The sequence below is a fragment of the Oncorhynchus tshawytscha genome, linkage group LG07, assembly GCF_018296145.1.
Source record: "Oncorhynchus tshawytscha isolate Ot180627B linkage group LG07, Otsh_v2.0, whole genome shotgun sequence".
Lineage (NCBI taxonomy): Eukaryota > Metazoa > Chordata > Actinopteri > Salmoniformes > Salmonidae > Oncorhynchus > Oncorhynchus tshawytscha.
Window position 1 is genome coordinate 50,895,491 of NC_056435.1, and position 102,041 is coordinate 50,997,531.

General features: G+C 42.3%; 6 protein-coding genes across 12 annotated transcripts; 3 read left to right on the forward strand and 3 right to left on the reverse strand.

The window, feature by feature from the left end:
- Positions 1-6,765: 6,765 nt before the first annotated feature.
- LOC112255508 (protein unc-119 homolog B) lies at positions 6,766-12,070 on the reverse strand. Of its 2 annotated transcripts, XM_024428492.2 has the most exons (5): positions 11,652-12,043; positions 10,395-10,508; positions 10,075-10,174; positions 9,831-10,003; positions 6,766-9,228 (listed from the first exon to the last, which is right to left on the reverse strand). In XM_024428492.2, exons 1-5 carry the CDS (start codon positions 11,884-11,886, stop codon positions 9,113-9,115), a joined length of 738 nt encoding a protein of 245 aa, XP_024284260.1. In that variant the 5' UTR covers positions 11,887-12,043; the 3' UTR covers positions 6,766-9,112. The 2 variants fall into 2 exon arrangements, with proteins under 2 accessions (XP_024284260.1, XP_024284261.1); XM_024428493.2 differs by lacking the exon at positions 10,395-10,508 and having other exon boundaries at positions 11,652-12,070.
- Positions 12,071-20,973: 8,903 nt separating this feature from the next.
- LOC112254771 (uncharacterized protein KIAA1671) lies at positions 20,974-40,433 on the forward strand. Of its 2 annotated transcripts, XM_042324588.1 has the most exons (9): positions 21,536-21,627; positions 25,787-27,580; positions 34,596-34,711; positions 36,996-37,296; positions 37,394-37,550; positions 37,809-37,942; positions 38,540-38,733; positions 38,969-39,058; positions 39,514-40,433. In XM_042324588.1, exons 2-8 carry the CDS (start codon positions 27,266-27,268, stop codon positions 39,042-39,044), a joined length of 1,293 nt encoding a protein of 430 aa, XP_042180522.1. In that variant the 5' UTR covers positions 21,536-21,627; positions 25,787-27,265; the 3' UTR covers positions 39,045-39,058; positions 39,514-40,433. The 2 variants fall into 2 exon arrangements, with proteins under 2 accessions (XP_024283373.2, XP_042180522.1); XM_024427605.2 differs by lacking the exon at positions 25,787-27,580 and having other exon boundaries at positions 20,974-21,627.
- Positions 40,434-44,578: 4,145 nt separating this feature from the next.
- LOC112254773 (beta-crystallin B3-like) lies at positions 44,579-48,688 on the forward strand. The gene is made up of 6 exons (XM_024427609.2): positions 44,579-44,725; positions 45,657-45,738; positions 46,605-46,723; positions 47,009-47,141; positions 47,961-48,103; positions 48,256-48,688. Exons 2-6 carry the CDS (start codon positions 45,664-45,666, stop codon positions 48,482-48,484), a joined length of 699 nt encoding a protein of 232 aa, XP_024283377.1. The 5' UTR covers positions 44,579-44,725; positions 45,657-45,663; the 3' UTR covers positions 48,485-48,688.
- Positions 48,689-57,397: 8,709 nt separating this feature from the next.
- Positions 57,398-64,317, forward strand: LOC112254776 (voltage-gated hydrogen channel 1). 3 transcript variants are annotated; one of them, XM_024427616.2, is made up of 6 exons: positions 57,398-57,438; positions 62,277-62,499; positions 62,671-62,775; positions 62,891-63,125; positions 63,349-63,461; positions 63,615-64,317. In XM_024427616.2, the coding sequence occupies exons 2-6, from the start codon at positions 62,323-62,325 to the stop codon at positions 63,669-63,671; spliced, it is 687 nt and encodes a 228-aa protein (XP_024283384.1). In that variant the 5' UTR covers positions 57,398-57,438; positions 62,277-62,322; the 3' UTR covers positions 63,672-64,317. The 3 variants fall into 3 exon arrangements, with proteins under 3 accessions (XP_024283384.1, XP_024283382.1, XP_024283383.1); XM_024427614.2 differs by lacking the exon at positions 57,398-57,438 and adding an exon at positions 61,193-61,279; XM_024427615.2 differs by lacking the exon at positions 57,398-57,438 and adding an exon at positions 61,214-61,275.
- LOC112254775 (tectonic-1) lies at positions 63,991-76,767 on the reverse strand. 2 transcript variants are annotated; one of them, XM_024427612.2, is made up of 13 exons: positions 76,373-76,767; positions 75,190-75,307; positions 74,969-75,102; positions 73,875-74,026; positions 73,572-73,674; positions 71,482-71,594; positions 71,072-71,242; positions 70,608-70,733; positions 70,349-70,437; positions 69,853-69,990; positions 69,512-69,665; positions 69,004-69,135; positions 63,991-64,670 (listed from the first exon to the last, which is right to left on the reverse strand). In XM_024427612.2, the coding sequence occupies exons 1-13, from the start codon at positions 76,695-76,697 to the stop codon at positions 64,524-64,526; spliced, it is 1,902 nt and encodes a 633-aa protein (XP_024283380.1). In that variant the 5' UTR covers positions 76,698-76,767; the 3' UTR covers positions 63,991-64,523. The 2 variants fall into 2 exon arrangements, with proteins under 2 accessions (XP_024283380.1, XP_024283381.1); XM_024427613.2 differs by having other exon boundaries at positions 70,349-70,434; positions 76,373-76,765.
- A 69-nt stretch (positions 76,768-76,836) lies between these two features.
- si:dkey-81j8.6 (serine/threonine-protein kinase 10) lies at positions 76,837-87,570 on the reverse strand. Of its 2 annotated transcripts, XM_024427610.2 has the most exons (17): positions 87,200-87,570; positions 86,280-86,444; positions 85,939-85,987; positions 85,555-85,704; positions 85,230-85,302; positions 84,895-85,089; positions 84,518-84,686; positions 81,624-83,690; positions 81,197-81,327; positions 80,871-80,994; positions 79,987-80,166; positions 79,707-79,836; positions 79,367-79,491; positions 78,974-79,159; positions 78,662-78,787; positions 78,358-78,471; positions 76,837-77,376 (listed from the first exon to the last, which is right to left on the reverse strand). In XM_024427610.2, exons 1-17 carry the CDS (start codon positions 87,347-87,349, stop codon positions 77,251-77,253), a joined length of 4,260 nt encoding a protein of 1,419 aa, XP_024283378.2. In that variant the 5' UTR covers positions 87,350-87,570; the 3' UTR covers positions 76,837-77,250. The 2 variants fall into 2 exon arrangements, with proteins under 2 accessions (XP_024283378.2, XP_024283379.2); XM_024427611.2 differs by lacking the exon at positions 87,200-87,570 and having other exon boundaries at positions 86,284-86,416.
- Positions 87,571-102,041: the final 14,471 nt, after the last annotated feature.

A 102,041-nucleotide genomic window follows, 5' to 3' on the forward strand; every position in this document is an offset into this window, starting at 1 on the left:
TTTACTATTTTTACACTGCTGGCACAGATATTTTATTTCACCGTTCCAGCAATTTATGGATGCATAACCAGGACAGCGTAGTACAGCTTTTATTGGCCCAGCTCAGTACACCCCCTTAGACCTCCTCCTTGCAGAGACCCATCCAGGTTGTGCCACCAATCTGACTGACTGGGTTCAAACCATCAACCTGTGTCTCTTGCACACCACAAAACTGTGTTAACCTGCTGAGCTAAAACCTATAGTAGGCATTCTCTCTAGGAACTGCTCTGCTCACGGGGTGCCAGAGGCCTGGTATGTAAGCTACACAGTACCCCGCCTCTGCTCATTTTGAACAGTTTTAACTGTACTGTACATGCCTGTTCTTAGTCGCAGCAGGTTGCTATGGCTCTCTGTCTCTTTACAAATGGCTGAGGTTTTAAGTCACCCTGGATATGTCTCAAATGGTCCTCTATTCCATAGTGTACTAGATTTGACCAGATCCCATATGGCTATGTTAAAAAGTTGTGCACTGTGTAGGGAATAGGGTGACATTTGGGCCAAAAGTCCTTATGCCCCCACACTGCATGCCCATGTGACCACCCATGTGACTGCCTTAACCAACTAAGTGGCAGATTAACAGCTTTTCCCCTAAGTAGGCTACCCTCTTCACTGGGCCAAGAAAGTCATCTGAGGGCTTTAAATGCATTGGTGGGACTGCTCCTGTCCTATGGTACAGTGAGGTGCATGTACTACCCTACAAGCTATGTGTATATTAGCTGAACTGTCAAAGTGTACTTGTCAAAACTGCAGTTTGTTTACTGCTATTTACTGTGCAGATTTGAAAGGTGTACATTGAGCTATAGCCTACATAATATGTGCATTACAGAGAAATGGGCAACATCTAATGCGTCGAAACACTGAATGAGTGACAGAGAGAGAGAACGAGAGAAAGAGAGAAAGAAAGAGAAAGGACAGAGAGAGAGAGAATGGGGGCTCCAACAACTAAAAACTCTAGACCAGACTCTCATTTTCCACACATAAACGTGTGTTTACAATACCTCCAATGCATCAAACTGCACTTAATACACACACACACACACACACACACACACACACACACAATAATGAGTGGTGGCTGTTTATGTGCAGCCTCAAGAGACGTGCTGTCAGGCGTATGTGTGTCAAACGGTTGTGAGGGCTGGTGTTGGGGGCTGGCGCGGTGGGGGCTGGCGGGGGGAGAGGTGGACCATGGCGAGAGAACAGTATGTAGGACAGAGCCTAGCTAGCGCCCTGACTGACTGACTGACTGACTGGAGCAGTGGGCGTGATACATTTCTGCATGCATGATCAATGGGGCTGAATAAAGAGAGATAGAGGGAGCGAGAGAGAAGGAGTGAGAGGGGGAGGGGAAGGAATGAGTTGTGAAAGTGATAGGAAAACGAGCAAAAGGAGAAAGGTAGGGAACATTTTTGCAAAAGAAAGTGATGGGACTAGGTGCTAGATATGATATGATGGAGAGGGGGAGACACTTGGAAAGTATATTAGTATACTGTATATGAATGAGTAAATGGGAATGAGTAAAAATGGGCTAAAAAAGAGAGAAGGCAAACAGAAGACGCTTATAAGAATAGTAGAGAGAAAGATTAAGACTTAAAGTATGTAAGGTATGCCATATACATAACCTATGTCCACTTGCTTTGAAGCTCTTCAGCAACACTTGAATGAACAAGAATGGGATGGGATGCACGCATGCACACCTGTGTGTTATAACACTTGATTAACCCATTTTCCTTTAGAAATTACTGTAGTTTTTCTCAGTTATTTGAGCAATATTATATTTATTAATGTCAGCTTCAGTCATTCAACTTTTCAACCTCTACACGACATGCATTTTTGTCCTCAAGAGACCTGTAACAGATTAGTTATGTTTGATTCAGTAATTTGGACAAAGATATGGTTATGGTTTCTTCATACTCTGGTTTGTTAATTAACCTCACCAAACCAAAATGGCTTCAGCTTCTCTCTCTCTCTCTCTCTCTCTCCACCAACTCCAAACACAGTGATAGTTTGTCCAATCTGACTCTACTGTATATTTGTTTCCTTGATCACAACAGACCCAGCGTGGGAAGCATATTGTTCAACCATGACCTTTGACCCTTTAGGTCCTAGGACCTGCTCAGAGAGACCCTGAAGGGAATTTGTGGTTGCTGCTGCAATCCCAAAAATCACTGGGAGTGTTAGTGGCTAGGCTGTAGGTTTCATAAGTTCTGTGGCTTTGTGTACGTTCTCAATACATAAATGCTGTGCAGGCCAACACAGACTCCAAGATCATTTTGTCATATTGTAGCAAATTCGGGGCAAGCCTTCGTAGAATCTTGCACCTCTGCCATGTAAATGAACAGTGGAAGGGAAATGGAAATTACTGCTGAGTGAGAGATTTCCCTCACAAATCACTTGCCCAATGCCACTGCGTTGTAGGTTCATGGCACGCCAGGAAGCCTTTGCCTTGGGTATCGGGGAGGAAGCCAATAGACCAAAAGGACACCAAGAGGAAAGAAGTAATTCACTTTAATTGAGGTATTTGTTCAACTGGCAGGTGGCAAGAGGAGGAAGGGAAGGCTTTAGGAGAAGGAGTGGAAAAAAACAAGCACACCTGTGCTGCTAGGACAGAGCTCCACCTCTGTTCTCCTGGTATGACAATCCTTCCATCCCCAGGGAAGGGTTTAGCGAGGGAATGAGACAAAGGGAGGAGAGAAAGAGAGAAAGGGTGAAATGTAGAGGAATGCTTCAGACAGCTTCAACACAATGGTAGACGTTTAGCTGGTTTTAATTCATTTTGATACATCTTTAATCTCATAAGCACAATACATATACTATCAAATGACTGATAGTATGGAAGCAAAGAAAAGCAAAGGGGGAGAAAGGAAAGGGGTGAGGGAAAAAAGGGTTTATTTACACATTATTTTACTCAGACAACTGGGTGACTATTTTAGGTGTTTCGAAATAAGAAACTGGGTGTGACACATACACACAACACAGTCACAACAGAGGCTACGATTTAGCACAGGCCTAACACTTACGGACAGCTTGTCAATACAAAGTTACCACAAAGACAATGGCTACGGGAAACACGGCACCATTAGGGAAACTTTATATCCATCGTTGTCTTATTGCATTATAGTCTCTCCCAACTAACTCACAATTCACTGATCATGTCATTTCTAGACATTGACCAAACTCCTTTTGCACTATTAGCTGCCCTTTGAGTATTTTACACATGCGCTATAACGTTACAATTGCTATCTTTGGAAAGGAAGGTTACATTGATAGATGGTGTTTTCTTGTTGAAAATCTCTAGCTTTGAGGGTTGTGTGGTTCATGGTAACTTTCAGGCTTGGGCATGCATTCACTTTTAAAGCAGTATGGTGGTTGTACAAACATTATACATCAGCGCAATTAACGTTGGATAACCTGTAACGGTCTTCTTCCTCCTCTGATGAGAAGTAGGAGGAAGGATCGGAGGACCAATGCGCAGCGTGGTAAGTGTCCATCTTTTTATTAAAGTAAATGAACACTGAACAAAAACAATAAAGTGAACGAACGAAACCTAAACAGTTCTGTCTGGTGCAGATACCAACACTCAACAGAAAACAATCGCCCACAACTCAAGGGTGAAAACAGGCTGCCTAAGTATGGTTCTCAATCAGGGACAACGACTGACAGCTGCCTCCGATTGAGAACCATACCAGGCCAAACACAGAAACACCAAATCATAGAAAAACGAACATAGACAACCCACCCAACTCACGCCCTGACCATACCAAAACAAAGACATAACAAAAGAACTAAGGTCAGAATGTGACATAACCATTGCATAAGTGCAGAAAATGACAGTTTTCTAGACACCATAGTAACCGTGTAGACGCCCATCATTACATATTTAACATTACCATAATGTCTTTGGTCATTGAAGATGGTCAATGTGAGATCTAAATTCAAATATTGTGGTCATGACCAATGTGACAGATCAACCACCAAATAACGTTAATAGTCCGTCAGATCAGAAACTCCCCCATAGGGACCTTTGGGGGAAGGACTTTGCCCAGCGGCAAAATCTACAGCTCTCATTTACAAAGCACCTCTGCCAAAGACACACACACACATGCACAAGTGAAGTCAGAATATGGCCCTATACTCTTTTAATCCTTCCCCTCCCCACTCCCCCTACTTCCATCCACAGGGCCTATCAACGCCATACCTCCCTGCTATTTATAGGATACGACTGTCCCCTCATCCGCTCCCCCCTGCCAAAGCACAGACATGGGGGTGCATTTCAATAATCAACAGTGACCTCCTCCCCTCTCCTTCATCTGCACTGATCCCAACCAGAAGGGAGAGGGGTGAAAGAAATGGCAGATGCCAATCAACGACCCTATATGGTTCTTGATTCATTGGGAAGGGGCAGATTGAACTGATTCAGAAGCTTATAGTTTGATAGTGTCCTGATTTGCTGTTTGATTGATTGATTTTCTGTGTGTATGTACTGTATGTATGTGTCTGTGTGTCTGTGTGAGTGGGAGAGAGATGGGAGAGAGGTAACTCATGCTGTAATTGGTGTGTATTCCAACATGTAGCATGAGCTGGTATATTTACATCTAACCCTCTCACCTTTCACCATGGTAATGTGGCCATGTGGCGCCCAGGCAAAGCCTTTTGTGTGACCTCACCAGTAAGGAAATATCAAGATGACAAAATCAGCAGGAGCAGAAACTCCCTGAAGATTTGCAGAAACTCTTCAGCAGTTTAGATTTTGGCCAGTCATTTAGCAAAATTCAATGTAATATCTGTATCGCATTTCAGTATTGAAAGGATTAGGTCGGCTGGAGGGGCCTTCTCGTGGACCAAACCGGAAGTGCAACATGAAGGTAAACGTCAAACAGACATAACAAATGTTTGACACTTCACATAATATAGTTAACTTAAAACCATTTAACAGAGTGACAGGAGAGAGAACGAAAATGAGAGAGAGGCAGGGTAGGGAGACAGGGAGGTACAGTGTTGCTGAGGCTCCATTGTGGGGCTTTTGTGAGGCTCAGATTGTCTTCTTCTCTGGGAAAGTGGAAACTCAACACTTCTCCCCGGAGGCCTGGTTACCAGGTGAGAGAGGAAGCAAGAATGGAAAAACAGAGCCCAAGCGAGAGAGAGGAGGAGGGAGGCGGGGCGGAGAAGTGTGGAGAGAGGAATAGGCGATGAGGGAAGAAAAAGAGAATGAGATTTGGACATGAGTTGAAGAGAGGTGGAAAGAGAGAGAAACTGAGAAAGGGGGAGATGTAGAGCTGTACATACAGATAAGAAAATAGAGAGGGAGAAAGAGGTAGGTTTTTCTCACAGGATTAACACAGCTGGGGGTAAGTAAGTGTTCACTGTAAATCACTGAATAGACTACACCATTCTGTATAAAAAAAGTGTCTATCAGATTTTCTGTCTATCAGATCTAATAATACACTACGTCTAAATCCAATTTCTACAACCTTACATTTTGGGTTATCATAGGGTTATCATAGGGTTGTGATAGGGTAAGCAGTGGTGGAAATTCCTTAATAGAAATGACTCAAGTAAAAGTGTCACCCAGTAAAATACTACTTGAGTAAATATCTAAAAGTATCTGGTTTAAAATGTACTTAAGTACAGTGGTGGGGAAAGTATTCAACAGTCATACTTGAGTAAAAGTTAAAAGTTGAAGTAAATGCTATACATCAAATTCCTTATATTAAGCAAACCAGTTGACACAATTTTCTTGTTTTTTAAATTTATTTACAAATAGCCAGGGACACACTCCAAAACTCAGACATCATTTACAAAAACAGTATTTGTGTTTAGTGAGGCAGTAGCAATGACAATGCATTATATTGATAGGTGTGTGAATTGGGCCATAATTGCTGTACTGCCTGAGCATTCGAAATGTGACGAGTACTTTTGGGTCAAGGAAATTGTATGGGAGTAAAAAGCACATATTTTCTTTAGTAATGTAGTGGAGTAAATGTAAAATTTGTCAAAAATATAAATAATAAAGTACAGATACCCCTAAAAAAACTACAAGGAAAACTCCACCCAAAAACAATATTTTGGTATTTCTTTCATTAGTCCATTGTTTATATAGTCGCAAAATGTTTTGCATGTCAGCAATCAGGTTATCAAGATATATAACTTTCAAAATACAGAAATACAACCAGTATGATGAATTTTGCATCACATGACACTACATTTTGCATGATATGATAAATGCATCATACCGGCTATATTTCTGTACTTTGAAAGTGATATATCTTGAAAACTTGCTTGCTGACATGCAAAACATTTGGGACTATATCAAACAAGGTACTAATGAAACAGATACCAAAAGGGTGGCATTTTCCTTTAGGAAGTACTTCAAATGATTTTTACTTAGTTACTTTACACCATGGAGGATAAGACTCATTAGTAAGCTCATTAGGCATTTCAAATTATATTCTTCAAGAATCAGTGGTTTTGAATCATTAATCATTCAACAGATTGATCATCTGTGATTTAGTTCTTGTTGTTGTAGTAGTTTCTTCACCAAAACAGGACAGGTTCTTCTCACTTGATTCTTTGTCACATAACTCCCCCTCGTGGCCAACACCTGACACTGTTTCCTTCTTAGGAAACCCGGAAGGGCGGCGCTCACTCTCCTTTAAAGTAACTTCTCAACAGGTTGAATGAATGAATGACATTGCTGAAACATACTTTTGCACCTCATCAAAGGCATTTGAAAATTCACATGTTTATTTTGGATACATTTTTTTATACCAGTATTCACTTAACCCTGGACACCAGTAGTTTACAAAACACAAAAGGATACACTATTTGATTTCTAGCTATCTCTAACAAAGATCTATCACCAATTTCCCTAAAATCCATATATATTTCACACATTTTGATGCCTCATGCAGTTTTGGTGTTTCTTGAGGAAACAATCAAAAACACTACAACTTTTTACTTTATAACATGATAAAACATGGTAATAAAAGTGTGAACCTGCCATATTAATACAATCAAGAGTTGTGTAAAGAACTGTATCCTAGATGACCACATATATAATTGTTGACAATTTTCTGACCAGGGCTGTCTTTTCAGTTTGTATAAATAAAAATATAATACTACGTTCTATTTATAAGTGCCTGTCAAATCACTGAAGGACACCAAAAATAAAGGATAAATTATGTACAGAAATGTTGTAGTTGCAATACCTGTCTGTTACTGCTTTAGATTATTTCGTTCTGAATCCGATTTGACTGTAAACGTAAGAGTCCTTCCTCTGATCAACTTGTTTGTGAAGTATGTTATTGGACCTGCATGTTTAGATGCACTATAAATAAAGTTGAATTTGAATGCAAGTACATTCAGGTGACATGCTACAGTAGGTCTCTCTGGGAGGGGGTGTAGTGAAAGTCCTTGCCTAGTGAAAATAGTGAAAATCTATACACCCCTTGCACAGTTGTCACATTTTCTGCCTTCAAATGAAATATTTCAAAAAGAGATTACATTTAGTTTTTATTTCCTACTGATATACACAACAAGCTCCACATTTTCAAAGTGAAAGAAAAAGTATAGAACTTTTTAAATTAAAAATGAAGATGTCTTCAGACCCCATAGTTCATATTTGGTGGAAGCAACTTTGGCAGCAATTACAGCTGTCAATAATTTTGAATAAGATTCTACCAACTATGCACAACTCTTAGGGCAACATATATCCATTGTTTTTGTCAAAATTGCTCAAGCTCAGTACATTTGGTAGGGAATCATTGATGGACAGCAATATTCAAACATTGTCTCTGATTTTCAAGCAGATTTAAGTCAGGACTGAGACTGGACCATTCAGAAACACTCAACACCACTTTGAAAGCCATTCTGGTGTGTCTTTGGCATTAACATTGGTGTAATTGTCTCGCTGTAAAATAAACTCTATCAGACCGTCATGACACCAGGGTATTCAGAAGACTGAGGCAGGTTTTCCTCTAACTTTTTACCTTGAATTTGCTTGTTTCATATTTATTTTGATCCTGACAAACTCACCAGTCCCTGCCGGGGACAAGCAAGTGGTGTGTAGACTTTCACTAGGCACTGTATGTGAGTGAGCTGGCATGTGTGTTTGACAGTGAGTGTGTGTGTGAGTGGGTTTGTGTGTGTCTTCCCCCTTCCTCTCTTATTAATACATCTAGAGTGGCGGGTGGGCACAGCAGGTAACGACAGAGAGAGAAATAGAGAGAGAGGGAGAGGGAAGGAGGGAGTGAGGGAGATTGTTTCTACGTCTGTCAGCCTATTTGCCTGTCAGTCTGCCTGTCTGTATGTATGTGGGCATTGTCTGGTCCTTCATGAGTATGACAGTACATTAACTGTCCTTTTACACACTAACATAAATCACTTGGTTAGCTGAGACACATTTCATTTTTGGTGGGAGAAAGACAAAGCACTATATGGCAGAATGTTGCCATACAACTGCCAGTAGTCTATATGGCAGAATGTTGCCATACAACTGCCAGTAGTCTATATGGCAGAATGTTGCCATACTACTGCCAGTAGTCTATATGGCAGAATGTTGCCATACTACTGCCAGTAGTCTATATGGCAGAATGTTGCCATACCACTGTCAGCAGTCTATATGGCAGAATGTTGCCATACCACTGCCAGCAGTCTATATGGCAGAATGTTGCCATACTACTGCCAGTAGTCTATATGGCAGAATGTTGCCATACCACTGCCAGTAGTCTATATGGCAGAATGTTGCCATACTACTGCCAGTAGTCTATATGGCAGAATGTTGCCATACCACTGCCAGCAGTCTATATGGCAGAATGTTGCCATACTACTGCCAGTAGTCTATATGGCAGAATGTTGCCATACCACTGCCAGCAGTCTATATGGCCCTAATGTGGATCTGTCTTGCTGTTCTTAAACTTTTCCATGCTAGCCCATACAGCTATTCCATGACAATAGAGTTTGTTAAACTTACAGTACTCAACACTTGGGTGAGAGTCTGTTTGTGTGAGTAAACGCTTTGGCACAGCACACACACAAACATACACACACGCACACACACAGGCACATAACACACTCAACGCCTGCCCCCGCTATAAGAGTAGTCTGCCTTGTTGTGCATGACCAGTCTGTTGTCTACGAAGTAGAAGCTGTCCGACTTCGTCTCGTAGGGATGCTCCACCATCTGATGAACTGGAAGGGAACATAATCATAACATGGAACATATTGTTCTGTTTTTGATGTTATTTCCATCCATAGGGGTGGCAGGTAGCCTAGTGATTAGAGCATTGGACTAGTAACCGAAAGGTTGCCAGATCAAATCCCTGAGCTGACAAGGTAAAAATCTGTCGTTCTGCCCCTGAACAAGGCAGTTAACCCACTGTTCCTAGGCCATCATTGAAAATAAGAATTTGTTCTTAATTGACTGAACACCTAGTTAAATAAATAAATAAAATCATTCATTTGGGAGAACACTCTCTTGACTGGTGTATTACTTCCAGGTAAGCACATGACAACAGATGCTAATCTAGCCAGGTTAGTGTGTGGGACGTCTTTGTTGTTCTTAACTGACTTGCCTAGTTAAATAAAGGTCCAAATACAATATGTCTGGAAAATGTATTCAAAAGGTGATGTGCGTGTCCTTCAGTAAATTATTGCATTTCCACATAAATGTAATGTACACATTTGATTTATTTACTCAAAACAATTTATTTATGTAGCACTTTTCACTAAAACATCAGTACCAAAGTGCTTCAAACAGGGTCATTGATTGATGGATGGAATGTGACACTCACCCAAGCTCTCAGACAGCTGAGGGAACTCGTAGATGTGTTCACAGGTGTTGCGGCTGTTGGGGATACAGAAGCCGAAGTCAAAGTCAAAGCTCTTCAGGAGGTGATCCCTGAAGTAGTGCCTTTCAATCATCCTGAAGCTGTTCAGAGGGCGGTCACCAACCGTAAACTCCACCCTGACACACAGAGAAAGGTGTCAACATACAATAAGTACTGTGTGTGTGTGTGAGAGAGAGAGTATACGCACGTGGCTCCCACAGTCCTCAGTCGTAGGAATGCAGTGGTGAACTGGTAGCATACAAAACGCCCGGCACTCATGTCTCCCTCTCCATTCTCCTCATCTTCCTCTGAGGTCAAAGACACAACAACAAACAGGATATATTTTTTAACCAATGGCACGGTGATCAATCACAAATACAGAGTATTTCTCAGACATACTACAATAGTAATACACCGACACACCGACACACCACACACACACACACACACACACACACACACACACACAGAGAGAGACACACACACAGAGAGACACACACTCACACTGAGAGGGAATATGAACTGTACCCGTATGAGGTGGTTTGGCAATTTCAAACAACACAGTCCCTGTCTCCAAGTCTCTGATTTTAAAGCGGATAAAATCTATGTCGAAGATGTTGTCCTCTGGTTTACACAGGTACCCTGACATGGACAAACAGTAGAGGTGGTCAGTGGCTGTCTTAAAATATATACTATTTTAAAGGGCAGTAAAATCTATCTTTCTTTCTTTCCTGAACAAAACTATAAAAGCAACATGCAACAATTTTACTGTGTTACATTTGAAATAAAATCATTAGGCCCTAATCTATGGATTTCACATGACTGGGCAGGAGTGCAGCCATGTCCACCCACTTGGGAGCCAGGCCCACCCACTTGGGAGCCAGGCCCAGCCAATCAGAATGTGTTTTTCTCCCAACAAAAGGGCTTTATTACAGAGAGAAATACTCCTCAGCACCTCCTCCCTCCCCTCAGACGATCCCGCCGGTTGAAAATGCCGGATGTGGAGGTACTGGGCTGGCGTGGTTATACGTGGTTTGCAGTTGTGAGGCCAGTTGGACGTACTGTCAAATTCTCTAAAACAACATTGGAGGCGGCTTATGGTAGAGAAATGAACATTCCGATATCTGGCAACAGCTCTGGTGGACATTCCTTCAGTCAGAATGCCAATTGCATGCTCCCTCAAAACTTGAAACATCTGTGGCATTGTGCTGTGTGAAAAAAATTGATTATCTTGGCAAAGGATCAATGCTCACTAACAGGGATGTAAACACATTTCTGCACAGAATTTGAGAGAAATAAGCTTTTTGTGCTCATGGTAAATTTATGAATTTTTTATTTATGAATTTATGAAACCAACATGTTGTGTTTATACTTTTGTATAGTATATGTGATTTATATTTACCTTGGGCAAGTCACAAATGCTTATTTACAATGATGGCCTACCCCACTGAACCCAGACAATGCTGGGACAATTGTGTGCCACCCAATCATGGCCAGTAGTGATTCAGCCTGGAATTGAACCAGAGTCTGTAGTGACGCCTCTAGCAGTGAGATGCAGTGACTTACACCGTTGCGCCACTCAGGAGCCCCATCTAGCAAGGGATCTCTGATTTGTCATAGCAACTAGGCTATTCAGGTAAATAGACAGGCATAGATTGCCAGTTTTACTCAACGCCAGTGTAGCTATGTAAATTCCACTGTATGTAAATGAACCTGTAGCTAGCTACCCATTTGTATAAACAGCCAACCACTGCCAATATCATGAAGAAAATAGATATAGCCTACCCCGAGTAGCAACCGGCAATCGTAGGACCTCTTCAGGGGTGATGTGGCCAACTTGTGTTCGAAGATCATCTTCTGTGACGGGCCTACTATCCACCTGGCTTTGCCGAGACTTGAGTCTCTTCAGAACCTCTCCACCTGGCTTGCGCTCCCGCGCAGCAGCCGCGGAACTGTGCCCAGTGATCGAGACATTCTCAGCAGCAACAGGCGGGTCGATGCGAGCTTTAGCTCCGCTCATAATTACCAATGATGATGACAACCTTGTCTATTTGTCTCGGTCTACCTCGCTCAAAGCAATAAGATGGCGCCGTAGATGTCGAATGAAGAACCTCCGCTTCTCGCTGACGATGGGTCAAGCACTTGTTTTTGTAATCACACGCTTTACAGTTGCCATGGCAACAGGTCAGAGATAAAGTCGAGGTGAAACGGACTTTCAGAGAAATACCGCTAGGGGCAGGATGTGCACCACAGACCAGACATGGCACAGGCTACACCTGCTTGCTTTTAAACGCACACTCGGACTTTTGGGCTAAGGACATTTGGAATTGACAATTCGATTTACGCATGTGGTGGGCAAAGGCATTCGAACCACATGTTTTTTTTAACACCCCACTGATTAACAGTCCCTCAATATTTTAAACACAATCTAAGATGTCTTGCTTTTCATAGGCATTAATTCTGGAAGAGCCGGCTTTATGAGTTTTAGGATGCTGCAGGGGAGTATGGGGTAGGTTGAGCTAAATGGCTAAACTGAGCCACCCTAGTTTCTAGGAAATGGCCATGAATTCTGATTATTTCCATGGATACACAACATCCACAAATATATGTAGATATCTTTGTTAGAAATAATACAATATTTCCCATGATGAAGTGATGCTGAATGTAAAAAATTGCTCAATTTACCCACTCTCCCCTACTGTTTTATATCAGCTGGAAATCTAAGGCTGTAGCCTATTAGTCAACACAAGCCTATGTTTTATAGGCATAGACCTACAAATTAGACTTTCAAAACTGCAACTACTAACTAGCTAACTATTAACTATTGCTATCTAGCCTACTAGCAAATTGTGGTCAGAGGCGCAAGAAACTAGGCAAAACCAAAATCACCATCAACAATCAGGGAAATTTTGAGCTTCTTGAACTGTAAAAATAACCCATTTCTCTAGCCTCTTCAATTCATATCAAACCTGTTTGTCCAGTCAGTCATGCCGCAGCACCTGTGGGAGGGACAGATCTGTCCGGACACCCGCTCTAGGGACTGTCGCGGGCTATCGTTCGCTGTGGCACAATAGTATTCTTGTGTGGGATCTGTGTTGAATGACTTTGGGAGAGACGGAGACAAATTCACGAAACAGCCTCTGTTCAACACATATTGTAATCTGGAGATCCTAAAGATACCAGGTAAAGTCTCAAGCCTATTCCTATAAAACACCAGTTGTCAGTTGATTAAAGCAATATGTCCACTCCTGTAACAGCTACGTTATCGTTAGTAGGCTATTTGATCATAAAACGCCTTTAATTTGTCGGTATAGGCTAGGGATATGCAACAAGGAAAAGGTATACTGAACTATTTCACTTCCAGGAATCATAATAGCGCAGGAGGTCATTCCAGGACTTTAGTTATTTTAACTTTTTTACTGCGGCGAAGGAGATATAAGATTACATGAGTTCAACGACAGAGAGTTCATTGTGTGCTCCATTTATTTATTGGTCACTTATTAATACCAAGTAAAGGTTACAGTCAAATAAGTTTTGTTTATCGCTTGTTTTTCTTACAACCAAACAGCGCAATACTTGATGTGTTCTGTAGACAGAAAGACCTGTCTTAAATATCAGTCTGCAAAAGGATAGACTTGGCAAGTAGAGTGTATTTTCGTATTTTCTTTGGTGGACTGACTGCGAACATAGACACAACGATTTGAGACTGGTGGGAGCTCAGTTACAGGTGTTCTGGAATTGCAAATACAAAAAGTATCAAACACAGTATTTTGTGTGGCATATTATATGGGGTGGAATAGATCATTGATAATACAAATAACAGAATTGGCTAATAGTTTTTGATTGAAAGTGGTGACCGTCACCATTTGTTTACAACAAGAAGTGACTATGTTGCAAACATTTCCCATTAGATCGTATTTAACTATATGACAGAGCCTTATTCAACCGAAACCTGTTCTGTACTTAAAAGTGTAAACCCAGTTTGATGAGAGCCCTAAGTGCCAGTACTATAATGACGGGACTAGAGAGGGGGACAATGTGCTTTTCTGGTCAGAAGTAGCCTAGTGCATTTTATAGGGAATTGGAGTATTCAGTTTGAAATCAACAAAACATTTCACCATGTCATTGGATTTAGGTGGCAAGTTGGGTGAATAAATTACGAAAATCCCTTACATTGATGACTTTTTGCAAAACCAAACAGTTTTCCACATTGATTTAAAATCACCACATTTTTTATTTATTTAAATGACATGGAAACAATGTGTATTCAACCAGTTTTTGCCCAGTGGGATTTGGAACATACACCTATGCCTCCCAGTCAGACCTTGAGGCTCCTCAGATGGTTTTAAAGTGCTTCATATGTGGAGCAGTGGAGTGTGGTTGGACTGGTTTATACTACATTGAGAGCTGACAGGAAAAACCAGACAGGATGTGCAACATGCAACTGGGACACATTTGTGTTTTGTTCCATTCAAATCAGATGACTTCACTCACAAATCAACCAAACAACCTGGCTTGACTCTTTAATGTCATTCCAAGAATGGTTAGAATTTGAACAGCTTCCTTAAACATCTCAATAAAAAAGTCATAATAGCATAGAGATTTGACACTATCAGCTATACTAGTATCAATCAGAGATAACATATGTTTAGATTTGAGATTGAATCATGAATATCATGGCAAACTGTCACTGTGTATTTGAGGGTAAACAACAGCACTTTTTGTAGATCGTCCCTGTAAAGGCGATCATAAGTATAAGATGAATCATCTTTAACTCTGTGAGACTCAAACATAGATTCAAATGAGGGAAAAAAACTTCACCCTCTAGAAATACTTCTAATACTTTTAATAGACCTCTGATGGATCAAAATCATTGACAGGTGATAGAAAATATTGTGTCATGGTATATAAACCTAAAATTCTGTCTTATTTTGTCTGAAATAGCTAAATTTATCATCTTGACCAATCCATATTTTAGTATGTTGCTATCAAAAACATATATTTTTCAAAGCCTCAACTATTTTGAAATACATAATATAATATATATCTTCATTTTTGTTATTTTAATGTCTAGAAGGAACATCAAAGTTAATGTTGAAGTATTTGGTTATCCATATTTGCAGAATTCGGAAGGTATACAATCTCTTTAACTTGTCTATCAATCTATAAATGTGGTCCTATGCCTGAGTTTGCCCACTCTTTAATAAACCCAATGTTGCCTTTTTGCAACACTTACAAAACTACCTCTACAACTGGCTCAGAGTGTGTGTTTCACGATAAAAAAATATATATTCATAATCACTACCTCTTAAAGAAGACAGGAAAAAATATTTCAAGTCACGTAGTTGCATGGATGGCTTACTACATATGTTTGTGTAGAGGACCAGTGTGGTCTCAGACAAGTGAACAGGTGTCAGATTCAGAGTGTTTAATAGTCACATGTACAGGGTTGCAGGTGTTATTGCAGGGTACAGGGAAAATCTGTCGAGTGGTGACTATTCAGCAGCCTGATGGTCTGAGGGTAGAAACTATTGGCCAGTCTTCAAGTTTTTGCCATGATGCTCCTGTACTGCCCACGTCTGAAGGGAGAACAGCGCATGGCTTGGGTGGCTGGGGTTCCTGATGATCTTCTTGGCCATCCTGCGACACCTGGTGTTGTAGGTGTCCTGTAGAGCAGGCAGTGTGCACCCAATGGTGTGTTCGGCTGCACGTTTCACCCTCTGAAGCGCCTTGTGGTTTCTAATGTTTCAGAGGCTAATGATGCCACAATAATCACTGACACACACAAATACGATTAAGAGATACATCTGGGCCTAAGGAGATGCACTGTGCTTTAAATCATTATTTAGTTTAGGACCTGTACAGGATGCAATTGAGGAAGCATTGCATTTTTGCAACTGAGGGTCTCAGGGTTAAGTGAATATAGTGCTAAAGATTTGTATTTAGTTGCAAATCCCTCACTAAAATAAGTGAATTGTTATGCATGATGTAGAATTTAGCATAACAACTGTCAGTCCAATGATATTTATTTCACTGACATAACAATAATACTGTACAGTTATAGTGTAAGAGGTAGCTTATGGTGTAAGAGGTAGCTTATGGTATAAGATGTACAGTTGAAGTCGGAAGTTTACATACACCTTAGCCAAATACATTCAAACTCAGTTTTCACAATTCCTGACATTTAATCCTAGTAAAAATTCCCTGTCTTAGGTCAATTAGGATCCCCACTTTATTTTAAGAATGTGAAATGTCAGAATAATAGTAGAGAGAATGATTTATTTAAGCTTTTATTTCTGTCATCACATTCCCAGTGGGTCAGAAGTTTACATACACTCAATTAGTATTTGGTAGCATTGCCTTTAAATTGTTTAACTTGGGTCAAACTTTTCGGGAAACCTTCCACAACCTTCCCACAATAAGTTGGGTGAATTTTGGCCCAATCCTCCTGACAGAGCTGGTGTAACTGAGTCAGGTTTGTAGGCCTCCTTGCTCGTACACGCTTTTTCAGTTCTGCTAACAAATTTTCTATGGGATTGAGGTCAGGGCTTTGTGATGGCCACTCCAATACCTTGACTTTGTTGTCCTTAAGCCATTTTGCCACAACTTTGGAAGTATGCTTTGGGTCATTGTTCATTTGGAAGACCCATTTGTGACCAAACTTTAACTTGACCTGACTGATGTCTTGAGATGTTGCTTCAATATAGTCACATCATTTTCCTCCCTCATGATGCCATCTATTTTGTGAAGTGCACCAGTCCATCCTGCAGCAAAGCACCCCCACAACATGATACTGCCACCCCCGTGCTTCACGGTTGGGATGGTGTTCTTCAGGTTGCAAGCCTCCCCCTTTTTCCTCCAAACATTATGATAGTCATTATGGCCAAAACTTTCTATTTTTGTTTCATTAGACCAGAGGACATTTCTCCAAAAAGTACGATCTTTGTCCCCATGTGCAGTGGCAAACCGTAGTCTGTTTTTTTTTATGGTGGTTTTGGAGCAGTGGCTTCTTCCTTGCTGAGCGGCTTTTCAGGTTATGTCGATATAGGACTCGTTTTACTGTGGATATAGATACTTTTGTACCTGTTTCATCCAGCATCTTCACAGGGTCATTTGCTGTTGTTCTGGGATTGATTTGCACTTTTTGCTCCAAAGTACGTTCATCTCTAGGAGACAGAACGCATCTCCTTCCTGAGCGGTATGACGGCTGCGTGGTCCCATGGTGTTTATACATGTGTACTATTGTTTGTACAGATGAACATGGTACCTTTAGGCATTTGGAAATTGCTCCCAAGGATGAACCAGACTTGTGGACGTCTACAATTTATTTTCTGAAGTCTTGGCTGATTTCTTTTGATTTTCAGATGATGTCAATCGAAGAGGCACTGAGTTTGAAGGTAGGCCTTGAAATACATCCACAGGTACACCTCCAATTAACTCAAATGATGTCAATTAGCCGATCAGAAGCTTCTAAAGCCATGACATAATTTTCTGGAATTTTCCAAGCTGTTTAAAGGCACAGTCAACTTAGTGTATGTAAACTTCTGACCCACTGGAATTGTGATACAGTGAAATAATCTGACTGTAAACAATTGTTGGAAAAATGACTTGTGTCATGCACAAAGTAGATGTCCTAACCGACTTGCCAAAACTATAGTTTGTTAACAAGAATTTTGTGGAGTGGTGGGAAAACAAGTTTTAATGACTCCAACCTAAGTGTATGTAAAGTTCCGACTTCAACTTAACTTTTTCAGAGGTATTTTTCCTCTGTAAAAATCTAGACCAACCAGCCTCTTTTAGCTTGGCCTGAGAAAACCAAACCGACTGGCTTTCAACCCTGAGTATCATCAGAGTATGTGAAAGTGATATGTTATGTGAAAGTTATTTTCACAGAGAGCAGAGTGACAGCTTAATGTGAAGTAAAGCCAATGATTTGTTTTGTACCTGGCTTCATGTAGCACAATTAGCCTAACATAGCCTTTCTTCTTCTCCCCTCTCTTCTTACTTCCTCCTCTTCCTCCCCTCTCCCTCCACGTCTGTCCCTTCATCTCTCCCTTTTTCTCCACCACTCTCCTTTGCTCCACTCATCTTTGCTCCACTCCCCTATCCTCTCGTCCCCTTTTCCATACTATTTTCTGTTCTCAGGAACGAAGTGAGGGCATGGCAGCTCGTGTGGACGTGGCCTCTGGTGAGGTGGGCCAAGCAGGAGATGCAGGTATCAAGCCTGAGCTAGGCCCCAAACCCTGCCTGATTCCCAAACCCTTTTCACTGCAGAGGAACACCACATTCCGCTCCATCCTAGCCCCAAAGACACTCACAATGACTCCACAGCCATCTCAGACCACGCCCACTACCTCCAGCAAACCAGAGCCTTGTCAGCCTATTAGTGCCCCTGTGTCTGACTCAAGCAGCATTGTGAAACTCGATGCAGAGAGCACCACGATACCTGAACTGACCAATGCTCTCGAAGTTCCTTCAGCCATAACACCCCAAACTGAATCGACCCACACTACTGAACAAAACCAAACTGCTCTTTCCACATCCCTTACTACCCCAGAATCTGAGCCACCAGCTAGTACCACATCTGACCCAACTGGAACCTCAGAGGTAAATCAAGTCAGTCTTTCTGAACTGGACGAACATGGCCCCTCTGATACAGGCCACTCCGCCACTGGAACTGAGCCTGTACCATCACCATCAGTCACCTCAACTCCTCTTCAACCGCAGTCTGAAAACACTGTGAGTGAGCCCACCCCTGCGGTCGTCAGGCGCCAAGCTGGGAAGGATCAGGCAGCCCACTTGGGAGGAGGCAGGAAGCGGCTGTCCATGGAGCTCACCTCCAGGTTTGAGTCTGTTGGCCTCTCACTCCCCTCACAGCCACCAGCTAACCAGGAACGGGAACAGGTGACCATGAGAGAGACTGCAGTCCCCAAAGTGTCAGTCCTCGGGGCAAAAGAGGAAGAGAAGGTCACTGATTCACCAGGGTCACCGTCTGAACCAGAGTGCAGACTCAAGCACTCAACACCACTGAAGGAAGAGAGGGATGGAGAAGGGGTAAAGGAGGAAGGAGAAAAGAAAGGGAACAGCATACAACGGAGGATCAGTCTGCTGCTGGACTCCTCCTCGAGACCAGAGGCTCTGACCAATAGGGAGGAAGTACCTCATCCAATGAAACAAGCAGTTAGTTCTGGTGGTGTGAAACAGCGGATCAAAGACTGGGCAGCAGACACACCTCCTGTTCAGGCATCCAATCAGAGGGTGGATGTTGCCCCTCAACCATTCCCTGTCAGAGTTCACCCTGTGTTGAGTGTCACTGGGGGGTCGTTGGCGTCGAGCAAAAGTGTTCAGCTAGCTCCTCGAGAGGACAAGGCTTCCACCCTACTTCACGCTGGACATTCTGGGATAGAAGATGAGGAGGAGGAGGATGAAGACGAGGAGGAGGAAGAGGAGGAGGGAGAGAAGGAGGAGGAAGTGGTACCACTCTACAAAACAGTAGGGATACGTCTTGGACAGGAAGATGAAGGGAAAAAACAGGAGCTAGTGGTTGATCAAATATGGAAAGAGATGGAGGCTAAGGTAAAAGAGGAGGAAAAACCTGCAGAAGTGGATAAATTAAAACAGCTAGAACTAGAAGAGAGACAGGCAGAAGATGAGAGGGAGAGAGAAAGACAAAAGGTAGTGGAGAGGGAAAGGGAGAGACAGAGAGAGGAGGAAGAGAGAAAGAGGGAAGAAGAAGAGGAGAGAAAAAGACAAAGAGAAATGGAGAGGGAAATGAAGAGACAGAGACAGAGAGAGGAGGAAAGGGATAGGGAGAGACAGAGAGATAAAGAAGAGAGAGAGAGAAAGAGGAAAGAAGAGGAGAGAGAAAGACAGATAGAACTTGAGAAGGAAAGGGAGAGACAGAGAGATAAAGAAGAGAGAGAGAGAAAGAGGAAAGAAGAGGAGAGAGAAAGACAGATAGAACTTGAGAAGGAAAGGGAGAGACAGAGAGAGGAGGAGAGGGAAAGAGAGATAGATGAAGAAGGAAAGAGGAGAGAGAAGAAGAGGAGAGAAAGGATAGAATTTGAGAAGGAAAGGGAGAGACAGAGAGAGGAGGAAGAGAGAAAGAGGAAAGAAGAAGAGGAGAGAAAAAGACAAAGAGAACTTGAGAGGAAATGAAGAGACAGAGACAGAGAGAGGAGGAAAGGGATAGGGAGAGACAGAGAGATAAAAGAAGAAAGAAAGAGAGAAGAGAGAGAGAAAGACAGATAGAAGAGAAGGAAAGAGAGAGAAAGACAGATAAAGAAGAGAGAGAGGGAAAGAGGAAAGAAGAGGAGAGAGAAAGACAGATAGAACTTGAGAAGGAAAGGGCGCGACAGAGAGAGGAGGAGAGGGATAGGGAGAGACAGAGAGATGAAGAAGAGAGAGAGAGAAAGAGGAAAGAAGAGGAGAGAGAAAGACAGATAGAATTTGAGAAGGAAAGGGAGAGACAGAGAGAGGAGGAAGAGAGAAAGAGGAAAGAAGAAGAGGAGAGAAAAAGACAAAGAGAAATGGAGAGGGAAATGAAGAGACAGAGACAGAGAGAGGAGGAAAGGGATAGGGAGAGACAGAGAAAGAGGAAAGAAGAAGAGAGAGAGAAAAGACAAAAGAAAGAGGAAAGAAGAGAAAGACAGATAGAACTTGAGAAGGAAAGGGAGAGACAGAGAGATAAAGAAGAGAGAGAGAGAAAGAGGAAAGAAGAGAAGGAGAGAGAAAGACAGATAGAACTTGAGAAGGAAAGGGAGAGACAGAGAGAGGAGGATGAGAGAGAGAGAAAGAGGAAAGAAGAGAAGGAGAGAGAAAGACAGATAGAACTTGAGAAGGAAAGGGCGCGACAGAGAGAGGAGGAGAGAGAGAGAGAAAGAGGAAAGAAGAGGAGAGAGAAAGACAGATAGAACTTGAGAAGGAAAGGGAGAGACAGAGAAAGGAGGATGAGAGAAAGAGGAAAGAAGAGGAGAGAGAAAGACAGATAGAACTTGAGAAGGAAAGGGAGAGACAGAGAGAGGAGGATGAGAGAAAGAGGAAAGAAGAGAAGGGAGAAAGACAGAGAGAAGTGGAAAGGGAAAAGGAGAGACAGGTAGAGGAAGGAGAGAGGGGGAAGCTTAGGATGAAAGAGGAGAGATTGAGAGAGAAGGAAAGGGAGAAACTCAAAGAAAAAGAGCGAGAAATGGAAATACAGAGAGCGGAGGAAAGGATGCAGGAAGATGAGATAAAGAGAGAAGAAGATCGGGAGAAAGAAGAAGCAGTGTCCCCAATCCATTTCATCACTCTTAAACCTGACCAACCTCCCAAGCCAGAGCCTCCTCCCTCAACTACCGTCCCCATCATAGAACCAATACCAAAAGAAGAGAAGCAGCCTCACATCGAGGTGGTCTACGACGACTTCTCTGTCAAAGAGGAGAAGCCTCTTATCAAGATGGTCTATGATGATTTCTCCGTCAAGCCCCGGCGGTGGGGGTCTCAGGCCAGGTTCCTTGCTGACCGTGCCCAGGTCAAGTCACCCTCCCCTGGAACAGAGGAGCCTGAGTCACTGGGCTCCTCGGAATCCGACCTCCAGAGAACCGTTGTTGACACCCAGGAGCCAGCCCAAGAGAGTCCAGTCAGCGTCAAACCTCACCCAGCTGAGAGGGATCTAGAGGGGGGAGTCCCCACCCCAAAGGATGAGACAGAGAATAAGAAGGAGAAGAAAAAGAAGGAGGAAGAGAAGTATAAGGAGGAGGGCACCAGCATGGACATGGAGGAGGTAAGCAAGGGGAATATCAACTGGGGAGTAAATATGAAAATTATAACACAAAAAGGGTATTTAATGGCCTAGGTCATTTTCCTTTCCAGCACTGGTGTGGACTGACTTTCCATTGGCTTAAACCCTGGTGGTATACTGGGGAAATTGTGTTTCCATAAGAATCCACATAAAGGCATTTATGGGGGTAGCCATACAGATACTTATCATTTTTATATAAAATCTCAAAGCAGGTTACACGGCTATTGGCTAAATACCAAGGTATCCCTTTAATGTTGTACTACCTGCTAAAGGAACAAGTATGAAGTCACTGCTAAAGAAGGTAGTGTGTGTGTGTGTGTGTGTGTGTGTGTGTGTGTGTGTGTGTGTGTGTGTGTGTGTGTGTGTGTGTGTGTGTGTGTGTGTGTGTGTGTGTGTGTGTGTGTGTGTGTGTGTGTGTGTGTGTGTGTGTGTGTGTGTGTGTGTGTGTGTGTGTGTGTGTGTAACTGTAAATAGTTGGATCAAGGTGTGTCATTGTGTAATGATACTGACATGCCCTGAAACCAGAACCTATTCACTACCTACCCTGCCTGCTACCTAGATAACCATAGCTACAAATAGGTGTTGGTTCAAGGGGTGTGTAGTTATACACAGACTCTCTATCACAGACACACACACACACACACACACACGGACACACACACACACACACACACACACACGGACTTGCACAAGCACACAAAAATACACATACGATACAAATATATCCGGGTACATACACTAACAGACAATGACAATGCCTACTTGGTCTTGGTGATATTTCATTCACTTCTTGTGGTTTTCTACTGAATGAGAAGTTGTCATTGAGCAATAACTTATTGTGGCTCTCTGCTGCCCCCATTCAGTACAGCGACAGTATTACAAAACACTTTGGGATATTTGACAGAATTTAGAACTTGAGTATAAGTAAATACGAAAGTGTTTCTTTAACGAGGAAATTCCCTTCGGCAATATAGCTAAGTAGTCCCAAATATCCCCACATATACTTTGTGTGTGGGCGTGCCTGCTTGCTTTCGTGTGTGAGCGAGAAATAGAAAGTACCCGAGATCGAGACATTTACTTCCCTTCCATCACTATTGCAGTCTTTGTCTTCCTTTCATTTTACCTTCACTCAATGTATTTCTCTACTAGAAAGGGGTTGTATATACAATGATTGGCCCATAGTACCAATTATATGTCTTGTGAAATTTGGATTGTTGGTCTGTTTAAATTAATGAGTATTTTAGTTTCAGGTCTTTTGTTGTGATCTAAAAACAATCAATAAAATGTATATATAAAAATAACAGGGTTGTATACAGGGAGGGAATTAGAATAGCCATATCTCCTCTTTTAGCTGTTTGACATAGATATGAAAAAGGACATTGGGAGATACAGGAAGGATAGGCAAGACTAAGGGTGATGTATAAAGGAGGAAGACAGAGAGAGAAGATATTAAGAAGTGTTAAAATAGAAATGCCTGAGGCTTCTATGGGTGAGTGATCTCTTCTGCTCATAGAAGAACTAATAGCTATATTGTAAATTAAAAGCTGTCACACTTCTGTTCATTGTGAAAGAGAACTAGAGAAGTCAGGGCAGTCAGCGTGGCTAAATAGGAAGATATCTCTTTAGAGCCACACTGTGTACACCACAAATAGTGTAGCTTTACTGTAGAATATCAATCTCGTTCTACTCGCTGAGAAGAGCATGAAATCACCACTAAAAAAGTCAAGCTATTCCACGCACATTGGCAGGACTAAGAGGTAGCAACTAACAACATACTGTAGTATTTTGATCATGCAAACACTGCAAAATCTGCATTTGAATTAGGGGTTTAGTGACAGATGCAGATGAAGACAATTTAGACCTACGCAATTAGTTCGTTTTTTTACTCATTTTTTATTTTCAATTTCATAAAAGCAGATGAATATAGACACATACTACTTATACTACTACATGCAGATGGGTACAGTTCATGGTACATGGCAACATAAGTGAAACTATATTAGGTGGTATATTAACATAACAGAAATCATAAAACATTTCCAGACAGAGATAATCATTATTATAAAGAAATAGAGCAATAGAAAAAGACACCCAAACCCACACACAAAAAAGTACAAATACAAAACAAAATGTGGGGAGGGGCTTTATTTCATGCCATTAATAGTGTCATTACTGGGCTCCATCTTTGAATAAATGTAGGTCTTTATAATCTAAGTGAATGTGTTATTTCTTCCCTCTCATACAGCTCCCAAACCATTTGCAGACACAAGTTATATGTTGGGGCGGTTGAGTTTTAAAAAAGACCTAGGCAATGTTTTCAACACGCATTATATGGAGACAGCTCCTGTTTCTTTGGTTTGACACAACAACAGCATTTATGTGTAGCAAAACATGCTGTTCAGTTTCAATGTTACATTTCTGTAGGCTGACAGGACTTTCCAATAAGTCAAATTCTAAGTAATCTCCCTTCAACGGGAATTCATGTTTCCTGTTGGTGTGTGGCTTTTTTTCTGCCTTACTTACTCATTCTATAGGACTATATCGTGTTTACATGAAGGTACACTCAGAGAAGATAGAGAAAGCAAGACATTTCATAGGCTCCTTTTTTTCTGGTTGGTGTGTGGCAAATGAACTAAGTAGACCAGATCCACCTGCTGTCTGAATAGGTATAAAGCCAAGCTTGTTGATTTATTCCCACCTGCAATCATGGATTTTTTTCTCAGGAGTATAATTCATTGTCTGATCCATCCTGCTGACTTGGATGGGATTATGTCATCTTTTCATGAACCCATCAGAAGTCCCACCCAGGTGACTACTTCAACATGGTGAAAGTCCCCGATGGCCCTGCCCATGCTGATATAGGTTGTGTGGCACGTGAGCCATCTATCCAAGTTTATGTTTTCCTTATATTTAGCTTTCTTCCTCAATTCACTTTCATTTGAATGAGTGAGTTACCATTTAGTCCAGTAGATGGTGCTAAATAACCAAACTATATTTACTTATTTACAAAACCTGAAGTTACCTTTCAGTGAGTCCAATTATATTTACTTCCCATCGTGGCAATCCCTCACTCATTTCACTGGTTTCATGCAGATTTGAAGAGTTAATAATGAGCATTGTCAAAGGAGGACAGAAATTGTGTTACTAGTTACAAGCATTTCGCTATCTTACAATAACATCTGCTAACCATGTGTTTATGACCAATACATTTTATTTAATTAGATAATCCCCCAATCAATGCTCAAATATGTATATGATGTAATTCATCAATATAAAACTAAACAACACATCTGTGAAGCTAAAACAGTCTTTCCCATTTCATATTATCTTTATGATTTTTTAAAGGTGAATCATGTTTCTCCAGTAAGAGCTAGAGGGAGAAAGGCTATTTCTGGTCTGAGAGAGCAGTGTCAGTGTGTTTGCTCTCCAAACACAAGCTGATCAGCCAACCATGAGGGCTGTTCAGACTGACTGACTGACTGATTGACTGACTGATTGACTGACTGACAGATTGACTGATTGATAGATGGACAGTATGTAGTAGTGGAAAGTTGCATGCATAACTTAATAAGATATTAGAATCCTGCCCTCACCCTCCATCCATCAACACTGTTCAACAACCCCACTTCTCTCATGATAGCCATTCATAAATACCATACATGGTACGACAAGCTAGATCTTGCTCTCTGTCTCTCTCTCTCCGTCCCTTGTCACCCCCTTTGCTGAGAGAGTGCCTCTCTCGCTCTCTCTCGTCCCTCTCTCTCTCTCTCTCTCTCTCTCTCTCTCTCTCTCTCTCTCTCTCACACACACACACACAAACATGGACACACAGACACACAGTGAAAGCACTACGGCTAGAGGTAGGGCTCATCGACTGCCAGGAAAGTTCCTCTTCTATTTTCCTCTTCCCCCGTTTTCTTTCTCACACACGCAAACACGGTCTCTCTTTCCTTTCTCTCTCTCGCTCCTTCAACCTCACACACTCTCTCCACATACCTCTATCTCTCTCTCCCTGTTTCTCTCTCTCAGTCTGTCTCTCTCCCTGTTCCTCTGTCACTCACTCACTCAGTCTCTCTCTCTCTGTCTCACTCGTTCTCTCTCTCTCTCTCTCTCTCTCTCTCTCTCTCTCTCTCTCTCCAAGCCTAAAAAATGTAGATCTTGACTCCGGCACCTGCCCTTACCTACAGCACAGAGAAAGGGAGAGACGGAGGCAACAGCAGAGCAGCACCCTGGTCCAGCCTCACCTTCCCATGGGATTTTCCACCTTCCTTCCTTCCTAACACAGAGCCCAGCTTTGATTGTTGTTCTCTGAGAACGTTCACCCAACTCTGTGGAGATAAAAGCAGAGAATTAAGCTCAACTCACCTGGTTGTGCATGAATGGATGCAAGGAGAAGTCAAGATTCCCATCTGGTTTTCCCATTTTTCTAAAAGAAATGGGAGGAAGGGTCTGAGAGAACCTGGGAGTTCCGGGGTCTTTAACTGCGGGAGAGACAGACAGGTTTGGTTTGTGAACGAGGGAATGTGTCAGAGCAAGAGAGAAAGAGAGAGAGAAAGAGACTTAATATATAAAGAACATGCAAGAGCTTAAGTGGTTGTACATAGATGAAGAGTAGATATAGGCTAGGTAGTCCATCTGGCTGGCTGGGTTTGACATTGAACGTGAACAATACAATAAGGAGAATAGTCTATCAGCTGCAACAGGAGTCATAGATTGATATCTTACAGTGTGTTTTCACTTTCAGACGGTTTCTTAGTGTTTGACAGAGTCTAGTTGTCACTGTGTGTGCTCAGGTTTGCCTAGTCCCATCCATTGTGGGGAGCCCTGCGGTGTCAGAGGAACGTTTTGTTGTATTCAGAGCACATGGTCGGCCAGTTCACATGATTGGCAGGGCTAAACAGGAAGAGTTGTTTCAGTAAGTGGGAGTGAGGTGTACACAGAAGCATGCTTTGAACCTAAATTGGACTTTGATTAACTCAAACTGGACTGGTTACTGTGTATACAGAAGTACACCTTGAACCTAAATTGGACTTTGATTAACTCAAACTGGACTGGTTACTGTGTATACAGAAGTACACCTTGAACCTAAATTGGACTTTGATTAACTCAAACTGGACTGGTTACTGTGTACACAGAAGTACACCTTGAACCTAAATTGGACTTTGATTAACTCAAACTGGACTGGTTACTGTGTATACAGAAGTACACCTTGAACCTAAATTGGACTTTGATTAACTCAAACTGGACTGGTTACTGTGTATACAGAAGTACACCTTGAACCTAAATTGGACTTTGATTAACTCAAACTGGACTGGTTACTGTGTATACAGAAGTACACCTTGAACCTAAATTGGACTTTGATTAACTCAAACTGGACTGGTTACTGTGGACCTTCCGTGAGGAGGACATGTTCTATCACTGCCATCTTTGACCTTTGTCCTCTGAAACCAGAAAGTAAATAAAACACAGCCAGGGAAGGAGGACTTCTCAACCACCACACCCCAAACCTGAATCCAACCCAAAAAAGTCTTGACCCTTGGTTAGCACATTCCGCTGGTTTCCATATTAACCCGGTCACCCCTGTGACCACTCAGCATTATCACGGTGGTAGCCAATAGACATGCAGAACCTGAGCGGTAAACTGTCCTCTGCCCAGGTCCATGTCTCTAGCTGGGTGGGCAGCGTGCGTCGTTCCCTGCAGGAGGCACTGAACTTAGTCTGGAAAAATGATGATGAAGAGGATGAGGTGGTGAAAGAAGAACAAGAGAAGGAGAAGGTAGAGGAGGAGGAGGGAGAAGGTGGGGACGGGAGGTTCCACAGGGCCGTGTCTCCAATGCGTAGCTTTGCCTCCCAGAGCCGGCGATCCCTGAGGTTGTTCTCGGTCCGGAGTCGCCAGCGGATCAAGCTAAGTAGACGGGCAGCAGACACCAGCGCTGTAAGAGAACTCATCTGAACAACGTCATTATCTGCTCTTGAACCAGACTGTTTTTAGAATGAACATAGACCTAAAAGTTCTACTTAGCCAAACAGCTTAATTCCCTAAATAGTCTGTAGGGCCACTACCACTTCTTTCTCCCCCTCCATCTCTACAACACGTTTCTACCTCTTTCTGCTTATTCCTATCCTTCTTCTCGCCCCTCAGAGGCTTGTGTAGGCCTATGGTGTGCGTGTGTGCCGTGCTTATCAGTGTGCATTTCCCTCTGTCAGTGGTGTGAATGAGAGTCTGGGGAAAGTGACAGGAGGCCTGAGGGAAAGAGATAAGATCCATGGAAACACTGTAGCGTGCGTGTATGTGTGTTTGTGTGTGTGTGTGTTTGTGTGTGTGTGTGTGTTTGTGTGTCTGTGGGCATGCATGTGTGTGTGTATGCTCCTTGCTATGAATTTCTGCTCATGCTAACCTCACACACCTCTCAAGGCCCATGTTTTTGTGTCCATGTATAGTCTTTCTATTCCTCTCACTGCAGAACACATTTAGCAGAACCACACAGCTGTATTGCATTGCTTACATCTCTGTAATAGAGCTGATGGTGTGGTTTATGCTGTAGACCTGCAGAAAGGTAGACTGCTTCAGGGTGCAACAATATGCCGTCCATAACCACTAGTGTGTGTGAGTTCCTCGAAATTATGTGAGTACGTTTTTTAAAACCCTGTTCTGTCTCGGAAGCGAGTATGTCTCCTTGTGTATATTTCTATCAGGCCTTGTGTATATTTCTATCATATCCTGCACATTTAATGTCTGAACACGCACATGGATATTTTGGTTTGGGTGAGTGTGTGTCTATGTGTATGTGTCATTTATCGCTGCATTGTTTAGAGGACGTGCAAGCTAGCATTGGGTCCTTTTTCAGTCTGGATGGCTTTGAGCCCCCCTATAACTTTACTGTGAAACACAGATGTTAAAATGAGGTGTGACTGCAGAGTACTACCTGCTCTGTCTTGACTTGTAACCCTCCCCCTTAGGATCCCTTGCTGGTGTCACTTGTTAAATCCACTTCAATCAGTGTAGATGAAGTGGAGGAGACAGGTTAAAGAAGGTTTTTAAAGCCTTGAGACAATTGAGACATGGATTGTGTGTTTCATTCAGAGGGTGAATGGGCAAGACAAAACATTTACGTGCCACAACTGTGGGAAGCATTGGAGTCAACATGGGCCAGCATCCCTGTGGAACGCTTTTGACACCTTGTAGAGTCCATGTCCCAATGAATTGAGGCTGTTCTGAGGGCAAAAGGGGGAGGTACAACTCAATATTAGAAAGTTGCTCTTACTTATTACCGCCTACCTTATTTGACATTGTAAGCTTTTTATGTAAACAATGGCTATCTGCCCTTTGGACTGATATACAGCTGCCAATGTAACTCTGGCAATTTAACCCTGCTGCTATACATACACTACATGACCAAAAGTATGTGGACACCCCTTCAAGTGAGTGGATTCGGCTATTTCAGACACACCATTTGGTGACAGGTATATCAAATTGAGCACACAGTTATGCAATCTCTATAGACAAACATTGTCAGTAGAATGGCCCGTACTGAAGAGCTCAGTGAAGAGCTCAGTGTCATAAGATGTCATAAGATGCCACCTTTCAGTTTGTAAAATGTCTGCCCTGCTAGAGCTGCCCCGGTCAACTGTAAGTGCTGTTATTGTGGAAACATCTAAGAGCAACAACGGCTCAGCCGCGGAGTGGTAGGCCACACAAACTCACAGAATGGGACCGCCGAGTGCTGAAACACGTAGCATGTTATAATAGTCTGTCCTCGGTTGCAACACTCACAAGCGAGGTCCAAACTGCCTCTGGAAATCCTCTGGAGTGACGAATTATGCTTTACCGTCTTGCAGTCCGATGGACAAATCTAGGTTTGACGGATGCCAGGAGAACGCTACCTGCCCGAATGCATAGTGTCAACTGTAAAGTATGGTGAAGGAGGAATAATGGTCTGGGGCTGTTTTTCATGGTTAGGGCTAGGCCCCTTAGTTCCAGCAAAGGTAAATCTTAATGTTACAGCATACAATGACATTCTAGAGGATTTTATGCTTCCAACTTTGTGGCAACAGTTTGGGGAAGGACCTTTCTTGTTTCAGCATGACAAGGCCCCCGTGCACAAAGCAAGGTCCATACAGAAATGGTTTGTTGATATCAGGGTGGAAGAACTTGACTGGCCTGCACAGAGCCCTGACCTCAACTCCATCGAACACCTTTGGGATGAATTGGAACGCCGAATGCGAGCCAGGCCTAATCGCCCAACATCAGTGCCCGATATTAATGCCCATGATTTTGGAACGAGATGTTCGACAAGCAGGTGTCCATCTACTTTTGAACATGTAGTGTATCAAACAGGGTTGTGAAGGCCATACGGCTCTGTCCCAATGGACCTTAGTCAAAAGTAGTGCACTATATAGTTAATAGGTTGCCATTTGAGATGGAGCCGAAACACACCCAGTCTTCCTGTCTGTCACTGTACTTCCTCTATGAGGCCATAGCCTACTGTACTGTAGGCAAATCCCCTGAGAGAGGCTCATTCAGCCACACAGTGACAAGGCCAGCCAGACCAGAGTGATGCAGCACGATATGAAGCATCAAGCAAATGAAGTCACACAGAGATAATATCTCACTCACTCTTTCTCTCTCTGTGTGTGTAGCCTGACTCACCCCACCCAATCAATCAGCACAAAGCAGTAAAGTAGTTATGAAGGAAGATGTTTACTAAATCAAAAGCCGTTCTTCTCCCACTGTCTTTACACAGAGGTTGTTTTTGTTGCCGGGTAACATAAAAAACGACGGTAGGTTGGCATGTGTGCCTTGAAAAACACAAGTATGAGGTGAGGTTCAAAGAATGTGTGTGTGCGTGTGTGTGCGTGCGTGTGTGTGTGTGTGTGTGGGTGTGTGCGTGCATGCGTGCTCATGTGGTGTTTGTGTTTGACTGTGTCAGTGTGTGTGTGCTCATGTGGTGTTTGTGTTTGACTGTGTCAGTGTGTGTGTGTGTGGTGTTTGTGTTTAACTGTGTGTGTGCGTGTGTGTGTGTGCTCATGTGGTGTTTGTGTTTGACTGTGTCAGTGTGTGTGTGTGTGTGCGTGTGTGTGTGTGCTCATGTGGTGCATTTGTGTTTGGTGTTTCACTGTGTTGTGTGTGTGTATGTGTGTGTGTGTCCGTGCTCGTGTGGTGTTTGCCTGTGTGTGTGTGTGTGTGTGTGTGTGTGTGTTTGTGTTTGTATGTTTGTGTTTGACTGTGTGTGTGTGTGTGTGTGTGCATGCGTGCTCGTGTGGTGTTTGTGTATGACTGTGTCAGTGTGTGTGTGTGTGCTCATGTGGTGTGTGTGTTTGACTGTGTCAGTGTGTGTGTGTGTGTGTGTGTGTGTGTGTGTGCGCTTGTGTTTGACTGTGTGTGTGTGTGTGTGTGTGTGTGCATGCGTGCTCATGTGGTGTTTGTGTTTGACTGTGTCAGTGTGTGTGTGTGCGCTTGAGTTTGACTGTGCCAGTGTGTGTGTGTGTGTGTGTGTGTGTGTGTGTGTGTGTGTGTGTGTGTGTGCTTGCTCGTGTGGTGTTTGACTGTGTGTATGTGTGTGTAGTATGTGCATGCGTGCGTGCTAATGTGGTGTTTGTGTTTGACTGAGTGTGTGTGTGTGTGTGCATGCGTGCTCGTGTGGTGTTTGTGTTTGACTGTTTCAGTGTATGTGTGTGTGTGTGTGTGTGTGCGTGCGTGCGTGCTTGTGTGGTGTTTGACTGTGTCAGTGTGTGTGTGTCTGTGTGTCTGTGCTCGTGGTGTTTGTGGAGGACAGTGTACCCTCTTGTGACCAGCTCATTAAAAGATGCATGCTTGGCTCGTTGTTCAACCTCTTCCTTTTGTTGTTGTAGTTACCGCTCTTGGCTTATTGTGTTCTCCCTATCACCGTCAGTGGTGTAAAGTACTTAAGTAAAAGTATTTTTGGGGGGTATCTGTACATTACTTAACTATTTATATTTTAGAAAATTTTACTTCTACTTCTCAACTTTCCTGAAGAAAACATTATACTTTTTACTCCATACATTGGAGTTTGGAGTAAAAAGTGTTGGAGTGTGCCCCTGGCTTTATGCACATTTTTAAAACAAGAAAATGGTGCCATCTCGTCTTCTTAATATAAGAAATTTGAAATTATTTATACTTATACTTTTGCTTTTGATAATGAAATAAAACATCCCTTTTTCAGGACCCTGTCTTTCAAAGATAATTCATAAAAATCCAAATAACTTCACAGATCTTCATTGTAAAGGGTTTAAACACTGTTTCCCATGCTTGTTCAATGAACCATAAACATTTATTAAACATGCACCTGTGGAACGGTTAAGACACTAACAGCTTGCAGACAGTAGGCAATTAAGGTCACAGTTATGAAAACTTAGGACACTAAAGAGGCCTTTCTACTGACTCTGAGAAACACCAAAAGAAAGATGCCCAGGGTCCTTGCTCATCTGCGTGAACGTGCCTTAGGCATGCTGCAAGGAGGCATATGCCACAGTGTAGATGTGGCCAGGGCAATAAATTGCTATGTCTGTACTGTGAGACGCCTAAGACAGCGCTACAGGGAGACAGGATGGACAGCTGATTGTCCTCACAGTGGCAGACCACGTGTAACAACACCTGCACAGGATCGGTACATCCGAACATCACACCTGCGGGACAGGTACAGGAGGGCAACAACAGCTGCCCGAGTTACACCAGGAACGCACAATCCCTCCATCATTGCTCAGACTGTCCGCAATAGGCTGAGAGAGGCTGGACTGAGTGCTTGTAGGCCTGTTGTAAGGCAGGTCCTCACCAGACATCACCGGCAACAACGTCGCCTATGGTCACAAACCCACAGTCGCTGGACCATACAGGACTGGCCAAAAGTGCTCTTCACTGACGAGTCGCGGTTTTGTCTCACCAGGGGTGATGGTCGGATTCACATTTTTCATCGAAGGAATGAGCATTACACCGAGGCTTGTACTCTGGAGCGGGATCGATTTGGAGGTGGAGGGTCCATCATGGTCTGGGGCATGTGGTCATTGCAGGCAATTTCAACGCTGTGCGTTACAGGGAAGACATCCTCCTCCTCCCTCATGTGGTACCCTTCCTGCAGGCTCATCTTGACATGACCCTCCAGCATGACAATGCCACCAGCCGTACTGCTCTTTTTTTGTGGGGGATTTCCTGCAAGACAGGAATGTCAGTGTTCTGCCATGGCCAGCGAATAGCCCGGATCTCAATTCCATTGAGCACGTCTGGGACCTGTTGGATTGGAGGGTTACGGCCATTCCCCCCAGAAATGTCCGGGAAATTGCAGGTGCCTTGGTGGAAGAGTGGGGTAACATTTATATTCGAGCAATTACATTTACTTTTGATACTTAAGTATATTTCAAACCAAATACTTTTGGACTCTTACTCGAGTAGTATTTTTAGTATTTTAGTGGGTGACTTTCACTTTTACTTGAGTATTTTTCTATGAAGGTATCTATACTTTTAAGTGTGACACTGGGGTACTTTTTCCACCACTGGACACCATTCTATTGCAACTCCTTGTCTTCTCCATGTTCAGGGGAAGAACAAGATTCCACAAAATACAGACAAGCATATTTGATGTAATCTGTCAGTTAACAAAAAGATAGTTGATGAGAGTTGACATCATACAGATACCGTAGCTAAGCTCATTCATCAGATAACATCATACAGATACCGTAGCTAAGATCATTCATCAGATAACATCATACAGATACCGTAGCTAAGATCATTCATCAGATAACATCATACAGATACCGTAGCTAAGATCATTCATCAGATAACATCATACAGATACCGTAGCTAAGATCATTCATCAGATAACATCATACAGATACCGTAGCTAAGATCATTCATCAGATAACATAATACAGATACCGTAGCTAAGATCATTCATCAGATAACATCATACAGATACCGTAGCTAAGATCATTCATCAGATAACATCATACAGATACCGTAGCTAAGATCATTCATCAGATAACATCATACAGATACCGTAGCTAAGATCATTCATCAGATAACATATCATTACAGATACCGTAGCTAAGATCATTCATCAGATAACATCATACAGATACCGTAGCTAAGATCATTCATCAGATAACATCATACAGATACCGTAGCTAAGATCATTCATCAGATAACATCATACAGATACCGTAGCTAAGATCATTCATCAGATAACATCATACAGATACCGTAGCTAAGATCATTCATCAGATAACATCATACAGATACCGTAGCTAAGATCATTCATCAGATAACATCATACAGATACCGTAGCTAAGATCATTCATCAGATAACATCATACATACACTGAGTGCACAAAACATTCCGAATACCTTCCTAATATTGAGTTGCACCCCCCTTTACTCTCAGAAAAGCCTGAATTCGTTGGGGCATGGACTCCACAAGGTGTCGAAAGCATTCCACAGGGATGCTGGCCCATGTTGACTCCAATGCTTCCCACAGTTGTGTCAAGTTGGCTGGATGTCCTTTGGGTGGTGGACCATTCTTGATACACACGGGAAACTGTTGAGAATGAAAAACCCAGCAGTGTTGCAGTTCTTGACACACTCAAACCGGTGTGCCTTGCACCTACTACCATACCCCGTTCAAAGGCACTTAAATATTTTGTCTTGCCCATTCACCCTCGGAATGGCACACATACACAATCCATGTCTCAATTGTCTGTCAGTCTATGTCATTGAAAGAGTTTTGTACACTCAGTGTACATCATACAGGTATCATACATAGGTCAGCATTCATGGAATGCTCCTTACATTAGCATTATATCGGCCCTCTGGGCAAAAGTGTCAGCTGAGTATCGGTATTTGTTCTACTCCATGCAAAGTTTCCCTCTCCATGAAACTTACCTACATTTTTGATAATGGTCCCTCTCTGTTTTCTCTCTCTCTCTCTCCCCCCTATCAGGTTCAGTTGACGTGTTATGTGGGGGCAGGAGAGGGACGTGACACAGAGTCTCTGATTGGTGGAGAGCCAGACAAGCAGTACGGGGGCTGTGACACAAGACTGTCTGAGGATGACTGGTGGGTGCACTGCAAAACAGGGAACCATACATGAGTCCTATACTACTGATAAGTATAGTAGGGTGCAGCTCAATAGTCTTAAGTAGCTCCCTCTCCTGGTCTCATCTCTCCTTTACCTGCTCTGATGTGAAAAGATAGGATACGGGTGTATCTTAATCATCTTAAGTAGTTTCCTTACCTAGCCTCTGTTCTTTGTCTGCTGTGATGTGAAGAGACAGGATAGGACAGGGGAAAGTAGTTTGGCTTCTTCTGACCTCTGCTGGTTGATTAAACACATCACAGGGTAGTGTATACCGAACAAAAATATAAAACAACATGGAACAATTTCAACGGTTTTACTGAGTTTCATTAGGCCCTAAACTATGGATTTCACATGACTGGGCAGAGGCGCAGCCAATCAGACTGAGTTTTTCTCCACAAAAGGGCTTTATTACAGACAGAAATACTCCTCTGTTTCATCAGCTGTCTGGGAGGCTGGTCTCAGATGCTCCTTCAAATCTTGAGATGTCTGTGGCATTGTGTTATGTGACAAAACTGCACATTTTAGAGTGGCCCTTTATTGTCCCCAGCACAAGGTGCATCTGTGAAATTATCATGCTGTTTAATCAACTTCTTGATATCCCACACCTGTCAAGTGGATGGATTATTTTGGCAAAGGAGAAATGCTCACTAACAGGGATGTAAACAAATGTGTGCACAAAATATGGGATCTTTTCTTTCAACTCATAAAACCTGGGACCGACACTTTACATGTTGCGTTTATATTTTTGTTCAATATGTCGTGTCTTTGGCATCATTAAAATGAAGACTGTTATTTTATCAAATCAATTCTAGGAAGTAATAACTAGGAAGTCGGGGCACCAAGGAAAATATTCAGATTACAAAGTTATCATTTTCTTAATAGAACTTTTCAGGTATTTTAATATCTGATCAATTAGTCTTCTAATTAATTAATTATTCTTTACCTCACGTTAGTCTCATTCCAAACGTCATAAATTGTTGGTAATTTGCACGAACCCAGTCTTCACTATGAATCATCCATACATCAATTGTCTCAATCATGTATTTATTAACTAACTAAATAATCACAGAAATGCATTAACAAACAACAAAGTAGATATGTTTACAAGGAAATGATAGGGGATATGCCCTAGTGGGCTAAACCGATATTACGGCTTGGTGGACAAAAGGGAAGTGGGTGTAGACTGAGAAACGTGGGAATTACGCAAATGAGTCACTACACACTTGATAATTATATTAATTGAAATGCTAATCCTTTGCACATGAATGCTCACTCATTCTACTCAAGCCTTAGCTCCCTCTGTGATTGAGGTACTGGTCTGCTGGGAAATTCCCAAGGTGGGGGTTATATTCAGAACCGTAGGAGAGTTGCTGTCCCATGACTCCAGATCAATGATTGTGCTCATGGGGCGGGCCTTTGTTAAACTCCGAAGGGAATTGGAGTTTCCTTCATTAAACAGTTTAAAATCACATTACATAATTTCATAATTTTACATTTTTAGATGCAAGCCTCACAACTGAGACTCTTGTATAAACAGAGTTATGGTAATGAGATTCACAAACATTAAACGAAATGGACAGGTCGTAGCTGGATTCTCCCCCGACCGTGTACACATTTTCCAAAACATGGACATTGTTTAGTTCTCAAGTTCTGTGATGTGGAAGAGGTTCCTTTGTTCTCCTGTGAAACTCACTCTCTCTATACTGCCATGGCCATGAGGAGAGAGACTCCTCGAGAGAGAGAGAGAGAGAGAGAGAGAGAGAGAGAGAGACTCCTCAAGAGAGAGAGAGAGAGAGACTCCTCGAGAGAGAGAGAGAGAGAGAGAGAGAGACTCCTCGAGAGAGAGAGAGAGAGAGAGAGAGAGAGAGAGAGAGAGAGAGAGAGAGAGAGAGAGAGAGAGAGAGAGAGAGAGAGAGAGAGAGAGAGAGAGAGAGAGACTCCTCGAGAGAGAGAGAGAGAGAGAGAGAGAGAGATACTCCTATATATATATATATATATATGGTGCTCACTGTACCCAAAGAGGGCCACGTCATGACAAGTATATAAACAGGCACATCTCCATGGTTTGGTATACCCACATTAATTAATGCAGTACCAGTTCCCAAGTACCCAAATACTTTGAAATCACTTTTACTTGTCTATGTATGTCACCTTTTTATTTTTTACAGACTAAGTTCAGATATTTTGCACACCAACCTGTATCCATTGAGTTTTTGGAGTTGAATGATGTTGTGATCTCTTTTGAATTTCCCACATCCTCAGTCGGCAGACAACAGAGGACCAGATCTCACCTGTCATCACACCAGTTGAGCCTAACAGTACGTCTCCACTAGAAGAAACAGAGGACCAGATCTCGCCTGTCATCACACCAGATGAGCCTAACAGTACATCTCCACTAGAAGAGACAGAGGACCAGATCTCGCCTGTCATCACACCATATGAGCCTGACAATACATATCCACTAGAAGAGACAGAGGACCAGATCTCACCTGTCATCACAACAGATGAGCCTGACAGTACGTCTCCACTAGAAGAAACAGAGGACCCATTACCCTTTCCTGATGTAAGTCAAGGCTTATCTGGTACTTTCCATTATGCATGCAAGCATTTACAGGCAATACAATACTTGATTTTGCTTGTTCCTTTGTGTGTGCATACAGATCTCCGCCCCTCTATTGGACACCAGTGTTCTGCGTGCGAGGGCAGAGCTGAGGAAGAGTCGACGAACCCGCCCCACTCGAGCTTTCCGTCAGAGCTCTACCACAATAATGCTTGAGGAAGACCCGGTCCACGACTGGAGGTTCTATGACTCCTCAGGTTAGTAGACAATTCCAAATCAACCAGTATAACTGACCTTCCCCATGCACTGTAGACCTGAAGGGATCGTATAGTTCTAGGAAAAATGGTCATAGCTACACCTTGCTCTCTAATAGCCTAGGTGGAAGTCCCAATATATATTTCTTACACCAATCTCATCTTTTCAGATACACACAAGTGGCTAGAAGGTAGGGGTTAAGGATTATTACAACCATCCCTCATGTAAGGTCATTCACACAAGGCCAACCCCTTTTGCAGATAAGCTAGACTCTCTGATACGGGGGGATTGTGCGTCTGGTGAGGAGCAGCCCAGAGGGAGGGAGGTTTGTTCACAACCATCCCAGCCCCAGAGAATAGCCCTCTTCTCTGGAATGGACCCGTCTGCCCTCAAGGTACATGCTCTCAGCACCCCTATTTTACAACCTGAAACACTGTGTGCTTCCCAAATGCCACCCTTTTCCCTGTGTAGGGCCCACAGGGCTTTGGTATAAAAAGTAGTGCACTATATAGGGAAGGGATATTCAAATCCTACACTGGAGGTCTGAAATACTGCTGGTTTTCTGTTCTACCTTATAATGAATTGCACCCACCTGGTGTCCCATGTCTAAATCAGTCCTTGATTAGAAGGGAAGAATAAAGAAAACAATGGAACTGGCTTCGAGGTAAAGATTAGAATTTGAGGGATATAGGGAATAGGGTGCAATTTGGGACATAACCTAAGACTGAAATTCAATCATACCTGCACTGCTGGACATCTGCACTGCATGTGGAAAAACGACACATTTCCATAAAAAGTGCATTTTGGGTGATAAACAAAATGAGTGTGATTTTTTACAAGTTATTTCTTACAGCAGGAATCAGGACAACATTAATTTAGAAAGATTTTTCACAGTGCAGAACCAATGTGATTTTCCTTAGTAAGTGTTTTCCTGTACTATCACAAATGTCTACTTGTTCATATCTTAAATGTATCACTGACACTCTCCTAGGCCCAACTGAAGAAGCGAGGAGGTGGTGGTGGAGGAGGAGGTGGTGGAGCCGGTGGAGGTGAAGGAGTAGACACAGACTGTCAGACAGACAGACTTTCCCCTTCCCCCTCTCAGCTCTCCCGCTCTCCAAGACGGTCCTCCTTCCTCCCCGGGATGTCACGAGTGCTTCCCCCTGTAGGGAACAAAGGTGCAGGGTAAGTTTACTCCCAACATGCTGCTCTTATCTTACGAGCATAAAACCACAAGTGATTTTGTAGTTTTAAAATGTTATTCAACATGAAGCAATAAAATGTGAATAAGAAAAAAGAACAATATGACATAACAACAAGCAATGCAGATGACATAGCTAGCTGGCGACATTAGTTCGCAATTAGCTACAATAGTTATCTGCAAGGCAAACCGTTTGATCTTTGTTTGTGTGACCCTCAGGGGGGACAAGTCTCCTTCATGGCTGCGGGAACTCAAGTCTAAGAAGCGCTCGAGTCAATACAACAGTGAGGCCTAACTGAGCAGAGTAGGGTGAGGGGATGGATCCAATTTTACACCAAATATTAGAAATCAAAGTCCATATCTGATCACATGTCCCCTTCTATCCACACCTTAAAGTGATAGTTAACTCTAAAGAAAGCTTAACATTTGTTAAAGTGATGCTCCAGAACTTTTGTGTAATTTCAGTCAGTAGTTTTGAAAGTGCAGCTCACTTTGGTGTACCATGTCACCCAGTTGTGTACTACATCATCTATGTTGTATGATATGTTGTCCTGCTAAAAAAGCCTTTACAATATGTATGATATGTTAAGAATTCTATTCGTAAAATATGTTACAAATTTGTTGTGCTTAAGATCGCAGACTACATCTTTAAGTTTGCAGATTGACAATGTCAGACACACTTTGATTTTGAAGAGAAATATCACATTAAAATATGCCCCCTATCTGTGTCATGTAAATAATATTGTATTTCTGTTTACCTCTAGGAGATACCATTGACAAGGAGATCATTCAACTGCTTCTGCAGTTATTGCTGACAAACACAGCTGTGGGCTGGACTCCAATCATGTACCTTTTCAAAAACACACTTTTTTAATGAATTAACTATGCAAGACAATGGAGAAGCATTGGATACTTCCCTGCGTTGTGACCATCTTTTTCCACTTTCCTATTTGACAAAGGAACTATGAGCATGTAGATACTTTATTTGCACACACACACACACACACACACACACACACACACACACACACACACACACACACACACACACACACACACACACACACACACACACACACACACACACACACACACACACACACAGACACATACACAGATGATTCGAGGAGTGGACTCAAAATGCCCTTTTCTGTTAATTTGCAACATTTGCCTCTTATCCCAGGCCACTGTATTTTCTAGACTGTATCTCTCCATCCATCCATACTTGCATTCCAGATTCACTTGACATAATTACCATGTGTGTTTAGGTCATGCACACAAATATCCACAATACCACGATGTTCACAAACTACTTGAATTGTACATGTTTTGCCACCTAGCCATGAACTCTCTTTCTTTCTCGATGAATCTCTTGTTTTGAACTAACCCATCTGTTTCTCTGCTCTTATGTTATGCACTCACTCGCTGCTCGGATGAGCTGCTCTTGATAAAAGCATCTGCTAGATAAATTGAAATGATCTCTACTCTATCCAAACAGGAAAAGGAGTATCTCTGTCTGGAGGTTTTTGAATAACTTCCTTAAAACCTTTACTGAATGTCTCAAGACTTTAAAAAATTATTTTCCAATAGTTTCGTTCTTAATAGAACCATAATTGTTTTGGTTCCGTTCCACTGTTCTGACCAGCAAAATAAAGTTCTGAACCGGTTCAAACCCCCAAAAGTACCAGTTAATTTGATTATTTTCTGTTCTTTTTTAAACCTACTGTATGAAATTGTCTTTTTTTAAAACATTTAGCTCGACATTAAATTACTTCACCAATCTGTGCATACAGAGCAGCTTGCTATGGAGCTGGCAAGCTATAGTTGTTCACATGTGTGATGGAAAGAGTGTAGGGCAGAGAGATGCGACTGAAATTTTGCAGGTGGGGAGATAACAAGAGGGTGGAGGAGGCTTGTCTTGAACCGCTGGGCATCTTGTTATGACATACATTATCTGAATTAAGCCCACAGAATTATTTCTACGGAGTAGCGGCTTCTATGGAGGAACTTTGAATATCTTTGAACTTCAGGTAGTTCTCTTAAATACGGCCTCTGCAGAAGTCAGGGCATTCATACCTCTTGCGCTTCGCAGAACAGTGCAGAGCTGTTGTGAAGGAAGCAGTGAGTTTGTGTTTATATAGGACCTCATGCCCCCACCTACCGTCAACCAATCATGTTAATGCGGAGCTATACGGAGCCCTCCGCATTGTTATAAAATTTGGGAGGTGCACAGTGATGTGGTACAGAGCTCGATTTGGCCTCTGCATGTCTCCGGAAGCTCTGCATTGCGTCACAAGGAGCCTCCGACCACATTTTTGGATCAAGCATAAATTGTCTTTTAGTAGGCTACATGCTTCAGTGGGAGGTAGCAAAACACGCTGGCAGGCAGACACTGGAAGAAGTTTCTGAGTGACAGAGGGAGGGCTTTGTATAGGCACTTTATTGCATTTTTCTGAGGGGCTGCTAAAAAAAAATGCCCAGAATGTAAAATAACATTATTAACAATATTCCCATGCTTTGAAAATAACAGTTCAGCTTACTTTTATTTACTCCAAGCAGAGATGGGACTCATGAAAATGTATTTTATTAGGCATTAATCAAGCAAAAACATATATATTTTTTTATTGTGACAAGCCATCAATGAGATTCAAACCTATAATCTTCTGTTAGTCCACTGCGCCACCAGGATGGAGCTAGCATGACATGTTTTTTACGCATACAAAGCTGTTCATTTTAGTCTATTCAAACAGACCCCATTTCAAAGGAAACAAGCACTCATTAAGATCAGGTGTGGCCAATTAGTGGGCGTGGCCAACATACCTGAACACACTTAAAAAGATAGAGGATAAAGAGAGCTTTGTTAAAGCTGAGAACAGAATGTATGTTTTTAAATAACATTCTTAAAACAATTCTATGAAAGTTTCCTTGTGATTTTTATGGAAAGTTTTCTTAACATTCTAGGAACAATTTGAGAACATGGCTTTAAATAGAAACCTGTAGGAAATGTTATGCTGAAGTACTGAAATTCCCACAGAAGAACATTGTTTCTTAAATATTTGACAACATTCCCAGATGTCAAACCAGTTGGAGAACGTTCCTTAAAAAAAAAAGATCTATAAAATGTAACAATGTTTGACATTTTAGGATACATTCTCTTAAAGTCATAAAATAGCAAGAAAAACGTTTTTTTTTGTCAAGTTCCTTAAATGTGCAGAAATTTTTTCACAGCTAAGCAACTATCCTGCATCATTCCCAGAAAGTTGTGGGAAGGTTGTATGCAAAAAACCATAGGACAACCATGCTCTCACCAACCTCAAAGACCCAGCTAGCACATTTGGTTCCATGGAAGTTGAGGGAATGTACGTTTTTGGTTTCCCATTGGTTCTGGGAATGAAACCAACCGTTTCTTGACTGGTAAAACTAAAAGTTTTTAAACATTCTGAAAACGGAAGTAAAAAGGTTTTCTGTTCTGGGAACGTAAATTTTTAGGGTGCAGGGAGGTTCTGAGAACATTTTACTATGGTTTCCTGAAAGTTTTCCTGGGAGGTTTTATGAACGTTCTGAGAACAGAAATGATAGGTTATTTTGAAGGTAATTCAATTACATTTTGAGAATGTTCTCTAAATGTTGTAAATGTTTTGAATGGAATGTAAAGGTTATTGATCTTAATGAGTGCTTGGTTCCATTGAAATGGGGTGTGTTTAAAAAAAAACTGAAACAAAGCTGTTCATTTTAGTCTATTCAAAACACACCCCATTTCAATGGAAACAAGCATTCATTAAGATCAGTGTTGTGGCCAACACAGGTGGGATCAGGTGCAGCCAACACACCTGAACATGCTTAACAAGACAGAGGCTAGAGAGTGTTTTGTTGTTAGAAAGTTCTTTGAAGGTTACTTATGTTTTCTTGAGGTTTTTATGGAAAGATTTCCTAATGTTGTGAGAACATGACTTTAAATAGAATCATGGGGAAACATGCAGAAAACGTTATGCTGAAGTACTGAAATTCCTACAGAAAAATGTTGTTTCTTAACGTTCTCTGAACATTCTGAGAACATGACTTTAAAAAGAACCATGAGGAAACCTGTATGAAACGTTTTGCTGAAGTACTGAAATTCCCCTGAAAAACATTGTTTCTTAATGTTCTCGGAACTATTTGAGAACATTCTCAATGTGAAACCAGTTGGAGAACGCTCCAAGAACATTTAAAAAATGTTGATGAAATGTAACCATGTTTGAACTTTTAGGAAACGTTCTGTTAAAGAAATGAAATACCAAAGTTGTGGGAAGGTTGTATGCAAAAATAAGCATAGGACAACCACGCTCTTACCAAGCTCTAAGAAACATATAGTTCTCAGAATGTTATGCACTAGCAAAGGATCACTATCCCCGTCATAAAGGATCACTAATCCTGTCTCAAAGGATCACTATCCCCGTCGCAAAGGATCAGTAATCCTGTCTCAAAGGATCACTAATCCTGTCTCAAAGGATCACTAACCCCGTCTCAAAGGATCACTAACCCCGTCTCAAAGTATCACTAACCCTGTCTCAAAGTATCACTAACCCTGTCTCAAAGTATCACTAACCCTGTCTCAAAGGATCACTAACCCTGTCTCAAAGGATCACTAACCCTGTCTCAAAGGATCACTAACCCCATCTCAAAGGATCACTAACCCCGTCTCAAAGGATCACTAACCCCGTCTCAAAGTATCACTAACCCTGTCTCAAAGTATCACTAACCCTGTCTCAAAGTATCACTAACCCTGTCTCAAAGGATCACTAACCCTGTCTCAAAGATGTCAATTCTCTCAAAAATGTTCTACGGAATCGTTTGTTTCTTTAATGCTATGTTTATTAAATTCACTGGAATAATAGAAAAAACACAAAAATACACACACTCAGAGATACAAATACGGTTGGCCCATATACAGTAAGAAACATTATTTTGAGTGGCACCATAGAATGTTTCTGACACCTACACCTACCGGTCTACATTGGTTGTGTGCAAAGCGTGTGATAGGAGCATGTTGGTTGCATGCACCAGGTGTCAATAGACAACATCATTACTGTATTGCAAGGAAGGGCTTCTCCAGATTCCCCCTGGAAAGTGAGCTTGTAAAAATGTCCAATGCATCAAGGGAGGTGTGTAAGAAGATTTGCATGTTGTTTGCATTGCTGTTTGCATGGCAAAGACCAATGTTTGACTTGGATCCTGCTAATATAGAACTGAACCATGTACTGACACCTAGTGCATAGGACAGGGTGGTGTTAAGAGTAGGTAAACAGTGTCACACACAGATTAGAGAAAGAGGTGAATAGAGAGATGCAAGGAGCGAAAAAGGGTAAGAGGTCAAACAAGGAGGAGGAAAGAAACTTAAAGGATTAAGCAATGGCTGAAAATAAGAGAGGGTGATGAAAAGGATGAAAGGAGAGAAGTAAAGGAAATGCACTACGGGATAGTGAACGTGGGGGAAGATGAAGGGGAGTAAATAGAACAATAGACAGGAGAAAGAGAGGGAGAGATGGCGGGGTAGTGGACAGGCAGACGGATGGAAAGCTGGACAGACAGACATATGGGCAGCTAGGTGTGGCCAATAGTGCTGAGTGGGGTTGATCTCTCTCAATCCTCTTGGCTCGCTGTCTGTGTGTGCCCACCATCGGGCCACTGGCAGGGTGGCAGCATGAGCGTGGTCGGCCCGGGTGGCAGCCCTATTGAGGGGCAGTGTGATGGACACAATGCAAGCGACAGACTTGCTGCATCAACAGCATCCCCATTCCTGTTTTTTTTTTGCTGCAGTGTGCCATTTATAAACCATAAATACCCCCCCCGGCCCCTAGTGCCTGCTCGCCAGGCCTCAACACTCACACGCCCTCATACAGAGTGAGAAAGAGAGAAATAAATAAAAGAAAAGAAAGAACAAGGAAAAACGAAGAGAGTGTGCCTCGTACGTGGTGCAGTGAAGCACAAGCCATCCAGGTAAAAACAGATCTCTCTCTTTCCTCTCTGTCTGTCGTCTTGTGCTGCCAACAACTCTTGCTGTTTTCAATTATCCCTATTTATTGCTCTCCATAACCCTGTGTGCACTGTTGTTTTACCTGGAATTGAATATGTGTGAATGTATCAAATGCAATAGTGGAAAAGAATATGTAATATAGTGAGCTCCAAAATAATTGGGACAGTGACAAATTTTGGGAGTTTGGCTCTGTACTCCAGCACTCCAGGAAATAGAAATTATACAATGACTATGAGGCTAAATTTCAGACTGTCAGCTTTAATTGCAGGGTATTTTCATCCATATAGGGTGAACCGTTTAGAAATTACAGCACTTTTGGTGAATAGTCTCCACCATTTTAGGGCCACCAAAAGTATTGGGACAAATTCACTTATGTGTAATAAAGTAGTAAAAAGGGAAACATTTGGTCCAATATTCATAGCATGCAATAAATGTGAATAAACATTTGTTGGATACATTTTCTGTTTGTTTTGGTTGTGTTTCAGATGATTTTGTGCCCAATAGAAATTAATGGTAAATAATGTATTGTGTCATTTTGGAGTCACTTTTATTGAAATTAGAATAGAATATCTTTCTTAACGCTTCAACATGAATGTGGATGCTACCATGATTATGGATAATCCTGAAGTGTTTAGAAACAGATTCTATAGTTATTTACAATGAAAGTGACTCCAAAATGACAATACATTATTGGAGTATTCGTGCACGCAAAAACTACAGTATTTGATTGCACTCGAATGCCAAATGTGATACTGGACAACGCCAGAGGCTTGCTGATCTTATTGGCCAGACCTAAAGTGACCACGGCACAGACCACCTCTGAGTTAGCTGTTATAGTCCCTGTTGCCATTGTGTTAAGTGACTGACTGTGTTTGGGAATGTTTTGGAATGTAGAGGTAAAATGTCAGAGCAGCAGGGTGTACCGGAGCAGCTAGCAGCTGGAAAGAGCCAAGGAGGGGCAGGAGCCACCTATAAGGTGGGTGTAGGGTGAACTTGCAAGGTAGGTGTTAGGCAGAAGCTAATCCTAGAACTGCAACTTTGGGGAAACTTCGACCCAGAGCTACAAGGTCACTGGACTTTTAAAAAATATTGTTATATCCTAGTGTTCCCAGGGTCCCACTTTTATGAAGGGTCACTGATACCATGTATTTACAATGAAATAAGCAAGTACAGAACAATTACACCTCACTATACAGCACATTGTTAAATTAGAACTCTGTAACTTGTAGGCCTATGCAGTTTGTGCTAATGTTAAAATTGTTGTTGTAGGGCCTCCCGGGTGGCACAGTGGTTAAGGGCGCTGTACTGCAGCGCCAGCTGTGCCATCAGAGACTCTGGGTTCGCACCCAGGCTCTGTCGTATCCTGCCGCGACCGGGAGGTCCGTGGGATGACGCACAATTGGCCTAGTGTCGTCCGGGTTAGGGAGGGGCCGGTAGGGATATCCTTGTCTCATCGCGCACCAGCGACTCCTGTGGCGGGCCGGGTGCAGTGCGTGCTAACCAAGGTTGCCAGGTGCATGGTGTTTCATCTGACACATTGGTGTGGCTGGCTTCCGGGTTGGATGCGCGCTGTGTTAAGAAGCATTGTGGCTTGGTTGGGTTGTGTATCGGAGGACACACGACTTTCAACCTTTGTCTCGTACGGGAGTTGTAGTGATGAGACAAGATTGTAGCTACTAAAACATTGGATACCATGAAAAAGGGGTAAAAATTCAACAACAAAAAAACCTAAAAAGTTATTGTTGTAAAAAGGGCTTTATAAATACTTATTTATCTTATTTTACACTATGTATTATTACTTACTTAACACTGACCTGTGCCTCTCCCTGGCTTGCCTTACAGGTGGTGGTGTTTGAGTTCGAGAATTTCCGTGGGAAGAAGGTGGAGCTGTCTGCAGAGTGTAAGGATGTGATTGAGAAGGAATGTGAGAAGGTGGGATCTGTCATTGTGGAATCTGGACCGTAAGTGTCAATGATTTTGATTTCCTACATTACCCATGATGCCTCATTCGTAGCCACTTAATGTTTACCTGTCTTTCCACTACTCCCAGCCTCTTATGACACTGACTGCCCTTATTTAATTCAACCTCAGTCTCTAGACAATTAATTACATTCCTATTGAAATACATACAGTATGTACATTTCGATCACATTTACAGTTTTTACCAATTACCTTTCATTTATTATCTCACAACTACCATTTATGTACAAACAATTGGTAAAGTGCAATTACATTTGTGTTCTCAGCTGGGTGGCGTTTGAGTGCCAGGCATTTGGGGGGGAGCAGTTTGTCCTGGAGAAGGGCGAGTATCCTCGTTGGAGCACCTGGACCAACAGCCAGACTAACAACTACTTGCTGTCCTTCAGGCCACTCCGAGTGGTCCGTATGTCCCTGGAATTATAATTACAATCAGAATCAACTTTATTCACAAAGTATTTACATGTTTCAGGAATTTGACCTGGTGAAACTGTACAATAAACAGAATATACAGAGAGAATATAGACCAAATAATTTACACATAATCTACATACAGTATATAAGGATGTTAGCCTACTGACCTTAGCAACCCACAGTGGACAGGCATCCAGCTGTCATAAGATAAGACTGTCAAGCTATATATAGTCTCTCTAAACAGACGGTTTGCGTCTGGCAATGTATCAATGCTCCAGCTAAAATGTCTGTACAAGTTGGACATCAGTTGGGACAGAGGCACGGGTGGATTTAGTGATTTGGAGACCCCAGGCAGAGGCACATGTTTAGCCCGTGTGATTTATTGGGAGAGTTGTTTGTAAAAATAAAAAAATAAAAAGTTATAATTTTTTGAAATGTCAGACAAAAGACAACAAAGACAACATCCTCCCCAGACCTGTTGCCTATAGGCTTATATTGCTCCAAGGTTGACGATATCTGAGACTAGTCAAGCTAAAGGGTATAGACCAAAACATTATTCTGTCTATAAATAGGCAACTTATTTCTAAGTAGGGTTGTCAACTCTCCCAGTTTGGCCTAAAGTCTCCCGGAACTGACCTTTACCTACTGGTGGATGGTAATGTTGAAGGACTTTTATAATCTTGCATAATAAGCTTGCAAGTTTGGTTCAATCTCCAGTAGCTACCATCTTTCAAACTAAACACCAACTAAATAGCAGTGTGGAAAACAAAGCATAACCACAACCTGTTCTGATCTGTGTTTCTCCAGGACAGTGCAGATCACAAGCTCCACCTGTTTGACAAACCAGGTTACGCAGGGAGGAAGATGGAGATTGTGGACGACGACATCCCCAGCCTGTGGGTCCATGGCTTCCAGGACTGTGTGGCCAGTGTAAAGGCTCTGAATGGAACGTAAGTTCAACACCTCTACATATAATTGAGGTCAGGAATACAGTATCTCTCTACAGCTAGGTTACTGCAAGGTTATCTATCATGCAAGTGTGTTTTTTGTGTTCCATAAATGTGATTATGACTGTATGTTCCTTTTCCCCTATCCTCCCTAGGTGGGTGGGCTACATGTTCCCAGGCTACAGGGGCCGCCAGTATGTCTTTGAGCTTGGAGACTACAAGCACTGGAACGACTGGGGAGCCACGGCGCCTCAGATCCAGTCCGTCCGACGAGTGCGTGACATGCAGTGGCACAAAAGGGGCTGCTTCACCGCCTCTGCCCCGCCCCCTGCCCCCACTCCTGCACCCAACCCCACACCCCCACCCACCGCTGGCACCAGCTGAAAGACAGTGGCTGTGGCCCCAGGCTCCCTAAGAAGCCAAACCCGGGCCCCCCAACCATCCAGGGCTCCACTGAGTCTCTCCTCATCACAGAGGGCCACCAAGAAACAACGAACTCGGAAGTGAAGTGACCATCACGGACTTACCTATGTGTCTGGAGTGGAAATAATAAAGGCTTTGACCCTGATTTGGTTTGATCCAACTGGATGAGAGTGTGTTGTTTTTGTCTAACAGGAAATATTATTTGGTTTAAAGTACTTTTTTACAATATACTGTAGCCCCATTATTAGAATGGATGTAGGGTAAAACACTGACCAGCAGATGGTAATATGGAACCAGAAGACATCAATCTGCATGGGAAGTTGAGAGGAGTGTCGAGGAGAGGTCAAAGACTAATTAAAACAATCATGTTTATCACCATTTAAAAAAGTATACACTTTCACCCAACAAACTTCAGGTAGACTACGAGACATAACATTGTGAGGAGGGGTTAGGGCAGGGATGGGCATCTACAGTCAGAGAGGAAGAGACCAAACTCGGCGGAAATTCTGTCTCCATCCATCAGGTAGCTTTTTTTTTAGTTTCGCCCAACCAAGCTAGGAATTCTTGTATGGAGGTCAATGAGTGTTGAATTTGGTCAACAACAAAAAATGAATGGCTTATTTTCTACTTGAGATTTATTTAATCTAATATATGTTTTGTGTAATGCTTAAGTTGTTAAAAGTGTACTGATATAAAGTAGGACATGTGACATCCCAGCAACTTTGAGAAAAAAATATTTATATCGGAGTTGTCTCGAGATGGCTATGCATATTCATGGCATGAGGCTGGTAGCATTAGCATCTCTCTCCAAAAACCCTCATTGAATATTCGAAAAAGGATTACAATAATGAGATGTATCCACCAATCCAAAGAAAGGGTAGGTGGGAGCTAGACAGCCAGCCGTGCCGCTTTGTGGAGAACGACTCCCATTGTTAGATCGGAGAGGCATGTATCTTGTCAGTATATCCCTAATCTTTGCTAGAGTCCTCGGGGCCCAGAGTGGTGTCACACTTTCCTCCCTATCCCTAGCAAACACAGCTGATGAAACTAATTGCATTCTAAACTGAACATCATGATTAGTTGATTATTGGAGTCAGTTGTGTTAGATGGGGGAAAAGTGTGACACCAAACAGGCCCCAGAGGCAGGGGCATTTTTAGGATTTGAAGACATTGGGAGCTTAGCTCAAAGCCAGTAGGGGGTCCGGAGGCAAAGGAATTTCAACAGCTAAAATTCATAAGTTTGGTGCACTTTGAGATGAACATTGAGAGATTAGCTCTTTATCAGGTAACTTGCACTTTCCTACCTGCCACAGCAGACACTGACAGTAGTCAATTACAGTAGCAACTGTGGGTCTCTCTACCCTGGAACACATACATCTACAGTGTATTGCCAAAAACCTCTAGACCACTCAACAACATAAAACATAGACGCTGACATGTCCAATGAGACAAACTGATTAAAGAATCTAAAGGTTGTTCACACTGCAGGCCTTAATGCTCAAATCAGTTTTGTTTTTCAAATCCGTTTTGGTCTACTGACTGTCCAAACAGCAAGTTACAAGTGACCAAATTGGATGTGTGTGTACAGACAGCAGTCATTTGCTGACATGGCTACGCTAGTTGTCATAGTAATGATGGGTGTGTGCGCAGTGGTATAGGCTGATTGGTGGCGGCACTCGTGCTTCCTATCACTCAGAAGTTATGTAGCAAGCTAAGGGGACAACAATGCCTGTCATGGACATTTCCCAGTTTCTTTGAATGTTCATGGAAAATCATGCTGTAAGAACACTTTTAAAGCCTCAAAGGATAAGATGATCCAACTTCCAAAACAAATCATTTTTTTGCTAGCCACAGCAGTCAACTAGCTAGCTAGGTAACCATTTAGCTTTCTAGCACATTCACTTAACAATTAACAAGCTAGTTAGCTCCCACATGTTCTTGTTAAACTATCAACAGTGTAGCTAGCAAGCAACGAGATATGCCAAATCACAGTCTAAAAACCACTTGAGGGCAAATAAATCAGACTTGACCATTCAGACACAAGTCACATGCCCAGAAATCAGATTTGTACAAAGGTGGTATGAAATGTCACTTGAAATATCAGATTCCATGTGTTTTTGGTCTGTTCAGACTGCAGGAAAAAGAACAGATTTGAATTGGATCTGCAAATACATAGGATTTGAGTCACTGCCAATGGGAACACAGCTTAACAGTACCTGGATATTCTCTCTCTCTCTCTCTCTCTCTCTCTCTCTCTCTCTCTCACTATGTAATAATTGGAATCCATAGAGCAGCTTTAAGTGACAGTCTACTGTGTGCTCACCCAACTGCCTCTCTCCATTGCTTTCTCTATGTTGTCTGTTGTGGTCTTGTCTGTCCTCTTCTGTTGCTGTCGCTTAGCCTTCTATGTTGATGTCTATCCTCCATGTCCTGATTGTAAAAAGTGTAGAAGTAAGGCTTTTTCACCTCACCTGCAAATTCTTTGTAAACCTTTTTTAAACTTTTTAACTGTCTCTATGTCACCTGTTATAATTTGTGTAAATACAACTAGACTATAGAGCAGCTTGAAGTGATAGTCTACTGTGTGCTCAAACCCTCTCTGTCCATCTGCCCTCTTCTGTCACTTTCTGTGTCTTGTCTGTTGCTGTCTGTGTTTTGTCTGTTGCCATCTCAGGTTCTTGTTACTATCTCATTTGCCTATCCTCTTCTGTTATGGCCTGTTCTGTTTTTTTGGTGTCTCTCTCCATCATATCCTATTCTTCTGTTGCTGTCTCTGTGTCTCGTCTGGTGTCTCCATCATATCCTATTCTTCTGTTGCTGTTTCTGTATCTTGTCTGCTGTGTCTCTCTCTATCACCTATTCTTCTGTTGCTGTGTCTTGTCTGGTGTGTCTCTCTCCATCACCTATCATTCTGTTGCTGTCTCTGTATCTTGTCTGGTGTGTCTCTCTCCATCACCTATCATTCTGTTGCTGTCTCTGTGTCTCGTCTGGTGTGGCTCTCCATTATATCCTATTCTTCTGTTGCTGGATGTTTCTTATCTGGTGTGTCTCTTTGCAATCTAAAACGGTCAAGGGGATACTGGGGTAACTTAACTTGTTTGGGCCGGTGTAGTGACGACCTGTCATTCAGGGCAGGTGTGGCAGAGCTTAACAACAAACATTTTGTTTTTGTTGTTGCCTGTTTGCATGTTATTTTGGCATTAATACATTTCATATATCAGTTTGCAAACAATAAAAAAAAAAATGTTTTCTTGAGAAAGGAAGCTCCAAAATGTAGGTGTTTCAGCCTAGTTCAGTGTTTTCTGTGGTGGTGGGGCAGCCAGTAGAAAATACGGAGTGTAGGGGTTGGTAATGTTCTCTAGTTGTGCCGTGATTGGCTCAGTGTTCTGTCACTCATGGAGACACTACGACAGCGCAAAATCTACGGGGAGAGCTCAAAAATTCAAGCCCCTTGGGTTCTGCCATAGAGTTACATTAGAAGTACCCATCCAAGAAGGTTCGAGGTCTTGGGCCACAGATAAAGTGACGTCAAATCACGTTATTTCTACAGTAGCTTTGATTGGACTTATGTCTACATCATACTTTCAAAATCTTAGGTAGCAAGCTAGCAGTCATCATCATGAACCAAGTTGACAATCTACTGGCAAATTCTTTTCATATGAAGTAAAATTCGGAGAAATTATAGATAAACCATATTGGAGTTCATCGGCCATTGGAAATAAACATCACACAACAAGTTGGAAAGCGCAAATTCAATGAGTGGTTTGGAAGGAATCAGTGGCTAACTGCAAGCATTGCAAAGCAATCACTAGCCTGCTATTCAGTGGAGTGGATGTGTGGTCCAAGTCTGGGTTTAAGGGTCTCTTTTCCAAGCTTAAAAGGATAAATATTCATAATTTGCCATGCTGTTAATCCAGCATGACTTCTGCCGCTTTCAAAATAACTGAAAACTCTCAAACTTTCAGAAAAATCTGAACTCAGAACGGGGAAATCTCAGACTTCAGTGAGTTCAAGACAACTGGGAACTCTGGGGAAAAAACAAGTTCCAATTGGGAAAACACATTTTGAAAGGTCATCCAACTCGGAAATTCAAGTCAGGAACTCTGGCCTCTTTCTAGAGCTCCGACCTGAAGATCACTAATGTCATGATTTGACCTTGTCTTTTTCAGAGTTCCAAGTTGTCTTGAAAGCACCATAAATTCAGAGAATGCCAGACTGTGATGACAAAGTATGAAAACAAAATTAGCCCACAAAGGACCACCGCTCCACCTTCCTGTTCAAGTGAGCACAGCACAACAAGGTGAGTCCAAAAATGTAATGTATGCTACTTCATAAATTATTTAATATACCAGGGAGATATGTATAGTGTAGCTAAGAAAGTAATACTAAGTGTATGTTGTGTAGTAAGCTGTTAGTAGCCCATGTGCCTCACCTTAATAATTTGGTCTGTTTTCCCCTCATAATTTAGCCTACTGTTCTTACTTGGTGGTGCACATGAAGCCTATAGCCTGTTTTAGAGAAATGTCATCATCGAATATTGTAAGAGCTTTTGTTGTCTGCATATATGCACCCTTTATTTATCCTACGGTTCTGACTTGGTGTACAGGGACCTCTAAGAACGGCACATGTTCTGAATTCTGTCGCTGTACATTTCAAAAGTGCTGAACAAATAGTTATATTGACTACATCCGTTCTAGCTTGCTCATTGTCTTAATCGAAATTACGGATTGCCTCTTATCCGCTCGTCGTCCCCTTATGCCATAGTTTGTCCATCTCAATTGTCAGTAGAAACCACATTTGTTTAAGCTATGTTTTTTTTAAAGGCAGTAAATGAGGCTCAATTAACTGTTTTTCTGCCAGACAAGGCTCTGCTGATAGCCAGGTATAACAGTGGTAAGGTGTTGGGACTGCTGTTGGGACAGCTTTATGTAGGCCCTAACGGTTTGTGGTCACCGTTTGTCACCGTTATAGTCCAATTAATGTATTGTTTAGTGTTGTGTTGTTGCTTTGCTGGCATGCATCAAACCAAAACAAATGTTCTTTGCCCCACCAAGATTTACTTGCTAAAATCACCACTGGTCCTGCCCCTGGCTGCTGCTGTTCTAAGTGCTCCCCTGGCCCGCTGTTGTAATCTGTCCTCCTCCATGGCTCATCTGCAAGGTATAGTAGAGGTGCAACATGTCATTAGTTTGTTTTAAAGGGTGACTGCACTTCCTGATTTGGCCTCGTCTTTTTATTTGGTTCATTAAGAAATGCTAGCGGCCATGACTGAATTCAAATGTGAGTTGGTTTCAGGTTGTGGTTTGATGTGGTTGTCTCGTGTGTGTTCGCAGGTGAGAAGAGTTAGCCAAATTATTTAAACGATTAGCGTCATCCGGCTGGTGTGTGACCTGACGGACTCTGGATGGCCTATTGGTGGAGCTAGTTAGGGATAATAAATTATATACAGTGGGGAGAACAAGTATTTGATACACTGCCGATTTTGAAGGTTTTCCTACTTACAAAGCATGTAGAGGTCTGTCCTTTTTATCATAGGTACACTTCAACTGTGAGAGACGGAATCTAAAACATATACATATACAAACCTGGTCAAGAACTACAGGAAACATATGATCTATGTAATTGCAAACAGGTTTCTGTACCAAATATTAAGTTCTGCTTTTCTGATGTATCAAATACTTATGTCATGCAATAAAATGCAAATTAATTACTTAAAAATCATACAATGTGATTTTCTGGATTTTTGTTTTAGATTCTGTGAGAGATCACAGTTGAAGTGTACCTATGATAAAAATTACAGACCTCTACGTGCTTTGTAAGTAGGAAAACCTGCAAAACCGGCAGTGTATTAAATACTTGTTCTCCCCACTGTAATGTAAATGAAACAATATTTTAAACATTAAATGCTTTCACTATTTGTGTATGAATTTCTACAGTTTATAGTTGTTTTGAAGTCATTGAAATTGGGAGCTATTGGAATTTTAACGTATTGTCCCATCTACATTGTATAATTTACAGATGGTCCCTAAAGAGTCCTATAGGGATATCCAAAGTCAAGCCAAATTTACCACATGCATTATGATCGGGTAGCTTGCAGCTGCACTTCGAATTGATGAAAACTTGTGTGCTGCCAGCTGTGGTCAGAATTGAAACAAACCCAACCTTAATTTACATTGTGATGCAGTCTAGTCCACAAGTCTCACAAAACTCAGTTTTGGACGAGACTGAGCTTATGACCACAAAAATATTTTTTTTACACCTTATGGTACATTTTGACAGTAGAATAAATGCTTCTGACTCATAGCAATGCCACATAGGCTGTTTTCTTTTTTTAGGGGCAGTTGCCTTTTAAAGTTGCTGTATACTGACACGACCTGGGCAACTGGTAACTGTAAAGATAAATTCAAGTGTCCACATAACAGAGCAACATAACTCCAAATATGACAGATAAGAAGCTAGTCTATAAGAATATAAAGAGACAGGAGCCAAAACATTTGACCTGTAAAATGGAATAAGACCACATTAACCAGGTTTCATCCAACCTTTTTATGCGAGAAAAGTACAAATGTTCTGACAGGGCTGATGGTAACAGCAAATTTGTCAGTAAAGTTTCCAAAGGTCGACAAATCAAAATACGCCAGACAAGGTGGAAACTTTGTCAGTAAAATGTATTATGTGAGAAAAAGTGCTGGAAATGCTTTTATGTGCAAATATTGATATAATATCCATCATAATGAAGTAAACTTGGAGTCACTCAATGACATGGTTCGTGGTCCTCCCACTAAGACTCGGGAAAGAATGCAGTTTATTAAACTACAGATTAAATAAGTTATGGGCTTGATGCATTTGATGCTCCTTTCCAATGAATATTGAGGGTCTCATTCTGTTGACATGATGATCCATGCTTGGATGCCAATGGATAAATTAAAATGATTTTGCTCTTTTGTCCATAATAACCTCATAATTTAGCCTATACCTGCACTGTATCTGCAAGCTGTTGGCTAGAGAGCACATGCCAATACCACAGTTGGTACATTCACTATATAAACACACCATTTTTTTGTTAGAAAACCATCAGTAGAGTTGAAAATGCTATGAAAACGCATTTAACTTGTACTTTTGCTATTCGGAACGTGGGAATTTAACCGCAAATTATCTTAATGAGCACTACATCATCACCCACAGCATTTTATCCACAACAAGTCAATTTGATGGAAACACCTCTGCTGGGAAAATGTGCATATTGTTTTTATGCTGATTTTAGAATATTTGCATGAAAATCTGTTGCCAATGGTATTTTGGTATTTTATTAGGATCCCCATTAGCTGTTGCAAAAGCAGCAGATACTCTTCCTGGGGTCCACACAAAACATGACACGTAATACAGAACATCATTAGACAAGAACAGCTCAAGGACAGAACTACATACATTTTTAAAAAGGCACACGTAGCCTACATATCAATGCATACACACAAACTATCTAGATCAAATAGGGGAAAGGCGTTGTGCCGCGAGGTGTTGCTTTATCTGTTTTTTGAAACCACGGTTGCTGATTATTTGACCAATATGAGATGGAAGGAAGTTCCATGCAATAAGGGCTCTATATAATACAGTACCTTTTCTTGAATGTGTTCTGGATGTGAGGACTATAAAAAGACCCCTGGTGGCATGTTTGGTGGGATAAATGTGTGTGTCAGAGCTGTGTGTGTAAGTTGACTATGCAAACAATTTGGGATTTTTCCACATAGGATGGAAACCTAGCTTCTAATTCATTTCATTTTGTCAGTTCTACCAGCTAATGTGTGATTTTTAGATTACATAACATTTGAGGACACAATTTAAGGGCCTATGTACAGGTAACTGACAATAATGGAAACACTTGAGTAGATGAGGGATACAAAGTATATTAAAAGAGGTGCTTCCACACAGGTGTGGTTTCTGAGTTAATTAAGCAATTAACATCCCATCATGCTAAGGGTCATGCATAAAAATGCCCAGGTGCCCATTATTTTGGCTACCATGGCTATAAGAAAGTGCAGAGATTTTGAAAGAGGGGTCTCAAAGGAGCATAGGGGGTTTAAAGGGTGTGCGTGTTTCAGTCACCATATCTCTACCCAATTGAACACTTAAGGGAGATTCTGGAGTGGCACCTGAGACAGTATTTTCCACCACCATCAACAACCAAATGACGGAATTTCTCATGAAAGAATGGTGCCACGTCCCTACAATAGAGTTCCAGACACTTGTAGAATCTATGTCAAGGCGCTTTGAAGCTGTTCTGGCGGCACGTTACCCAATACCCTATTTAGACACTATGTTGGTGTTTCCTTTATTTTGGCAGTTACCTGTATTTTCAACATTTAGTTCACATACAATCTAACCACAAAGCTGGCCATCTTTTCCACTCTCTTTCTGGCTGCCCTCCCCCTTCCCTTCTAATATAAAGTTTGTTTATTTGTCATATACAGTGGGGCAAAAAAGTATTTAGTCAGCCACCAATTGTGCAAGTTCTCCCACTTAAAAAGATGAGAGGCCTGTAATTTTCATCATAGGTACACTTCAACTATGACAGACAAAATGAGGGGAAAAAATCCAGAAAATCACATTGTAGGATTTTTAATGAATTTATTTGCAAATTATGGTGGAAAATAAGTATTTGGTCACCTACAAACAAGCAAGATTTCTGTCTCTCACAGACCTGTAACTTCTTCTTTAAAGAGGCTCCTCTGTCCTCCACTCGTTACCTGTATTAATGGCACCTGTTTGAACTTGTTATCAGTATAAAAGACACCTGTCCACAACCTCAAACAGTCACACTCCAAACTCCACTATGGCCAAGACCAAAGAGCTGTCAAAAGACACCAGAAACAAAATTGTAGACCTGCACCAGGCTGGGAAGACTGAATCTGCAATAGGTAAGCAGCTTGGTTTGAAGAAATAACTCTGACTGACACCCAATAGCTTAAGGATGCTGAACACTAATGCTAGCTCATTAGCATTAGCCAACCCTTATGCTGAGGGAGACTAGCAACCCTTCACAAACCTGTGGCTAACTCTGCTGCACTTTGACTGCACTTTGACTTTCTGTATGTTCTGCTCTCTCCACCTCATTGACTGCTGCCGCCTCTTGCTCAAACTGCTTGCTTTTTTTTGCCTCTTTCGGAAGAAGTTCTGAATATCCATATTTGCTTTATGCAATGCTGCAGACTCTGACTGAGTGACAGGCATTTTGTTGAGTGATGATATTGACGTCTAACCAGTGCTGTAGGGGTGGGGTCAAAGGGATGTGAGCGGTCGACTGCGTAGTGAAATCTAGACCAATCACAGCAGGCTCCACGTCTCCAGGGGCTTCTTGCAGTGCCCGATACAGCCTAGCGCATTATATTATATTCATTTTTGTCATAAAAATGTGTCCCTAAAACATTTGTTTTAAATACTACATAGCGAAAGTGAGGTGTGGATATGGAAACTCACATCAGACTGAAATGTATTAATGTATTTAAAAATGTTAAATAAAAAGGTTCAGGGCTGGATCAAAAACATCTGGGGCTGAAGCCAAGGACTAATGACGCCACTGCCCGAGTACTGGAGTTTCCCATCCCTTGGTTAGGGATTCTTCTGGACAGGGTCTAACTATACTGGCCCAATAAGCATATGCCCTAGAAATATCCCTTAATAGGACTGTCGTTATGGCGTTCAACAATGGTGCTGGTGTTCTGGGTTCGAGACCCGCAAGGTTAGTCGCCCTATTCTCACATTCTTAGCAATATTTGTTAATATCATTATTTTGTAACAGTTATGACACACCCATCTAATTAGTTTGTCAATGACACGTTTGTTCTACATTGTATATGTGGTGTAGATTTTAAAAAGACGATAGTTCCCTTTTAAGATGCTCAGCTATATAGAATAAAAATACTGATAATATATTAGGTAGTGGAAATGTGGTCATAATTTGTGCTCAAGGGGAAATCCTACAGGTTCCCATATTTCAATGGGAAAGTCATTTTAATTTGATCAGATAGGTGTGTTGTAACTGTTGCCAAATAATGACAACATATTTTGCTTAGTACAATATGTGAGAGTACAGTGATTCCCCTGGCGGGTCCGGAACCGAGGCCACCAGCACCAATGACGAATGCCCTAATCACTGTCCCAACAAGGGATATCTCTAGGACATGTGCTTATTGGGCCAGTATAGTAAGGCCCTGAGCCTGTCCAGAAAAAACTATACCCACTCCTCCCCTGTAGTGTTGGGGAGAAGTGAATTACACTAGACATGTAACTGCATTTTGCAGTAGCTTGGTGGTAGTTGAACTAAATTCAAATCTTGGTAGTGTCTTCAGTAGTTCATTACTTTTTTTGCCATGAAACGGGGTAGCTACTGGAACTACACACTACTTTCTTTGTAGGTTGGCAAGAATTTCTTTCTTTTTTTTGGCATCAGACCTGCCTAATTCTCAATTGAAGCATGTGTTTTGTGTTAAATAGAAGTTAACAGAATAATAATTTAGTCTAACTCCAGATTGACCTGACCTGCAATTTGTAGTCTATGATATTTAGAGAGGATAATTTTTCACTAAGTAGTTTGGATGTTGTGAACTACCTTTTTCAAAGTAACTTTAGATAAGTAAACTATACTTTTTCTTGTGGGTAGCTTTAGCGTAGTATAACTTATTCCAGTGTAAAGTAATTGGTAGCTTGGTAAACTATAGTTTCAGAGTAGCTTCCCCAACACAGCTCACTAGACACTTGTGAAAATGTGAAATAACTTGATAGGTGTAAGGCTGTAAGCAATAGGATGAATGCACTTTGAAGTAAATCTCAGCCTTTTTTAAAGTACACTCAAACTACTATACTGAGCAAAAATACAATTGCAACATGTAGCAATTTCAAAGACTTTACTGAGGGACAGTTCATAGAAGGAAATGTCAATTGAAATAAATAAATTAGGCCATAATCTATGGATTCACATAACTGGCAATACAGATATGCATCTGCTGGTCACAGATACCTTAAAGGTAGGGGCATGGATCAGAAAACCAGTCAGTAGCTGGTGTGACAACCATTTGCCTAATGCAACTCGACACATCTCCTTCACATAGAGTTGATCAGGCTGTTGATTCTGGCCTGTAGAATGTTGTCCCACCCCTCTTCAATGTCTGTGCGAAGTTGCTTGATATTGGCGGGAACTAGAACACGTCGTCGCTCCAAAGCATCCCAAACATGCTCAATTGGTGACGTGTCTAATGAGTATGCAGACCACATTTTCCGCTTCCAGGAATTTTGTACAGATCCTTGCTACATGGGGCCGTGCATTATCGTGCTAAAACATGAGGTGACGGAGGCGGATGAATGGCACGATAATGGGCCTCAGGATCTCGTCACGGTATCTCTGTGCATTCAAATTGCTATCGATAAAATGCAAATGTGATCGTTGTCCATAGCCTGCCCATACCATAACTCCATCGCCACCATGGGGCAGTCTGTTCACAACGTTGACATCAGTAAACCGCTCGCCACATGATGCAATATATGTGGTCTGAGATTGAGAGGCCGGTTGGACGTACTGCCAAATTCTCTAAAATGACGTTGGAGGCAGCTTATGGCAATAGTTCTGGTGGACATTCCTGCAGTCAGCATGCCAATTGCATGCTGTCTCAAGTTGAGACATCTGTAGCATTGTGTTGTGTGACAACTTTTATTTTATATAGATTTTTATTTCACTCACCAACTTTAAACATCAGCTAACTGATCGCTGCAGCTGTACATAGTCCATCTGTAAATAGCCCACCCACCCAATCTACCTACCTCATCCCCATACTGTTTTTATTTACTTTTCTGCTCTTTTGCACACCAGTATCTCTTCTTGCACATCATCATCTGCTCATTTATCACTCCAGTGTTAATCTGCTACATTGTAATTATTCGCTCCTATGGCCTATTTATTACCTACCTCCTCATGCCTTTTGCACACACTGTATATAGACTTTTTTCCCCTACTGTATCATTGACTTGTTTGTTATTGGCTTGTTTATTGTTTATTCCATGTGTAACTGTGTTGTCTGTGTTACACTGCTTTGCTTTATCTTGGCCAGGTCGCAGCTGTAAATGAGAACTTGCTCTCAACTAGCCTACCTGGTTAAATAAAGGTGAAATAAAAAACTGCATATTTTAGGTTGGCCTTTTATAGTCTCCGGCACAAGGTGCAGCTGTGTAATAACCATGCTGTTGAATCAGCTTCTTGATATGCCACACCTATCAGGTGGCTGGATTATCTTGGCAAAGGAGAAATGCTCTCTAACAGGGATGTAAACAAATATTTTATTTCAGCTCATGAAGCATGGGACCAACAGTTAACAAGTTGCCTTTATATTTTTGTTCAGTGTATCTTACACACGTTATTGTTAAAACTATTTGTTGTCCATGGTTATTAAAGCTTATTGGCTACAAAATCAATTATATCAGGCACTTGGCAATTGCAAGGCAGATGTTCATTATTTTTTATAAAACAATAAAATATCTATTGTAATGATTAACCATATTGGTTTAGATTTTGGGGGGAAATTTAACATGGGATGCCCACACAGTTAACTTGCATCTTGAGAAAGAGGGTTTGGTTTGTAAACATCTTGCATGGTTCTGCAATGTTTAAAAGGAGAAGTATACCAATATTGTGCAAAACACAGCTGGGAAACACATAAGTGCCAATTCATCCTGAGTGTTGAGCAGTCGTTCATAGACTTAAGAAGGCAGGTAAGTTACAATAGGTTGACTATTCTTTGTGTATATGACAATATGATGGTTTATAAAATATTTATTCCATAGACTACTCAATGTGTGTTTGCAGAAATACAGCTGGTAAAAATATGAACCTTATGTTAATGCTAGTAAATTGGTTATACTAACAATGCTCATGTTAGGAAATGTTTGGATAAACAGTAAACAATATAGTTCTATTGTGTTATTGCACCTCAGACAAACTTGTGACATTTGAAAGTTTTAGCATAAACATCCTTAAGAGTCTATTGACACACCTGTGCCTCAATCTAAGTACCATAATAAAGACAATTCCCACCAAAATCCATCAATTTAAGATAGATATGTTTTTTTCATTGGCAATCCCCCGTATCCGCCTATGTCGCCTTGTTTGTCAAACCATGAGGTTTGGCCATCTAATATGACCACACTATGGAAAGATGAGGATCCCACGAACATGATGGTGATCTCCGTTTTGTTCTATGAACCCCACAAGTGTCACAGGGCTCGTCTGAAGGTTATCCGTCACCGGTAAACATTTTTTATGGGAGGTAGTTTTGTGCCAACAGAAAAAAGGGGTTAAATATGTGCCCAAAAAACTTAAATATTTCCTGAGCTTTCTTATTTCTCCTAGATATAGTTGACACTTCAACTTTAGAATTTATTATTTTTGGACTGTCTGTTTTGCCATTTATTTTATACCTGAAGGGGTCTTAAATTAAAAATGATCATGATGATCTTAAAACAATTCAATATGTTAGCTTATTAGAGAGAATTATGTTTGAATACAGTACATCCATATTGTAATAGTAATTCCAGGTGAACAAAAAGGAGAGCAGTCATTGATAAAGTCAACCAAAATCAATCCAGTTGAATTACAAGTTGCAACAGGGAGACACCTCCACCACAGAAGCCCTCCCCCCAAAGACTTTCAGAGGTTTTTAAATTACATTCAGTTAAACTTTTAACCTCTAATTTCCACATGCCCTTGCAGGAAAACTGTCTCTTTTTGGTGGGCCACCACACCCCCCTGCATCACCATGTCCAAGTACCTGAGGCATTTCACCACAGTGGGTGACGACCACACAGCCCAGTGGCAGGATGAGGAGCTACATGAAGCTAGTGAGGAGCTGGGACCAGCCACAGGACAGATGCCCCAGGGGGAACTCTCCTTCAGAGACTCCCTGAAGATGCTCTACAGCTCCAACAAATTCCAGGTATGGAATATGAGTGGAGTAGGCAATGCTCATACTATCAATCAAATGTCAACTGTGGATGGGGAACATATGTGTGTTTTTCAGTCTAGGCCGCAAATATGAGACAGTAAATTCTCACATATGCTTGTCAGAAGATTGGTCTTGTCTGATGAGTGTTTGCCCCTGGTTTAGATAGTTGTGGTATGCCTGGTCATCCTGGATGCCATCTTTGTGCTGGTCGAGCTACTGATCGACATATCAATCATCAATTTGGAGCATGGACACATTGCCCCTCAGGTGAGTCTAGAGTGCAGTGTTTCCCAAAGTCGGTCCTGGGGACAACAACACTACACAGCTCCAAAAAATCTGACCCCAAACTTCCTACAACTCTTGTCCTTTCCCTCTTCACCAGGTGTTCCACTACCTGAGTCTGGCTCTTCTCACCTTCTTCATGGTGGAGCTGGCTGGGAAGCTCTTTGCTTACCAGCTGGAGTTCTTCCACCACAAGTTTGAGGTGTTTGACGGGCTGGTAGTGATTGTGTCCTTCATCCTGGATGTTGTGTATACAGCCAGCGAAGAGGCTTTTGATGCCTCTATGGGCCTCCTGATCCTCCTCAGGCTCTGGAGGGTGGCGAGGATAATCAACGGTGAGAGATTTCTCACTTTGTTCATGTTCATTAGGCATCAAAGGGAAGAAAATGGACTGAAACAGGGAGGGACTCCCTGGACATGTCCAATAAACACACATTTTAAAGCTTTATCCAATGCATGCCATAATGAACACAACCTTTATGTCACACAGGTAGCTAGGTCACCAATGTTGTAAAATGGGTTTGTGTCCAACATGTCATGTTTTCTCCCACCACTCAGGTGTCCTGGTGTCTGTGAAGGCAAGGGCCGATCGCAAACTTCACAAGCTGAAGGAGAACAACGATCAACTGGTCCAGCGAGTTAGCGAGCTACAAGAGCGCAGCGGCAAGACGGTGAGTTGGCCAGCCCCTGGGAACCCAAACCCCTACCCGCCCAAGACAAGTTTGAAGACATTTTGGTAATTTAGTACACTCTTATACAGAGTGTCTTAGAGTCTGTCAATAGACCCCTTTTCAACACACCCTTCAATCTCTTCACCTCTTTAGGAACAAGAGAACAGTAAACTACGGGCTCTCCTGCGACAGCATGACATTGCGTACTGATGCAGGAAGAGGAACAAGATGCCATTTTCATTATCCACTTCTAAAGTTTTATTGGAATTGATCAATAAACAAGGGCATCTTCTGAAAGGTGTTGACCATCCATACACCATTTGTGTCAGTAATTCCACCATGACAGGAGCTTACACTGCCCAGATAGATACTAAATCTGTTTGTACTCTTGCCAACTCAATTGCTGTCATTGTCAAACCAAACATTTGGCATGACAATGAGTTGGTAATAAAGCATAAAGACTGGCACTCAGGCTAGATAGATTCCACATGATTAGGTCAAACTTCCAACCATTATCTGCATATTTAAGCAGATTATAAAAGCTGATCAGACTTCATTGATATTATATGCCAGTATTTCACATTGCAATGAGCATACGTCTTACTTGATATTTTTACATGTGCTATGCCTTTATTCAGCTAATATTTTGTACTTTAGATCCTGTAATGAATTTGTTGCATCTTGCTGTTTTCTGAATACCCATTGCTTGCTCTGCAAAGACAATCCAAGTATGAATCACTGTGAAAGTATTATTAAATGTTGCTTTATTGATTTTTTACTCTCATTTGATCTAAATTACAGTATGTACAAATAAATAAAAGGTGGTTGCTAACAGCAGCTGAGTGCCATCAGAGAACATCAGGGTTTTTATTCTCTACATTTTGGTCAGTATACCAGGTGATTCTAAAGAGGCAACATCAATATCCACACTAGCATATCATCAAGAATGAAGCAATGTATTTGGCCATGCATTCTAAGTGGTAAGCTGGTGAGGATATTAAAACATAGTTGTGGTTTCGTTTGTGTGTGCAACACCTGCCCACTCTTCTGTCTGTCAGTCGTTCAAACAAAAGGGAAGAAGAAGTCATAAGGCAGCTTGGCGTCGATAGTGGGCGAGGCCTTGAAGCCAGGCCGGGCGGCTGCAGACACAGGTACGAAGGTCACAGAGCTGGTGACAGACATGACACGACTGCCTCCAGAGAGTAACGCCTGAGGAAAAGACATGGCAATAAAACATAAGTAGGGTGTTAAAGGTGTCATAGCATTGACCAGAGGTCTGGAAGAGGAACTCTATTGTTCCATCACTTCGCAATATGTTTAAGATGCATAAATTAAGTTACTGTTGAATCTAACAGTAGCCTACAATTTCTAAGGAAAGTCTGTTCCATTACAGGGCATATAATCTTGGTAAGTGGACTACATGTATTAGATTTACATTTTGGTCCTTTAACAGACACTATTCTCCAGAGCGACTTAGTGAGACACTTATCAGTGTAGCCACGATGAGTGCTCTGGTTGCTGTTATACAAATACAAGTTGATAAAGTTACATTTTTGTTAAGCACTTTGACAAATGCTTCTATAAAAAGAGCACTATTCAATCAATATTACATTGGTTGCGTCAAATCCGTGTCTTAATATTTTCTGAATGTGTATGCTTGTTATACTTTACACTGCTGCAAGATCATTTTACAAGTTATTTGAGTAATATACACTACCGTTCAAAAGTTTGGGGTCACTTAGGAATGTCCTTGTTTTCCCTGAAAGCATACATGAAATTAGTTGCAAAATGAATAGGAAATATAGTCAAGACATTGACAAGGTTATAAATAATTATTTTTAATTGAGATAATTGTGTCCTTCAAACTTTGCTTTCATCAAAGAATCTTCCATTTGCAGCCATTAGAGCCTTGCAGACCTTTGGCATTCTAGTTGTCAATTTGTTGAGGTAATGGGACACTTCTTACGTACTATACGGTCAAGCTGCTCCCACAACAGTTCAATAGGGTTGAGATCCGGTGACTGTGCTGGCCACTCCATTATAGACAGAATACCAGCTGACTGCTTCTTCCCTAAATAGTTCTTCCATAGTTTGGAGCTGTGCTTTGGGTCTTTGTCCTGTTGTAGGAGGTAATTGGCATAAAATTAAGCGCCGTCCACAGGGCAATTTTTTTCTGCGTCTCACGAATGTTCTTTGTGATCCGAACACCTCAAACTTAGATTTGTCTGTCCATAACACCTTTTTTCAATCTTCCTCTGTCCAGTGTCTGTTCTTTTGCCCATCTTAATCTTTTCTTTTTATTGGCCAGTCTGAGATATGGCTTTTTTTTTGCAACTCTGCCTAGAAGGCCAGCCAGAGTCTTCTCTTCACTGTTGATTTTGAGACTGGTGTTTTGCGGGTACTATTTAATGAAGATGCCAGTTGAGGACTTGTGAGCCGTCTGTTTCTCAAGCTAGACACTAATGTACTTGTCCTCTTGCTCAGTTGTGCACCGAGGGCTCCCACTCTTTCTATTCTGGTTAGAGCCAGTTTGTGCTGTTCTGTGAAGGGAGTAGTACACAGCATTGAACGAGATCTTCAGTTTCTTGGCAATTTCTTGCATGAAATAGCCTTAATTTCTCAGAACAAGAATAGACTGACGAGTTTCAGAAGAAAGTCCTTTGTTTCTGGCCATTTTGAGCCTGTAATCGAACCCAATCGAACCCAAACTCCAGATACTCAACTCATCTAAGGAAGGCCAGTTTTATTGCTTCTTTATAATCAGGACAACAGTTTTCAGCTCTGCTAACATAATTGCAAAAGGGTTTTCTAATCATCAATTAGCCTTTTAAAATGATAAACTTGGATTAGCTAACACAACGTGCCATTGGAACACAGGAGTGATGGTTGCTGTCAATGGGCCTCTGTACGCTTATGTAGATATTCCATAAACAATCTGCCGTTTCCAGCTACAATAATCATTTACAACATTAACAATGTCTACACTGTATTTCTGATCAATTTGATGTTATTTTAATGGACAAATTTTTTTTTTTTTTTTTTAAACAAGGAAATTTCTAAGTGACCCCAAACTTTGAATGGAAGTGTATATAGGAACAGTCTCCTGAGTAATATATATAGGAACAGTCTCCTGAGTATCTTGAACAGTATCTGAACAATCTAACAAAATGTGGAAACGGTCAAGGGGTCTGAATACTTTCCGAATGCACTGTAATTACTTTTATGATTTGATGCACATGCTACTTCACAAAATCATATTGGACCTATACTGTAAAAAGATCTAACCAAAATATATTTTTAGAGGGTGATGGTGCTTGATGCTGCTGTGAACTATCACAAGTATATCTTTGTTGATGAAGCGTGTTTCAACCTGGCCAAAACATTCAGCGCTGTGGGTGGAACCTCATCGGCCAATGGGTGACCGTCTCAGTGCCTGGACAACGTAGGGGAAACATCACCATTTGTGCAGATTTCTCTGAAGATGGTGTGGTAGGATGTAGGACATTACGTGGATCCTACAATCCTGCACACCTCATTGTGTTCCTCAATGAACTTGAGCAGGCCTGTCAAGGTGAAGGGGTCACCTATGTCATTGTATGTGACAATGTCAGGATCCACCATGCAAAGGTGGTTCAGGCATGTTTCAGGCCCACTCGGACCCCATACTCTCCTTTCAAATCAAATCAGTGTAGACATTACTATGAAATGCTTACTTACAAGCCCTTAACCAACAATGCAGTTCAAGAAAGTTGATCAAATATTTACTTAATAAAATAAAAAAGACAAGAAATGTACATAACAACGAGGCTATATACAGGGGGTACTGGTACCAAGTCAATGGGCGGCAGGTAGCCTAGTGGTTAAAGCGTTGGACTAGTAACCGAAAGGTTGCAAGATCGGATCCCCGAGCTGACAAGGTAAAAATCTGTTGTTCTGCCCCTGAACAAGGCAGTTAACCCACTGCTCCTAGGCCATAATTGAAAATAAGAATTTGTTCTTAACTGACTTGCCTAGTTAAATAAAGGTAAAAAAATATTTAAAAAATGTGCGGGGCTACAGGATAGTCGAGGTAATTCGTAAAGTGACTATGCATAGATAATAAACAGCGAGTAGCTTTCAACCCTATTGAGGAACTTTTTTCAGCATGGTGGAAAGTGTACAGCATCCCCATACGCGTGCCACCCTTCTCGCCATGAATGAGGCATGCGACAAAATCAATGCAGACCAATTTCAAGTTTGGATTCGCCATGGCAAAAGGTTTTTCCCGCGGTGCATAAACAATGATGACAGTCACTGTCATGTGGATGAGAATTTATGGCCAAATGATCAAGACAGGCTTGATGAGAATGAGTTATCAAACATTGTTTTATTTTCATTCATTTAATTTGTTTCATTAATTTCTTAAATTTGATTACAGACAGTACACCTATGTTTTTTTGGCATGAATGATTGTGGAGGATGTCTTCATTGGTCACACCTTTGATTGCAAATTGGATAGGTATTATGGTAATGATAGATTTTCTGTCATTTTCAATACTGTAGCATATCACTTTCAACACTTCTAAGGGTGACTTGAAAAACGCATCTTGTATTGTTTGCTATTGGATTAACTGGTAGTTAAAATGACTAAATTGAAAATATATCATTATGTAGTGTTTCGGTGATTGAACCAATGTTATCATTATATTTCACAAACGTTGTACGACATCTTCAGTTTCTTGGCAATTTCTCGCATTGGAATAGCCTTCCTTACTCAGAACAAGAATAGACTGACAAGTTTCAGAAAAAAGTACTTTGTTTCTGGACATTTTGAACCTGTAATCGAACCCACAAATGCTGATGCTCCAGATACTCAACTAGTCTAAAGAAGGCCAATTTTATTGCTTCTTTAAATCAGAACAACAGTTTTCAGCTGTGCTAACATAATTGCAAAATAATTTTCTAATGATCAATTAGCCTTTTAAAATAATAAACTTGGATTAGCTAACACAACGTGCCATTGGAACACAGGAGTGATGGTTGCTGACAATGGGCCTCTGTAGGCATATATATCTATGAATATGTAGATATCCCATTAACAATCCGCTGTTTCCAGCTACAATAGTAATTTACAACAACGTCTACCCTGTATTTCTGATCAATTTGATGTTATTTTAATGGACAAAAAAAAAGTGCTTTTCTTTCAAAAACAAGGACATTTCTAAGTGACCACAAACTTTTGAATGGTAGTGTATATTTGAATCAATGGTTGTGTGGTGAGAGATTTTTTACAATCCAAATGAATGCACAATGATAGGTTTTGAATGAAAGACTGGCTGCTTTACAAGTAGGACCAGTTTGGAGTTTTGTACTAAGAGTTGTGAAAATGTACCACATACTTGTGAAAATAGTACCCAAGCAGTTAAAGAAAACTAAGCCTAGTCCTGGACTAAAAAGCACTTTCAGGGAGATTCTCCATTGAGCATACTTTTTAGTATAGCAGTTGGCCTAATCTGGGAAACTGTCCCAAGTCCCATAATGTTTAAGATGACTCAAGGTTTACCAGGTTGCTGGTGTTGGTGTGAATCACTTCAACGACACTGACAATCTGAGCCTGCGGGTTCACCAGGGATCCATATTGGGTCCATTGCACTTCCAGGTGAAGAGACAGGGGGATACTGCAACTCTGAGCTTCCTGCTTAGTCCAAGAGAATAGAAACATATAAGGGCTGTTACCATCCATCAATATGGAGTCATTGTTGTTTACACAATTGTGGTTGTTGAGAAACAGGAAAAAGCACTTCTCATAACCAACTATGTCTGTTGGTGGTGGAAGTCCTTCAATCAACTATCCATTCTTCCATCCAAACTTTCAAGATTCAATCCAAATGTCTTATCAATTTCGTCTACTGTTTTGTGTCATTCGTTGCAGTATGTTTTAATGGTTGTAATGTAATGGCTGTCTCTGCATCCTTAATATATGGTATGACAGGAACATCTACATCACAACATTCAAATAATATTTTCTTCCACTAACATGCAATGAAAATACTTTGCCCAAAGCTTCTCACCGTAGGTTTGGTTTGGTTCCTTATCGGCACCCAGTCCATTGGGTTCTGAGATGGGGAATTCCCAAAAGAGGCCACATACTGGGGGAAGCTTTGTCCCCTCAATACTCCTAGAACCACTTCTGATACCACTGAGCAGTTAGCAGTCTCATCCAACCTAGAGAGAGATAAGAGAAATACAGTATTTCCCTAACCAACCCTTCACTCCTATGCCTTAGTTACTTACAGACAACCAAAGACATTCACATTAGGGGGTGAGGGACAAGGGTCAAGAAAAAGTGGCAAGGGATTTGTTTGGGATTGGGCTTTAGGTCCTGTAGAACAGAGCAGTCTTCCTCTCTCACCTCAACGTGCAGCCTGACACCATGTCGACCCCGAACAGGACAGGGGAGCGGTGATGGGGCCCTCTGAGACAGTTTGACAGTTTGGAGCCATGGAGGAGGGTAAAATCTCCCCTCGAATCAGCACTGTGAACTATTCCAGTGAGCAGGACAGTTAAGGACACAAATACATTATGTCTGACCTCTCGTCAAGTTTGTGAAATACTCAGATATAACTTATAGGTTTCATATACGTTTTAATATGGGTTCTTCAATATTGAGTCAGTAATAGGGTGCATATTCATATCTCTTAAAAAACAGCAAAATAGGGAGTTATTTCAAGAAAACCAAGGAACTAGTGAATCAACAGCTCATAGAAAGCTGAAGCTTCTACTCTTCAAAGGGATCCCATGCCACTTTGATCACAACAAATGGATTGTTGATGACGTGAAAACTCATGAAGAATATGCTATGTAAGAGAAATTATACCCAACTCACTGGCCACTCCAAAAAAGGATATTCTGCTGTTTTGGATCCAGCCAGTAGAGGGAGCCCCACAACATAACCAGGATTCCCACTGGAGTGGAGCGCCACTTGGTCAACATTCTGCTAGCAGAAGACATCAAGGGGAGAGTGGTATTACTGACTGAAGTGATAGTGATTTTGGCTTTCGTTTACATTAAGAGTAAACCACTTTTCTGGGTTGATGCAAAATGCAAAAATATTCTATGGCATAGAACTATGCAAAATGCAAAAAAATATATATATAAATATGGCACCTGGACGAATTCAATTTGAAACTCCTGCTCCATTGGGACCATGTTACGGTCAATGGCTCCAAGGACCAAAGAAGCATTCACATTCACAATGTCTCCAGCCTCACTGTATGTGACCGTGTAACCAACCTGTCAGCAGAGGAAAACAGAATGTCAAAATTTGACATTAGTGATGAGTCTGAATGCTTATGATTAGGACAAGTCTTCAAGTCATGCCATGTTTCCTACAATCAAGCATTGGCAATAAAATAAAGTACTATTTTTCCACAAATTTGGGTTCTCCTCATTCCCACCTACCACCTCCCTTGGCCATGAGACAGGGTATCTGTCACATTTATCAATAAAAAATAGCATTCCTGCATACTTGCGAGGGGTTACAAATTGCCTCGCTGCACACGTTCTTTTTTTATGCAAGTAGGCAGAGCGGCCATCCTGTGTAGCTTGCTTTGTGAGGCTTTAGACTTCACCTGGAGCACCACATTGATGCACACTGCGGAGTCAGGGGCCACAGAGTTCAACAGTAGCGGGTCCAGGCTCAAGTCACCAGTGATATTCAGCTGGGTCTGAGTCCCCTCCAAAGATTGCAGGACGATGGAGGTCACCTCCACAGCAACAAATCGCGCATCTTCACTCTTCTTCTGTAAAATAAAAAGGGAATTGGTCTGTTCAGATACAAGTTTGAGGTGGGGTTTTACAGAGTGGTTTTCTCTCATTTATGCTGGCCACAACTACAAGTAAAGGACTAGTCAACAACATTATTTGGGTATGAGTTGACAGAACATTAACATTTTGATTTTCATTGGACAGTGACTTTAAGAGAAATACATTTTGCACTTTCCAAATCATAAAGCTGAACATCAAGGCCAGACCAACTCACAGAGAGGAGACGGGGGTCAGTGTAGCTGTGCATGTTCAGGGCCTGCAGGGTGGTACAGTCCCTCTCCAGGACCAGGCTCCGCATGCATCTATTGCTCTGCTCCCTCAGGAACGCTGAAAATGCATGTCACAAATACAATTTGATGAGAGGTTTAGGCTAAAGTGAAGGATGAGGACAAAACTTAAGTGATGTGGTTACAATGTGACCCTCTTCGATTTTGGCCTCTGGCCCCTCCCCCTCAAACATCCTCCTCTTCCACACAAACACTGAGAACACTCAGCCCTGGTCTGGTTCCATGTTAGTCCCTAGCCCTTTTATATTTCCCAGATCGAAAAGGACTAAATATGTGAAAGCAATGTGAAAAGCTCCATGGCTCAATGTATTAGTATATACATTTGAAGTCGGAAGCTTACATACACATTTAAACTCAGTTTTTCACAATTCCTGACATTTAATCCTAGTAAAAAAATCCCTGTCTTAGGTCAGTCAGGATCACCACTTTATTTTAAGAATGTGAAATGTCAGAATAATAGTAGAAAGAATTATTTATTTCCTGTGGGTCAGAAGTTTACATGCACTTAATTAGTATTTGGTAGCATTTCCTTTTAATTGTTTAACTTGGGTCAAACGTTTCGGGTAGCCCTCCACAACCTTCCCACAATAAGTTGGGTGAATTTTGGTCCATTCCTCCTGACAGTGCTGGTGTAACTGAGTCAGGCTTGTAGGCCTCTATGCTCACACACGCCTTTTCAGTTCTGCCCACAAATTGTCTACAGGATTGAGGTCAGGGCTTTGTGATGGCCACTCCAACACCTTGACTTTGTTGCCCTTAAGCTATTTTGCCACAACTTTGGAAGTATGCTTGGTGTCATTGTCCATTTGTGACCAAGCTTTAACTTCCTGACTGATGTCTTGAGATGTTGCTTCAATATTCCACATCATTTTCCCACCTCATGATGCCATCTATTTTGTGAAGTGCACCAGTCCCTTCTGCAGCAAAGCACCCCCACAACATGATGCTGCCACCCCCCGTGCTTCACGGTTGGGATGGTGTTCTTCTGCTTGCAAGCATGCCCCTTTTTCCTCCAAACATAACGATGGTCATTATGGCCAAACACTTATATATTTTTTTCATCAGACCAGAGGACATTTCTCCAAAAAGTACGATCTTTGTCCCCATGTGCAGTTGCAAACCGTAGTCTGGCTTGTTTATGGCGGTTTTGGAGCAGTGGCTTCTTCCTTGCTGAGTGGCCTTTCAGGTTATGTCGATATAGGACTTGTTTTACTGTGGATATAGATACTTTTGTACCTGTTTCCTCCCGCATCTTCACAAGGTCGTTTGCTGTTGTTCTGGGATTGATGTGCACTTTTTGCACCAAAGTACATTCATCTCTAGGAGACAGAATGCGTCTCCTTCCTGAGCTGTATGACGGCTGCGTTGTCCCATGGTCTTTATATTTGCGTACTATTGTTTGTACAGATAAACGTGGTACCTTCAGGCATTTGGAAATTGTTCCCAAGGATGAACCAGACTTGTGGAGGTCTACAATTTTTTTTCTGTGGTCTTTGCTGATTTCTTTTGATTTTCCCATGTTGTCAAGCAAAGAGGCACTGAGTTTGAAGGTAGGCCTTGAAATACATCCACAGGTTTACCTCCAATTGACTCAAATGATGTCAATTAGCCTTCTAAAGAAGCTTCTAAAGCCATGACATCATTTTCTGGAATTTTCCAAGCTGTTTAAAGGCACAGTCAACTCAGTGTATGTAAACTTCTCACCCACTGGAATTGTGATACAGTGAATTATAAGTTAAATAATCTGTCTGGAAACAATTGTTGAAAAAATTATTTGTGTTGTGCACAAAGTAGATGTCTTAAACTATAGATTGTTAACAAGAAATTTGTGGAGTGGTTGAAAAACAAGTTTTAATGACTACAACCTAAGTGTATGTAAACTTCCGACTTCAAATGTAAGTAGAGCCATCACAGTACTGCTTCAGCACCTTCAGATCTTTGAAAAACTAGGAACCTAATTGGGAGGGGGCCAATGCTGACAGTGTGGATGTACACGGAGCTGAACAGTCTCTGGTACCTGCAGGGTTCAGGTCAGAGCAGTGGGCTGTAACAGAGGGGGCCGGCAACCGGAAGAACCCCCTTCCTCTGCTTTCTTCCTCCGTTTCTATGACATCTCCGTACTGAAGGGGGGAAAAAAAGAGTTGGAAAGAGAGTGAAGGCGCTAACTGAAGCTAGTGTCAAACTTTGTTCACTGTAGATCCCAAGGGTATTGCACTATTAAGTATATTGTACTATCACCAGAAAACAATCTCACAACAAAAGCACTGTTGATTCTTCTTGATGGACATTGTCAACAGTGTGGGGTTTGAGTGAGTCTCACCAGGTATCCAGGTGAAGTTAGAGGTTCCACTGTAGACGTTGTGGCCCCATTATTGGCAGAACCAAACAAGAACTGCACAAAGTGCTTGTAGAGGCCATCAAAGTTCCCTGCGGTAGGAACCTCAGGAGCGGCGAGGGACAGTCCTGCCTCATCTTCAACGCAGATGTACAGAACATAGATAATTGTCACCTTATCATAGACTCATAGATCAATTATGCTATTAGATGTTTGAAATTCACATTCTTCGAGTGATTTCAGGTGTGTTCTTTGTTATTACAGGTGTGTATGTCCCTACTTAGGTCAGATAATGATCAACTAACATTAATAAACTGCTAGTAAACCAAATATGTTAAATAACTAGAGTGGAGGGAGCATAAGAATCAGGTCATGGATTGTACAGAGTAGCTACAGATATGGAGCTTCAGTATTCCAATTTGCCCAAACTACAAATTCTGCGCATATGCATTATTTTTTTTTTTTACGTAGCCGAGTGCCCACTCAACTGTCAACATACTTGCTGCCTAGAAGGTTTGGCTACCTAGAGGTGGAATGCAGAAAGACACAGACAGCCAGTCTAATTAGCAATTGAATGTTGTTTTTTTAATCATCATTGCAAACATTGGCTAAGCTGCGCAGGAGGCAGACAGGCAGTCAAGTAGTGTTCTTTTTTCAGGAACTACAATATGGCAGCAACTATAAAGATTAGCCTTCATCATCACACAAAATGCTGAAAATGTAAGGACTGCGTCCTGCTTGCGCGACTGCAATATCCATTACAACAGACAGACAGAGAATGTTGTAGCCTTCATAAAATGTTTTGGAAAGTTCATTCAAATCGCCATAGGGTTTTTATTTCACCTGTTCAGAAATATGAGGCAGACATCATCAGGGTTCAAAAGAGGGTGAGTAAATAGAGAAACATGAAGGGAGGGGGAGTGAGCAGCAGCTACGTTAGCAAAACTAATGTGATCCGGATACATAATTTAAAAAATAAATAATAATAATAATGTTTCCGGAAGGGCGGGCGGGGGTGAGGCGAGGCTCTGTATCTGCCACAGCCTAGAATATTTTATATCAAGGCCTATTAAACTTACAGTTAGTTGACTGTATGCAGAAGACGTCTAGGTTAACCTCCTGCTGGACCGACCTCTGCACCTGAGCATAGCCGTCTATAGTTTCACTAATAGTGTAGGTGACCACGTCCTGACCGCAAAGCTTCGGCTCACCACTGGAAAGAACACATAGATCAATTATTACACTGATCATGTCAAACCCCAAGTCATCAGAAAAGAAAAGAGGAGTGCTAGTGACTTGCCGGACTGTTTTCACTGTACAACTGGTGAAGAGAGCTAACTCCTGTCTGCAATCTGGGTCACAGCAACAGTTGGGGTCACACTGGTCCTTTAATTGATCGCATGGGCAAATTCTGGAAACTGAGGATAAAGAATGCTAATTTAGCTGAAGTGACACAGCAACCTAGACAGAGCTCACCTAATGGGTTACACCTAGGCTAATTCTCTGATCCTTATGCGTGTGTTAGTCTCACTAGACAGACGAGTTGCCTACCACAATGTAACCAATGTGCTGTTGCCCCAGTTCTGGGATTTCCAAGACTATGTGCATCCCAAATGGCACCCCATTCCCAATATAGAGCACTACTTTTGACCAGGGCCCTTAGGGTAGTGGACTGTAAAAGGAATAGGGTGCCATTTGGGATACAGCCTACATCTAAGGGACCACATCAATATAATAGTAACCCATAGTACAGATAGATAAATAGATAGATAAGAGTCCACCTTATGTTAGGCTTGCTATAACAGAACGGGGTATAGGCCTACCCACCCTTTTACCCATGTACTGGGCTTTATTGGACTATGCACAAACCACATCACATGTAGATTGCCTGAAAATGTTATATTCAATGTCTATGTGTTGTGTATTGGAGAAAATGGGGGGGGTCATGGTCGCAGTAACTGCAAAAGTTTAGGTGAAACCAAGGGAAAAGGCAGTAACTGCCATCACACACGTCAGTTACTTACTGCCTTTTACCTTGGCTTCACTGAGCTTTGTGCTGCTGTGTCTACGGTTGACCTTGGTATTATTTATTGTTCTTCGTTGATACAAGTATCAAACTATATGACACTGACAGCCACATACAAGTACATATATTAACACAACTTTGTGTTAAAGACAATCGTCATGGAAATGTATTCAGACGTAAGCAATAAGTCAGTAACTGCAGTCTAGGGACAAATTTCATGTCAAGAGGTTAGGGTCAATATGAATAAAAAAATAACCTCATAGTAAGACAAAAGATAACCACATCTCAAATGATCTGCCTACAATTAATTTGGCTGGACAATTTTTTAAAACTTTGAAGTAATTTTTCTCAGTTTCACTCTATGAGCAGTTACTGCTCTTTTGCTTGGTAGGGCAGCATAGTACAGAAAGTAGGGTGCGGAGACGTTACATTTTGAGAGACAATCAACCGTCCTTACCATCCGTGACAGAGGGAGGCAGGGAGCCGGATAGCGGCAGAGGTACTTGAGGAGACATGGACAGTGGCGTGGACTCTGTGGTTGACGGTGTACTAAAACCAGTCCCATCTCTTGTGCTAACCACATTCGATGCAGTTGAAACAATCTCAACGTCTAGAGTGGTGGAATTCTCATAATCCGTGAAATTCTGCCTACCTAACAAATCAATGACAGATTCGTTAGCGCGTGCAAAAGTAGAATTGAAGTCGTCCGTGTTTTGTGCTACACTGAACTCAACAAAAGGCCATGTATATAAAGTTATCAGCACCCAAACAAAAGCGTCCATCTTTAATATTGATCTCTGGAAGCATTATGTTGCTTAGGGGATCCCTGTTGCATTCTGGGTATTCCAACCCGAATTGTTTGTTGGTGCTGTCTTCAACCACCAGGAGGACATGTGTTCACAATCACAGGATACTCAGCAGTAGATGATGACCAACATTTTATATGGATTTGTAATTTATTGCAAACATTAGGTTCAAAATAATAGAAGGGAAATGTCTGCCCCACAACAGTGTTTGAAAGAACACATACTAATGTAGCTTGCTACACATCCTTCAGTGGTCAACTATTGAAATATGTACAAACATGTCCTCTATTCTCTTGCAAGAGAGGCATATACAATATTTGACAAAAATAAAAAATATTGTCAGTAATTCCTCTTATAGTCACTCCTCTGTATAATGAGTTTAGGTCCTTTAAAAAATGTCAGGCACTGTCAGAGTAAAATAATAGTATGTTGTTTATATACACGTATGTGAGTTCCCTGTAAGAGTGTGTGTCTGATATAAAACGCAGTTAGATTTTTCAGGATTGTTTTCTCTTTTGGTCGTGGTCAGTTAAGAGAAATTGAGGCTTGAGAAGAATCGTGAGCGTCGAGGTGCAAACCGGGACTCAGGCTCACTCCCCCGTCTCTTCGCTCCCTCCTTCTCTCTCCTCCGGCGAGCCAGGTCTTCCTCCAACACCTGCACACACAGACAGAAACATATTCAAACACAGACAGATGGAAGGACGACAGATGGACAGACAGACACATAGACACACAGATAGATACACAGACACACACACTATACCAGACTATGCCTGCACACTCAGGCATAAACACGTTCAAACACGGATGGACAAACAGACTATATACCCTCATTGAAACGTTTAGGTCATCGAGGTCAAGTCAACGAGTGCAAAGGAACATGTTTTGGGATTCAAAGTGTAGCCTTGATGTCCCTTCAAACAGCAAGCTGTTAGAAGTGTATGCATGTCTAATGGATATGACAACATTTCTCCTTGGAGCCATACCTGACCTTAATGAACCTTTTCAGATCTCCAAGGACAACAAGTGCAACGGGAGCATGTTTTCAGATTTAAAATACTGCCCTGTTGCCTCCTGAGTGACACAGCGGTCTAAGGCACAGCTGCGACCGGCAGACCCATGAGGCAGCGCACAATTGGCCCAGTGTTGTCCGGGTTAGGGGAGGGTTTGGCCGGCTGTAATGTCCTATCACGCTCTAGAGACTCCTTGTGGTGGCCGGGCGCATGCACGCTGGCTTTGGTTACCAGCTTTACGGTGTTTCCTCCGGCACATTGGTGCAGCTGGCTTAAGTGAGCACTGTGTCAAGAAGCAGCGCGGCTTGGCGGGTCATGTTTCGGAGGACGTATGGCTCTCGACCTTCGCCTCTCCCGAGTCCGTATGGGAGTTGCAGCGATAGGACACTTGGATATCAAGAAAATTAGGAGAAAAATGGGTAAAAAGTATAACAATAAAATAGAAAATAAAATAAATAAATACTGCCTCTCATCATTAATCTGTTACCATGGTGTGCATGGCTAATGGATATGGCAGCTGAACATTGAAAAATATCCACTCACGGTCTCCTATCTCCTTACTTGCTTTGTCATTCAACACACTATTCCCACAACAAACTCTCTTCTTTCTCTGTCTCCCATACCTCTTTCCTGCAGGCCAGCTTGTCTTTCCACTCGTTCAGCTCTAGAGTGTGTTCATCCTCCAGTCTCCGAATCTTCTTCTTCTCCATATCAACTAACAGCTGCAGTTTCTCATTCTGAAACACACACACGAGCACACATGCATAAATGTTTAAAAAAATAAATTATATAACCAATTATGCTTATTTGATTATATGAAAACATTCTATTATACCAAACATTCTAATATACCAGTTTATAGTAGATATAATATGAATATCTACAACCCAGTGAGCTTGCTAGCACATGGTGTGTAGTATAGTGTACCTGAAGCTCCTGGAGTTCAGTCATATTGCCGTCACACTGCTCCTGCACCTCCCTCAGCTGGCCCTCATGGACCTGCTGCAAACTCTGCCTCTCAGCTCGCTGAATGCCCTCCTCCTCCGACATAAACTGACATACAGAGAGAGAGATGGAGAGAGAGAGAAAGAAATATAAATTGTGAGAGAGGGAGAGAAAAAGAGACAGAGACAGAGACAAAGATGATTGCCAAACAAACAATTACTAGTGGCCAATTGAGCACAGAATATAATGTTAACTATTTGGGAACTGAGAAGCCATACAAGTCTCTGTACTAACCAGTGTGAGGCGCTGCCTGTGCTCTTGCCCACTCAGGCCCAGTGTCTTCAACTCTTGCTTGAAGTGGGCCAGCCTGGCCTTGGCCTCGGTGCGCTGGGCTCGCTGGAGTTGGGTCCTCTCCTGGGCCTGTTGGGCCCTCTGCTCATCCAGCAATGCCCGATGGAACTGGGACGCCCTGTCTGTATCCTGGGAAAGGACAGGGGAGAGGGGATCATGGTCATGTGTGTGTGTGTGTGTGTGTGTGTGTGTGTGTGTGTGTGTGTGTGTGTGTGTGTGTGTGTGTGTGTGTGTGTGTGTGTGTGTGTGTGTGTGTGTGTGCGTGCGTCTCTGTGTGTGCATTTGAGTATGCAAGTTTGGGGGGTTAGGGTTCTTAGTGAGAGCATTCCAACTCACTTTGCTGTGCCTCTTGGTAAGCTGTTGTCTTTGCAGTGAATACTGCTCCTTCACCTGCTGCTTGAAGAGGTGGTACTTCTCCTGCAGATGACGTTGCTCCATCTCCCAAATTACTGATTCCCGGGCTGCAGGCAAGGAGCCCATATATGTGAATGAATCAAAGTTTCTATAGGCGCAAACACAGTCAATGTCACCGTTGTGGTCAATGTCTAATTTCCTGTCGGTCTGTAATTTGGGCCTAACCATTTTCAGAAAGCAGCCCATAATCGTAACCAATTTGTGAGTGTGTAGGTGCGTGCGTACGTGAGTGTGTGCTGATCGTGTGCGTGCATGTGTGTACCTCTCTTAAGCTGCTGGGTCTTGACAGTGATATCCCACTCCATAGAGGCCACCTTCCTCTTGTGTTCCTGGACTCCTTTCTGGAGCGTCTCATTGAGCTCCTGCTGCTGCTTCTGCAAGTAACGCGCCTCCTGGGATGAACACAAGAAGAAACAAGATATACCAAGGGCTCTCTGTGTGTGTGTTGTTGTGTATGTGTGTGTGTGTGTGTGTGTGTGTGCATGTTGTGCGTGCGTGCGTGCATGTTGTGCGTGCGTGTGTTTGCGTGCGAATCGGTGTACTTCTCTGGGTTGAGCCTTCAGTACAGCAGTCTTGCGGTTCAGCTCTCGCTCCTGCTGGCTCTTGAGTCTGCGTGCGTCCTCTCTGAGCTTGGCTGTGTGCTCTGTCTCCATGCGGCTGCTCTGCTGAACATACTGCTTTTCTACCCGCTCCAGCTCACTGTCGTAATACTGCTTCTTGCTCTGCACAATGCACACAAAACACACCAAATTTGCTGGAGTTTGTACGACGGGGGGAAAGATTGCCACAAATCTCATGCGATCACTCAATATTGAAAATTAGTTGTTCAGGCTGTTAAATTCAAATCCCATACCTTAAAACCTGAAAAGAATTGTGTTTTTGGAAGTCACAATGGTGTAATAACAGAATGTAGCTTATATGAATTAAAATGTTTTCATGTATGTTTTCATGTCATATCGCCAGTTGGCAACCCATCCCTTATGGGATTAATTGACACTTACACAAACATTACAATAATTTGCTGTGATAATTCAGTGATAATTCTTCCAGTGTTCTTTGCAGTGCGAATCGTATAAAGAGTGAAATTTAAAAATTTAAAAAAAGAATACATAAGAGTAAATAATGTTATCCAAAAAATTACTATATCCCTAGAGCAGTAAACATATACATACTGTACATACATACATACACAGATAAATAAATACAACATTTAAACAGAAGGCATTTGAACCCAGTCTGGCACAAAGAGAAGATTGAAGTGGGAGACAGGCTTACACACAATTTACAGTATAGACATACAGTACGTGCCATTTGCTATATAGAAGCTAAATATTATATTATAATTAAATTACAGGTAGCCTTTTTTATTTTATTCCAGGCTTTATCTAAATATTCCGCAAACGGGACTCTGGGTCCCACTACTCACTGTCATCTCCTGGGCGATCTGTCGGAACATCATCTCTCTCTGTTGCTGCAGCCGCTGCTCCATCTGGGAGTACTCTCTCTGCTCCTCCCTCTGAAGGAGCTTTAAAGCCTGCAGCTCCTGGCGCCTGCATAGTCAGGTACACACACCCACACGGACACACACGGACACACACACACGGGAGATTGAACATAATAATGAAGTGAATGCATTGAATATGAATGTGTTTAAGTCTCCCATCCAAGATGTATTTGAAATGATGAGTCTATCCTTAATCTAGTTATTTTTTCATTGGAGCCCAAGCCTTGTTTCCAGAGGGAAAAGTTTACCTGGCAGACCGCATGCGCCGCTCTTTCCCATCGGTCTCTTTCAGGACCTTTGACGTGGTGACGCTGACCTCTCGGCCGTCCACCATGAACTTCCGGGTCCTTTTGACCGTCTTCCTGTTATGGATCAACTCCTGGAATACAACAAAGAAAAGATTACAGTCACAAAGTGCTTCTGTTTAGTTGGTGTAATCTATCTAGGGAAGCACACAACACTTCTTATTACCTCTCTTAAAGGGAAATTACACTCTAAAATCTACTTTTGTCAGATGTTTTCAGACCTCAAAAGTGGACTATACCTGAGAAACTTTGATTTTGGAGTGGAATGTCTCTTTAACCTTAATAAATTGTACCCTTATGTTTTATGTTCTGTATTATATTCACTTGGGGAACCAAAGGGTGCCAGCCTGCCCTGATCACTATCACTCACCTCTACAGGTCTTGACATTGTTGAGACTGTCATTGTTGAGTTGTCTTTCTCTGTCATGTCAGCTTGGTCATCAGTGGCAGCCATCTTGGGTTTATTGTCTGTCACTTGGTGCCAGTTTCCATTTGATGCTGAGTTCAGGTGTACGGTGTCTGTAGCTGTTCCCTGAGATCTAGTTGAGCTCTGTTCGGTCAATATGTTTAATTGGGTCTGACCTGCCTCCTCCTCCTCACCTCCTTCCTCCAGCTTCTTCCCTCCTTCCTCTTTCCCTCCTTCCTCCCTCCCACTATTTGACTCCAAGGTCAAGTTTACCCTCATCATAGGTTCTCCAGTTGGGGGGTCAGTCATCTTCTCTTCTCCCTTACTTTCTTCTTGTTTGTTTCTCTCTTCTTTCGGCTCCTGCTTTATGATCATATTGGATTCTTGTGCTTGGATAATCACAATGTTATCACTTTCTAATCCAAGGTCCTCCTCTTTACTCTGTTCATCTTTTCTCACTGTTCTGTCCTCTGCTCTCTCTACATTTTCACATTCAGTCACTTTGATATCAAGGATTTTATCTTCTGTGTCTGCCCTCAAACTCTTCTCCTTTTCACTGGTCTCGACTTCCATTGTTGATTCACTTCTTTGCTTCTCTGTTTCAGTCTGTATTTCTCCTGTTTGTTCTGATTGTACAGTCTCTTCAATATCACTCTTAGATTCTCCGTCCTCCATTTCAGGACTTGCTTCATGTTCTTTTAAGTCCATTCCTTTGTCTGGAGTTTTCTCAATGTCTGGACAGTTGCTTGTCTCTCCCTCGCTTGTCTTTAACTCCACCTTGACCTCCTGTTCTTCTTCTAGATATGTCTTGTCTTGTATTCCTTCTTTATTTATCTGCATCTTATCCCTTTCTTCTACCATACTCCCCTCGTGCTCTGCCTCTTCATCTCTCTTAGCATGTAGTTCATTCTCTTCTAAAATCTTCTCATCCTTGTCCTGTTCCTGCTCCTCCTCTCCCCTCTCCTTTTGTATTTCCTCCTTGGTCCCTTCCGTCCTCTCGTCTTTGCTCTGTTTTGTCTCTTCCTCAGCCTTCCCACTGGTGGCCATCTTGAAGTGGTTATGAGTGGAGAGATCCAGAAAGTCTAGCACTGAGTGCTGGGTTTCTCCTCTCTCTTTTGTGGATGGATGGGGCATTTCCAAAGACAAGGCTATAACGAGTGGACTTTGTTTGTGCACTAACTGGCGAGGAGCTTCTTCTACCCTATGCTTAGTATCATTATTTGTTGCTGATTTAAGGATACCAATTTCCTTAACTGAACATTGAGCCTCAGTAATTGGTTGTTTATTGTCTGAGTCAAGTGCATCACCAACAGAGTCATTGGTACTGTTTTGGTTCATATCAGTGTGGATATCAATGCCTACTATTTCCTGTTCAGAAGAAGAAACCACTTCCAGGTCAAGGTCTTGGGCCTCACAGTCATTTGAAATTTCATCCTTCTCTTTTTTCTGCCCCTCAACCTTTTCTTCTGCATCATCTCCTGTGTCATTTGTTTCAGGGATGGGTTGAGTGATCCCTCCCTCCAAGCTGCCCCTCCCAACATTCTCACACAGATCCTTCTCCGCATCCCCTGCATCTCTCTCTCCTGCTGGATGTGTCACTTCCTGCTCTTCTGATTGGCCAGTGGGACTGTCCTCCTTGTTCTGTTGGGTCTGATTGGCTGGAATTGAGGGTGTGTCTCCCCAGAGACCGGACTTGCAGCGCCGAGACCCGGTGGTCAGAAAGGAGAGAAAGGTCCCTGGCTCCCAGACCGACAGACGCCTGGCCAACTTTCTGGCCCTGTCCGTGTTGGGAGTCTCCACCCTGGTCCCAGCGGTGCCCCCATCTTTCACTGGGGTGGAGGAAGAGACTGGGTCAGGGTTGGGTGGAGGTGGTGGTGGACTCATACCAGCCTGTATGATAGATGGGCCCTCCTGAGGTTTCTCTGGTACCTGCATTGTCTCTTCTTCCAGCCCCTTCTCAGACTGGGCATTCCCTCCATCCGACCCCACAATCGTGTCCTCGTCTAGAGAGCCCCCATGGTCGATCAGGGACTGGCAGAGAAAATAATAGGATGTGTTACCATTGTTGTTCATTTAAGACAGACTTTAGGAGCCAATTTCAATTGCATCTATTCTCTGTCCTATCTACTTGAAGACAAATAAAAACACTCAAAGGACAAAATGTTGGAAAGTTGATGTATGAACTTCCACCTACAGTATACTGTATAGAAGCAGAAATAGAGAAACTTTCCCAACACGTTTTAGATCGAAGCAGATCTCTATTAGAAGGGCATCACTCCCTCAAATCAAGCCTGCATCCCAAATGGCACTCTATGGAGAGCAATAGTAATGCCGTCTTTCTGTACTCCACCATGGCTCGTTGACCTAAGCCTATGGGGAAATGAATGGGGGTTTTGGAGGGGTTATGGACAAATGCCGAAAATAAGGTCTGGTAAAAACAGGCATAGGAGATCTTATACGTTTTGTTCTATGAGATAATCGTCATCACTTTTTGTGAATTCTGAAGCATTTATGTAATCAAAACAAGCACATAAAGGCTTCATAATTCATAAAGGTCATGTTAACTAACTTCTATTATTACATAGAACAAAACGTATAAGATCTCCTAAGCCTGTTTTTACCACAGACCATATTTTCGCCGTTTATCCCAAAAACCCATTCTTTCCCCATGAATTTCCCCCATGGGAATGGCCGAACGAACCAAAGGTAACTAATTTCTATTTTTTAGGACTACAAGTTGGCGAGCTCTGTTCCCTATATAGTGCATTACTTTTGACCAAAGCCTATGGGCCCTGATCAAAAGTAGTGAACTATATGGGGAATAGGGTGCCATTTGGGAAGAATCCCCCATCTCTTACCGCTGTCTCCTCCATCACCTCAGCCTTGGCCTCGGCGATGAGTTCCTTCAGGGCTCGACCATCCCGTCCAGCGCAGGGGAAGGGGTGCGCCAGGAGCTGCTGGGCTCCCCACCGGGCCTCAGGGTTCTTCTGCAGCGCTCTCCGCAGGAAGTCCTGGAAATGGGAGGACCTGAAAGTGGGAACACAGTGCAGGGCCACATGGATGGGTATAGGTTTCAGGTGACACATCCCAAATGGCACCCTATTCCCTATGGAAAAATATGTTTTCCATGTGTTTGATACTATGAGCTGGCCCTCCCCATTTAAGGTGCCACCAGCCACCATTGATTCATAAAAATAGAGACATCTCCATGTATGACTAACTGTCCCTGACTCACCAGAGGCGTGGGTTGCTGAGGGTGGGTGGGGGGGACTTGGTGATCTTGAGCAGGACCCTCATAGGGTTGAGTGAGTGGTGAGGGGGCTCCATCTCTGCAGCCTCGATCAGCGTCACGCCCAGGGACCAGACGTCCGCCTTGGGGCCATACGGGTTCTCCTTGGAGGTCTCACACTGGATCACCTCTGGAGCCATCCTGGGATAGACGGACGGGCAGACAGAGGGACAGATGGACAAATTTGGACATTGGGGTTGTTGAAAAAGAATGCACATGGGAATGTGGCTGCATGCTAACAACATTTAAACATATACAAAAATGATAGGAGTAAGACAAACCAGTAAGGGGTTCCAATGAAAGTGGCTCTTTTCTGGAGGGTGTGTATGTTTTTGGCAGACACTCCGAAGTCGGCTGGGGATTGAAACAGGGCTTTGAGAGGACTCAATGAGAGGCACTGATACACTATAAGAGAGACACTAGGATAGACTTATAAACAACATTTAGACAGACACACAGTCAGGTAGACAGGTAAACGGACGGATGGATGGAAAATCCGGGAGAGAGAATCGAACAGAGACAGAGAGAAAAGACGGACAAAGAGAGACAAAGAGAGAGAGAGATTATAATCCAGTAGTTGTAGGAGTGTGCTGTGCAGTTTTGTACCCAGTTTGACGTGTCCCTCCATGGTGAGGAGGATGTTGCCTGCCTTCAGGTCTCTATGGATGATGTGGTGCTGGTGGAGGTAGCATAGAGCCTGCAGGGTCTGACAGCATACCTCGCTGATCTGCTGCTCAGTCAGGCCCCGCTCCAGCTCTTGGGGGTTCACACACACACACACACACATGGACACACACACACACACACACACACACACACACACACACACACACACACACACACACACACACACACACACACACACACACACACACACACACACACACATATACACAAACACAATAACATATAAGGACAAGCAGGGGCTTCCCAGAGGAGGAAAAACGAAAGAAATGGAAACCAAGGAGTGCATGACGCTTTGGCTCCCACCTAACATGATGTCATCCAAGGCCCCCCCTGGGCAGAACTCAACCAGGATCTATGGGACAGAAAGAGATAGAATCTTCAACGATCAATCATCAAAAGCCTTAACTGTATATATATAATGGATAGTTTTTGTATGTATTTTTTACTTAACCTTTATTTAACTAGGCAAGTCAGTTAAGAACTAATTATTATTCACAATGACGGCCTAGAAACAGTGGGTTGCCTTCTTCAGGGGCAGAATGACAGATTTCACAGATTTCACTGAAACCCCTCCAAAAAGTCCTGACCCAGTGTATTAATATTGACACCTAGCAATGGAGTCAAACAGCTGAAAAAGACCTCACCCACAGCCAACCCTCAAAGAAGATGGCGTCCAACAACCCAAGGATGTTGTTATGGCGGCAGGCTGCCAGGATGTCGATCTCGGTGATATAGTCGTCAAGCTGCTCCTCGTTGCGTACCTCCATCACTTTAGCAGCAGTCAGGGCCCCAGTGGTGTGGTTCTGGGCCTGAATACAGACAGAGGAATACACTATGGTCTCTACGGTTCCATCTACATTATACTGGCTTTAGTCTATATATTATATGTTATTTATCATCTTCTCGCAGGCTTTGCATCAAAATGCTTTGTATGAAAAAAGACAGTTAAAAATCACAAACAATCACAAACAATACCTTGAACTCATATACCAGTGAGAGAGATACACATGACTTCACTCTAATCTAGGTGGCCCTAGTTCTTTGCATCTTGGATTCAATAATAATACAGTATTCTACATTTACAATTTACACATGAATAATAAAACCATCACATTAAAGTTGGAAATCAGTCAGCTAAGTGCAACAACAGTCAAGGTGTTTCTGCAAAAACAGAAGAGCAGATGCGTGTGGGTTATACGTCAAGACAGGAAGTTATATTTCAGCCTGTATGGGTTGACAGGAAAACGACAAACCACAGTATGGCCTCATGACGCATGCTATACTCTGCCTACCATCGAGAAGATACACAACACAGCTTTAAATCAAAAGCACTTCAAAGTTTGGTAACACGGTTGGCTGCTCTTGTTTTGCACTGAGACATCATTTCACTCCATCATTTCCATATTGAATTAAAACCAGAGTTAGTTACTCTCCATCCCATCAGAGATGATAGAATTTTCATCTTAAATGTAATATTTTTATGGATTTGGTTTGGTTTGGAGAGGAAAGGAGACAAGACCAGACCAGAAGTTAAAATAAGTATTGGGTCCTAGCCTGCTGGTACCTTGTAGACCTTCCCAAAGGCCCCGTCTCCCAGCTCCCCCTGGGTGTCCCAGGTCTCTCGAGGGTCCACGTCTCTCCGGAGGTTCTCATAATGCTTCACCCTCTTCTTCTCCGGGCCCAAACGAAAGATACGCATCAGAAGGGATGCCATGTCCCTCACCCCACCTTGCCCTGTCCTCCTTACTCTACAAGGATCTCCTCAGTTTACAGCGCTACAGTGGACAGCAGCCCACAGAAACAAAGCCAACACCACCCGTTTCTCATATACAATGTCCGCCCAAGATAGTAAGGACAGGCAGAACCAAACATCAAGTTCCACTGTGGGTGGAGACCCAATGTGAAAGGTCTTTGACTCGCCTGCACACCTCCTTGTCTCTGAAACCTCTCAGAAGAGACGCAGGAAGTGACTGTGCTAACCACATCCTACACGGAAAAAAAGAGAAAAAGAAAAGGCGTGCAGTGAAAGAGATTTGGGGGGGTAGGCCTATGCCCTGTTTATCTTTTGTGTATTGAGAGATATATATCTGCCTCACTCAGAGAAATAAGTAGTACTGTTGTGCTTTACAGTCAAATATAACAAATAACTACATGTTTAATAATGAAATGTACAAATGATACATTTATGACATCAATATTTAAAAACATGTATTTAAATAATGATTCAAACAGTAATATGAGATCTTTATGTAGAACATTTACATTTGACATTTTAGTAATTGAGCAGATACTCTTATCCAAAGTGCATTCATCTCAAGATAGCTAGGTGAGACAACCACATACACTACATGACCAAGAGTATGTGGACCCTTTCTGTATGGACCTCACTTTGTGCACGGGGGCATTGTCATGCTAAAACAGGGAAGGGCCTTCCCACAAAGTTGGAAGCACAGTATCATCTAGAATGTCATTGTATGCTGTAGTACCTAGCACAAAACATGAAAAACAGCCCCAGACCATTATTCTTCCTCCATCAAACTTCACAGTTGGCACTATGCATTCGGGCAGGTAGCATTCTCCTGGCATTCGCCAAACACAGACTCGTATGTCGGACTGCCAGATGGTGAAGAGTGATTCATCACTACAGAGAACGCGTTTCCACTGCTCCAGAGTTCAATGGCGGCAAGCTTTGGAAACCCATTTCATGAAGCTACCGATAAACAGTTCTTGTGTTGACGTTGCTTCCCGAGGCAGTTTGGAACTCAGTAGTTCACAATAACAGCACTTGCAGTTGACCGGGGCAGCTCTAGCAGGGCAGACATTTTACAAACTGACTTGTTGGAAAGGTGGCATCCTATGACGGTATCACATTGAAAGTCAACGAGCTCTTCAGTAGGCTACTCTACTGTCAATGTTTGTCAATGGAGATTGCATGGCTGTGTGGTCGATTGTATACACCTGTCAGCAACGGGTGTGTCTGAAATAGCCGAATCCAGTCATTTGAAGGGGTGTTCACATACTTTTGTATATATAGTGTATCACCATATCACTTTGGCAGCGGCTAATTGGGGATCTCAATAAATACTACGAAATCGTCAGTCAAAATATACAGGATACAAACATTCCATTAAAGCTAAACAATGGATATATAGCGTTTTGCAAAAAAACTAAATTTCATACACATCTAAAATGTATGAATAAAAAATCTGTAAATAGTAATATTTTACACACATATGAAGTTATCCATAAGCAATCAGGTCTGATGAAAAAACAGAAAAGTGAAAAATTGGTGGATATAGCGTTTTGGAAGTAAACTATTCACATTTAGAAACTGTGTAAATCAAACTCATCTATAAAAAAGGCAACAACTTCAGTAACTGAATGGATTGGAAAATATTGTAAGATTTGAGAGTGGCTTTGTTGAGATGGTCGAGGAGGTTGAGATTGAGCAGAAAGGCCCATGAGGGTTTTATGTTTATGTTGATAACCTTTACTCCCTCTGCTCACCAAGGTTTCAGTGCAGCACCTGTAGAACTGGGTCAGAAGTGCTCAGGCAAACCTAACTTGAATCCATACATTTGATTTGAAGTCTCCTACATGAGCTTTTTAAATTTGATAAACCAGGTGCACCTACTGACCCTGATTAGAAGCTGGCTGTTGTGGAAAGTGCTGGTTAAGTTGCAAAGGGAAGGTATATTACTGGAAACATTCTAAATTTACCAGTGAACTACCAGAGATTTGGTAACTTTCAAGTTTTTTAGTGGCTTTTTGGGGTACTTTATTGGGGTATTATCTCTGGCCCTCTGCATGATCTTATCATATGTAAAATATATACAATTTGTTTTTTAATAACAAAAATATTATCCTAAATATAAACCATCAACTTAGTGAATACCATTAGTGTTTCAGAATGAAATATCCTTTATACTTTCTTTACACACTTTTATTTTCCATGTCAATATGTCTTTGTTGTACTGTAAATGTTTTTGGCGCCAAACTGGTGGCAGTTGTGAAAAAAGTCAATAGTTGGACGAGTTGCAGAGTTCATTGAAAATAATGCCATTGTTGATTAGATGTTTTTTACTATAGTTTGGCAATTTTCTCTTGAACCATAACCAAATCAAATCAAATCATGGTTAGCAGATGTTAATGCGAGTGTAGCGAAATGCTTGTGCTTCTACTTCCAACAATGCAGTAATAACCAACAAGTAATCTAACCTAACAATTCCAAAACTACTACCTTATACACACAAGTGTAAAGGGATAAAAATATGTACATAAAGATATATAAATGAGTGATGGTACAGAACGGCATAGGCAAGATGCAGTAGATGGTATTGAGTACAGTATACACATATGAGATGAGTAATGTAGGGTATGTAAACAAAGTGGCATAGATTAAAGTGACTAGTGATACATGTATTACATAAAGATGCAGTAGATGATATAGAGTACAGTATATACAAATACATACTGTATGAGATGAGTAATGTAGGGTATGTAAACATTATCTTAAGTGGCATTGTTTAAAGTGGCTAGTGACATATTTTTACATCAATTTCCATCAATTCCCATTATTAAAGTGGATGGAGCTGAGTCAGTGTGTTGGCAGCAGCCACTCAATGTTAGTGGTGGCTGTTTACCAGTCTGATGGCCTTGAGATAAAAGCTGTTTTTCAGTCTCTCGGTCACTGCTTTGATGCACCTGTACTGACCTCGCCTTCTGGATGATAGCGGGATGAACAGGCAGTGGCTCGGGTGGTTGTCCTTGATGATCTTTATGTCCTTCCTGTGACATTGGGTGGTGTAGGTGTCCTGGAGGGCAGGTAGTTTGCCCCTGGTGATGTGTTGTGCAGACCTCACTACCCTCTGGAGAGCCTTACGGTTGTGGGCGGAGCAGTTGCCGTACCAGGCGGTGATACAGCCCGACAGGATGCTCTCGATTGTGCATCTGCAGAAGTTTGTGAGTGCTTTTGGTGACAAGACAAATTTCTTCAGCCTCCTGAGGTTGAAAAGGCGCTGCTGCGCCTTCTTCACGACACTGTCTGTGTGGGTTGACCAATTCAGTTTGTCCGTGATGTGTACGACGAGGAACTTAAAACTTACTACCCTCTCCACTACTGTCCCGGACTGTCCCTGGTATAAGGTCAAGCAGAGTATGTACAGTATATTGTGTATGTAAATATATGGCTCTGGTATTGGCACATTCAAAGTGCATACATAGATGGCACAAACCTCTGAACTGTACATGTGGCATATTGACATGAAATGATGGACATTAGCCCCGATTCCCAGGGGCTCTATCCCAAATCAGCCTATATAATTCATTGGATCATCTGTCATATTGCTAATTTACACCGAAAAATCTGTTTTGGCAATGTACTCCACACACACACTCTGTCAATGAAACTGCTACCATCCTGTTCAGCTGAGTGAACACTCATTGATTAACAGCAGTTAATCACCTTACAACATGGTGTCACTACACAGCCTCAAACCTTTAGGCTATTTTAGTGCTGTACCAGTGTGAAGAAAAAGCATGTGAGCTTTTGTCAAAGTACCTCAGCATTATGCAACATCACCTGCAAATAGCCATAGTTTTGCAAACATGTCTCCTTCACAGTCTGTCTAAGGAGTCAGGGCATAGTGTGCCTACCGTTATAAAACCTTCCAGCACTACTTTCTCCCTTTAGCACTTTTCTAATGCTTATCCCAGTTTGTCAGACAATTAGAGTAGTCAATAAAACATTAACAGAAGTAGCTGCTTCCTGGAAATAAAACATAGGTTTACGTTAAGGAACCTACAAGATAACTGCAAGTCATTTGGACCCACATGGCCTGAGAATTTCTATTGATAATGACTATCAGACCAACTCAAACTCCTTGAATGGCCAACTCCTTGAAGTTCGCAATTATATATATATATATATATATATATATATATACATGGAGTCTTGGGAGTGCAACCATATGAAGATCATCAAAGGTAAGTGATCAATTTTATCGCTATTTCTGACTTTTCTTACTCCTCTACTTGGCTGGTTACTGTTTGTAATGATTTGTCTGCTGGGCGCTGTTCTCAGAAAATCACATGGTTTGCTTTCGCCGTAAAGCCCTTTTGAAATCCGACACAGCGGTTGGATTAACAAGAAGTTTAAGCTGATGTACAACACTTGTATCTTTTATGTATGTTCATCAAGAGAAATTCTGTTTTGTTGAGTTTCACACTCTGCAATTTCACCGGATGTTGTTTGAGACAGACATCTCAAAGTGCTGTACAGAAACCCAGCCTAAAACTCCAAACAGCAAGCAATGCAGGTGTTGAAGCACGTTGGCTAGGAAAAACTCCCCAGAAAGGCCCAAATCTAGGAAGAAACCTAGAGAGGAACCAGGCTATGAGGGGTGGCCAGTCCTCTTCTGGCTGTGCCGGGTGGAGATTATAACAGAACATGGCCAAGATGTATGGTCAAATAATAGGTCTCGGACAGGTAGCACGTCCGGTGAACAGGTCATGATTCCATAGCCGCAGGCAGAACAGTTGAAACTGGAGCAGCAGCACGGCCAGGTGGACTGGGGAGAGCAAGGAGTCATCGTGCATGGTAGTCCTGAGGCATGGTCCTACGGCTCAGGTCCTCCGAGAGAGAGAAAGAAAGAGAGAAAGAGAGAATTAGAGAGAGCATACTTAAATTCACACAGGACACCGGATAAGAAAGGAGAAGAACTCCAGCTATAACAAACTGACCCTAGCCCCCCGACACATAAACTACTGCAGCATAAATACTGGAGGCTGAGACAGGATTGTCAGGAGACACTGTGGCCCCATCTGATGATACCCCCAGACAGGGCCAAACAGGAAGGATATAACCCCACCCACTTTGCCAAAGCACAGTCCCCACACCACTAAAGGGATATCTTCAACCACCAACTTACCATCCTGAGACAAGGCCGAGTATAGCCCACAAAGATCTCCGACACGGCACAACCGAAGGGGGGGTGCCAACCCAGACAGGAAGATCACATCAGTGACTCAACCCACTCAAGTGACGCACCCCTCCTAGGGACGGCATGAAAGAGCACCAGTCAGCCCCTGTAATAGGGTTAGAGGCAGAGAATCCCAGTGGAAAGAGGGGAACAGGCCAGGCAGAGACAGCAAGGGCAGTTCTTTGCTCCAGAGCCTTTCCGTTCACCTTCACACTCCTGGGCCAGATTACACTCAATCATATGACCCATTGAAGAGATGAGTCTTCAGTAAACACTTAAAGGTTGAGAACGAGTTTGCGTCTCTCACATGGGTAGGCAGACCATTCCATAAAAATTGAGCTCTATAGGAGAAAGCCCTGCCTCCAGCTGTTTGCTTAGAAATTCTAGGGACAATTAGGAGGCCTGCGTCTTGTGACCGTAGTGTACGTGTAGGTATGTACGGCAGGACCAAATCAGAGAGATAGGTAGGAGCAAGCCCATGTAATGCTTTGTAGGTTAGCAGTAAAACCTTGAAATCAGCCCTTGCCTTGACAGGAAGCCAGTGTAGGGAGGCTAGCACTGGAGTACTATGATACATTTTTTGGGTTCTAGTCAGGATTCTAGCAGCCGTATTTAGCACTAACTGAAGTTTATTTAGTGCTTTATCCGGGTAGCTGGAAAGTAGAGCATTGCAGTAGTCTAACCTAGAAGTAACAAAAGCATTGATTAATTTTTCTGCATAATTTTTGGACAGAAAGTTTCTGATTTTTGCAATGTTACGTAGATGGAAAAAAACTGTCCTTGAAACAGTCTTGATATGTTCATCAAAAGAGAGATCAGGGTCCAGAGTAACGCCGAGGTTTATTTGAGACGACTGTGCAACCATTAAGAGTAATTGTCAGATTCAACAGAAGATCTCTTTGTTTCTTGGGACCTAGAACAAGCATCTCTGTTTTGTCCGAGTATAAAAGCAGAAAGTTTGCAGCCATCCACTTCCTTATGTCTGAAACACAGGCTTCTAGCGAGGGCAATTTTGGGGCTTCACCATGTTTCATTGAAATGTACAGCTGTGTGTCATCCGCATAGCAGTGCAAGTTAACATTATGTTTTCGAATGACATCCCCAAGAGGTAAAATATATAGTGAAAACAATAGTGGTCCTAAAATGGAACCTTGAGGAACACCGAAATTTACAGTTGATTTTTCAGAGGATAAACCAGTCACAGAGACAAACTGATATCTTTCCGACAGATAAGATCTAAACCAGGCCTAACTTGTCCGTGTAGACCAATTTGGGTTTCCAATCTCTCCAAAAGAATGTGGTGATCGATGGTATCAAAAGCAGCACTAAGGTCTAGGAGCACGAGGACAGATGCAGAGCCTCGGTCTGATGCCATTAAAAGATAATTGACCACCTTCACAAGTGCAGTCTCAGTGCTATGATGTCTAAAACCAAACTGAAGCATTTCGTATACATTGTTTGTCTTTAGGAAGGCAGTGAGTGGCACCGCAACAGCCTTTTCTAAAAATTTTGAGAGGAATGGAAGATTCGATATAGGCCGATAGTTTTTGATATTTTCTGGGTCAAGGTTTGGCTTTTTCAAGAGAGGCTTTATTACTGCCACTTTTAGTGAGTTTGGTACACATCCGGTGGATAGAGAGCCGTTTATTATGTTCAACATAGGAGGGCCAAGCACAGGAAGCAGCTCTTTCAGTAGTTTAGTTGGAATAGGGTCCAGTTTGCAGCTTGAAGGTTTAGAAGGTCCTCAGATAATCGTATGGTATGCTTTCGCCATAAAGTATTTTTTAAATCTGACACTGCGGCTGGATTAACGACAAGATAAGCTTTATTTTGATATATTGCACTTGTGATTTTATGAAAGTTAAATATTTATAGTAATTTGAATTTGGTGCTCTGCAATTTCACTGGAACGCTAGCGTCCCAATGATCCGAAAGAAGTTGTAATGGATCATATCATTTCTTGGTAAAGATATGTCCCAGCATACAGAAAGAAAAATAAATGACCCTCTACAAAATGTATTCTAGAGTGTCCAGCTGTTGATATCTGATAAAACAATGATACCATGAGTCTATACAGTATTGATAACAAAAACCAATATATTGGATTTATCACAGAATTTGACACCATACAATATTGTACAGAGCTGGGTTAGTTGGCTACTCTGGGGTATCTGAAGACAAAGGACCGTGAGACACAGGTTTTGTCTTGGACACATGGAATGTAGGATGGATACGGAAGATGAACAGTAGAGGAGCCAAGGATTTTAGATATAGGGAAAGGGCCAAAGAAACAGGGGAAGGTTTTGCTGGACTCCACCCGGAGGGGCAGATCCTGAGTAGAAAGTCATACCCTCTGCCAGAGACGATAGGGGGGAGCCAGAGTTCGGTGACGATCCGCTTGTCGTCGATACCTGGAGGTGGTCTTAAGAAGAGCAGACCGGGCTCTCTTCCAGGTACGCCGACAGCGGCGGATGAAAATCTGGCCCATGGGTATGTTGACCTCTTCCTCTTGCTCAGGAAAAAGCAGGGGCTGATAACCCACGGAGCACTCGAAGGTCGAGAGACCAGTGGCCGTGCAGGGAAGGGTGTTCAGGGCGTACTCCACCCACACGAGTTGCTGGCTCCAGGTGGTGGGGTTGGCCGAGACGAAGCACCGAAGAGTCAACTCCAGGTCCTGATTGGCACACTCCGAACGGGCCATTTGATTGAGGATGAAACCCGGAGGAGAGGCTGGCCGACAACCCAAGGAGGATGCAAAATACCTTCCAGAATCGGGATGAGAACTGAGGACCATGATTGGAAACTATATTGACGCGGCTGTACCATGAGTTGGGCTGTCTCCTTGGCTGAGGGTAATTTGGGAAGGGGGATGAAATGGGCGGCTTTGGAAAACCTATCCACCACCGTAAGGATGGTGGTGTTGCCATCAGACAGAGGGAGACCAGTGACAAAGTCCAGGGATATATGGGACCAGGGGTGATTAGGAACTTAAGGAGGCCGGCCGGAGCTTGCCGCGGAGTCTTATTCTGAGCACACACCGTGCATGCGGCCAGAAACCATAGTGGGCAAACCCCAGCTGCTGGGGACCATGTGAAGGTGAGTGCAAAAAAGGTTGGAAACCATGGTGCTGTAGCCCCGGATTAATTGGTGGTAGAATTGAGCAAATCTCAGGAAATGTTGCAGCTGCACTCTGGATGTGGGTTGGGGCCACTCCACCACCACCCTCACCTTGTCCGAATCAATCTGAATGTTCCTGGCAGCGATGACGTATCCCAGAAAGGAGATAGTGGAGTGAGGAAATTCACACTTCTCAGCCTTGACATTTGGTATCTGATATTTTAATAGGATCCCCATTAGCTGTTGCAAAAGCAGCAGCTACTCTTCCTGGGGTCCACACAAAACATGAAACATAAAACAGAATGACATAATACAGAACATCATTAGACAAGAACAGCTCAAGGACAGAACTACATTTTTAAAAGGCACACGTAGCCTACATATCAATGCATACACGCAAACTATCTAGGTCAAATAGGGACAACTGGTTCTCCTGGAGGTATTGGAGGGCTTGTCAGACGTGGAGAACATGCTCCTGAACCGAACGGGAAAAGACAAGGATGTCGTCAAGGTAGACAAACACGAACTGGTTCAACATGGCACGTCATTGATCAGAGCCTGGAACGCTGCAGAAGCATCGGTTAATGCGACTGGCAAAATAAGATACTCATCATGCCTGCTAGCTATTTTAAAGGCTGTCTTCCATTCGTCTCCTTTCCTTATCCGAACCAGATGGTAGGCACTCCGAAGGTCCAACTTCGAGAATACAGTCGCCCCATGGAGACGCTCGAAAGCCGAGGAGCGAAGTGGTAGCTGGTAACGGTTCTTTAACGTGATGTCATTACCAGACATCAGACCAAGACCATGGAAGGGTACATTGAGGACTCTCTTGGGGCAGGGATCATCTGTCCCGAGGCAGTGTAGGAAGAGATATGGAGGTCCTGATACTCAGCGGGAATGGTGGAGAGATCCGAGGCTTTACCCAAGCCAGGAGGAGGACAACCAGGGGCGGCCTGCGGCGCCTTGAGGAAATACGAGTGGAAGAACGGGCTCTAACCCAGGATTAAACACGTAGCCCAGTTGATCAGGGGGTTGTGCCTCTGGAGATATGACAATCCCAAAACCACAGGTCCATGAGGATATTCAAGAGCAGGAACTGCACGGACTCACTGTGATTCCCTGGCACTCGCAGGTTAATAGGAATCTGTGCTGTGAGTGACACTGCCAATAGATTGTCCATCCAATGCTCTGTCGTCCATGGGAACGTAGAGGAGTTGTGTGGAGACACCCAACTCCGACACCAGGGTAGTGTCCATAAAGCTCTCATCGTCCCCAGTATCCATGAGCACCCAGAGAGATTTATACCGGTCATTGCAGTCCCCCCACAACAGATAGGCCACACTACGGGAGTCTTGATGCAGTTGATGTAGCTTCTGAGCCGCCATTCCCCCAGACAACAGAGAATCGAACACCTTCTTTACTTCTGCCACAAACTCCTCCAGACTAAGGCAAACGGTGGATTGTTGCTCCCACACCACCGTAGCCCAGGTGAGTGCCCTCCAGGACATCAGTGTTATAAGATACTCTATCTTAGAACAATCCAACAGAAACAAAGAGGGCTGCAGCTCGAAAATGAGAGAGCACTGCGAGAGAAACGCCCAGCAAGTTCCAGGATCCTCAGCGCTCCGGAGGAGGCAAGCGGGGTTCTTGGGAAGCCGGGGTAGGCTGGAGAGAAGCACAGCTGGTAGCAGAGAGTCTGGGAGGTTTCCGTTGTGGTTTAATGCCTAATAGATAGCCTGCAGAATTGTTCCAACAATGCACTGATTGCATGGTCATGGTATTCGGCCAAGGTGTGCAATCCTTCCATAAGGTTATGTAGTAACTCCTCGTGTTTTCCAGTGGTGGCTCCTTGTGAGGAGACAGTATTGCAGAGCTGGTCCGAGTCTGCAGGGTCAGTCGTGGTCAGTTCAAACTATCATGACTCAGGATGAGACCCAGATGCAAGAATATGAGGCAGATGGTTCAAGTCTCAGAGATTTGTTGAATATATACTACCGTTAAAAAATTTGGGGTCACTTAGAAATGTCCTTGTTTTTTAAAGAAAAGCACATTTTCTGTCTATTAAAACAACATCAAATTGATCAGAAACACAGCGGAGACATTTTTAATGTTGTAAATGACTATTGAGGCTGGAAACAGCTGGTTCCAGTGTCTGTGTTATTTTGCCCATCTTAATCTTTTATTTTTATTGGCCAGTCTGAGATATGGCTTTTTCTTTGCAACTCTGCCTAGAAGGCCAGCATCCCGGAGTCGCCTCTTCACTGTTGACGTTGAGACTGGTGATTTGCGGGTACAATTTAATGAAGCTGACAGTTGAGGACTTGTGAGGCGTCTGTTTCTCAAACTAGACACACACTGATGTGATCTTCCTGTCTGGGTTGGCACCCCCCCCTTGGGTTGTGCCGTGGCGGAGATCTTTGTGGGCTATACTCGGCCTTGTCTCAGGATGGTAAGTTGGTGGTTGAAGATATCCCTCTAGTGGGTGGGGTTATATCCTTCCTGTTTGGCCCTGTCCGAGGGTGTCCTCGGATGGGCCACAGTGTCTCCTGACCCCTCCTGTCTCAGCCTCCAGTATTTATGCTGCAGTAGTATATGTGTTGGGGGGCTAGGGTCAGTTTGTTATATCTGGAGTACTTCTCCTGTCCTATTCGGTGTCCTGTGTGAATTTACATGTGCTCTCTCTAATTCTCTCTTTCTCTCTTTCTTTCTCTCTCTCGCAGGACCTGAGCCATAGGACCATGCCTCAGGACTACCTGACATGATGACTCCTTGCTGTCCCCAGTCCACCTGGCCGTGCTGCTGCTCCAGTTTCAACTGTTCTGCCTTATTATTATTGGACCATGCTGGTCATTTATGAACATTTGAACATCTTGGCCATGTTCTGTTATAATCTCCACCCGGCACAGCCAGGAGAGGACTGACCACCCCACATAGCCTGGTTCCTCTCTAGGTTTCTTCCTAGGTTTTGGCCTTTCTAGGGAGTTTTTCCTAGCCACCGTGCTTCTACACCTGCATTGCTTGCTGTTTGGGGTTTTAGGCTGGGTTTCTGTACAGCACTTTGAGATATCAGCTGATGTACGAAGGGCTCTATAAATACATTTGATTTGATTTGATTTGACACTAATGTACTTGCCCTCTTGCTCAGTTGTGCACCATGGCCTCCCACTCCTCTTTCTATTCTGGTTAGAGACAGTTTGCTTTGTTCTGTGACGGGAGTAGTACACAGCATTGTACGAGATCTTCAGTTTCTTGGCAATTTCTGGCATGGAATAGCCTTCATTTCTAAGAACTAGAATAGACTGATGAGTTTCAGAAGAATGGTCTTTGTTTCTGGCCATTTTGAGCCTGTAATGGAAGCCACAAATGCTGATGCTCCAGATAATCAACTAGTCTAAAGGCAAATTTTATTGCTTCTTTAATCAGGACAACAGTTTTTAGCTGTGCTAATGTAATTGCAAAAGGGTTTTCTAACTATCAATTAGCCTTTTAAAATGATAAACTTGGATTAGCTAACACAATATGCCATTGGAATACACAAGTGATCATTGTTGATAGTGGGCCTCTGTACGCCTATGTAAATATTCCATAAAGAAATCAGCCGTTTCCAGCTACAATATTCATTTACAACATTAACAATGTCTACACTGTATTTCTGATCAATTTGATGTTATTTTAATAGACCATTTCTTTTGCTTTTCTTTAAAAACAAGGACATTTCTAAGTGACCCCAAACTTTTGAACGGTAGTGTACATGGGCAGGTAAAGGGCAGGTCGAGGACAGGCAGGGGTTCGTAATCCTGGTAATAGTCGGCAGGCAGGCTCTAGGTCAGGACAGGAAAACAGGTCATAACCGGGGAACTAGAACAAAACCCAGAAAGAGGAAAAAACACGGAGAAAGATGCTGTCACGACTTGACGGGACAAGACGAACTGGCAACAGACTAACAGAAAACTCAGGTATAATTACACAGGGGATAATTGGGGGAACATGGGAGGCACCTGGTGGGGTTGTGGAGACAAGCACAAAACAATAATTCTTGCAAACTATGAGATGACTTAATAAACAGATCTGTATATGTCACAAGAGAAAAATACTTTATTAAACTCACCATATTATTTTCCATCAATGGATGTCAATTCAACTCGTTTGACTACTATGATTAAGCAATAAGGTACGAGGGGGTATGGTACAGTGGGGCAAAAAAGTATTTAGTCAGCCACCAATTGTGCAAGTTCTCCCACTTAAAAGGATGAGAGAGGCCTGTAATTTTCATCATAGGTACACTTCAACTATGACAGACAAAATTAGAAAAAAAATCCAGAAAATCACATTGTAGGATTTTTTATGAATTTATTTGCAAATTATGGTGGGAAATAAGTATTTAATGAATTAAATACTTATTTACTAAATAAGTATATTTATAAATAAATATTTACTAAATAAACTAGAGTAAAAGAGTATTAGTAAATTAAAGTAAATTAATTTCATTAATTGTTCAGCAGTCTTATGGCTTGGGGGTAGAAGCTGTTAAGAAGTCTTTTGGACCTAGACTTTGAGCTTTGGTACCGCTTGTCGTGCAGTAGCAGAGAGAACAATATATGACTTGAGTGACTGGAGTCTTTGACAATTTTTTGGGCCTTCCTCTGACACTGCCTAGTCCTAGTATATAGGTCCTCGATGGCAGGAAGCTTGGCCCCAGTGATGTACTGGGCCATACGCACTACCGTCTGTAGCACCTTATGATCGGATGCCTCGCAGTTGCCATACCAGGCGATGATGCAACTGGTCAGGATACTCTCGACGGTGCAGCTGCATAACTTTTTGAGGATCTGGGAACCTGAGGGGGAAAAGCTGTTGTCATGCACTCTTCACAACTTTCTTGGTGTGGTTGGACCATGATAGTTTGTTGGTGATGTGGATACCGAGAAACTTGAAACTTTCGACCTGCCTCACTACAGCCCAGTTGATGTGAATGGGGGTGTGTTCTGCCCTCCTTTTCCTGTAGTCCACGATCATCTCCTTTGTCTGGCTCACGTTGAGGGGAGGTTGTTGTCCTGGCACCACACTGCCAGGTCTCTGACCTCATCCCTATAGGCTGTCTCATCATTGTCGGTGGTCAGGTCTACCACCGTTGTGTCCTCAGCAAACTTAATGATGGTGTTGGAGTTGTGCTTGGCCATGCAGTTGTGGGTGAACAGGGAGTACAGGAGGGAACTGAGCACGCAACCCTGAGGGGCCCCCGTGTTAAGGATCAGCGTGGCAGTTGTGTTGTTGCCTACACTTACCACCTGGGGGGTGGCCCGTCAGGAAGTCCAGGATCCAGTTACATAGGGAGGTGTTTAGTTTCAGGGTCCTTAGCTTAGTGATGAGCTTTGTGGGCACTATGGTGCGTGTTCATGATCTTTAAATTACACTGAACACTAGAACAAAAATAACAAAATGGAACAAACGAAACAGTTCTGTCTGGTACAGAGACAGAGACAGAAAACAACTACCCACAACTCAAGGGCGAAAACAGGCTGGTTCTCAATCAGAGACAACGATTGACAGCTGCCTCTGATTGGGAACCATACCAGGCCAAACACATAGAAATACAAACTGTTAACAAGACATTTGTGGTGGTTGAAAAACGAGTTTTAATGACTCCAACCTTAGTGTATGTAAATTTCTGACTTCAACTGTAAGTGGTGTAAAATGTATAAGAGAAATGTTCAGAGTGATTCCTTTATGGATTATTTGATAAAGATAAGGTTAAAGCATTTTAAGACTGTCTAAATAATCTAGGAAATAAAGTCTCAGACAAAGACTGGTGCATCTTCTACAGCAGCTCAGATATTTAATGTAGGGTGATGTCTATGGTTTTCATGGCATCAAAGGGGGAAATGCGGTGGCAGAATTTGGGATGACCTGTTGTCATTTCTCAAGGGATATGTTCTTTGTTGGACAGTGATGTTATGCCTTTCATAGACACCTGGTATGTCTGCACCCTAACACAAGCTATTGTGTTCCATAACTGTTGCTTGTATTGAAATAACTGTTGTGTGAACAATATGATTGTATTATCACCTCAGACTATATAAGGGGCATGGAACCATTTTTTCCTTGAGTTCTTCCATGTGAAATCAGAGACAGTGCTCCCCTCCAGCTGCTTGATTAAAGATGGTTGTATTACATGTGATTGGACCAAGTCGTTTGAGGTTGCTCTAAAGCCTAAAGGTGAAATAAACGAGTCAGGGGCAGGTTCTTAATTGAACTAATTTCTCTATTGAGGTATTTCTTTCGTCTCAAACTCTCCAACACAATCAAGGA

What these genes read in the sequence shown, in the direction of transcription:
- LOC112255508 (XM_024428492.2), bottom strand. Translation starts at nt 11,886, where the DNA reads ATGAGCGGAGCTAAAGCTCGCATCGACCCGCCTGTTGCTGCTGAGAAT. An exon ending in CTGAGGACTGTGGGAGCCAC is followed by an intron (nt 10,004 to 10,074) that starts GTGCGTATACTC and finishes TCTGTGTGTCAG; the next exon opens with GGTGGAGTTTACGGTTGGTG. An exon ending in TCAGCTGTCTGAGAGCTTGG is followed by an intron (nt 9,229 to 9,830) that starts GTGAGTGTCACA and finishes GTTCCCTTCCAG; the next exon opens with TTCATCAGATGGTGGAGCAT.
- LOC112254771 (XM_024427605.2), top strand. Translation starts at nt 20,992, where the DNA reads ATGAAAGAGGAGAGATTGAGAGAGAAGGAAAGGGAGAAACTCAAAGAA. An exon ending in TGGACCCGTCTGCCCTCAAG is followed by an intron (nt 37,943 to 38,539) that starts GTACATGCTCTC and finishes ACACTCTCCTAG; the next exon opens with GCCCAACTGAAGAAGCGAGG. An exon ending in GTAGGGAACAAAGGTGCAGG is followed by an intron (nt 38,734 to 38,968) that starts GTAAGTTTACTC and finishes TGTGACCCTCAG; the next exon opens with GGGGGACAAGTCTCCTTCAT.
- LOC112254773 (XM_024427609.2), top strand. Translation starts at nt 45,664, where the DNA reads ATGTCAGAGCAGCAGGGTGTACCGGAGCAGCTAGCAGCTGGAAAGAGC. An exon ending in GTCATTGTGGAATCTGGACC is followed by an intron (nt 46,724 to 47,008) that starts GTAAGTGTCAAT and finishes TTGTGTTCTCAG; the next exon opens with CTGGGTGGCGTTTGAGTGCC. An exon ending in GTAAAGGCTCTGAATGGAAC is followed by an intron (nt 48,104 to 48,255) that starts GTAAGTTCAACA and finishes TATCCTCCCTAG; the next exon opens with GTGGGTGGGCTACATGTTCC.
- LOC112254776 (XM_024427616.2), top strand. Translation starts at nt 62,323, where the DNA reads ATGTCCAAGTACCTGAGGCATTTCACCACAGTGGGTGACGACCACACA. An exon ending in ACAGCTCCAACAAATTCCAG is followed by an intron (nt 62,500 to 62,670) that starts GTATGGAATATG and finishes CCCCTGGTTTAG; the next exon opens with ATAGTTGTGGTATGCCTGGT. An exon ending in ATGGACACATTGCCCCTCAG is followed by an intron (nt 62,776 to 62,890) that starts GTGAGTCTAGAG and finishes CCTCTTCACCAG; the next exon opens with GTGTTCCACTACCTGAGTCT.
- LOC112254775 (XM_024427612.2), bottom strand. Translation starts at nt 76,697, where the DNA reads ATGGACGCTTTTGTTTGGGTGCTGATAACTTTATATACATGGCCTTTT. An exon ending in CTGACCCCCGTCTCCTCTCT is followed by an intron (nt 71,243 to 71,481) that starts GTGAGTTGGTCT and finishes TTTATTTTACAG; the next exon opens with AAGAAGAGTGAAGATGCGCG. An exon ending in GTGTCAGGCTGCACGTTGAG is followed by an intron (nt 69,666 to 69,852) that starts GTGAGAGAGGAA and finishes ATCTCTCTCTAG; the next exon opens with GTTGGATGAGACTGCTAACT.
- si:dkey-81j8.6 (XM_024427610.2), bottom strand. Translation starts at nt 87,349, where the DNA reads ATGGCATCCCTTCTGATGCGTATCTTTCGTTTGGGCCCGGAGAAGAAG. An exon ending in TTCATTGGAACCCCTTACTG is followed by an intron (nt 85,090 to 85,229) that starts GTTTGTCTTACT and finishes CGTCTATCCCAG; the next exon opens with GATGGCTCCAGAGGTGATCC. An exon ending in TTACCAAGAGGCACAGCAAA is followed by an intron (nt 79,160 to 79,366) that starts GTGAGTTGGAAT and finishes GTCCTTTCCCAG; the next exon opens with GATACAGACAGGGCGTCCCA.